Genomic DNA, 144,179 nt, shown 5'->3' with positions numbered 1-144,179 from the left:
AAGCAGGATGTTGCCAGACATGGCCAAGTTACCAGACAATGCCAAGAAAGCAAAAAGTATTCAGGCTACACTTTGAATATTTCCAAAATGAAAATTTGATACAACATAATAAACGGCTCAGCAATTACACAGACCAAATAGAATGGTTGGAAACAAAATCTCAATCTAAGAACAAGTTATGTGTTGATTCTTGCTAAACAAGGATGGTAGTCCTCTACTCATGATCAGGCATGTTTCTATACTGAAACTAGTGTGTCCTAGTGTTTTTTATTTTAATTAAAACATACAATGGGAGAAATGATGGGGCCGTGAACTGACATAGTAATGTTACCCATTGTTCATATTTCCATCACCACAGGACAAAGTCACAAGAAAGAGAAACAGCATTCCCAACATCATACGGCTGCTGTGTGATAAATTAGGATAAGAGTGAGTATGTATAAATGATCTCCTGTCTCCTTTACTGTAAAAATAATTCAGATCAATCAAGCACAGAGTTAAGTATAAAAATAATGGTTTCAAACAGAGTATTAAATCAGCATAAGAATGTCAGAAACAGTAATACTTGGAAGAGATAATGCATAATGTAAATATAATTACATAATAGTAATCTATATTCTCATATTAAATAATAAAACTCAGGAAGCTAGGAGAAGCAGTTAGGAAAGAAATTGTGTGTTAAATTCTTCTTTTTGCATGGGTGAATTCAGTAGATACTCATTGATTCTTTATACAATTATTAGAGAATTGTAGGTTCAATTCCATTTTATAAACATTAAAGGTAGTGAGGTGCTAAAGGCAGCTTGCACTGACTTTTGAGGGCCAGTTGTGTGTATCTCTTTACACTCTTAGTTCAGTGGTACTATGCTGGTGGCTTAAAATTGGCCATGATGTTAGTATTTACACCATCAAATTGGCAAATGCTACAAATCAGAGAGCCTGTTTTAATTTCTGAGAGCCTGTTGGTAATGCACTGCTGCTGAAAGGTTGCTATTAGGAGATGCGTACCTTCTTAATCACTGGAAAAAGTAATTAAAGTAGCACAAGCCTGTGGAAAAAGGCACAAACCAAAGACAAAGTGAGGACACATAAGAGCAGAGAATAACAGGATAATAATAGCAAAATAAATCATATTAATGTACTGTGAGTGGAAAAGGAGGGGCAAGTGTTCTAGGCAGAGGAGACGGCATCCAGAAAGATCTGGAGGCAGAGACTCAGGAGTGTTTGAGGTCCTGAAAGCAGCCTGGTGTTGAAAGGGATGAGAGTTTAGAGAGAGTGGGTTAGCAGGCAGATTAAAGATGGTCTTTTATGTCACATCGAGGAATTCAGATTTCTTTTTAAGGGCGGATGGAGGTCCCTGAATACTTTAGGTAGGAAAAAGAGATGATCAGATTTGGGTCAAATGAAGCTTTTCTTGCCTAGTGGATGGAAAATAGAGTGAGGGCAGAGAGGTGAGGAAGGGTGGAGTGAAGGAGCCCCCAGGTAGGAGGCTGATGTCTACTCCTGGAAGAGTCATGGTGGTCAACTGAGTAAGAGGGTACATTTTGCACCCCACTTGGTGATTGTGTTTGGGGGAATTGTGGCACTGGGTATTTGGGAATGATGGCAAAGTTTATAGTTGGCAACTGGGTAATGATGATGGTGTTAAGGAAAGGAAAGTAGATTGCAGCGGGCCTTGGAAATGCTGAATATGACCTTTTTGCGATAGCCCAGTGCATACATTCAGAAAAGAGCAGAATTGTCATACGCCGACTTACTGAGCTTCAAAGCCTGAAGTGCAGCCTATAGGAGGAAACAGAGAAGAGACTGACAGAGACACAGTGGTGGTGGAACAGTTCACCTCTGAGACAGGGAACAGAGAAGAGACTGACAGAGACACAGTGATGCTGGGACAGTTCACCTCTGAGATGAGGACTTACGAGATACACGTGCAGAGGTCAGAAATCTACAGAGGATCTGAATAATGTAATCAGTAAGGTTGATCCCTTAGAGATAGACTTACCTATATCCAGTAAGCATCCTAACTGGGAATTGTTCTAAGTTTTCTCTTTGACCACAAGTCAGTGCAACTTCAAATTAGTTTAAAAAGAAAAATAAATGAAACTATTACTACAAAAAATTTTAAATCCCTTCAAAGAATGTTCACTTCAAAGGTAATAAAAGTGGATATTTTAGTACATTTAACCATAATAATAAAAAATAACAATAGTTGTAATAGTCCAGATGCTATGCATTAAAAAAGCCACATAAAACAGCTAAGTGCCTACATTAGGAAACAAAAATAAATGCACAAGCACCTATATCAAGAAGTTAGCAAAAAGAAGATCAAGTAACTTTGAGAAAAGCAGGAGTAAGGAAATAATTAAATTAAGACAGAAATGGGTTTCTTAGAAAATGGGAAAACAACAGAATTAGTAAGTGAAACCAAGAGCTTATTTGGAAAACCAAGTGGAACAAAGCGGGTAACCCCAAACTTGACTAATGAAATAAATTAAAAAGGGGGGGCAGAAGAAGGAGCAAGTGTACGTACACAGACTTAGAAACGAGAAATTCCCATTGGTACAGAAGAGATCATGAGAACACCACAGAAATAGTCTGCAAAACTCTCTTCAAATAAATCTGAGTAGCTAGATGAAATGGATCATTTTCTAGGAGAATACAAATTACAAAACTTCAACCTGGATGATACAGAAGACTTCTGCGTGGGCAAACACGCAAGGATATTGAGGAAGTTTTAAAGATTTCTTCCTGAAAACAGTGCCAGGCACAGATGGTTTCCTGGGTGAAGTCTTTAAACCTTCAAGGAACAGAAACTTCAATACTATTTGACTTGTTCCCAAGCAGAGAGAGAAAAGGAAAGCTTCCAAATTATTTTTCAAAAGCCAACGTAACATTGATTCCAAAACCTTAGCATGGGAGCACAGAAAACTTGAGACAAATTTCCGTGATGAACAGAAGGATTGAAGTTCCACAGATATGGAAGAGTCCTGAGTCCTTTTAGTTCAATTTTTTAAAAAAATCAGAAGAATTGGGCAGAAACAGTCGCCATTTGTGTGAAAGATCATACATAGTGTTCTTATATCTAAGAATAGATATAAATATTTATTTTAATTATTTTATGACTAAATGTAATTTAGTTTTTTAAGACTTTTCATTATAACAACAGCAAAATAACAAAGTTTATTGAGTATTCTATTTATTGTCGGATTCTTAGCTCTTTTTTTTTATCATCAGGGAAACTCCAGATAAGACCTATTATTTATATATATTACTTATATATATAATAATGTAAATATGAGGAGTCTGAGCCACAGCAAGTGTATTTCACTGCTAGCATGTGGTAGAGCAAGACCAAGGCAGACCATCTCCAGAGACTCTTCTCATTTTTGAAATGAATTTCAGTCTGTAAATTTACCATCGTCAGACCCTGAAGGAAGTCTTGTGCTGTGCAAACCCCAAGTGCTGGAGAAAGCGCATTTCCATATGATCTGGGTGTGACTTTTATGCTCCCATGTAATACATGGATTTGTGGTAACTGAGTAGGGGAAAATACAGGCTGGTTAAGGACAGAGCTGTGCACCGAAGCCAACAAAGTCGAAACCTCAAGAAGATGAGCTGAGATCAGTAGGTATCAAGGGAATGAGGCAATGACACCCATGCCATTTGTAGAAAGATGGCTGTGTTGATCTTGGGCCAGAGGATGCTTTTTTGTGCCAGTGATTCATAGGACAACAGAAGTAGTAGACAAACTTGTGGCTGCATGTACATATGGGGATGTCTTCAGATCATGTCTTTGACTTTTGAAAGATTCTCAAAAAAGGTTATACATTCACAAAAGGTCGCACATCCCTGCTGCAGATAGGAATGAGGTGAGGGAAGAGTACAGAGGGTCGAGGAAGCAAAGGAAGTAGCCTGAATGGCTGTATGTTTCCAGGATGTAGTCACCTGGGAAAAGAGTGCCTCCTGCCCTGTGCTCTTTTCTTTTCTTCCCTCCTGGGCATCTTTGCCTTCCTGATCTCTCCCGTCCATTCTATGGACGTAGCAGTGGGAGTACCGTTTCTTGTATTTCAGCCTTTATGCCTATGCTGGTGTGTGTGTGTGTGTGTGTGTGTGTGTGTGTCTCTGTTATGTCTGCCAGTGACCTGGTGGATTGCATAAATGTTCTGCTACTTCTCATTCTGGCCCTGAGACCCAATCCATTAGATGGAGAACCAGTAACAGAAGCAGGAGACAGATGCAGGGATGGAGCTGAGATGAAAGATTGGTATGCATTTCTTATTTCCACAGATTTAAAATCACAGGGCTTTTCATAATGATCCATGTTTTGCCAGGACTAAGTATTCACTTGGTGTTTCAGTTCTTTGACCCAGTGCCTTCATATGGAGCCACATCATTTGGGATTTTAAAAAGTAAATTGGAAAACTCATATTTCCCAGGCTAGTTCCAGAAAAAAAAAAAAAAACCAACAAAAAACAAAGAGTATGGCTGGATGCTCACAAGAGTCCCCGTGTAGGGTGGGTTATCAGGTAGAAAATTATCTCTTACTAAGGAAGTTTTCTTTTCAAACTTTCTCAGTGTGAACCTTCATAGACACAGCCAGAAAAGGAGTGCTGTATTGCTATACAGCTAGAATGTACTGTTGGAGGTGGGGCGTGTGATGTCTTTATTTTAAACAACACCATATCCTACTTGGAAATAATGGAGCTGAGAGCAGGAGAGAAGGTGGTGAAAAAGCAGCAGGAGGAAAGAATCCAAGGGGAAAAAAACCCACAGAATTGTCTCCAGCAAGAGAATAAATTAAAAAAACTGCAGGAATTACTTATCAGTGGAATCTCAAAGGCCTCATAAAAAGTAACTCTTTGATTTACCTTCTCTGTTTCCTGTAGTGGCTGCCAGACAAAATTTTAAAAATGGGCCTGTGAAACTAGTGAGACTGAGACAGACATAAAGCATGCTTCAGAGGCTCAGCTTTTAAGTGCCTTTCCACTTAATTGTCTTTGGTTGCCAACGACAGAGGGGTGGAGAGGGAGAAGAGGCAGGGCTGTTTTCAAATACTTGCAGACGATCTCAAGACTCAGCATCCTGCCTGGTGCATGCTGATGGCTGCCTTCCTGTGTGTTCACTCTGCCCCAACTTTGCAGCCTCCTCCTAGCTGGGCTTAGGCCAGCTCTCAGGTTATTATGGATTGCCAGAGAGGGAAACATTTAGGAGAAGTCTATCAGCATAACTCTGTCTAGAAATATCACTCAGTATTTCCCAGCCTTTTTGATGAGGCCTTGGTTGGACATAATCCAGGAGTGGGAAGGGGAAATAAAAAAAAATCTCTCCTCTCTACCTCAGTTCCACTCTTTGGTGATGGTGTAGCTCTCTGTCCCTTTGATGATCATAACATACTAACAACACTGCTCATATGCAATGAATGTTTATCGCACACCTCCTGGAACAGTTCTCTCTTAATATAGTGATGTTGTCAAACAACCACAAATCACAGTAGTACACAAGAATAAGAGACTGCTGTGTCTGGAATCAGTTGGAGAACAGTTAAGTGACTGCTAATGCTGGCGGGCTCACTGACGAGTCTGCAGATTAGTTGGCTGGCTGTTGGCTAATCTAGAATGGCCCCAGTTGGGGCAGCTGGGATGACTTGGCTCTCCTCCACTTTCATCCTCCACTGGACCAGCCTGAGTATGTCCGCGGATCGTGATGGCAGAGCTCAAGAGAGCAGGCAGAAACACACAAAACCTCTTGAGATGTAGGTCCAGACCTAGGACGCTGTTCCTTCTGCCACATTTTCTTGGCCAATGCAAGATACAGACTAGTTCAAATTCAAAGGATAGGATAGGAAAGTAGACTTTCTTTCTTTAGTGAGAAGAGCTGCAGAATCACATGCACAAGGACACAGGAAAGGGGTAAAAAATTAGGGTCATCATTGTAGAAACCCAGAGCTTCTTTGACCTCAAGCCTCTTTCCCTTCCTACCATGTGACACACAGGAAGCTCACCCTTGCTAGGAAGAAAGGACCATCAGTCCTGACTATTTCATCGTGTATTCCACTCTCAAGTGTTTCCTGGCCCCATAGCTCCTTGTGGAAAGCAGTGGTGGTGTTTAAATGTACAGAGGAAGTTGAAGTTCTTTCATTAAACCTTCTAACCTGGCTACAAGCAGAATGGCACTAAAACCCAGACAGTGAGGATGCTGTTGGTGCCCCACTCAGATCCCAGTCCCCAGCCTCTATGAAAACTGGCCGCCAGTGGCCCATAGCAGTCCTCTTCTCCAGGAGAGTTTATTCAAGCCAAGGCTGCCTTGCTTCAGGAGTTAGGCATATACCCCCACCCCCCACCCCAGCTGACTTTAGCCAATGATTGGATGAAATAAGAGTATAAAAGACTGCCCCTTTGTCTGAAGGGGAAACCAACTCTGGTTTAACCTGAGCTCCGGAACGCCCCACGGGATCAGCCTGAAGTTAGCCTTTAGCTGAGAGGACATCCTTGGTCTCATCTTCTCCTGCTTACTTCACTCCCGTTCTCCTGAGAGTACCCCATCGATAAATTATGTGCAATTAAACCCTTGTTTCAGGTTCTGCTTCTTGGAGCCCAAACTAAGACAGTCATGTAACATACAAAGTGGGGAAGGCGTTCTCCTCCTCATCATCAAAGACCTACTTGCAGTTCTGGCTCTAGGGTAGCTCCAGTGTAATAGAGGTAGTTTCTAGCTAAGGGGCAGCAGTGCCCAGCAGGCCATGGAAGGGTGGCTGGCCGAGCTGTGGTGGTGCCAGAAATGTTTAGAATCATCAGTCTTCCCTGTGAGGCACCCTAGAGGCTCTCAGACATAACTGGCTGAGACTTGGAGAAAGGAGAAGGGAAAGAGGACCTGTGTAAGTAAGAGAAGAAAACTACCCAGTAACATTGGGATTATTAATGTCAATGTAAGTCCATCTTTACTAACTAATCCAATCCGGTGAAACCCAGTAGAGCTTGGCTTAGATTTGCATCCTAAGTAAGCCCAGGGGGGGTTTTGTTTTTGTTTTTGTTTTGGTTTTTTTTGGTGCAGCTATTGAACCAAAGTATGTTTCTCTGTGTGAGATGTAAGGATGAAGACATATTGTAGTATCTGTTTTTCAAAAGAGCTACTACTGTCTATCTCCGTGTCTCCACTGGAGCCCCAGCAGCCTGGTGAAATTAAGAGTATTAGGTCTGCTGTTAATGAGCACTTAAGCTTTCATATTCCCCATCAACCTAGTAACTAGTATCCTGCCTCAGTCTTTATCCTCTAATCCATTCTCCAAATGATGGTCAGATTGATTTTGTAAAAGTTAGTTCTTATCTTATTACTGCTCAGAATAAATTCTTCCCTTCCCTTTGATGACAAGTTAAAGTTCAAACTACCTAGCACAGCATAAAAGGCATCTTTTGGGGTGGTCCCCAATGCCTTTCCAGCCTTGCTGTTCCCTTTTTGCTGGGTCTAGACTGTGCTACAGGCTGTTTGCTGAGCAGGCCAATAGTCTTGCCCTGATGATCCTGCATGCATGATTTTCCTTGACTTGGTGTGTCCTACTTTATATTCTATGACTGGAAAACAACTAATCATCTTTCATGATTCACCTTCATCCGCACCTCTTTGTGGAGTGTATCTTGACCATATTAATATCATTTCTACCTCAGGATATATTATATACTCATTATATTCATTCAGAGCACCTAGGACACTTTGAACCTACATCTATCATAAAAATTATTTGATGGATGAATAAATTAGAATGCATAACTCTTCTAGAAAACCTGCCTAAACTCTGAAACTCAGTATGGCAAACAAGTGAAAAATACACAGAATGTTTCAAGTGCAGTGAGCAAAACAATTTATATGAACTTCAGGCCACACTCACTTTTTTATTTAAGTTCAGCTAGTTTGATTCCTTGATGTTACTTATAAAGTCTGAATTGCAGAATTTTGGAACTTTTTTGTTTTTTGGTAGTATGAACACCAAATAGGTAGACAATGAATCACATCAAATCCAGCTCAAAGGAATAAACGAAGCCCCTTCTCTTTATTAACGTATATATTTTATTCTGTCCTCTTCCAAATTTAGGTCAAACACGTCAGTATAACTCACACTAATTAAAAAGTTAAAAATTTTAGCATGAGATGTGGGAAGCTTTAGTGGTTTTTCTTTAGGGTTTTAGAGTGGTTTGCGGTGGAGAAAGGGGGTGGGAGGGGGGGAAGCTCTTGTAGGTACAGCCCATGTCCATCAGTGCTGTATTATAACCCTGAAGTGGATCTGGCGGTTGAGTTTCTTAACACAAAGGATATTGCCCATATATATTCTCCTTGATATCCAGCATCAAATCACCAAAGGTGGGTCATCACTGAAGAAACACAAAACCTCACTAGGTAGAGGAAGGTAAAGGATCACACTTGCGTCCCTCTCTGTGGCTCTCTAGTTTTAGTATGTGTAAGAATCTTAAGGGGAACTTGATACAGATGCCTCAGCTTAACCACTCAGAAAATTCTGATTCAGTGAGATTGATTGTGGTCAGGAAATCTAGAAATCATTTTTACCTAAATGCCTGAGACAATTCTCCAACAGGAGAAATGTTCACCACACTTTGAACGCTTGTGGCTCTAACTCTTCTCTAATCACAAAAGCTCTAAAAACCCTGGGTAAAAAAAGGAAGACAAAATATCATTTTTACGTAAGAGCAGGTCAATTGCATGGCTGGTCATTTCAGTCACTCTCTTGCATAGATCTTCATCTCACTTGCCCCTCTGACTGTTATACTCAACTCACTTGGTAAAACCACATTCTTGGTGAAACTCAACTCTCTGGTCACTTCACAACTGCATTCATGCAACAGAGTGTGGCAGAGAAAAACTTAAAACTCATAGCCTTGCTGACTGACCTCCCTTCTGGCTCTGACGATGACTGGCTTTCATCAAGCTTAGACTCCCATTGAAAACAATTCTGGAAGATGGACAACATGAATGAAAGGTATATAGTATGGTTTGAAGGCATTTGATGGTAACCAATCCAGGCAGGACTTGAGGGGCTACAACCATTGAGAGAAAGAAACTCAGTAGCTCTAGTTTTTTACTGGACATTTTCCAATTTGTTAAGTGGAGAAATGAGCCCAGAGAGAAAGAGGCAGCCGTGCTGGGCTGATGAAACATATGTTGGAGCTCAGAGCTTTCCAGACTGTGGGAACTTGAGGGGTGAAGTCCCAGAGGGAATTTTGTCACTTCTTCTTCTCAAAAACATCCCCTTGACTCTACTCACTGCAAGTGGCAGCCATGAAGGTGTACTTCCTGGATATTCCTTCAAGAAGGAACTTGGTGAGGAGTTCATTTAGTATACAGCCTTCAGGTGCAGCACCTTCAAGATCTTCCTGAACTTTTGAGCCAAAGCTCTGCTCTTCCCATGCACACCTCAGGTGGTGACTTAGCACAGTGGGCTACGAAAGCTTGGCTCTTTGTGCACCATGCAAGATTCTTGCATAGCAGTCATTTCACCAGAGCTCCCTGATGTGCTGGCTGGGACTTGCTGAGAGCTGCACTGTAGTGTGAGGCTCTTACTGCCCAATTCTTCTTTCTTCCTCAGTCTCCTTTCACAGATCTCAGGCTTGCATCATGGCCTGAAAATTCTCTCTTTCTGCTACCTTCCTCCTTAATATTTCATAGTTTCACTTTTCATTCTATTTTGTATCTGTTTCCTGGGAGCCTAGGTGGCGTACTCCACTAGGTACTACCTTGATCCTTTGCTCCTTTTTTAGCAAAAATTTCACCAAAAAGTTGTTAAACTCACTGCCTATAATTCCTCTCTTCCTGTTGGTTTTTAAGTCATTCCAGCCACGTCTTAACAACTCCCCCACCCCCCAATCACCATCACTTGCCGCATATACACATATTCACATCCTCCTTGGAAGGAGCTCTTATCAAAGTTACTAATGACCATTTCCACATCCCTAAACCCCAGGCTCAATTCTCAGCCATCAGCTGATTTGCTAAAGTGAATCACTCCCTCTATCTGGATGATACACATTTTCATATGATTTCAATGACATCATTCTCTTTCTCTCTCAGTCTCTGTCTGTCTGTCTGCTTGCCTGTGTCTGTTTCTCCTGCTCTTTTTATTCACATATTCCAGTGGCAACTCTTTCTAAATCTTCACTGTGATTCTTCCTTCTAAGTTTAGAGTGCCCTAGAGCTCCAGGCTTGGACATTTTTTCTTCTCCATTTACTGCCATGTCCTAGGTAATCTCACCAAGTCCAATACGTTTAAATGCTGACAATCCCCAACCAATGTATAAGCCAGCCAGCCTCCTCTCTTCTCACATTTCGCATTCCACCTGCCTTCTTCTTGGAGGTTTGAACTTCAACTCGAGATGTCTGATCTTCATTCTGTTCCTCAGCTTCCTCCTCTCAGTTTATGATGAGTCCATCCTTCAATCTGCTCAGGTCCCAAATCCTTGAAGCCACTTTCTCTCACACTCTGCATCCAATGCTGTCAGCACTAGCTTCAAAACATCCCGAGTATGTCTAGAATTGGACCAATCTTACCTTCTCCACTAATACTTTGCTGGCACTTCTCCCCTGGATGATTACAGGAACAGAGGTCTTAGGTCCTCCTCTTGTCCCCATCTATAGTTTATTCTCAGCGCAGCAGCCCAGGAGAACTCTTTAAGTATAAAACATGTTACTTCTCTACTCCACATTTCTAGTGGTTCCCAATTTCACTCCTAGTTAAAGTCAGAGTCTGTACAAAGGCCTCCTTCTTTCTCTCACCTCCTGACACTTCTCTGACCTCCCCTTCTGTTAGTCTCTCTCTCAGCCACGCTGGCTTCCTTGCCATTTTCCTAAAGCACCAGGCACATTCCTGCCTCAGGGCTTCTCTGTATCTGTTCCCTCTGACACGATTGCTTGTCCCTGAGGACAATCCTGAACACCCTCATCAGTGGTGCTTCCAGAGCACTATTCCCTAATGCTGCTTATCCCTATGCTAGTCACCAGCTTTTGTACTGAGACTTATCACTGTCTAGCCTGCCATACAGTTGTCTTACTCATTGTGTTTACTGTTTATTATCTATTTATTGTTTATTGATGGATTCATGAATCAGATTGAAAGATTTTTCTGGATATTCTGCCTCAACTCAGAAAGCACCTAAAATAATGCACAAAATGGTATAAGTTGAGGGAAGAGTAAGCTGCATGAGAGCAAGGACATTTGGCCCTTTTGTTCCCATATGATCTGTATTCAGTGTGTGGTACATAGCAGGTGCTCAGTGATTATTAAGGTGGCCAAAGAGCAGATGAGCATTCAAGGGAGTCTGACCAAAGATTCTGCCTTGATGCAAAGGTCCTGTTTGTGTTATTTCATTTAGCCTCCAAATACCCTGTTGAACCTCCTCAGCAGGCAACATCTGTTTTTTTTCCCAAAGCTTTTTCAAATATGGTTTCTGGGCATATCCCCATCTGGCACTAAACCTACCTGAAGCTTCTCAATTAAGTAATGTGAGAGTTTAGTTATGCTCGTAAGTATTCCAGAAATAATAATAATTTGTCAGGAGTAAACGTATCAGAAATTCATAAATGACTGTTGTAGGTGCCTTTGTTCCATGTTGAAATTGCATGTCTTTCAAAAGTCACAGGGCTGTAGCACAGTTTTAAAACAGTGATGTTGGCGATGATGATGATGATGATGATGATGATGATGATGATGATACTGTTTTTTTTTAAGCTGAATTGAGAATTGGTTGAGTCCACACGTGGAAGCCCTGGCTACTTTTCGGAGCATGGCAGGGCTTTCATACATGCTGATGTCATTTCCTTTCTGCTGCTGTAAAGGAGAACCTTTACTGCCCCCAGCGCCTCCTCCCTCCTTGTCTCATGCTCTTCTTTTCAGTGAAACTTTCTGGGTGATAATTTATTTCACTGGACGTGTCTTTGCCTTTGGCAGAGTTTCAAAGGATGAGTGAATGCTTTTTCACTCATCTGGTAATTAGATTTCCTCCATATTTCATCCTTGGAGTGTACTGCAAGCTTCCATGGGTTTTGCTGTTTTATCCCTTCTTTGAACTTGGCATTATAGTGGTGCCCCATTCATTTGTTCATTCATTCATTAATTCATTCATTCAGTCTTACTATATGTTTTAGTTGTGACCCTCTCTCTGTCTGGCTCCGTGCTAAACTTTGGTATAAAAGGTGCAAAAACATGGTTCATGTCTTACAGGACTTCTTACTCGGGGTGGGGGGGAAGACCTGCAGACAGACATATGAAACATTAAAAACATCATAGCAGAATTTTAAAATGCAGTAAGATTGCAGAAGATTTAAAATAAACTCCAAATACCCAATTCTGTTTAGGGCAACATGGAGTGATCATAGAGAAAGCCTGATTTGAATCACAACTTGGAAGGCAAGTAGTAATCTGGCACAGTGCTTAAGGATGGGAGTGTGGGAGACCTAAGAGGAAAATGAGGGCGAAAGTATGTGATGTGAACAACCTGGTTGATTAGGAAAACTGCTAGTAAGTCAGCATGGCAATCAGTTGGGGGATATGCAGAGTGGCCGGGAAGGTGACAAAGTCTCTGTAGAGCCGTCAAGCATTTGGCTTTTACCTCTTGGGCATTCATTCCTGACTATATCCATATGAAGATCTATATATCTTTCAAAACGTGATAAAAATTTAAGTACCTCCTTGTGGTCTATAGTAACAACAGTGACAAAAGGCTCATAAAGCTGGGAGAGAAAGGCTGAGTGTGAGTAAACCTGTTGAAAGCAAATGAGCACAAGGCTGCACTCTGGGTTTCCTAGAGACACAGAGAAAGGGGACAACTTGAAACTTGATGGGTTACTTCTTTCTAGCAAAGAACAATTGTGTCTTCTTCATGGGGAGATGTGTGCTTCCTCAGATGTGGACGTAGACAACTCTCTTGCAGGCCTCTGTCTGAAAAATCATTGAATGATGGTGAGAGGCATTGTCTTTGAACGTGTGTCACAGGTAATGTGCACATTTGTCCTTAGAACTGCTTATTTTACTTTCAGTCTTGTGGTGAAAGAGGAAGACTGTTAGGTGGGCACTTTACAAGAAGGCCAGAGCTGGGAGACATGTTCAGAAGACAGGGGTGTGTGTTGTCTTCCTGCTGTGTTTCTGATGGTGCCTGGCAAAGAGTTAGGGACCCTATAGACCCTTTAGGACAGGCTTTCTCATATGATTTAACTGTGACAAACCCAACCTTGAATTTGGCTTAGGTTTCCAGACTTACTTTCATGGTAAGACAGTTCATTTTTTCTGCTCTCAACATGCTCTGAGCTGAGAATTATGAACTGAAGGAGAAAGTAATGATGACCAAATAATTGCCCAGGCTCCTACTGAGACTTCTTACTAGATGTGGATTTGGCAACTTGGTGAGTTGTCTGTTGTTGGCAAATTCAGGATTCACGTGTCAGAGATTGAATAATGCTAGATGTGTACCTCCCTCATGTTGTAGACAGTCACAAAGTTAGAGTGGGACCCAGGACAGAAAGTCTATTGGAGGTAATAACTATTTTTGAATGATTGAAAGAATCAGTTCTTTGATTTGTGGATTTATACTGCAACAGTGAAGTGCAATGGGAGAAAAAGACAAGCCATCATCTTTAACTAGCATTAGCAGAGCACAGTTCACAAAGTGTGAATCATCTCCTTTGTGTTTATGGCCCCATAATGCAAAGGCATGATTATTTCTCCTTCACAAATGAAGAAACTGGGGTGCAGAGGGGTGAAGTGAGTTCACCCCATTTCACAGAACCCAAGATCCTGAATCCCAGTTCTTTATGCATTTTATTAGGCCATAGCTGTTCCTTCTAAGATACTTCCCTGGGCATGAAGATTTCTGATAGGTATCTTAGAAATAGGGATCCTGGCTGTCTGAAATGAGATTACATATGGGCCAGAAGCCAGGAGATCAACTGTGTGATCTTTTAATGCGTTTTTCTTCCTGTAAGTCACTTGGCTCTTTACTACGACATCGGTGGCATGGGACGTAGTGGATGGGTGGGTGGGGCACGCCACTTTGTTGCACATGGTGACTGTCTCCAGTAGCTGCCTGGCTGCCTACCTTTTTCTTGTGTTTCCCAGGAGGAGGTGAATATTTCATTTTAGAGAAACTGGACTCTAACCCAAAGTGACCCTGAAGTCTGAGCTGCATATTAATCTCTATCAATGGGAGAAAAGCACTTTGTTCTTAAAAATTCACTTGCTCCTTCTTCTTGCCCTTGAAGACGTCATATTTGAAGCAGCAGGGAACAGAGGAAAGCTAACAGTTTGTTCTTTGGATTTCTACCAGTCCAATTTTCTAACTTACTTTCCTAAAATAAGTGTTACCATGAAGGACCAGGAAAGACCTCTGATTTTGTCACTCCGTCAGCAGTCTTAAAATGCAGAAGTACGTGTCTGTAAGGGCCAAACTATTTAAGATGTACTGACCACAAGACTCTCAGTTTACTGTCATTTGAATGTCACTGCAATCAGCAGCCACAAATCTTTAATAAATGACACTGGTAGGAATTTTTCCTAACAGGTCAGGGCACTGAATCCTCTTTTTTCCTTTCTGGTTTCCCTCTTGGGGCCTGTTTCTTCCTGTGTTTGATCTCTCCTTTTTCTGACACACAGCTCATATCTTTTTTCCATCTCTGCATCTTAATCTTCTGTTAGTCTACCACAAGTGTATTTGCTTTGACTGAAAGGACAAACAGATGTTGACTTCCATAATGTGAAGCACATACACAAAAAGAACAATTAATTTATATCTATTACAAGTCTGCTCCAACAGTGACAGCCCTTGAAAATATATTTTCCATTTGAGACACAAGCCATATTTTGTTTTCATGTAGATGCTCAACAGAATTTAACTTCAAGTTACATTCACATTCCCCAGGAGAGAGTCTTTAATTGTTCTCGGAAATAAAGCCAGTGAATATTTCCATTTTAAATATTTGAAAGGCCTTTTTTTCCTCAAATGAGTTCATATTTTTTGCTTGCATTTTAAAAATTAGCCCTTGTCAATCATCATTTGCTTCATCAGAAGCAAAATGTAGTTACAAATAGTTTCCGGTTATAGTTAACAAAGGATTATTCCTAATTTAGGAATTAGGCAGACATATATAGGAGACAAACATGTTTTAGGGTGTTCCTGGTTAAAAAGAAACAGATTTCATGATTTGGTTGCCCTTGGAACTGTCTGAAGATGGACATATATATAACACCACACACACACACACACACACACACACACACACACACACACACGCTTTTCACATGTCTGCTTCTCCTCTGTGACTTTCTAGCTTAGCCTGTCCATGTGTTGAGCTTATCCTGACCTAGCAGAGGGGGTTAGCAGTCTTCTAGTAGTGAGGTCTGGATTAATTGTGCAGCTATAGTTCTGGTGCCTGCTAGATATAAGGTTAGGATCTGGCGTTCAGCGAGTAACAACATAATTCAAACTTAACTGGTCTATAAAAAAGCTTAGTTTCAACCCCATTTTCCTCTATGGCACTCCAGTTTCCCCACTAGGTCTAGAGCCCTGTTCTGAGCAATAAGTCATTTGTTTTCTGCTGGCATTTTGACTAGTTCATTCTAGAAACTTCTATTTTGGAGCCAGAATCTGTTTTATGTCCATCACTGCAGTTTTGACCTTTTAATCAAAGATCTGCCTAGTCTTGCCTTCCCATAGCCAGTGTTGTCCGACTCAGTCACGCCACCCTTGCCCTATCCCCATTTCTTATCTCCAACCCATACCCATCTTCATCTCGATCTTCACTTCCATTTACACTGCTATCCTCAACCCCCTCTACTAATACTAGTTGTAGGCTGCTCTACCCTACCACTCCCAGTCACAGGACTGCTCAGTGTGCTGACCTGTCCAGAAACTGCAAACCAAATTGCTTAGCACTCATTGTTGTGTATGACCTGTGGAATCAGTCATCTGGTCACTCCAGAGTAATAGTTAAGATAGTTGAGGAGTAGATAATCAGAAAGCTGATGAGGTGCTGCTCCAGCTTCCTCAGGAGCTCTACTCTATTTCCTGTCCCTTGTGACTCTTTCTTAACTCTAACTCTTTCTCTAACTCTGTTCACATGTTCTGAATATAGCTTTCTATACTTTTCCTTCACCTAGACCTAAACTTCTTTCCCTGGCTTGTGTTTCATTATTCTTTGCCTGAGCATGAGGCTGCACAAGAAACATACCTCTTTTCAATGTCCCCTACTCCAGGAATTGGACTCGTTGGGCTTTAAAAAAAAAAGCTTGGAGATAATACTGAGATCTCTTTCTGAAACGATGGACCTGGGGATACCTGCAGGGTCAAGAACATTTTAACACATATTCATTCACAAGTGGGTCCTTTCCACATATCTGCTAACCATGTTGGACTGCGCTGGTTAGGGTTACTATTAATCAGAAGGTGTCTGAAAGCTGTGTAGAAGATTGAAAAAAGTAATAATAAATTTTTGTGTAATAGAATCTGCTCAAGATAGAGCATTGAGATTAGCTGGCAGACACAGAGACAGAGATCTGCTAAGAAAATCATTTAGTAGATAATAAATCTAACCCGAACAAGGCCTCTGGGTCCCACCTCAATGCGTCAGATACCCTAATTTCAGAAATGCAAATGTTATAGGATTAAAGCAAAATGAAATATTGAGAGAAGATTAAGCATAACCTGATGCACTATTAATCTCAGCCTTCCTCTGAGAGTCATATTTCAGAAAGAGATATAAAAGAACTCCCCAAAGGAAGCATTTATATCTGGGAGCCTATTCAACAGGAGCAAACAAGCCTCCTGTAATGTGTAGACGTTATGGAACAGAGACTTCTCTCTCCCTTCTCCCTGGCTTTCTAGAAGAACCATTGACCTGTGTCATAGTCACAATATATCAGTGTTGTTTGTAATCACAGCTCTTACCACCCTACTGACACTGCACACGCAGTAAATTCAACTTGGAAACAAGACAAATTATACAATTTGTGAGTGCCCAGGAAACAGCTCCTGTGGAAGTTTACATTAATAGCAGCCTCATTACAAGTTTAGCTTATTCTAAGCTACAGAGAATCTTGACTTTCTTACCAATTCATTATATCTTATATTCTGAAGATTATTTTGAATTATGAGAAAAATGAGCTTTTTCAGTAGCAGAAAGCATCAAATAAAAAAGCAAAAAGAATGGTGCTTTATAGAATCCCGTGATTTGTACAAATGCTTCATGTCAATAAAGAATCATCAATGCTCGTCAAATCTGCACTGAAATTTCTGAAGACTGAAAATACAAATTCCAGCTGTCCAATTTCAAGTCAATACAGCTTGTCTAAATTCAACCCTTTGACATAAAAACAACTTGAAATTTGTTGAATGCCTTTAAGCTGGCAGTTTAGACTTGTCAGATACCCACAGAGCACAATTGGGCTGAGAAAATCCAACTTCCGTCATAGACAAGGATTACAATCAACTAAATTTTCTTTTTCAGTCCTTCCCATCAGGTTCTTATTCAGTGCACTGTTTGGTTCCTGACATTACTAAGATTCATAGGGCTCTATTTTCTTACCACAGTGGGATCATTTTTTTTTTTCTAGCACAACCTGGAATGGACTTTATTTTTGTTTTGATCATTATTTGCCTCTTTGAGTATGAAAATATTCTAGACAGGTTAAAATTTTTCAGGCAATGAGTTATTAAAAGAAATCTGAAGTTTCATTTGTTGATCCGAAGTTCAAGGCTTGCTAGGTGTCACAATTCCATCCTTGCTGTCTAATTGTTTTCATCTTACTGGTTCCTGAACTCCTCCTGATCTCTGTGTCATGCTCTGGAATAGAAATCATTGGAAATAGTGACTTTGTATTTAGATCACTTTGACCAACATATTCTTAGCACCTACTCTGGATCAGACCTCGAGTTAGCTCTTGACAGTACAGAAATGGAGCGATCCCTGCCATCATGAACCTCAAAGTTTGGCAAAACAGCTGGAATAATAGGGTCTAGGGACAGGAGGTTCCCAGGAGAGAGAAGAGAAGCTGCTAGAGAGGAAATATGCTGCCTCCTGGCATATCATTGCTTCAACCCCTTTAAATATTGAGGGCATGAAAACACTGGTCTTCCCTGAGGGGTTGAGGTGGGTGGGAGGGAGAAGGGCTCCATCTTCTACAGATGAGTAAATATTCCCACATCTCATCCTGCTTAGTCAGGGCCTCCTTTCTTTCCATCTGCTTTGGTCAAGCCCCTGACATATACAAATATGGCATGCACTGCCTGTCACATGTCTTCAGTGATCTTCAGTGCCCATGATTATTCACTGAATGTGAACCACGTGCTGTACAGTGCGTATCAGGTGCCAAGTACAGGCACGGTGCTTGATCTCATAAAGCCAGCCACGTGATGATGAGGACAGAAAATGAACAAGTACCAGAAGAACAAAATAAATAGTGAAGAATTTTCAGTAGCACTATGAAGAAAAGCAGCAAGGGACAGCAATAGAAAATAAGTGTACGGGTACTATTACTAAGGGTGGTAACATGGGTGGCCTCTCTGAGATGGTGACATTTCACGTGAGACTTGAACTCACAAGGAATGAGCCACATGAAGCCACTGAGCGGTGGGTGTTTCTAACAGTGGGAAGGAAGCCAGAGTAGGTAGAGGACAGCAAATTTGGAAGACAGGAGTAAGAAATGAGATTTGCTTTTTAATTAGGATATTGACAGGTTTTGTATTTGACATAGCAAGGAGTTAGGATTTTATTCAAGTCCAGTGTGAAGATGTTACATGTTTTTAAGCTGCTCATATGTTCTACTATATGATTTATATTTTGAAAAGGCTCTTACGGCCTCTCTATGGAGAACGTATCTGTGTCTGTGCGGTGGCAAGAGCAGAAGTGAACGCACCATCCTATGCTGTTGCTGCCGTCCAGGCAAAGATGTGGGTGACTTGGTCTAGGACAGTGGTCATAAAAATGCCAACCCTAGGAAACTGGGGTTTGAAAGCTCGCTATCGACTGTTTGTTTTTCACATGTCGTACTATATCCCAACTTTTCCAACAAAACTGATCTCCACGAACCCATTTATTCATTCAGCCAAATGGCAATGTATGCTTGACACGTCACTAGGTATGGTAGTATAGAGACCAAAAAGTCTCAGTCCTTGTCCTGTGGAAACTCAGGCTCAAGTAGGGGAAGATACAGACGTGCAAGTGACAGAGCACTGACAAGGCAGCCATGGAAGCTCATGTGGAGTCAACCAGGTGTAAGACTTACCCAAGAGCGTACAACAGGGCAGGGGCCAGGAATTAAAATGCGGTCTGCCTAATTTCACTGCTCTGTCCAGGGTTTCTGATTATGACAGCAGTTTTTTGTCTTGAATCCACCCTGTCTCAGTCTCTCTTTTTCTCTGCACACACATACATGTGCACACCCACACAGTTGTGAATTTCTCAGGCTTCTGAATTGTACACCTTCAATTTGCAAACTCTTAAATGAAAAATAACTTGACAAAATTGCTGTTATATTATACTTGTTCTGCTGTACTTATAATTAACCCTTTCTGGATACACATAAATTATAGAACTATACTGTGATACGTTCAGGTTCTAGTGAGACAAATAGAATAGTTTGCCTGGATGAGCCAGGTCCAAGTCACCAAGCTTTGTTATTGTCTTTGTGATAAACTACACACAATACAGAATTTACCATTTTAATCACTTTTAAGTTTATAGTTGAGTGGCATTAAGTATATTCACATTGTTTTGTGTGGTTTTTTTTCATTTGTTTTTAACTTAGGATGAGCCTATTTTATTTTTCAGTTTTACTGAGGTATAAGTGACAAATAAAATGCTGAGATATTTTGAAGTACATTCACAATGTTGTACAACCATCTCCACTACCCATCTCCAGAACTTTTTCATCATCCCAATCTGAGATTCTGTACCTATTAAATAACTCCCCAATCCCCTCAGCTCCTGGTAAGCACTATTCTACTTTCTGTCCCTATGGGTGTGACTCTTCTGGGCACCAGAGCTCGGAGCTTCCACTCACCATTTTGCTCACGTCACTTTTCAAGTCACTGAGCTTTTCAGGCCAATGCACTTCTTGTCCACAAGTGGTGGGGGTGGGAGATTAGTGTAGGGTGGTGTGTGGGAGGGAACAGGCATCGGAAATACAAGGTTTAGAACAGGGTGAAATTAAAGATCCTTCATGCATTTAGTTCCCATTTTTCCAAGAACAAAGTGGGAATAGTTGCCAGTTATATATTCAAACCTCACCTCACCTTTTCCTTCCCTCCCTCACAGAAAGATAGATGTAGTCCTAAATTCTGATAGTCTCCAGGAGTTCTACCCAGGTAATTCAGGAGCTGGATGATTTTTATTAATGGGGGAAATCAAGATTTGATTATCACACTCATCAAATTCTTTCCTACCTTAGTGCCAGTGGGAGCTAGATTTTGGAGACATCTGAGCATACTCAAAACCAACTAGGAGAACCAACTGGTTTCTATTTCAACCAGAGACTCACCAGTTCATTTCAACATTGTCTGAACTCCATGTCCTCCCCTTCTCCCAAAAGATAGAGAAGGTTAAAAACAGGGTCTCCTCCCTGAAGTCAGACCCTGAATTCACATATTATTGATTTGGTACATTATTGACTCTTTTAGGATCTGCTGTACTTTCAGTGAGAACAAGGCTTTCTTAAAGTAATTTGGTGATAGATGAAATTCTCATGATCACAAGAGAAATGTTGATCCCTTTGAATTATTGCAGGGAAGAATAAATATCTAATTATTTTAGCCTAATCATTGTCATTCCTTTTCATCTCCCAACATCCTAGTCATTTCTTATTGTTTTTTTTCTCCCTACCCCATCAGCTCTTTTGAAAAGTGATCCTTCTGAGTTCAGCTGAGATAAAAGAGGCTTAAAGATAAGAAATAACAGAAGTCCTTGCACTTCGTGGGGATTACAAGTGGAATTAACATGGCTATACAAAATGAAGCCACAGCTTGGGGCTTGGAAATGACAAGGTTATTTATTCTTTGAAATCCTAGGCACTAGTTAGGTTGTTGTTAATCAGAGCAACCACAAGGCTGAAGTGGGGAAGCTACACTTGCAGATGGAAAACTTGTAGGTTTTAAGTCTCTATCAGTACTCTTTTTAAAAACAATGGGGAAAAAAATCTTAAGTTTTGAAAACTGTGTAAAATTAAGTATAAAGGTAGCAATCTCCCTTTCCTCTTTTGCCACCCACAGGGCCACACTCTAATGGTAAATATCTTTTATCCACTTTCCTTTTTAGCTCGTTTGATGGTTCCCATTAGTATTTTAAGTGTTTTTTTCTGCTTCTGTTTCTTGTGATAGCAACTTTCAGCAGCACCAGTTTCTGTGCAATGAAATTTAGAGTTCTGGAACATTTTTACTATTTTGTACCTCATCTTCTTGATTCATACTTAAATTTTGTCATTCACATTATTATTTTAGTTCTTCTAGTAATTCCCTTTATAACTGTAAATGATAAAAATTCACATTCACATTTCTTGATTTATCAAATTTAGAGAATACTCTTGAAGGGAGAATAAATTAGTATATTTATAGTTGTTTCTATTTCTTCTCTTCCCTTCACTGACTAACTTTTGTTGTTGTTTATTTAACTTTTATATTGTCACAGTTCATAGTACTTATATTGTTCTCCCATACCTGTAATATACTTTCTGCTTTTTGTCTATAGGTTAATTTTCAAAATTAAAATTTCCCCCAAATAGGGATTAAATAGGTTAAAGGCTTGAATGTTAGATCTGAAACCATAAACCTTCTAGAAGAAAATACAGACAGTACACATTTTGACCATGGTCTTAGCAATGTTTTTTGGATATGTCTCCTCTGGCAAGGGAAACCAAAGCAAAACTATACAAATGGGACTACATCAAAGGGAAAGGCTTTTGCACTGTGAAGGAAACTATGAACAAAATGAAAAGGCTGCCTACAGAATAGGGGAAAATACTTGCAAATTAATATATCTGATAAGGGTTTAATATCCAATATATACAAAGAATTCATACAATTCGACATCAGAAAAACAAACTACCTGATTAAAAAATGGACAAAGGATCTGAATAGGCATTTTTCCAAGGAAGACGTACAGATGACCAACAGGTACATGAAAAATGCTCAGCATCACTACTTATCAGGGAAAAAGAAATCAAAACCACAATGAAATATTACCTCATGCCTGTTAGAATAACCTTCAAAAAACGGGCAACAAATAACAAGTGTTGATGAGGATGTAGAGTAAAGGGAACCCTTGTGCACTGTTGGTGGGAAAGTAAATTGGTGCAGCCATTATGGAAAACAGAATGGAAATTCCTCAAAAAAATTAAAAATAGAACAACCATATAATCCAGCAATTCCACTCCTGGGTATTTATCCCAAGAAAATGAAAGCAGAAATTGGAAAAGATATATGCACCTCTGTGTTCACTGCATCATCATTTACAAGATATGGAAGCAACCTAAGTGCCCATCAACAGATAAATGGATGAAGAAGATATATACCATACACACACACGCACACACACACACAATGGAGTACACACACACACACACACAGTGGAGTATTACTCAGCCATAAAAAGAATGAAATCTTGCCATTTGTGACAACATAGATGGACCTAGAGAGTATTATGCTAAGTAAACTAAGTCAGACAAGAGAAAGACAACTGCTGTATGATTTCACTTATATGTGGAACCTAAAAACAAAACAAATGAGCAAACATAACTAAACAGAAACAGTCATATATACAGAGAGTAAACAGCTGGTTGCCAGAGGGGAGTGGCTGAGAGGAGAGAAATAAGTGAGGGAGATTAAGAGGTACAAACTTTCAGTTACAAAAGAAATGAGTCAAGGGTATGAAGTATACAGTGGGGGAATGTAGTCAGTAATTGTGTAATCTCTTAATATGGTGACAGATGGTAACTAGACTTTTCCTGGTATCATTTTAAAATGTATAGAAATATCGGATCACTATGTAGTGTACCAAAAACTAACCTCACGTTGTAGGTCAATTTTACTCTGAAAATAAACAATCTCATAGAAAAAGAGAACCCCTTTTGGTTCTCAAGGGTGCACAAGGTTTCCCTTTACTCTACAGGTGAGGTGAGGGAGAAATGGAGAGGAGGAGAAACTGGATGAAGGCAGTCAAAATATACAAACTTCCAGTTAGAAAATAAGTACTAGGGATGTAATGTACAACATGGTGAGTATAGTTTACACTGCTCTACATCATATGTGAATGCTGTTGAGAGTAAATCCTGAGTTCTCATTGCGAGGAAGAAAATATTTTTTTCTATTTAATTTTATATCTGTATGAGATGATGGATGTTCATTAAACTTACTGTGATCATTTCATGATGCATGTAAGTCAGATCATTATAACTGTACACCTTAAACTTATATATCAGAGTCTAGACTTGAACTCACGTCTTATTTTGGACCTTGTCCCCTTCTGTTTCATTATTTTACTCTGAGCTCTGAGTGCAGTTGGGGCAAACCTCACATAGAGAAGTAGCCATATATTGAAAGAAACCACATGAAATCAAAGGAAACTCAAAGAAGGGAAATCTTAGGGATAACAAAATAGGATCTCTAATACCAGTGGTCTCATGGTAACGGATAGATTGCCCCCTATTCTTGCCAATTCTTTTAAATGTAACCTTTATTTGCAGGAGACATAATCAATGTAACTGGCCTCGTTGGCAGTTTAAATTTAAGCACGTTGGGTTATGAGTGTTGATTAAGATAACATTATGGTATTGCAAGAAAATTATGAAATCAGAAATACTTCACCCTCGAACCCTCCTACACTGCTGGTGGGAATGCAGTTTGGTGCAGCCACTATGGAAAACAGTGTGGAGATTCCTCAAAAGACTAGGAATAGACTTACCATATGACCCAGGAATCCCACTCCTGGGCTTGTATCCAGAAGGAAATCTACTTCAGGATGACACCTGCACCCCAATGTTCATAGCAGCACTATTTACAATAGTCAAAACATGGAAACAGCCTAAATGTCCATCAACAGGTGGCTGGATAAAGAAGAAGTGGTATATTTATACAATGGAATACTACTCAGCCATAAAAACTGACAACATAATGCCATTTGCAGCAACATGGATGCTCCTGGAGAATGTCATTCTAAGTGAAGTAAGCCAGAAAGAGAAAGAAAAATACCATATGAGATCGCTCATATGTGGAATCTAAAAAACAAAAACAAAAACAAACAAACAAAAACAAAGCATAAATACAGGACAGAAATAGACTCACAGACAGAGAATACAGACTTGTGGTTACCAGGGGGGTGGAGGGTGGGAAGGGATAGACTGGGATTTCAAAACTGTAGACTAGATAAACAAGATTACACTGTATAGCACAGGGAAATATACACAAAATGTTATGATAACTCACAGAGAAAAAAATGTGACAATGAGTGTGTATATGTCCATGAATGACTGAAAAATTGTGCTGAACACTGGAATTTGACACAACATTGTAAAATGATTATAAATCAATAAAAAATGTTAAAAAAAAAAAAAGAAATACTTCACCCTCTTCCAGTCTAATTGATGACAGAGATTTAGGCAAATCCTGTCTCTGAGCCAGCTTTAATTGCCCTATATATAAAATGAAGGTAGACCCAGTGGCTTTTAACATTTTCTGGTTCAAAATCTAAGCAAGCAGAGGTAGGCAAATGCAGCTTAATCAATTGACAAAGTTACTGATAAAGAGCTATCCAGGGATGATCCTTATAGGTTATGACATTCAGATGTGCATCTTGGTCCAGTAATTATTACTGGTTATGCTTAGTGCCAGGCTAGAGTCCAGTAAAGGTTTGGTCTTCAACAGTGTGAACTTGAGAAGGGCACACACACACAGACAGTTATTCCAGGGCAGACATTTCCAGTAAGGTCATCAGATATTTTTCCTGAGTAGAGATCTGTCCATTCTAGCTAGTTCATTTGTCTTAATGCTTATTTTCTTTGCTTCGACATGGTTGTGCCTTCTGAGAGAAGCTGCTGCTGTAATATACAACCTGAATAACCTGATTCCCAAGAGTTCATCTGTTATTACTTGCTGAAGACTCTGATCTAAGATTCTCAGGGAAGAGCCTGGTGTTTAGAGGAAAACTTCAAGTTATTAAATCCCATCCTGATGGTTGGCTTAGATCTGGCTTCTGTCTCAATTTTCCTGCACAGAGCTCCTGGCTCCTGCTTCCTATTCATCTGATGACTCCCCAGAATTTCTGTCGAGAAGGGTCTTATGCTAGCTGTGTTTAAAAGGGGGAGCTGTGGGTCTTACTTTGAACCTGCTCATGAATACTAAGTACCCTGTTTCATTTTGTTAAAACAGTTCAGCTGCTTTGTCTTGCCCTTGTTGGCTTCATCTCAGGAGACCGGACATGCACCATCTCTGTTTTGGGTTCTTCGGAGATGGAGATGGAGAGGTTTCCAGGACCTTCAGATCATAGCATCATGTATACACTGACCTGGAGCCTCTAATCCCAGCCTTTGTTCCACTCATTTATGGCTTCTGCCCAGTCGCTCGACTCCACTGCAGGGCCTTGACCTACCTATGGTCACCTGAGGGATCCTCACCTTTGCAGACTATTTTAGGATGTGCCTCTTTGCACCCGGATAATGGAAATCTCCTGAGTACCGGCCATGGCTCCCTCAAAGCCATTCTCTAAAGAGCCTCATCAGGATCTAACTCAGTCCCTTTTGGTTCTCAAGCAGGGACTTCCATCAGAGAAAGAAGCTGTCACTGCCTTTCTTGAACCATTAAGAGAAGGAAAGCTGGAGAGTTAAAAGGTTGGCATCACAATGACAGCAGGCTATTACAAGCAGGTTAAGAGCCTTCTTTTTTTTAAGTTTCTTAACCCCCAACTGCTATTCAAATAATCAAAAAGGGATCCTCCTTGAAACTGACTTAATTCTCAGGAGGAATGAAAAGACATTTAAAGGGCAAGCCAGCTTCATAAAATAACATGAAAAGGTTCTAAAATAGTGTTTTATTCTAAAGGATGTTTGCAAATGGTCAGAGGTAACATATTGATTACATTCCTAGCAGTTCTTGCTCAGGGATGCTTAGCTGCCTTTGGCTTAACTAATGCTGTTGAACCGTGCTCCTGGAATGAGTTATCTTGACCACCTTGCTTTGTTTACCTAAACTTTCCTGCCCCACTGGACTTTATCCACAAATGAACAAAAGGTGTTATTGAATCTGTAATGTTTATGAATCTTCTGCTACTTAACTTTTCTTGCAAATTACATAAAGTCTTGAAATTGGCTTTAGAAGTTAGTTGGCCTCCAAGCTCCTCAGCTGTTGTCCTACAGGCTGCTGGAAAATGTTGAAAGTTGGTTCCTTCATCTAAGGATATGACTATGAATGCCTAAACAAACAAAAGAGCCACCTTGAAAGGGGACATATGATCCCTTTTAGAGCAAGATGGATGGAAGGCAAACCTCTCAGATATTTCCAAGGCTCAGGCCTCCATGATGAAAATATCTCTGATACTCTTATTTGCTGATACTTGCCAGCTCTCAGTGGGAGCTGTGAGCATTGTGAAGAAAGTTGGTCTCATCATAACAGACACAGTGCTGGACAAGTCCCTCAATCTCTCTGAACTCAGGTTCCCAATTTCCACACAGTGGAGACCATAATAACTGCTCCGACTGCAGGGTCATACTAAGGCTCCAAGGAAATGAATAAGTGGTTCATATACATGCTCTGATTTATAGTTTACAAAGGCCTTTCAATAATTGGTGAGGCTGAAACTGATAACTTCCCGTCTCATTTTTAGGATCACCCAGAATCCAGACATGAGATTTATCCGTGGCATTTAACTTAGCCAAGCAGTAGGTATGAGTGCTGAATCAAGTATGGCCACTTATATCAGTACATGCCAACTGTAGGTGTAACTGTGGCCTGAACTCACACACTTTGGTCAAAGACCAAAGATTGCCTAATTCATCAATAAAACAAAACTATTAGTAAATAATAGATATAGTTTTGGCCTCTCATTTTAAAGATTTTATATAGTGTAATAAGATCTTGTCCTTTTTTAGGGGAGGGGAGTAGCTACTTACTTTGTTATAAAAGTGATAACATGCTCATGGTAAATAAATTATAATAGTGATGAAGTAAGTAATGTGAAAATTAAAATCCTTTCCCTGACCCCTACCTCATTCTCCAGGGGAAATTACTGTTAATGGGTTCTTGTATATCCTTCCAGATATTGTCTGTTGTAATAGGAATGAATAGCTATTCACACTTTTCTGCACCTTTCCTTTCCCCCCCTAAATACACATAAATATATAGATGAATATTTATTATATGTGTATGTGTCCATATACATGATTTATGTACATATACATACAGATCTACAACATATTTGAATGGCAACATATCTTATCACATCGATATGACATAATGTATTTAACTACATCCCTGTTGAGGTACACTAGGTTTTTTAAAAATTTTATTTTTATTTGTTACTAAAAACAGTGCTATAAATACCCTTGGACAGATAATTTGCATTATTTTGTAAGTTGAGTATTTCCTTATGCTGCTGATTTTTTATTTAGAGATTTTTAAACCTACGGTAAAGTTGAAACAAAAGCATGAAGAATCCCCAGATTTCCTTTACCTAGAGTCACTAATGGTAAACACTTTACCACTTCTGCTTTCTCAGCAATGTATGAATATGCCTTTCCCAATGGTTCCATCAACAAATTAAGTTGTGCTTGTCAGTCTTCTGAATTTTTGCCAATTTGATAAGCAAAAATTGATACCCCAGTTTAGCTTTGATTTGCATTTCTTTTAATTATGAGTTGCACAGATTTTTCTCATGTTAAAGGACATTTTGTCTCTTTTTCATGTAATAACTTATTTCTGTGGTTTATTCACTTTTTAAAATCAGATTTTAGGTAAAAGACCTGTGTTCTTAATTAATGGCATCTATGAGAGGAATCTTAATTGAATCTGGCTCCATGCACTAAAGTAAATACAGGTTTTATTTTATCTTGGGTACTGTGGTTCAGATGAAGAACAAATATTTTTCCTACAATAAACAAACAATTTATATATCAGGCAGAGCTCTGACCTTGAGTCACTCTTCTAAGATTCTTAAGCAAATAAGTCAAGGATAATGCTGTTGACAGTAGTCATGAATTAGGTGCATGGCTGCTGATGGGAGGCTTTATGACAATTTAGAATGACAAAATGAGAATGATCTTATGAAATGTGTAAAGTAGGAGAACAGAAATTAGCTTTAAGGAACATCAAAGACTCAACCCAGGGCCCTTGCAGACTAAGGCCAAAGCCACTAAGTCCCTTGATGTTTGGCAACTGCACATGCCTATCAGAGATGCCTCAAGTTACCAGAGGCAAATGGCTGTAATTGATTCTACAGAGGCCCTTACTTCATTTCCCACTGCAGTGGAGGAAATATACTTATCAGGCCAAGGACTCAAATTCAGGTAATAAGAATATCTACAAGCCATGATGAAAAAGGCAAAAAAAAATTCAATAGAAAAATGGGAAAACCTTAAACTGACACTTCCAAGGGATGACTCCCAGATCCTTGAGAGAGACATTTTGAGATTGTAAAATGGGAAGAGGCTGGGAGAAGATTTGCATCTCAAAGGAGCAGAAATGCTCTAAGCAATTGCAAGTAAAGGGTCTACAGTCAGGAAGAAACTTACATAAAGATTAGTCAAGTTGAGCAGACGTTAAAGCCATCTTGGTCAGTCATCAAGGAAGTGAAAAATTAAACCTACAGTGAGATTCCTCTACTGCTCCTCCAGAAAGGTTAACATTTACATTTTTCTATTTTTAAATAAGTAAAAGGATAGGAAATGTCAAGTACTGTTTGGAACATGAAGCAACTGGAATGTCCCTAAAATCTTGGTCAGAGTGTAGGAGGACAAAAGCACTTTGGGAAAATATTTGGGTGTACCTACCAAAGCTGGGAATGCACGTGTACATGAGCCAGCAATTCCTCTCCTAGGTGCATGTTCAGGAAGCACATGTCCGTGTGTACTGGAAGCATCATAGATATATTCATGGTGGGGTATTCATAGTGGTGGAATACTTGAAAAAACCCACACATAACAATATTTAACAACAGTAGAATTGATAAACAAATGGTGTTATATTCCACTTACATAGTAATGTATGTGAATGAATTACACAAACATAACATTGAATGAAACAGAGCAAGTCATGAGTGAGTATATTCTGTAGGATTGCATTTTATGAGGTTCTTAAACAGTCAGAACTAATCTATGGAGATAGAAGTCAGGATAGTGGTTTCCTTTAATGAGGCTGGTGGGTGGTGATGGGAGTGAGCCTGAGGGAGGGCTCTGGGTGGCTTCTAATATTCTAGTCTTGATCTGACTAGTATTTATAACTGGTAGGCATGTTTACCACTTGTGAAAATGTGCCCTTATGATTTGTGCACTTTTCTGCATGTATGTGATAGCACAGAAATGAAACTAGGAAAGTGTAAGATTGGTAGAAGTTGCTGAGTCTTAAGGAATTCTTATTCCTACATTAGAAAAAAAAAAATGTATATGGGCTAAAAGTAGGGAGGCTTGTTGTTAACTAGGGACATTCTAGTCCCAAATTTTATGTGAAAATAGCCGAAGGCTGTCAGCTCATTTTTATCACAGGCAGGCAGGCCATGTGTGTGTAAAAAGTACAGTTGTTGAATAATCATCACATTTCCTTGTTTTACAAATGTGGAGCCGTCACTCCACCAGGGAAGGTGATGACAGCAGTCACTTCTGTTGTTATTGTTGTTGTTTTATTGTAGGCATTCTAAAATTAGAGGCAAATGACTTCTGGAGCTTGGGGTTTACTGAATTTTCTCACTTTGCTTATTTGAAGCTATAACATTACAGTGGATATTGAGTACTTCCTCATTTTCTTTGCAAATTCCCCCAACAAAACAGCTCTAAAAATACATATATATATGCATTTATCAGCAGAGAGAAAACATTGGCTCAAATTAGAAAATATGGGTCAAATTACACATCTTCAGCTTTGTCACATGATTTTTAGTAAGTAATTATAACCCTTTGGCTAATGGTTTCCTTACTAATGTGTGGATCAACCTTTTTTTTCCGAGATTAATGTGAGTTTTAAAATAATGTTACATTTTAATATTCCTGACCATGACCTCATCTATACCTTAGAAGTGATGGCGTGGTTTGGGAGGCTGAGAAGGGGACATTGTCTTTTAAAGGCAAGCTGTCAATTCCTGGTTGTCATTTTTGTGTGTGCTTTTCCACCATCCCAATTAGTATTTATAACCTAAATGAAGATGCAGTCTTGTGGCCTGAGGTGGCAGCCCCAACTGGATCACTACTTTCCTTTTTTTTTTAACTCTTTGATTAAATTTTATGTGGAAGAGGGCATTGTTTCACATTTGGTAAACATTTAGGAAGTTAACCAACACACTTATTTATGATACTTTTTTTACCCAAGTTCAAATTCTGCTCATAACTTGTGTGCACAAATTTACCAGTAATCCAGTTGTTATTCAATCATTTGTTCATTTCATTCAACCCATAAGCCTACTATACCAAGCACTGTGTTGGGCACTTTGACATGTGTTGTTTCACTTAGATTTCTATCTCCAACTCCAGAACTTCATCAGTAGTTTTAAAGTAAAAACAAACAAATAAGCAAACAAAACCCAAAACAGCAATAGACCAAAGATTAGTGATCAATTTGAGAAAGCTCAAGGTGGTCTTCAAGTTCCCCTCAGCTTGGGTAAACTTTACAGAGGTTTCTTCCTGGCTATAGACCCTTTACCTCTCTCTTTAGAGCATTTCTGATCCTTTAGGTGTAAATCTTCTCCCAGACATCTTCCAGTTTTACAAGCAAGATTGTATTTCTAAAAGACCTGGGAGCCATCCTTTTGAAATATAATCATCAAGAAGATAGGGCCCCTCTCTCCTGAGCTCCATGGGAGGGTAGGGACCTGACTAATAATCACCAATTAACAAACACAGATGGCCCCCAGTACTTTCTTACTGCTCACTCCAATGCTTAAAATCCCTCCTTCCTTTTGTTTCATCACAGTTGAGTGCAGTCTCTCTCCCCTATTGCAATTATCTTGACTTCTATTACAATAGTCTTGGATCAAACCTTCCATGCCTCTTTAACTCCCTTTGGTGCTTTTTTTTTTTTTTTTTTTTTGATGTGGCTAAAGAGATTGAGCATTTTTACATGCACTTATTGAAAACTTAGATACCCAGTTATTTGTGAAATGTCTAAGAATTTTCTCCAATTTTTTCTTGTAGTTTTTGACTTTTTTGTTATGATCTGTAGGTGTTACTATTACCTGGATTTGTGTCCTTCATTTGGTGCTTGTATTTCCTTCACTTCACCTTTCACATAAATCAGGTGACAGATGTGTATATGGTCTGGGCTTGCATCTGTTTTGTTCTTTTCAGCTTATTGCTTAACCATATGCCAAAGCCATTTGATCTTAATAATTGGAACTGTTGGGAAGGAAGAAATTTTCCTCTACTCTTCTGGCTGGTCTAAGAATAAAATTGACATGATGCAGATTAATAGGAGAAAATCAAACAAAGTTAGTAACATATTCACAGGAGAACTGAGTAACTCACCAAAATGGCTAAAGCTCTCTCATTAAATACTGTCTTCATCTAAAGACAAAAGAGGATGTTGAGGGTGGGGAGAATCAGTAATGGGAGGTGACCAGGAAAGTAAAGTAAACAAGGATAAGGTTGTTATGCAGATTTAACACAATTCCTTCTCCATTCCTGAGAGTTTCTAGAGATTTGGTTCTCCTCTTCCTGGTACATGGAGGGAGTAACCCTTACAAATGGAGATTTTCCTAATAAATGTAAATGTTCCTTACAAAAGAGTAGTTCCTACTTGGTTTTCAGAGTTTTCCCCCCATCTGCCATTTCTTAGGAAATAACCACTGAAATAATTAATATGCCAAAGAGACATATTTTGAGTTGGTAAATTTTGATTCCCATGGAACTTTTACAATAAGATGTGATGTCTGATAGTGTGAGCATTTTTGTTCCTCCACTCCAAGATTGTCTTGACTGTTTCTGGCTCTTTGCATTTCCACATAAATTTTAGAATCAGCTTGTTAATGTTATGCAAACACACACATGCACTAGAATATTGTTTGGGATTGCATAGAATCTATAGATCAATTTGATGAATTTTTACATCTTGAAATATTTAAACTTCTTATCCACGAACATGGTATAGCTCTCCATTTTTAAAAAGATTTTAAATTTATCATAAAAGTGTTTTTAATTTTTTATATAGAGACAGTGTATGCATTTTTGTAGATTGAGTCCTAGGTATTTGATGTTTTTGATGTCATTGAACATAGCATCTTAAGATTTTTATTTTCTAATTATCTATTACTACTAGATAAAAATCAACATTTTATGTTGATTTTGAAAACAGTGACCTTGCTAAATGCACATCCATATTTCCAAATTTATCTTATGTATTTAAACATGTTCTGTATATATAACCATGTTGTGTGAAAGTGAGAGTTTTATTTCTTCCTTTTCAATCTATTTACAAACTTATGTACATTTGTATATATACATATGTACATATATATACATACATATATATACATATATATGTATGTATATATATATTTGTTTTGCCTTTAATTTTGGGTAGGACCTTCAGTACAATATTGAATAGGAGTAGTTAGGGCATTTTGGTCTAATTCTGGATTAGAAGGAAATCTTTAGATAGTTTACCATTAAGCATGTTTGCTATATGGAGGTTTTTGGTTTTTTGTTTTTTTTTGTTTTTGTAGATACCTTTTACCTTTTATCATATTAATGAAGTCCCTTCCCTTGCATTGCTAGACTGCTAAGAGGTTTTAATAAGAGCTAATCTAAGAGTTCATTCTTGGTAAGTGCTTTCAGTTTACTTTACTCTTGTAGCATAGAACGTTGAATACTCTGACTAAAAGTCTGAGAGTCTGGGGTATACGGAGAGACTGCTCCTCCTTATCAGGCCTTGAACTCTATTTTTTATATTCCCAATGTTTTGAGACTGCTGAAAACTGTACATACTTGTCTCTGTCATTTAGCTGCATCTCTTTCTGGACTTCTTAGAATCATATTCTGTCACCAAATAGAAATCACTGAAGGGAATTTCTAGGGGACGTGCTGAAAAGAATTTTAGGTTCCTATCACTGTGGTTCCTCCTCTGCTATCTTGACCCCCTCAATTCTTAGATGCCTTGGTAATGCTCAAATCCCTTCCACAGTCTTTAAAATCCAGCTTCCCTATTGTCTGGAGGTTTAGAGTTAGAAGTAAACTTCAGTTTTATTTAACAGGTAATTACATATGCTTCTACTATAAATACACCATCATGTTATGTACTGTGAATAGTCAAAGAAAAGGGAATTCTCCCATTCATGGGTTAGCAATACAAATACCCTGAATTCTAATCTAAATTCTCACAAAAATAGATCTTGTGTTAGTAAACAGACTGGCCTAGCAGAATCAAGAGTTGAGAATTGGAAGAGACCTAAGAGATCACACTGTTCAGTTTCCTCCTTGAAGTCCATCCAGAGAGGCTGACTGTGGTGCCCAAGTTCACAGAACTAGCAGGATGGGAGCAGGGTCTGGGATCCAAGGCTCAGCTTTCCTATGTTGTATTCTTGAAATATTTTAGGTATGTGGGGATAATGCTTCTGTAAGCATCAAAGGGGGAAAGCACCTTTATATGTGGGCTGTAGTTTCATTTCTTGGGGAATATTGAGTGATGTAGAATAGAATTGCAAATTCTAGCACTTTACAGCTGGTGTTGGACTGCAAAAGGCATCAAAGTAAAATGTTTCCTCTAATTTAATTTTTTTTAAAGATATAACCACTTTTTCAGATTGCGATATAGTAAGCACTCTTTCCAATCCATTCTCTTTTCCAGTCACTATGATTGATCTGTGTTAAGAAATACATTTTACATCTTAATTGATCACTAACGTGTACACACACATGATTTTAACTTACAGGCTGAAACAAGTATCATTTACAGAATGATACTTAATCTTACAATGTATCAAATTTGATGTAGTCTATTCCATTCCATTTATCCTGTTTCATTAAAAAATATATGTCCATATGGATCTACTACATTGATCTGGGTTCAGATCTACCATTTAAAAACATTGCTCCCTATACAGCCAGTTATCCCTCCAAATCACACTACATATTGTACCATCAGAATCTTCTAGTTCACAAAGCTTTCTATGATCTGGTCCCATCTCCCAGCAGTCCTCGGGCACAACATTCCTTCAGCCTGTGTGAACTGTTTCATACAATTTTCCGCACAGTCCCTTCCTCTCATCAGTTTCCACATAGCTTTTAGTATTTGGTTTATGCTACCTTCTCTGGGACATGTTCCAAACTGTCCAATCTGATTTTAATTTCCCTCCATGGTTAGCTTATCATACTGTAGTGGAATATTTAAAGATAATCATTCATTGAGCACATAGTATATTCCAGGAACTGTGTTACTATATAACTCTACGGTGTAAATGCTAATGTAACCGCTCCTGATTAGGTGAGGAAACTGGGGTTTGGAAAAGTGCTGTAACTTACTTGGGTAAGGCTGCTGGTGAGCTGTAGATCCGTAGCTTGGACTCAAGCACTCGAATCCTAGAATTCTTGCTTTTAAACATTAACCTACTTGAGGAGGCAAAAGGACAAAAATGACATTTCATTTGCTCAGTAATCTCACTCCATTCCCACAATTTAAATTGATCTCTGTAGGTATCTTAGACCCTGGTTAGATGTCTCAGGATTTTTTTTTTTTTTTTTGCATGTATTTGGGATGTATGGCCCAAGTGACTTTAGACCCACCTGATGTCATCTTTTCCTCCTGATTTTTGTCTTGAAGAGCCTAGTTTAGGCTACTCACTGGACTCGTGGCTTTTAAAGCAGGGCTGGTCCCATCCCTGAGTTTTCTAATGGCATTTGTTGCTCATGCCATTTTGTCTGCTGTAACTCAGCTCTGTCAGGGATTGGTAACGTTCTCTAATATAAACTCTCAGGTGTTGTATAGCCCTGTGATCTCAGCTGTATCCTCCACTTGGCTCTGGGCTCACCTCTGTCATTTGGTAATCTCACCTTCGCCCTAGAGGGAACCGCTGGCTTGCTGCCATGCTCCTGTCTGCTCTGTCGGACTTCTGGGGCTTCCAAACCACATGGAAGCCAAGGGAGGCTCGGAGACCTAACAAGTCCCCTTTTTTCACAACTACTTCATCAATTTACCATTTTTTTCTGTTTCAGCTAGTGCTATTTGAATTCTGTCTCAGAAATCTTTGCCAACCCCAGCATTGAGAATATATTCTCCTGTTTCTTTGTAGAAAGTCTGTGTCTAAGTCTGTGATTTTATGCATAAGTCTATGATCCATTCCCTTCCTGCCCCCACCCCCTCCCCAAAATAACTCTTCAAGCTAGAAAGGCTAGCTTTCCTCCATTACTCAACCCCCTTCTCCCTACCCCAGGCATAGAGTATAACTGTGATCTTATTCATCAGGGTGCTCTCTAGGTATGTTTACAAGAGGGATGAAGGAACTTAGAAACTCCTTCTTTCTTGCAGTAAGACCTAGCTCTCATCTCCCCTTTTGCAATCAACTCATGTCTGTTTTAGATAACAAAAGTTATTTTTTAACTCTATCTTTTTATTTCTACCTCTTGCACCATCTGCCTCTTGCTCAGGGAGAAGACAATGTACACAAACATTAAAAAAAAAAAAACACCAAACCTCATTCATATATTTGAGAAAGCACAATCTCCATTCCACAGAGGTTCTCAGCAATTATATAATGAATGACTTCTTCAGAAATGAAGGTATCTAAAGGAATGTATGAAAACCTGAAGGCACAGACCAGAGGATGTGGTGGAAAGTAAAAATAGCACAGTGAATAGAAAATCCATGGTGGAAATGGAGGCTACAGCAGGGAGAACTACTGCTGCATTGGAAGAAAGGGGAAACGAAAGTCAGTGCTGGGGGACTGGAGCAGAGAAAGCAAAATAATGGTTCAATACTGGAATGGAGAGATTAGTGTGATTATAAGACAGAAGAGTCTTGGGACAGGTTAGAAGTGGCAGAAAACCTTATTTCTTCTCTGCAATCAATCAAAATGAAATTTTCATATTCTCTTCTGGTATCTGAAATGTTGATGATATTAAAGCTGTATTTGTTTATTCCACTAGAAGACATCATAGTGCTGTAATATAAGATAGTGCTATTTATATAGAAACAGGCTAAAATGAGTGACTTCGTGGACATTATGTTTTATTATTCTTATCAAGTGAAAATTCAGCTTCCTTAATTCATATATTCCAGAAATAATGTCCACTTATAGGTGCTATACTCGTAAGATACAAAGCTCAATAAGAAACTCATAACTTACTTTAGGAAGCTTACAGTGTAGTGAGTAGCCCTGTAACATAACGGTGCTGAGCTGTGATGCAAGCTTCCACAGGCTGTGACAGCAGATTTCTAGAGGCGAGTGTGGCTAAGTTGAGCACTAAACAGCAAAGAACAGGTGTGAGTTAATGGAGATTCTTCCCAAGTGCTTTTGGGATGTGAGTCCCTCCTATTTCTATCGTCATTCATCACTCTCAGTTCAGAAGTAGTTACTTTCATGTGGCTTCATCATGGGTCAAAGGCAGGTCTTAGAGCAGGGGAGCAAGGGAAGAGGGTGATGAGTGGGAAACCTGTTTTGTTGGGGGAAGCAAAGAGATACCACATTTGGAAGTGGATACTAGGTAGTAAATTTTTTCAACAAAATAGGTCAAGATGGATGCTGGGAATTATATCATGTGATAACTTTAGGGGGCAGGAAATGTTATGCAATCCAGCCATCTATCTATCTCTCCATACGTAATGAGTGTCCCAAGCCTTTGGAAGATTTTGAGTAGTGCAAGAGCAATGAATACAATACAAGATGTTTTCCTCTGTGTGTAGATTAAAATCAGATTGAGAATGAAATTTATTTCTGCTTCTCTGGAATCATGAAAACAGAATTTCCCTGTGGTTCAGAAATATTTTAAAAGAACAATAGGAAAGAATTTCATTCCCAAGCGCTTGCTTAGCAAGCACCATGCCAGTTAAGCACTGTTCTTGTGTCACTGTGCAGCTCCCCAGTGGGACAGAAGAGAAACTTCTTAATTAGATTTCAATGGTCCTTGTTTGCCGAGGTGCATTGGTAGGAGATGTCTGGTGACTGATTGGCTAAGCATTTGTTCCAGTTTTTGCCTCTTCTCTGTAGTATTCTGCTGAGATGTGCCTCTTTCCTGTAACTTTGCAGTTTTCTCTGACAACAGGTTAAGTTAGTCTGCCCCTGTCATATGCCGAACCTGACGGATGTCAAGGGATGAGACCAAATTAATTCAACAGGTGGCAGAGAACCCGGGGGGAGGAGCAGGCTGCTCCACGTGGATATGCTAATATAGATTTCAGTGCATGATTATCATTCTGCAGTTCAGGACTAATTGAATTTGCATATCCCCAATGTCTAAGAATTGATTTCCTAAATGAGGAAATCTAGGGCATAATGACCATGTGCCTCTGCATCACTGTGCATCATTTCAGGATCCAAAGGAATCTGCAGAGAGTAAATTACTTAGTCCCCTTGGATGGATGGAATTTTCATGTTATGTTAAGAAGGCTGTGGGTATTTTTTTTTTTCTCCTAATCGAATGGGATCAGTCTGTGTTCTAAACATAGGATCAGAAGTGCCTTGGAGGCTGCTGGGAGGGTAAATAATTAGCTAGCCTGCTGCTTAGAGAAAAAGCTTAGAGGCTTTTAGAGATAGCACAAATGGACTGGGATATTATGCAAAATTCGTTTTGGTCAGACTCTAATTTATCTAATTTAATATAATTATTGAGAAAAGCAAAACTGTGGACATTAGGAGCAAGGAATCAAGAGCCTGTGCAAAGGAGATTGGACATGAAATTTCTTCTAAGAGATAATGACAATTCGATAGGACCAGATTTATTTCTTCCTCTTAACACTGAGCTTACAGAGTATGCCCCCAAATCTACCCCTTTGGGACTTCAGTTTTAGCCCTATTATTCATAAAACTTTATCACAATCAAAGCCCTGTGAGTAAAATAATCATGTAATGTCATCATACTTATCCAGCTTTTCCCAATATGGAAAAATCAGATTTTGAATATTTTTTTAATCCCTGGCCACAGGTAAAAAATCAAAACAAAGCAAAACAAAAAACAGAACTCTGAAGCAAGAAGACTTTGTGCTATAGGAGACATCCTAAAAGGGGACAGAAGTCTTAGAGGCATATTCATCACCAGCCCAGGTGATCCTCAAGTCGGGATCAGCTGCCTCAAACAGCAAGGTAAGGAGACACAATACAGTTTATTATGGGCTGCTGTTTGGGCCTTACATCTGTCTGATGTCTATCATGACTTTCAAACTCATTGGGGTAGGTGAGTCATAGGCCTCTGTTGTCAGAGCCATGAGAAGTAGGTTTTGAATGGGAATGGAAGTGATGAGGACTGAAGGAGAGGGAACATTTGATTAAGTCGCAAGTTAACAGAAAATGGCCCCTGAGACGAACTCACTGGAAAGTAGCTCAGGTTGGGTGGAGACCTAATGGAGTTTGGTAATTAATATTTCCAGGGGCTTCAGTCACATTAGCACCAGCATCTGTCTTCTCTCTTATGAACCAAAAAAGGATGTGTCAAAAGGACCTCATCACAAGAGCTATGCCATTTGGCTGAGAGGTTGATATTCAGTAGATCTTTGTGACATATTTTTTTATCAAGGAGTTCAAACTGCCAGTTGAAAGCAAGTTGTCAGAAACAGGACCTCCTGAAGAAGCTAGGATACTGTATTAGGAAAGGTGGGGAGGGGTCTAGAGCCTGAACCAAACCCAGGGTCCTAGAACTCATTTTTCAAATGAGGAAAATGGGGAAATGAAAGATCTGGGAGTCTTTAGCATCTTGCAGAAGTCGCATAAAGCTAGGTAAGATTTAGAGTTTGAATCCAGCTCCATCAGACTCTAAAGTGGGCTTCTCCCAGTTTAATTTACTGCCTTTACTAAAACGGTGAGGGTCCATCCAGACTAAACTCTACCGTTGTCACTGAAAGCTTTCAGAGCTTGTGAGCCTCTTAAATGGATTGCAACCAGTCCTCCTGGATTAGGCTATCTTCCCATGAACAGTCTTCCTCACACCCGGATTTATCTAAAGGAGCATGTTTTCATGACTCAACGTTTGTAACTACCACGTATTAATTAGGTCCCACTCTGCAGGTAGCGAAGTTGAAACTTTCCTATTTAACACATGGGATAGCAAAGTCCAAGTGACCTGCCTTAAGTCTGCACAATGTCATTGGTTTACAAGAGAGAGATGTCAAATATTATACCAGGTCTTAGCATTCTTTGTCCTCAAATTCTAGCAGAGTGCCTTACTGACAATCCTAACAGTAAAAATTATACTACCTATCACTTACAGATGAGGAAAATAAGACCTTGCCCAATAGTAAGAAGCTAATCAGTGGTAGGCACTGGATTCTAACCTAGGCGATCTGCTTCCAGGGTCTGTGTTCTTCTAAATCCCACTGCTTATGCTAATATTTGACGTGATGTTAAATAGATTTCAAATACTTTCTCATAACTTAATTCACTTTATCTTCTTAGTAATCATGTGAGTTAAATATTTTCATTATCCCCATTTAACTATGAGGATATAGAAGCTCTGAGAGGTTAAGTAACTTGTCCAAGGTCAAACATCTGGTCTCATCAGAATCTTCTTACTCTAATCTAAGCCCCTGATTCTACCCATTAGTTCACTCAGATGAGATTTCTTCTGTTGCTAGTAACCAATGGACGTTCATGCTCTGTAAATTTCTCTCTGAATTCTGGGGCAGTAGATTGCAAAAATGAACACAGACCCCCACCCCTGCCTGCAGCCATGTAGTTTACTTCATGACTATGCAGATCCTCCCATCAGTGTGAAGTGTACTTTCCCTCCTCTTCAGCCTGAACTGACTATGTGACTTGTTTTGACCAACAGAATGCAGCAAAATTGTGTTGTGACCTACGTCTCCAGAGGCTTTACATACTTCTGAAAGCTCTCTTGGAACTCTTTCCAGTTGCCATGTGAACAAGTCTGAGAAATTCTGCTGAAGGATTCCCTAAGCATCCTAGGGCAGCTAGGAACCAGTTAATCTAGCAGGGGATTGCAGATGCATGACTGAGCCCAACTGAGACCAGAGGACCATCCAGATAGACCCAGCCTAAACTGCTGACCTGCAGAAGTGTGAGTTAAATAAAAGCTTATATTTTTAAGCCACTAAGTTTGGGGATGGTTTACTGTGACTCACTAGGGTGCTGAATATTGTCTGTTGACTTTCTTGGTACCCATATGTTTGATTCCTTCCTTCACTGTGATTACTGAAGAACTTGGGTTCAAAATTTTGGAGGTATCCACTGAAATTTGATCCTACTTCAAATGTGTTCACAGTGTCTTGTTGGAAATAATCTTGGAGCTGAGGAATAGCCAAATTTAGAGTCTCTCTCTCTTTTTTTTTTTAATTTGAAATTCTGGTCATCCAAAGTTTAAGTAGAGTCCACTGACCCTATTTTGATTTGCCAATTATGTCAAGTTGCAGGGACAAAGGAATTCTTTGAAGGCAGAGAAGCCGTGGAGGAAGGAAAGAATGCCTCAAGTGTCACAGAAGCATGTGTTTGGAAGTGCTGTGTGTTTATTTCCTGCTCACCCTGTGCTGGTTGCTACCTAAAACAGATAGAAAAGGTGATAGGTAGTTAGACAGACAGACAGACAGATAGATAAATAGTGTAACTGCTGGTGTGGTATGTTACATTCTAATTGCACTAGATCATGGTTGTACAATCATTGGCATTCTGAATGTACTAAAATAATTTAGATTTGTATTCAAGAGTGACAAGGCCGCGTGATAAAAGCCTTCACAGTGCATTTCTATTTTTAATTTGTTTCTCTAAAAGTGGACAGTAACATCCATGAATGCAAGTGACTATATAATGCTTATTGACTTAATGCTAGAAGCATTAAGTCATGCCTGGCTTGGGTAAGAACATTCACAAATGAAGGTAAATTTCCTATGAGGTCATTTTAAAAAGTGGGAATATCTGATTTGGCTTTATTTATTATTTACTGGCTTAGCTGTTTTTTTATTCATGCATTTATTAAATAAACATTTACTGAGTGCCTCCACTCTTCACTAAGTACTGAGAAAACAAAAAGAAGTAAGATATAATGCCTTTGGAAAGTTACTTATAGAATGGTATAGGTATATACATAATTACATGTGGCAAGTACAATATTATAAATGGTATATACATTATTATATATGGTAAGTACAATAAGAAAGAACCAAATATAAAATTATTTGACTAAGAGATTAATTTGGTTTGTGGAAAACAGAAATGCAAAGTTAAAATTATATAGTATTAGCTGTAACATCTTGAATTGACATTTCTTCTTGAAATCTCTGACTCATGGACCTGTTTATTCTGGCTTTATGAAAAAAAATCACCATATGTTTATCTGTAGTTCAGAATATATACCATTTCCTCTAGAGTACTGCCCTGAAATTGTAAGGTGTTATTTCCCAGCTGGTGTTGCAACTGACTTTTCAGTAGGTCGTATTCTATGAGGCAAGCTGTTTCTGGAAGATGGGGTGCATGCAATTAAATTAAATCCCCACAGGCATCAGTTGTATTTTCTATTTATTTCATTATGTTTTGGATTGGAAGCATCAACGTGCATAATACTGAGTTAGTGTTATAAGACTTTTGAATGATGCTGGCAGAAGCCTGTTTAGCGGGTAAAGAAAGCTTGAGTCCAATGTAAGTGTTATTTAAGCGTGAGGGCAAATTACTAGCTCTTCTGTGATTGAAGGGATCCAATGTAATCACCTTGCCACCAGGAGACTGGCTGATCTTCTCAAGGTATGGTACCATGTTTGGAATTCCTAGTGGTCACTGCTGTGAATGAATTAATAGTGAATCTCTCAACCAAAAATCATATCCAGATAAGCACTGGGAAAAGATGACTTTTTTTTTTTTTCAAAGCTTATGTGTAATCACCTTCTCTGCCACTATGGCCACAGTTTTAGAACCTCAGTGGAGACTTTGGGCCAATTGACAGACTTGGTCAATTAAAAAACTCATAGTAGGCCTTCTTGTTAATTAAGTGCCTATTCTGCAGTGAGATCTTGAGGCCAATTTACAAGTGGTACATTAACATATATTTTCCCCAAATCTCCTTACTGGCAGTCTTCCGACCTTTATCCTTCCAAGGAAGGGACCCTGTGTTCACAGATCCATGTGGACCATTTTACTTCAGCATATCTCCTCACATTGTCATCCTTATATTTCTGCCTCCTAGGAATATTTCTCTTTCCTAAATTCTTTTCCATCCAGTCCACGTCTGAGTGTGGTTATAATGCCATAGTTATCCACTTTTACCTGGTATTAGCCTATCCTATAGAACTTTCCACAAATTAATCTTTCCCTCTTAAATACTTATGGAAGGGTTTCTCAATCTCAGCATTATCGGCATTTTAGGTTGGATAATTCTTTGCTGTGGATGAAGTGTTGCTGTGCATTGTGGGATGTTTAGCAGCATCCCTGAGTTCTACTCACTAGATGCCCACAGAACACTTTCCCCCAAGTTGTGACAGCCAAAGATGTCACCAGACATGGCCAAATGTTCTTGGGGGACACAATTACCCACAGTTGAAAACCACTGAGGTAAGGCAATGTAAAGTTATTTGACTGGAACTGTCCCATTTTAGGCCTGTTGTCCTGGCCTACATTTTAGCTCAAATATGTTCCTGTTTACATGATAAATTATAGTTGCTCTAGTCATAAGAGACTCCCCATGAGATCAAAAGTGTGGGTTGACAGAGGGGTGGCTGTGTGCCAAGAGAAGACAGGCTGCGTGTGTGAGCCATCTGCTCATGCAACTTCCTAGTGCTTCAGGAACTCCTTGAGTCTGGTCCCATATATACCTTTTCTGTCTGATGAAGGTGTGCTGTCAGGCTTATCTGACTTCATGGCTTGGACTTTTTAGATCATATACAGTCCATGATGTCTACCTCCCTTTGAACAGACACCTGGATAAGCATTAACCAGGGTATAACGTGAGGCAAGAGCATTTTCCAAAATAATAATTACTTTGGAAAGAATGTACAGGGGTTTTAATCCATAAAATCCTAAGAAATGTGGCTTTCCCATTAGGGTTGTCACAGACTCCAGACTGCATCCCCTTCTACTACAGATTTCAAGCGTCATGGATTCCGCTGAGTTGTGAGCCAAGTTGCTTTGCACTGCAACTTGGACCAGCTGGAAGCTTCTTCCTCTTGAACTCACTCAAAGCTGAAAATGTTTTTAATAACCAGTAAATAGATTAGAAAAGCACAACCCAATATGGTATATATTGCCTGTAAAATCCCCAAAGACTATTTTTCCTCCTTCTTAGTAAAAAACAGGAAATGTAAGATTCAGGGTTCTTTCACCTAAGAAAGCATATGCTGGCATTCTCCAGATCACTGGATCCCCAGAAATTGAAAGTATTCCATGTCTGTAAGGGGTTTATCCTCTCAGCACTATTGTTCAAGTGTTTCCAAGGCATTGGCTGTAGTTGCTACTTTTATCTTCCTAGTCTCACTAACAGGATGAACCAGCATGATATATTCTGGAATTGTTATAAAGATCATGGTCCCTGAAAATTAAACTGTAAAACAGATACAGAATATTGAAATAATTTTAAGTCTGAAGGGTAAAATTGTATAGCTCTCTCTGCTAGATAACAGCAGTGGAGCCTGGTGTCTCTTCTTTTGCGAATAAGAATACATAATTGATTAGATTAATAGCAGCGTACTGTCTGCTGCAGAATATTTCTTCCAGTAAGCAGACTTTATCTACCAAACCAGCTGTAAAAGGAGTTTTACCTAATTAAACATATGACCATTAGTTGTCACCCTCAAGGACTCATCCATCTTCTGTACTAACCAAATTGGTAAGTCAAATGGCAAGATGAGAAGAATCAACGTTCTAAATCTCTCAAATCTTAAATGGTGGTACATACTTCTGAGATTTCCCCAGGGAGGCCATTATATTTTTGGTTCAGTGTTTTGGTACAGAAATGGAGTTCTAGAACCTTTCATTCACCTTCCTACCAAAACAGACCTTACTCCATGAGTCAGATTACAATTGTGATTATGCCAATTGCTAAGGATATCTAGTCTAAAATGTTCTTCAGAACCAAGGAAATATACATGATATAGTTGAAGAACCAGCTGGGACTACTATAAGGTAGACTCAGGTCACAATCTGTTTCATACTTGACTTCTGTGAAGCTCTCATTATTTCCTGTGAATCATTCTGACATTCTAGGTCCCTAGGGGTAAGCTTTGATTTAAATTGAACTTCCCAAAACCCCCACATCTGGGTAAAACTCTTTAGTTAATGCTTACTTAGCCTGGCTAATGGCTGTAAGGCCCTTTGGGGAACTCGAAGAGGAAGATCATGATCAGTACTTATTGTGTTACTGCAGAGTCCTCCCTCCCTCAAGGATGCCAAAGAGGTCAGAATCTGGGGAGTCACTCAAGTATAAAGGAGTCCTATCATGACGGCTTAGGTTTTGCTTTTGTTAGACACAGAATTTTGGAGGTTATAAGTCTCAAGCAGAACCTCAGGAGGCTGCCAATCCCTTCCTGGCATACAGAACACCATTATCAATGAGCAATAGCCATGCATTCCTGGGGTTCAGACCAGTGTCATCATCACCTCACCCTACTGCTATTTATTATAGCCATGTACAGTTTTCTCCTCAGGCAGTTATGCCTTGCTAAATGGTTAGAGCATCCTCCAGCCCTGTTGAAAGGCTAATTTCAAACTCAGCATCTCTTACCAACAACTCCAGGAATTATCAGTAGCAGTGCTGGTTTCCTCTCTTCCAGTTTCTTGACTGCTTGATGAAGGGAGTTTCTTCTGATCCCTTTTGTAGGATTTTTGTAGGATGCATTTAGGAGTAAGTAGACAGTTTGTGTAAAATCCAAACTCCAACATTTGTCTCCCAAAGTCTTTTTGATAACTAAATGTCAATTTTAATTAAAGTTGTATGTATAAATTTTTAATATCCAAGTAGTATGAAAATGCTTATGACAAAAACTAGCTGTTCTTTTGTTCTTTGTCTCACCCTCCCTGCCCTTTAGTCCTTCGCTTATTAGGATCAGGTAATCTTTTCAGGTTGGTGAAGCAGGGCTGGGAGGGAAGTAATGGAGGCAAAGCACAGGAATACACTGCTTAGCGAGCCATGCTGGGGCAGTTGCTCCTAGAGTCGCATCACCGCTGCTGAAAGCACCACGGGAGATACAGCCACAGACTGTGCTCGCTGCTGAGCTCTGCTGGAAAGGGAAATTGCTGCTTCACTATTTGACTTTCAACTATATATGGCAGTCTAGGTGACTAGTCTCTGACTGACCCTGTGATTTGACATCCTACCCCAGAAATTCAGGTCCACAGATCAGAGCTTATGATAGACCAGGTTTAGGATATATGTTTACCCTTCCTGTGCTAGGTGGTGGTGAAATGTATGGCTGTATTTTCTGGAACTTATAACACAGATGGAAGGACCCTACCTTAAACTTATCTTGGGATACTAGGTGGGGAGCAAAAATGATATATATTCACAGTAAAAGTATTACCACCTTCCTTTTCTTTTTCCCCAGTTTTCCCTCTGGCTAAGTGGAAATATGAAAAATAAGTAATAAGATTTGATGGCTGTTAAGCCCTCTTCCTTGTGCTGATGAATTAGTGTAAGCTCTGAGAAGGTGTAGAGTCTTTACTCCTCCAGCCCAGGTCAGGCTGCAATCTTAGATTGGGTAGGATGGATTTGGGCTGGTGTTTGGAAACAATTATATACTTCCTGCTTGGAAAAACTTGACAGTACTGACTGTAAACTTACACCTGGAGAGGAAATGGTTTCCTTTTAGTTATGCACATCATCTAAATAAAGGTGACCGGCCAGGGTTGGTCTGGAGCCATGGCCATGAACCTCCCACGTAGGATTTGAACACGTTATTGGCCATAAATCACCTTGCTCTCACCAAATAATCTAGATATCCTTCTTGCTCTAAACCCAGGAAAGTAATGGCATGTGTGTTAGCTTTGTCTCCTGGCTCTTTTTATACTCAACACTGAAGCATATAAAGAAACAGAAACAGACTTAGAGCGTCTAAGGGCTGTTTGGCTTTGAACATTTTTTATTTTCTAATTGAATTAGACTAAAAACAGTAGTTAAAATATACCCTTGGCTGTTGTCATGAAAATCACAATAACAAATTAGCCTAAAATAGCCGATTTTCTGTGGTTTCCAAGGATACCACCACCATTAGAATTGTTGTTTGCCAATCAAAATTTTTTCTTTTTTTAATTTTCAAGAGACTTTAAAACAAAACTACGGAAGGGGAAGGTCTAGAGAAAAAGTTTTTCTTGCTAAATAAATGTTAGAAGAAAAGGGGGGGGGGTATTTCTGAAGCAGATTGTGTTGATGCTTTTCAGATCAATTTAGGAAAATGGTTGAACTGACTCTTCCTCAAAAGTGGCTTAATGCAATACAAAAGCTCTTGAGTTACATAACTGTTTTAAAGAGTTAGAGTGGCCAAGTCCTCTAACTCACGGGACCATAAAACCCTTGTGCTCCCCTGCCTGATTTTAGGTTTCATTTATTGAGTGCTCTGCCAACAATTTCTTACTAACTCCTCATAACCACCTTATGAGGCTATATGCTAGACACTTGTTATCTGGCCCACTAAACACCCATTCCACATTTTTTGGGCAATTGTTCCTGACTTCCTTTTAGGAAATTACCTTTCTCCACTCTTCTACTATCCAGTTAGACAGAAGCTTAAGATGCCCTAGCCGTGGTGAGAATCTGTACCAAATCAGGCCATTCGCAGTTAATCTTGGGTAGATAAATCTTAAGCTGAGCTTTAAAAATTACTGAAAATCGTTAGAACTTACTTGTTCTGTGGAAGTTCTCTATGAGGCTATAGTGTCCCTGCTAACCTGTCCACAATGTTATCTTGTTTCCTGTGCTTCTTTGTTCATTTGGTAAATTATTAATATCCTTCTAACAAGTGTCTGTTTTTGCTTACATTAGCCAGAACCAAAAATAATGCCCAGTGCTATTATTCTCTTTTTAATTTGAGAAAACTGAAGCTCAATTAAATTAAATCCTTTGTCCAAGGCTAGTCAATTAAGATGGAGTCTGTATTCAAACTCACATTTGCTTTCCACCCCCAACTATTTCCTTTTATGTGAATTAATAAATTGTATCACTGGCTAAATCCCAAGTCAAGGACTTTCCTTCCAACAGTAGAATCAAGGGTGACTCCTTGGGAGAAAAATTTCATTGTTCACACTTACTTTTCGATGTGTTGAGTTTTTGCACATATTTAATGATTTTTCTCTGCCTATTCTTTTCACCTGAGTGAGGGGGATGACAATAACTGCCTCCAATCCGAAATGCCAGGATCCAGTACAGTTTCTTTCAGACTGTGAAAGTATCTCTGTTTCCCTTCTCTTCCCTTCTTTCTCCTTTATTTCTCCTAGAGTCTTTGGCTGTGAGCATCAGAACAGAAGAAAGAAATAGGGATGTTTAAAATGAAGAATACTGGAGAGAACATTGGTTTAAGAACCAGGCAGAAGTAGGTCTAAATTCTAGCTCCACTAATTTCTAGCTTGTTATTGGGGGCAACCACTTTATAGTTATAAGAAGTTTAAATTCATTATAAGTTTTTGTGGCTGACTTAGAGATCCAAGACCATACCTGCATTTCGAGGGAGGTGGCTCAACTGTCTAACGGCTACATCTGGTCTCCCTTGACATCACAGAGCTCCCTGGAGCTGTCACTGCCTTTTCAAATGCCCTCTGTTACTTGGAAGAAGCCAAATTCAAAGCATGGCCACTTCCCTGCACATATAGATCCTCCTCAGGCAGTCGGGGAGCAGACTGTGAATACTCTTGAGCTTTCGTTTCAGGTGCATCTTGGTGCCCAGATTAGAGGCTTCAAAGAACTCTGAACTTGGCCCCTCAACCACTTGCCCTGTGGTTCTGGGATGGCAGAGCCAGAGTGTTATGAGGCCTCCTTGGGGTCCCTTCATGCCCTCTCTGTGTGCTGTTCTCCATGGTGGGTGAATGGCAGCTGATAGGAAATTTCCCTTCTGCTTTTCTTGCTGAAATTCATTTAAGCTTCAGGTGAGTAGTTAACACCTTTCACTAGCTCTGTAGTAATACAGCGTAGATTGAGTTTGTTTCAGTGGGGTTTTGGGAGCTGTGAGTTAAAGATTTGGGTTTAGGTCACTTGCATGGATGATATCCCTCTTAATCCAGAGTTACAGAATTGTGGTTTGTTCTATTACTCCATCTAAAAATTTATTTTCTTTAACAGCCCGTTAAGTCAACCTCAACATCATCTATTTTCTTTCTTTTTTCTGAAATTTTAAAGTGTTTATTTGCATTTTATTTTGTAGTCCTTTGGTTTATTCTTAATTCTCTATACAGATAAATGCATTCAGTGTTCACCATCAGTCATCTTGCTGAAGATTTTCTAATAATCTAGCACATTCCTCAAAATAGCACATGAGTACAATATTTCCTGAGACTTTGCAAGGCCACATTGCCTGTAGCTATTACTACTTGGCAGAAGATAGAATTCCTGGCTCACTCTTTCCTCTAGCTAATGGTGTTCCTCTAGTATCCCTTTAATGTCTGATGGTTAACCCAAGTTTATTTCTCGAAGAATGATATGATCTTTGTACCTCTGTGATCAAAGGATTCTTTCTTCATCTTTCAAGTTCAATACATTTGAATTATTTTTGTGTTGACTTTTGGGGCATCAGTTTTCTTTAGAATATAATACATTCTTGCAATATGTAGATTACAGTTTCTCTTTACTTTAGGAAAGTTTTGTAATTTAAATTTTGTGAAACTTTGCAATTTGCAACAACATAGCAACATTGATGAACTTGGAGACTATTATGCTAAGTAGAATAAGTCAGACAGAGAAGAAATACTGTAAGATATCACTTATATGTGGAATCTAAAAAAGACACCAAACTAGTGAATATAACAAAAAAGAAGCAGACTCAAAGATACAGGGAACAAACTAGTGGTTACCAGTGGGGAGAGGGCAGAGTTAGGGGGAGAGGATTAAGAGGTACAAACTGTTAGGTATAAAATAATCTACAAGGATATATTGTACAACACAGGGAATATAGCAAATATTTTATAATAACTATAAGTGGAATATAATCTTTAAAAATTGTGAATTGCTATATTATATACCTGTAACATGTAATTTTGTAAGTCAACTATACCTCAATTAAAAAATAAAATAACAAATAAAAACAAACCCCAAAATTAAAAAGAATTTAAATGTTTGCTCTGTACTTTTGTTTTGATTTTTTTTCTTCAGGAATCTCAAGTATGTGTGTTGCCTACTTTACATATCACTCTTCTGTCTCTTAACCATTCTCTTTCTTTTAGTCCTATTCTGTTCCTGCCTCTTGTCTCTGTGTCTTTTAATATGTTTTTTCTTGGGGGGGGGCAACTTTATTTTGTTCCATGTTTCCTTTTTCATGTAGTTGTCATTCTTAAATTCTGTTTCTTTTGTTTCCATTTCTTTCCTAAATTATTATCAGCTTCCATTTCATCTCCTATTTTTGACCAGTCATCACCTCTTTTTATCTGGTCATTACTTTCAGAAATTTTTATAATTCTGCTCTGCAGTCTCCCTTCATTGCTGAAATTGTTCATAAAGTTGATTGTTGTTATTGTTGTTTTTCATGTTAAAATGTTGGGTTACAATTTTTCTCTGCTTTATAGTGAGAGCTTTCTGCAGAGAATTTTTCCTGCTTCTTTTCAGATTGTTTCTCTTATGATATCTTTAGGTGCATGTTATCCCTTAAAAAAGACTGTCATTGAATTATTAAATGCATTGAACTTCCCTTGCCTAGCTGTTATTTTACAGTATCTTGCCTAAGTGGGATGGATTAATCTACCTTTCTTGGTTTCTTAACCAAAATTGTCCCCCCCTTTTTTTTTCTTTTTTCTTTTATGTATGACACCTTCTGGTTTAGATGCTAACCTGGTTTCAAAGAGCTTCTACCACCCATCCTGATTTTCTTGCTCTTTTTTTAAATTGAGGTATAGTTGATTTACAGTGTTGGGTTAGTTTCTGGTGTACAGCATAGTGATTCAGTTATATACATATATATGTATATATGTATTCTTTTTCATATTTTTTTCTTATGGGTTATTATGAGATATTGAGTATACTTCCCTGTGCTATACAATAGGACCTTGTTGTCTATCTGTTTTATGTATAGTAGTTTGTATCTGCTAATCTGAAACTCCTAATTTATCCCTTCCCTCACTTACCCTTTAGTAACCATAAATTTGTTTTTTATGTCTGCAAGTTTGTTTCTGTTTTATAAGTAAGTTCATTTGTCTCAGTTTTTTACTTTCCACATATAAGTTATATATCATGTGATATTTGTCTTTCTGTCTGACTTCACTTAGTATGATAATCTCTAGGTCCTTCCATGTTGTTGCAAATGGCATTATTTTATTCTTTTAATGGCTGAGTAATGTTCCATTGTGTGTGTTTGTGTGTGTGTGTGTGTGTGTGTGTGTGTGTCTTTTTTATCCAGTCATCTGTCAATTGACATTTAGGTTGCTTCCATGTCTTGGCTATTGTAAATAGTGCTCCTGTGAACATTGGGGTGCATGCTTCTTTTCAAATTGGAATTTTCTCCAGATACATGCTCAGGGCTGGGATTGCTAGATCATACGGTAACTCTATTTTTAGTTTTCTGAGGAATCTCTAGACTGTTTTCCATAATGGCTGCACCAAATTACATTCCCACCAGCAGTGTAGGAAGGTTCCCTTTTCTCCACACCCTCTCCAGCATTTATCATTTGTGGACTTTTTGATGATGGCCATTCTGATCAGTGTGAGGTGATACCTCACTATAGTTTTGACTTGCATTTCTCTGATAATTAGCGATATTGAACATCTTTTCATGTGCCTATTTGCCATCTGTATGTCTTTGGAGAAATATCTGCTTATGTCGTGATTTTCTAAATTCCTTTTACCAGCTGCTGCTGCCAAAGGATACTCCCCCTGCCTTCCAGAGTTTTCTTCTCTCATTTAGAAGGTGGTCATTGCTGAGAACTATCACGTCTGAGCCTCCTGGAAACTTTCTGTGTCTTCCTTCTCCCCAAATGCTGATGCTTTGTACAGCCTCAATTCAGTTCACAGCAGTTCTCAGGCAGGGTTTGGTCCTCTCTTTCAGGAGATGAATATTACTGAGTGATGCATGGAACCTCCCATGACTAGGGCCTGGCTGGCCTTCCTTTTGTTCCTTTCCGCACTTAGTCTAACTTAATGGCCTCTCGTACTGGTTCTCTTGCACTCAAGAGCTTTTGACACATAACTTGGGGTTTGCAGAATTTCTCTATTAACTTCTCTATCAATTCAGTTTGGAGAAAAACTAAGAAATTGAAAATTAGGCTGCCATCGTACTAAATTTTAAAATATCTATTCTCCAAATAGCACCTTGAACTTTCATTACAGCCAATCCATTGCTAAATATTAAAGCTGTTTTATGAAAGTTTATAATATTTCAGGGAAACATTAGTGCTCTCAGAGACAAACCTTGAGATCCAGATGGCTTAACACAGTAGAAATTTACTTCTTGTTCATGTAAAGTTCGTTGCCATGGGGGAGAGCCATGGCAGGGGACTTAGAATCACAGTCATTCAGGGGTCTGAACTGAGAGAGCCTTTGCCATATTTAACACCTGGATTTCAAGATCACCCCAGGCCTTCATGTCCAGTTGGCAGGTAGAGTATGGAGAACGGCTGGAGGTTCTTGTAGGCGATTTTCATGGGCTAGGTCTGAAAGTGCATATCTGACTTTTACTCATTCCCAGTGGCTGCTTTAAGGCATACAGCCACATCTAACTGAAAATGAGATTGAGAAATGGAATCCTGTTCTATGTCCAGGAAGAAAAGGAAATAAATTGAATGAAAGCTAACATAACCTGGCATAAACTATCCATCTCTTCTGCCAGTTCACTAGCTCTGTCAGGGCAGGGCAGGGCTTTTACTCATGTTCAACCCCCACTTAGCCTAGCCTCAAACCTGGGAAATAACTACAGGCTCAATGAGTGTTTTTTGAAATTTAATAGAATTGAACTTTTATTCTGCTACTTCATTTGAATTATTTAAATGTTCTCTAATTTTGGTCATGGACAATACCTTAAAATTTACCAGGGACTTGCGATGAAAAGGGTTAAAACAACTCCGAGAAGAGATGACATGTTGACAAAGTGAACTGGATATGGAACAAATCCTTCCTTAATCTCTATAAACTGTTTCAAAATCCTGCCTCATTTTAACTTGTCATGTAGAAGGACATACATGTTGAGCTAGGTTAGATCAGATTGTCGTCTGTCATCTGACATGATTCTGGGCAGCATGACAGAGAGTAAATCCAAGGTGACACTAGTATTGCAACTAGATTTATGCTTGAAAGGACTTTAGACAGATAAAGCAGCCTGTGTGTTTGTATGTGTGTGTGTGTATGTATTAAAGAAACTGCCTATTAACATCTCTGATCATTACTTTTTTGTTGTGGTGGTGGTAGTATCCTCTAAAATGGTGTGGCATGCCACACAATGTGTCATTATTTTTAATGATATACATAATCTCACCATTTAAAATAGGCCCAGTTTTGGGCAACTTCAGTGTGATGATCTCTTCCTGGGTTATAAATTACCAGGTGACAGAGAATTCTTGAATTTTTAAGGAGCCAAAAAGTCATCTAGTTGAACTTCCTTAATGAAGAAATCAGGAAACAACTTAATATATTTAAAAACTTGTAAAAGAGTGCGTCGCACAATGGGGCCTAGAACCAAGTTCTCTTCTTACAAGATGGGATATATCTGTGTGTCTCACTGGTATGTGAAGGACCACCACGCTGCTGATGGGAGAGCCTTCCAAGGCCCTCACCCACATGGCTGTCTTGGTCTCCTGTCCCTGATTTCTCTTGAGCATGAGAGGCCCTGGGATCCAATCAGGAGAGGCTGGTCAAAAGGCAGTGATATCAATGAATCCAGCTCTGATGGCATTTCTCCCCAAATCACTTTCCCCTCAAAACCTGGTTTTCTGATTCAATCAAAGTCAAAACATGATAAACAAGAGAAAATATATCTTTCCAGCCCTGATGGAGTCCATTAGCTATGTTTCTGGAGGTTGGTGTTTTTTTCTTGTTGTTTGTTTTTTTATGAAGCTATCAGCATGTTCTGCCCAAAAACTAATATGTGCATTATTGCTTTGCTGGATCTCAAGTCAGTCCTCATTAGTTGTATTGATATTGATTAAAAGTTGTTCACTAAATATCAGGTCCTGTTGCCGTGGAGTAATTTTTGGCTCCCCCGATGGTAACCAGAGACTCCAAGATGATCATTCGTATTAGTTAGAATAATTTGGAATGGAAAAGTTGATGGAGAAGCCAGGTTGCTTGAGGTGTCAAAGTAGACTATTACTGCCATCCTCTTTCTTCTCACTCCTTTCCTCAAAAAGGCAGTGACTACAAACAGAGATGACAAACCCTCTCTTGGGTTGGCTGGTGCAGGGCTTATTTCCATGGAGTCAGGACCTGTGCTCTCCCCTTCTGTGAGCAGTCCCAGCAGAAGAGGAGACCAGAGAAGCTCAGGGTGGTGCTACAGACGATGTCTTCAGTCTGCTGGCTGGGCTCCAGCCTGGACGTTTGGCAGGATTTCTGCTGCCATGAAGTTGGACTAGACTCGAGATACACTCTCCCTAATAGAGGGTTTTAGACAGTTGTCCTTCTCTTTCAATGGCTGCTAGCTATCATCTGTCTTGTGATGGGGGTTCTGCCCCCACCACATACCATTCTGTCTCCTTTTACTGCCTAGATATCACCAATCTTAGGCAATCTGATCTCAGTATTATTGTATGCTTTTATCTGGCAAGACTTTTCCTACCTGGTCTCACATACTGTTTGAATTCTTTAGGAATAATGCTTTATCTGGGCTCCGGTACGAGGGAACTGAGTAGGGGGTTCTGCTGTAGAGAGCACACTGTTAGGGGCAACTTAAAGATTTCCTGAAAAATCCTTCTGAGGGTGGGTAGAGGGATGGGGGAAGAACTCTGAGTCCAAGTACTGAGAACACAGTTCCATACGTTATTTTAGTTACCTTAGGGTTGTAATGAAGAAGGCACAGTCAGGGACTTTCAAGGCCTTCAGTGGAGGTTAATTTCAAGTTCTGATGTGGACTACATCGGGAAAGCACCAGATCCCTGAAGGGGGCTGTTGCTCCCATCCTCCAGCCCTGTGAATGTCAGCCACTAGTGACTCACAGCTACCTCGCTTCTGTGGTTACTTGACCTTGACTGATGAAAAGCTGGCTTATTGCCAGAGGGAGTATGTTTCCCCCCAAACATAGGGGCAGCCAGTGGGCATGTCTTGGTAATATGGACGAACACAATCCAGGCCCACTTGCCTCAAGTGGAGATGATTCTGTCTTGTGATTTACACTCCCTAGTCCCTTATGACTTTATCTGAGATGATAAGCTTATTTGGCTCTTTTTTGATGCAATTCTTTTTGCCCTAACTCTCCCCTAATAACCCTTTAGGGTTGTCCTGAAGGACAGTCCCTCAGTAAACCCTGTGAACTCAAATTCTTAATCAGGCTATGTTTTCTAAGGAGCCCTCCTGAACACCAACTCCTTGGAGCTATTGACAACATCTACCATCTCCAGCCTTTACATTCATGTCTTTTCTTCTGCCATAGTATTGAACCCCCATTACTTCTGGATGTGGTCTGGTCATTGTGGTCTGTTTGACTGGATCAGATCTAGTCCCCTCAGGAGGCAGCTGACTCAGACCAACCCGAATTCATGTACAAGGTAATCTTCAGAGACCACATGGAAAAGTCTGGGGAAGAGGTAAAAAAAGACATTCTTTATTACCAAGAGCAAGGAAAAGATAAGAAATGAGATGTCTGTGTTGATAAACCCAGAGTACGGTCAGCACGACTAGGAGCCATTCTGGAAGGTGTCAATTCTGAGAATAAAAGCCCAAAGTGACATTCTGTATGGCTCCTTACAGGCAGGGAAGATGCACAGCCCCTTACAGATAAAAATAAATCAGAATCCCTTTTATATAAGGCATGACATGGTGATACTGTCTTAGGTTATTATTTATTGCGGATCTTTTCAAATCTCCACAAATCACTACTGATCCTTTAAGCTAAGCAGTCCTTCCTATTAGATTTTTATTGGTCTCTTTCCTTCTTCTTTCTCTGCTTCCAAGCAAAATGCTCTTTCTCATCCTTTGCATCTTGGTCATTGCATTTTAAGCCCTTCCTAAAATATTGTTTGAATTTTATAGTCATTACCCTTGCACTCATCTGGACTTACGTAAATATGTTATACTAACAAGCGTTCAAAAGCCTTTGTGCTAACTATAACTTGATAGGTCATCAGGGAACCTAATTAATGAATTGTACTTATGTTTAAGAGACACCAGTTAAATCAGAATTCACATACCAGTTTTCATACTACCCATCCCCAGCAGAAAACAGGATGATGAGAGAAAACTCAGAGTAAAAAAATATAAGGAAAAGATGCCAAAAGGCCTTCTGTAGCAGGAAGCAAGACCACTCTGTAGGAAAGAAGTTATGTGAGGACTGGAAAAGGATGAAGAGGTTCACAGCCTGACAGATTAGCAAGCAAGAAGCAGGGAACCTCATCCAGTCATTACCCTGGTGACCAGTACTCAAGAATTAAAAGCAAATACAATGTTTCAGATTCCATTTTTCTAACTGCTAACATGCTGTCTAGACCACTTTAGCATCCATCCTTCAAAGGTAAGAAGATTATGGGCTTACAGGTATGTTTTTATGGCTGTCAACTCTTCATCATAGTTGTGATAGAAATACTTTCTTTTCCACTTATAAGAGGAATTAGTCCAATCCCCTAAATTTGCAGAAGATCAACAGAATTTGGAAAGATATTCCAGCAAAACAGTTACATTATAGTATTATTAATATATGTCCTTATTATAGATGCATAAAGTTGCTTAGTGAAAGAATTACTCTGAGGTGGAGGTGGGTCAGGACCATGGATACAATCCTTAGCACAACTTGTGACTGATGAATGCAGGAGAAAAAAAATATATATATACATATACATATATATATATATATATATATATGTATATATATACATATATATATATATACATATATATGTGTGTGTATATATATATATATATATATATATATATATATATATATATATATATATTCCTTAGACGGTTCTGGAGAGAATCTCGTCCCAGTTACAGTCAGTGGTGATATCAGTAGAGTATCTTTATGTGGAAGTTTTCTCTTTCCCTCTGTCTCTTGGGTGTTTCAATCCTATATCCTGGAATAACTCCAAAATAAAATATCTGCCCACAAATCTTTGTCTCTGACCATGCTTTTGGGAAAAACCCGTTAAGATAGTATTAGGTATGGACCTAGAAATGAAATTGACCCCAGCAACCCATAGCAGTAAACTAAATAACACACCTTTCTATTGTCTTTTCCCCCTTCCTTCCCCCTTCCCTGTCCACACTCCTCTTCCCTGGGTCACCTCCTGAGTAAACTCTGGACACAAGTTCTTGCTCAGGCTTTGCCATTGAAGGGAACCTAAACTTGAACAGGAATTGAACAGAAATTATAAGAAAAGTGAAAAAAGAAACAGGAGGTGGTTTCACAGAAGACAAAGAATGGACAAATTTTAAGAGACATTGATTAATAGCATCAAAAACTATAGGGAGGTCAAGTAAGATGGAAATTGAAAAGAATCAAATTTAGCAATTGGAAGGTTACAGGCAACCTTGGAATAGAACTGTCAATGCAATAAAGAAGGTAGATTTTTCTTTTATTGTTGAAATTTGTTCAAATCCTCTGTTTTTCTGATTTTGAGCTACAAATTTCCTTATTTTCCTGAATCTACAGGCTATAAACTTTAACATTTCTGATCTATTCAGAGAAATAATCTGTTAAATATTTCAGTAATTGTGAAGCACAATTTAATCCTATCCCTTTTGTCTCCCACATTTTATTTTGCATTTTTTTATGACAAAAGGTAAACCACTTCCTCAGGATTGCCTCACCTTGCTTGTCTGACCTTACCCTATACTCCTTCCTGTTCTTTTCATTTACCTGTGATCCCCTAATTGTTTGATTCCTCTCACTTTACAGAACAAACAATGACTTCCTTCCTTCCTCATTGGTTTTCTTGCCTTCTTTGAGCTTGTAAATAAATGCTTCTCTTAAAGGCATTATCAGTAAGCCTCTCTAAATTCTGGAATTTGCTGTGCATGTTAGGACATTAAATGAAAAAAAAAAATCGTTACTGGTTTTGGTTCATTTTTAGCATCAGTGAAGATAGTGAAAAATCTTGCCCTTCGTGAAGGGAAGGGGTCCAGAATGACACACTTAATGACAATAAAAGTTATTTTGTAGGGGTGGAAATGGCAGTCTCTTCAGGATTTTATTTTAATCTTTAATTTTATATAGTTTCTGTCATCACAGTGTCCCAGGCATTTTATATCCATGTCTGATTCATGTGTAAATGCCTGCAATACCCTCTCCTTTGCGTGTACAAAGTCAGTCTTATTGGCAATATGAATAATTAATCTGAGTATTGTAAGTGGCTCTCATCAAAAATCAATTCTTCAGGATTGAATGATATTCTAGACACTCTGAGTGTTAGAAACTAGGAACTCATGAGTGTTAACTTGTTGTCTTCAAAGTCAAAGTCAAGATGGCGTTCAACCTTAGGGAGTGGGCGCTTGTGTCTGAAAGAAGTCTCAGGGGCTTTTGGTATCCTTTAATGTTCTGATTCTTGATCTGGGTGCTGATCACAAAGGTGTATTCCACTTGTAAATTCCGGCCAGTTTTATACTTACAGTTTATATACATTGATGTATATTTTATTCTTCAATAAGAAGTTCAACAATTTAAACACAAAAATGAAAACATAAAGTTACTGGATATGAACATAGATAAATTCTTTTCAGGATGAAGGAATCTTTTTAAACGATGACTCATAAATCCAAAGTCAATACAGAAATGACTGATTACACTGACTGCAGAAAGAAAATATATTAAACAATGTCAAAAGATAAATGTTAAATTAGAAAATATATTTGCAACTCATGTCACAACAAAGGGCCAGTCTCCTAGTATGAAAGAGCTTCTAGAAGTCAGCCAGTAAAAGAACTATCCAGCTGAAAACGAGAATAGCATTGGAGCAAATATGCCATGTTACAAAAATGAGGTAGAAATGGCTTTTAAATATATGAAAAGTACTTGGTTTCTGTCATAATATGAGAAATGCAAATAAAACTATAAGGAGATATGACTTTTTACCCATTAGATTGGAAAATACTGTTTTAAGTTCAATAATACATTGTGTAGGTAAGGATTTAAGGAGAGGGGCATTCCCATGTATTGTTTGTGGAATATAAAGTAGTGTAATTTCTACAGAAATGTTATGGGTGTTAACCTACTGAAATGAAAAATGAACATACCATATAACCCAGCAATTCGATTCTAAGGAATTAGCTTACTTGTACATGCGTCAAATGACTTAGGTACAAGGATATTAAGTGAAACGATAATTATAATAACAAAATACTGTAAATAGAGATAAACTTGTTTGTGCTAAAATGTGTATTAATATCTCTGAAGTATACACACAAACTCGGGGTAGTTAAGGTGAAAAGTAGATGATTAAGCAGTGGGGTGAAAGAGCTTTCATTGTCTACATTAAAATTTTGTTGAAAACTACCCATTGGGGAAATCAATTAAATAAAAACTAAAGCTAAAACAAACAAAAAAGAAAACAAAACAGAAGTTTCAACATAAATTATATTAAATGGCAGAAAGTAATCTGGTAAATATATTCACAGTATGTGATAAATCTTATTAATTCTAAGAAAAAATGATATTTGATATACTATTAGGAGAAAAATAGCATATCACTGTGCAATATCTATCCTTGGCACGAGGTTAGAAGCATGTTTACTCTCATACACCATTCTTGTTGGTCTGTGAACTGACGAAAAGATGCTGACAGACAGTTTGGCTATAATATCAACATATGAGTAATCCCACTTGTAGCAATTTGTCACTAGAATGTGATGGAAGATCCACACCATATTATGAACAACACCATTATCCATACTGTTATTTTTATTAATAGAACAATGAGTAACCAACAAAAACAGAAAATAAATTAGCATGTATTCATAGGGTGAAATACTGCAAAGGCATTGATGAAAATTCTACTCTTTGAGATTATTATAAAGTTATGAGAATATGCTGCAATATATATTATGTCATTAAGCAAGACAAGAAATTTTATTTTGCATAATTACAATTTGGTGAAATTTTGTAGGAAATTTCTGAAAGAAAATAGCTCTAATTGGCTATAGGATAATCAGCTTTCTTTTTCTTACTTTCAGTATTTTCAAGTGTTGTATATTGAACATATATTACTTTATAATCAAGAAAATGAACAAACAATAAACAGCATGCAGTAAGCCAGTGTCTGATACGATTAGAGTCTTCTGATGTTGTTCTGTGGTGCTGGTTTCCTGCAGGTAATACATGGACCATTTTAGATGGACAGCTTTGTTCAGCTCTGAAGGGTCCCTGGTGGTGGTGATTCTCACAGAAAGAAAAGTTTAAAGATTTATTTCAGAAAAGCCTTTCTGTCATCTGTCCAGTGGGGCACTTAGATTGATTCTTGGCTCAGTGTCCAGGAGGACACAAGCAGTCCGCCTCCTCTGAGATTTCCCAAGTTTATACTCCAAAGAAGTTGGCAAAAACAGCTGGTCCTAGGTCTGGAAACAAGTAATTTGCTGCTGTAGGATATGATTGACTGTGCAGACGCCACCCCTGCACTCAATGTCCCTCCTCTAAGCTGAGCATGAGAGGGGCAGCTAATGATTCCTCCCTTGGGTCCAAACAGCCATCATCTGAATATTTATCATCATCTGCCAGAAAATGCCCTCATCTGAACCTGCAGAAAGTTGCAGAGAATTCAGACAAGGTGCATATCACACTGTTGTATGAAAACAGGAATAGAAGTTCTACCCTTCAATAAAAAGAGCAAAGATACTGGAGTTAGGAAGGTGTGTTTTCTGGTTCTGTGGGGGCTCTCTTCTTCAGTCCTCTGTCCAGAAATCTGGGGCTAGTTAGTCTGCTGTGTTGTGAATTTCTCAGGACTACAGCTGCTTCCATGAGCAGGTGGTGAGAGCCCAGAAAGAGAACAAGAACAACGGTGGTTTACCTCGTTCTCTTGGAACGACAGACCCCCATACTGCTGAGGTGGTTTCCCTGCCACAGAGCTTTAGGTGTCTGCAGTCAGCTCTCCCACCACTGCTGCCCTAGCCCAGTTATCTGGACTCTGGGGCATGAGAGGATGGGGAAAATACATATTTTTTTAAGAAAGAATAGTGGGTATTTCCTCCACTTAGAGCGTTAGAATTACCCTTCCTGCTCCTTTAGCAAGAACTGGAAGGCTTCTCATGGCACTCTGTTCATATTGATGACCATTCCTGTGTTTGGAGCGGCTTTGAATCCAGGCCAAGGAAGACCAGAGTCGGGGGAGGGATAGTAAATTCATTCCAGGTTTGGTGGTGCTTTGAAACATGGCCTTCTTCACTTTGGCTCCTATTATTTGCTTTTTGGAATCCCATGCCTTCATTTCCAGGTATGTGTGATTGCTCCATCTTCCCTGGAATTAAAACTGACCAAAATCACCTGATGTCAAACTCTAAACTGGTGTCCTGTCTCTTTCCCACTGTACCATGTTGCTTTTTTTAAAGCTTACCATGAACGAAGATCTCCTTCCTTCTTTGTTAATTGAAATCCACCCATAATCCTTTGTGTATTCTTGATATTGAATGCTGAATTTCCTAGAATTTTGTCAAAGGTATTCAGTAACACCAGCTCTTAGCTGTTCTTATACATTCTTTTGGAATCCCTGGAACCAAAACTCTAGGGACCTCACCACTTCTTTATCTAATACAGTGAGGTAGATAGAGGCAGAGAATCAATTCTCCATGCCTTGTCTTACATAACTGTCCTAACCTGCTTCCTTCAGCTGTTTTACGTCTGATGGAATACAAAACAATTAAGTGCTGCAAGATAGAGAGGCCCTTTATTCACACTTAATAAAGTTATCCGTCATGATTTGGCACACTAAAAATCTTATCTTATCAAACAGCTTCCCAAACCAGTGAACAAGAATAATTTGGAGACATGGATGGAAAATCAACCTGCCCTGCTTCACACTCCAACATGACCCTGACCCACCTTCTTACAGTAGCAGCTGAGGAACACACAATTTGGTTTATCTTGAGATTTTGGTCATAAAGCTATTAATCACTTATGACTTGTGTAGACTGCAAAAAAATGGTGCAAATTCCCCATCTTTCTTTAGCTATGCCCTTTTTCAGTGACATTGTAACTCTTCAAGAGATGAAGTCTGTTTTCCCATTGTTTAAGTCTGGTTTAGCTCTGGGACTTGCACTGGCCCATAGAATGTGGTGGATGGGATGTTTTGCCAGTTCCAAGTAGAGGCCAAGAAGTCTTGCAGGCTTCTGTTCACTCTCAGGGTGCCCTGCTGAGCCACCATGCTTATAAGCTCATGCCAACCTGTAGGAGGATGAAATACCATATGGACGAGAGATGAGCCATCCAAGCTGAGCCTGGTCTCCACTTGACCCAGTAGCTGATGGCAAACTCATGAGTGGGCCTGGCTTTGATTAGCTGAGCCATGCTCAGATCAGCCAAATTACCCAGTCACCTCATAGACATCAGAGCATTAGTCAAGTGTTGTGCAGAGCCAGTATGTTTGGGGTGACCTGTTATGCTGCAAAATCTAACTGACATGCGAGATAAGAATCACTTTTATCTATTGTCAGGCCCTCCCTTCCTTCACACACAAACGCACACACACACACCCACAAAATGAGAGAGAGAGAGAGAAAGCAGGATGTTTCTACCTGAGCTGCATTCAGAAATGCCACTCTGTGGTTTCTAATCAAATGAATGGCAGTTCCAGCACGTTTAGGAGCCTGCCAGGAACCATAAGCATGGCTCTAAGAAACTGACAACCTTTTTCATGCGATTTACATCCCACATTCTGCCACTGCAGCCATCACTGCCGCCAGAATACCCAGTCTTCATCCTCAGCACACATTTTCCTTTCGAGAAAAAAAGGAGATTGACTTGAACAGAATGACTCTCTGTTGATGCAAAGGAGAAAAAGAAGTCTGCAATTGAGATGATGCAGACAGTGCCATTCAGACACACATTTTATATTCTCCACCCTAATTTGCTCTTTCGGAGCAGATTGTTTGCAATGAGCTCCAGAAAATTGAGTCTGATTTACTTGAAGCAAACAGGGTGCAGTTGTTAACCTTTCCATCTTTAACGAGGCAACTCATCTTAAGGATGAGCAACAGTAAACAAGGAAGCGTGTCAATAACAATCAAGACTGTGCCAGGATCCAGTTTTACACCAAAAACAAATCTCTGGAGAAAAATAACTTTTCTGGCATGAAGTGACAGTGTGGGAAGGGCTATCAAAGAGTATCATCCCAGCTCAAAGCTGATAGTTCACTTTTGGGGTGTCTAATATGGAGAGACAAATGTCAACCCAACAATATTCCTGTTGTGCAGTAGAAGGTAATGGATAAATGGTAAATAGAACAATGAGACAACAGGGTTTCTGACTTCATAGAAGCATGAAGGTGTTCTGCTAGGATTGTGAGTTTTAAATATAGTCTCAGACATGAACTATTAATAAAACAGGTGATCAGAATGAGGTGTGGGAGCCTACACAGGCACTTTTGCATTCAGTGGGAGGATCCCTGTGCTCAGCCCTTGATGAAAATCTATAGAAATCCTCACTGTTCCTGGTACTCTTCCAGCTGAGCCATCCACACTGAATCACTGACACTTTGCTGAGTACACTGAACTTCCTTATCTTCTACCATGTTGTCCTCTATTTGGACTACCTTTCCTGACTTTCATAACCTGGCAAATTCCTGCTAATCTTTAAAGTCCTACTCAAATCATCTCCTTACTGAAGGAGAGTGAACCCCTGCTTCATTTCTGTTTCCCATGCACCTTTTACATCTAAGTTTCCCAATAGACTTGGAACCACTATAAGGCAAGAACTGGGCCATTCATTCTGTAACTTGAGTTCCAAAATCATAGCTGATTGGAATAAATTAAAAGGAACATATGCGTCTTCTATAAATCTCAGGATATCATTTTTTTTCTCTCCATCAGTACATAGAGAAAAATTTGCACAGGGAACATGTACTCACCAAAGAGGAACAAAAAATCATTTTTTAAAAGTCATAATTCCTGGGACAGTCTTATATACAGGCTATAAATTCAGATTCTGCTTCTTCACTGACTGATGGAAGGAAGTGGTATAGTGATGACAAAGATGACTACAGTTATTCCCATCCTGTATAAGCATCCTTTTGCAATGTGATTTTGCAGTTCTCTCAATAAAAGATGAGGTCTGTTTCCCCACTCTTTGAATCTGGGCTAAAGTTGGAACCTGCTGCATCTATAGCAATGACAGTGAAAGTCATGCAGGGCCTATCTTGAAAAGGATCGAGGTCTCAGAGGACTTGAATTCTTGTGCTGGCTGTCTTGGGAAGTTGCCCTACTGTTCTGTGAGCTATCTTGAGCTAGCCTACTGGAAGATGAGAGACCGCGTAGACCAGAAACAAGCCATCTCAGCTGAAGCCATCTGAGTCCAGTCAGCTGGTCAGCCGGTTAGCCCTGGAGATGCCCTAGTAGCTGAACACAGATACACCGTTAATGCAGATGAGCCCAGAGAAACCATCCAGCTGAGCCCAATCCTAAATTGCTAATCCACTGAGGTATAAACTGAAAAAGTGATGGTAGTTTTAAGTTACTGTGTTTTGAGATGGTTTGTACTCAGGAAAAAAATTAACTGATGTAAGTAAGTAGTCAAATGTCCAAATGTTGGTCTGTTCCTACAGTAGATGGGCCCTGAAGGTTTTCTTGACTTTTGGGCTGATCATGTATCTTCTCCAATGCTGAGCTTTGTGAATTGCTCCTTCTCTCTTTTCTTTCCCAGAAAATATTTGGCCTCTTAAATCCTCTGCTTCTTTAATCTTCAACCCCACTTTAGCTTTTAGCTTGTATTCTCTACTGTGTTTCAAATCATGTTTTTCTTTTTTCCTTGTACAGTGTTGTGAAGGTTTCCAATGTATTAGAATACAGGAGAGAGGGATAAATGAAAATTGACTGTACTGGGCCAAATAAATACAGGACTACTTTTCCATTGCCAAGTTTTCATGCTAAAAAACAGAAGAGAAAACCAAAGTAAAATAACAACAGTAACAGACTTTCCAATTTTTGGCTTTCAGTTGCATTGCAACTGTTATTCTGGCTGGATTTGTATATTTTGCCCCAGGAGGAGTTTGTAGAATACAACTGATTCCAGAAAGGCAATGAATTAAGAGATAGATGCAGTTCCTACTTGCCACATTCTACCCTTAGTATAAAATTTTGAGTCCTTAGAAGATAGTGGTTTTCATTTAATGATTCCCCTTTCCTTGCCACCCCCATTCCCAACCAGTAGGCAGCAACAGGTTGTGGGGAATCATTGAACTTTACACTCAAGGCTGTGCTTTTTCAGTGTGGAAGTAACTTCATATGTTCCAGGTCCTACAAATCCATTTAAAAAGGAAAAAAATACGTTGTGTCCATCCACAAATATTTTAAATTTTGATAGAGACAAATTGTCCTCCAAGAAGCATCAAGAAGTACCTTCCTATGCATGAGTATTAATTTCCTTACCTTATCATAGCACTGGTTTCTTCCTCAATTTTTTTTATTGTGTTAAATATAAATATACTATAAAATTTCTCATTTTAACCACTTTAAATGTACAATTTAGTGGCATTGATTACATTAATTACATTTAAAATGCTGTAGAATGTTTCCAAAACTTTTCAACACTCCAAACAGAAACTCTATAATTATTAAGCAATACTCCTTATTTTTATCTCACCCAGCCCCTGACAACCTCTAGCCTACTTTCTTTCTGTATGAATTTACCCATTCTAGATATTTAATATAAGTGAATCCTGCAATAGTTGTCCAGTATCTGGCTAATTTAACTTAACATAAATTTTCGGAATTCCTTAATGTTGTAGAATGTATCACAACTCCATTCCTTTTTATGGCTGAGTAATATTCCATTATATGTATATACCACATTTTGTTTATCTGTTCATCTGTTGATGGACACCTGGGTTGTTTAACTTTTTGGCTGTCATGAATAGTGCTGCAATTAATATTCATGTACTTTTTGAATGCCTGATTTCAATTCTTTGGTGTGTACTTAGGAAGATAATTGCTGGGTCGTATGGTCATTCTATGTTTAGCTTTTTGAGGAACTGCAAAACTGTTTTCGACAGTAGCTACATCATTTTACATTCCCGCTAGCAAAGGACAGTGTTCCAATTTCTCCACATCCTCACCAACATTTAGTTTTCATTTTTAAAATTGTAATCACTCTAGTAGGTTTGAAGTGATAACTTGTGTTTCCTTTGCATTTGTCAAATTGTTGATTTTTTTCACAAGTATTGGTGTTTGGTTTTGTTAGTTATCTCTATTATTTTCTATTCATTTATCTCTACTCTAATCTTTACTATTTCCTTCCTTCTGCTAACTCTGAGTTTAGGTTGCTCTTCTTTTTCTATAACGTACAATCTGTCCTGGATAATGTTCTATGTGCACTTGATAGTGTGTGTTCTGCTGTTGTTGAGAGGGGTAGTCTATATATGTCTGTTAGGTCTTTTTATAATACAGTGTCATGTTCTCTATATCCTTGTTGATTTTCTGTCTAAAACATCAACCTGTTACTCAAAGTTAATGTAGTCTCCAAATATTATTTTTGAAATGTTTATTTCTAAATTCTGTTTTAATTCTGTCAGTGTTTGCTTCATATATTTTGGGGCTTAGTTTGGTACATATATATTTTTATAATTGTCACATCATCTTGAAGAATGGATTGTAGTGATCCATTTATTAACTGACTTTATCAAACTATTTTTGCAGAGACTGTATCCTTGTCATTTGAAGTCACTGACATCTCTACTTTTACTTGTGTTTAGATAATGTTTTGACAGAGATTTCCTTGAATATCAGGAGCTAAACAAACAAACAAAGAGACAAAATTTCTGGTAGTTCTTACTGCCAATCTAGAGGGTGAAAAATATTATCTCATTGTTTTCACTTTATTTCCCTGGTAATTTGTGATGTTGTGTCTTTCTTCTTAAGTTTCTTAGGCACTTTGCCAGGGATTTAGGGTTTTTATTTCTTATTCATTTATAGAATTTATTTAGATAGTCTTCATGTGAATTTTTTGTTACATATGTTGCAATTATTTTCTTATACGACAATTTTGTTTTAATATTGTTTATGATGTCTGTATTGAAAAGACTTTATGACATTTATGAAATTAAACTTCAGAATATTTTCTCCTAAGGTCTTGCTTAATAAGGCTTTTTCTATAAATATTTTCTATATAAATCTAATTTCTTTATGCAGCAGCTTATTAAATAGATATTTATTATTAAATAGTATTTGAATATGTTTATTAAAATATTTAATTAAATATATATAATTTATTTACATTTTTTATTCCCTTAGGTCATACTCTTGATTTTCCTCAAATGTATGGTGATTTTTAATTTTTTTCATCTTTTTTTTTCCCCCTGGGGTTCCATTTTTTTCTGTACTACAACCTGCTTTTAGTGATCATGGGGATGTTATGGGTTAAGCTTATCTGTGTGATTCACCAGTAGCTGGCATTTGGAGAGAGCATGTTGTATGTTCTTTCAGTGATGTTACCACCCATCTTGGCATGTTTTGGCCTCCCACACAAGTATCCACATCATGCCCAAAAGTTTCTGGCACAAAAGTAGGAAAGATCAACTGGTATAAATTTAGTTCCACAAAAAATCACCCTGATAGTTGTCCTCAGCATACCTTCCTCCTTCTTTTGTCTTTTACCTCTGACTTGGAGAATCCCTAGAAATGCTCTTGCCTTTTACAACTGTCCTTTCCTTTCCTTTGTGTTCTTTGATCTGTGGTGCTCTCTGTCAACCTGATTCTTTTTGTGTTTTACTTTCATGGAATCTTCCACAAGTTTGATTCACTAAAGAGACTCTTTATTGTTTACTGCTAATGTTATAATTTTGTTTTGTCTAATACAATTTTTTATGTCTCCTCTAGGCAAATAATTGATATGGGCATGTGGTCTCAAACTAATATCCTAATCTAATTTCCTATGATTTGAGACAATTTGAAAGGTTGCATTTACTGAAAGATAATAAAAAAATACACAAAAGAATGGAAGTAGGGGGATGAGTAAGAAAGAGAAAAAACAAGAAATCAGTTTGCTATCTGTAGGAATTCAGACCTTTGGCAGGCTTGGGGCTCTGTCCTGAAAAAGGATGGAAAGGTCAAGTCTTGGGAAACTGACTTTTGACTTAACCAGAAACAAGTTTTCCTGGGTTGGGTTTTCATAGTCACTATAACATGATGAGTATAAAGATGCTTAGCCAGAGTTGCCAGAAGATTATAAACCTCCCTTGAGAATGGAAAAGTGGTGGTTCTCACTGTGGTCAGAATATAATTCTCCAGGGATGGATGGAATCATTGGCAACTGGGCATCTAAGAGAGGACTTTGGGAAACCTTTACTTTTACCTGGGAATGTGCAGTAAGATCCCCCCATTGGTATGTTTCCATATCTGTTGCTGGTCAGTATAGTGCACAACCTTTACTGTGTCTGTGGGCATCTTTTGGTGTTTCCATAACTGTCCCATGATAAGACTCTCTAAACCGTTTGACATAAAACACTCTCTTTTGTAATAGAGGAGATAAAAATATGCATTGTATGTCTCTGTTATTCAGAAAACTAAATCTCACGATAAAAATGAGCTATAAATTAACTGATAATTCTGAGCTTGACTCTTACTTGAAAAAAAAATGAATTAAAAACACTTGATGTTATAGAGGCAAGTCCCAATCTTGTAGACATTCTTTGTAACTGCTATGGTAGACAGCTTGATGTCTTCCCCTATTTTAGCTCTGATTTACACTCTGACCTATATGACATGTTCATTTATTCTTATTAGTCTACGTTGATCTTTCTCTAACTATATTTTCTGGATAACATTTGTATCCACCCTAGATTATAAGTTCTACAAGAGAAAGACGCATACCAAACTTTCCTTCAAGTACTCTGGACAAGATTGTACCTGTGCTAAGACTGGTGAAGTGATCAGTAAATAACCAATGAAGTTTCTTGCCAGTAAACGAACACTTGATTATGTCACCTTTTGTGAATTTTAGGGTGAGGTTCTCCAGCTGCCTACCTTTTCACTAGAGCTTTCAACTTAACCTCTTGTGAAGGTAGCTTAAACTCAGACAAGTAGCAGCTCCAGAAACTGGATGATACAGAAAACAAGGAAAATGGCCATGGTTGACTTGAGATTCTCACTGTCCTCTTAATAAGGCACTAGAAAATACAACCCTCAACCAAAGACTTAAAAGACCCTTTGATCAGGAATTATCCATTCTAATTAAAGGCCTCTAGTTATCCCCTGAATGATTCCTGGAAACTCAATTATTCTTTTATTTATTCATCTACAAAAGTGAATGAAAGGACATGATGATGTTTCCTTTAATACGGTTAAAAAGAATTAAGAAAAAATAGAAGCTAAATAAAACTTCTGAAATGGGAAGTAATTCAGATATAACTCTTGACATATTCAGTTCATTTAACAAGAGCACACCTGTTCAATCTCAGTCTACTTTCAAGTAGGGCTCAGTGTTTTCAGGACTCAGTAGCTTTATGATTTATTATTTTTTTCCAGATTCTAATCCGCATCATATCCCTGAGTTACTTCTGAGCAAATGTCTTTTCTTTTCTGTGCTTCAATAAATCCCACCACAGAATTGGGTTTACAATAGAAAGTGCTTGAAAGAAGAAATGAGTTCAAAACTTGAATTAAGTTTCCTCAGGTGAAAACAAGTTTTTTTTTCCCTCCCTAAAGAACCTTGTTGAGCATGTGCCCAACTCTTAAAGCTAGTAAGCTTGGACTTGAAAATAATTGACCAAGATATAAAGCAAGAAGCTGCTGAGACCCCAGAGGGAAATCAGTCAAGGGCTATTGTGTGGTTGTGATGTGCTTACCTCTCCTGTGGGGTGCGGAGGGCATTTCCTGAATCTTGGAGGGAGATCAATTTTTTTGTTCATCCCTTTCAGTGCTGATCTTTAGGAGTAGAACTATCACTTCTTCACCTTCCCTAAAGCAGAATTGATCTCTCCTTTTCCACATTTACCCAGAACTTTGAACATCCTTTGTTTCAACCTTCTTGAGATGCAAAAATGTACAGCAAAAGACTGAGCCTTGGAGGCAGAGATATGGCTTCTGCTACTGATTAACCATATAACTTAATACACATTGTTTTCTAGTCTTCATCAGTAGGTTAGGAATAATAACTATCTTTTAGCCTTGTGATTGTTAAATGTGCCACTGAATGTAAATCCATTGGCGAAGTGTCTGACACCTGATAGGCACTCTGTCAATAACAGGATGGCATTTCTGCCAGAGGATGAGAGAGAGTGAAGTTGGGTCACATCCTCCGTCTATGTTGCCTAGAAGATCTAACAAGAATAGATAACCCCCTGCTGCATCGGTCACAGTCAAACCCATGGAATGGCATAGCTTCACACAACAATCTTTGAAAAGTGTAAGCCAGAGAATGAAAAATGCAAAAATACCTAAGGCTTGGAGATGTTCCTGATAATGTTTCCACCCCGTAAGCATTGCAAAGGGAAAAGCAGGTGGGTGGGACAAATCCTGAAAAATCTTGCCCATATCCTCTAAGTAAATTAAAGTCAAGAGGTTGTCAAGGAGGTCAGTATTACCACTGTCACAGCTCTGAAAATGTTAGCTGGCTCAGTTACATGGGAGGAAGAGAGCTATAAAAGTCAGAATGGAGGCCATTAAATCATTGATAGTTGCAGATGATATGATTGTATACTATTAGAACTCATGAGAATTGTCTGAAAAACTATTAGAAATAAAAAAGGGAATTCTGAAAATTCCCTAGTTGCAAACTTTATATCAAAATCATTAGTTTTCTTATACACCAACTATAAACAGAAAATTTAATGAAGGAAATATCCCATTTACAATATCAAGAAAAACAGATTTTAGAAAAAACATAGGAACAAGAAATATTCAAGGTTTATGTGAAGGAAACTTTAAAACTCTTGTGAGGATTATAAAAAAGACTTAGAAAAATAGTCATAACTTATTCTTACATAAGTAGTCTCAATATCATAAAGATGTTATCTTCTAAAAGTAATCTGTGGAGCCTGTGCCACCCAAATTAGAATACCAATAAGATGTTTTGGGGAAGACTTTGCAAAATGATGTTTTTTGAGAAATACATGTACAGAATTGCTATGATGATTCTGAAAAAGACAAAAAGATAGTTTCAGTGGAACAAAATCTAGAATCTAGAAAATAATTCATTCAGATATACATGAATAAGTTATATATAATAAAGATGATATTTTATTCAGTGGGAAAAGATGGATTAGCTAAAAAATGGTGTTGTGAAAACAGAATTGAAAAATAAACCTGGATGGCTACTTCAGTGTTAATACGAATATGAGATATATTAATTGTATAAATGTAAAAATTAAAACCTTAAAAATAAGTAAACATGAGTGGTAAAAAAAGACACTAAATTTATAAAGAAAATATTGATAACAATGGCTACTTAAAAGTAAAAGCTAGATCATGGCAAAAAACATGATTATATTGGAAAATCAAAATAAATTGCATAAATATTTTCAGGAGGTACAATAGTCTTGTAAAAATGATTTAAATAATTAATAAGCAAATATTCTACTTATAAATTAAGTAATTATTCTGCAGACAACAGGACAGACTACTAATAAACATAAAAATCCTCAGCCTCACTTATATTAAATAAATAAAAATAAAACTAGATAGCATTTACACCTATCTAATTGTAAAAAGTGAATATACTTGATAATAGTAATTCTAACAAAGGTCTTGGACTATGGGCTTTATCATTTGATTGCAGTCCAAACAGTATCATTTCAGGGAGTGATTTGACAATATCTGAAACAGTCTTAAATATACAATATACACACTCTTTCACACAGCACTTCGATTACCAGAGGTTTGCCCCATGGACATTCTTTTAAAACTACACCAGGATATGGAATATAGTTTTTAACAGTTAAAAAATTAACATACAGATAATCTATGGGGTATTGGTTAATAAAATATAATATATCTAAACAACAAAATTCTATACAGCCCTAAAAAGTGTGCTACATTGGTATCTAGTATTATCAATAGATTTTTCAACATATATTAATAAATGACTCAGGCAAGGTGCAGATCAATTGCATTGACTGATTCCATTTGTTTATGTGTATTTGTGTATTTTGTACTTGCATATTTAATTGAAGAAGATTCAGGAAAATTTTGTAACTTTTTTTTTAATGTTTCAAATGTTAGCAGCGATTGGAGGAATGAAAAACTTTTAAGAAATATTTAGACTTTATTTTTACAGCAGTTTTAGGTTCACAGCAAAACTGAATGCACAGTTTAGAGATGTCCCATCTGTCCCCTCACTCCAAAGACGCAAAATCTCCCCCTCCATCATCATCCCACATCAGAGTGATTCAGTTATTATAATTGATGCACCAGCACTGACACATTGTTATTAACCAAAGGCTGTAGTTTACACTGAGATTCATTCAATGTTGGATGTTCTATGGATTTTATACAAATATATGATGACATGTATCCACAAGTATAGTGTCATACAGAAAAGTTCCATTGCAGTAAAAATCCCCTGGCTCCACATGTTCATCCCTTCCTTGCCCCAAACCACTGGCAACCACAGATCTTTTTACCGTCCCCATAGATTTACCTTTTCCAGAATGTCTAATGGTTAGAATCATATAGTATGTACTCTCCTGAGGTTGTTTTCTTTCGGTTCAAATCTTTTGCTCATTTTAAAATCATGTAGTTCATTTTCTTATTTTTGAGTTTTAGGAGTTCTTTGAATCTTTCCGATGACAGTCCTTTATCAGTATATCTTTTGCAAATATTTTCTCCCGGTCTGTGGCTGGCCTTCTTACTCTTTTGACAGTATCTTTCACAGAGGAGAAATTTTAAATTTTAATGAAGTTCAACTTACCAATTCTTCATTCATGGCCCAAACCTTTGGTGCTGTATCTAAAAAAGTCATCACCAAACCCAAGGTCATCTAGATTTTCTCCTGTGTTATCTTTTAGGAGTTTCATAGTTTTGCACTTTACATTTAAGTCTCTGATCCATTCTGAGTTAATTTTTGTGAAGAGTGTAAGGTCTGTGACTAGATTTTTAAGTTTAATTTTATTTTGCATATCGATGTCCACTTGTTGGAGAGACTGTGTTTTCTCCATTTAACTGCCTTTGCTCTTTTGTTAAAGATCAGTTTACTATATCAGTGTTTATCATTTTGGTGCTCTCTATTTTGTTGCATTGATCTATTTGTCTATTCTTTCATTAATACCACCCTGTCTTTATTGCTGTAACTTTAGAGTGTGTCTTGAAGTCAGGCAGTTAGTCCTCTGACTTTGTTTTTTTCCTTCAATATTGTGTTGGCTCTTGTGTTTCTTTCCTAGGTCTGCCATATGAAATACCACAGACTACGTGGCTTAGAATACAGATATTTGTTATCTCATAGTTTTGGAGGCTGGAAGTCCAAGATCAAGGTGTCATCAGGGTTGGTTCGTTTGAGACCTCTTGCCTTGGCTTGCAAATGGCCACCATTTTGCTGCCTCTTCACATGTGTTTCGTCTGTGCTCACACATCCCTGATGTCTTTCCCTATGCCCTCATCTCCTCTTATGAGGACACCAGCAGATTGGATTAGGGCCACCTCCAAAGACTTCATTTTAACTTGATTACCTTTTTAATGGCCTTTGGAAGAAGAGATTTGGACACACTGGGAGACACAAAGGATATGTGTATGCACAGAGGGAAACCATGTGAGGGTGCAGCAAGGAGCTGGCCTGATGTAAGGTAAAGAGAAGAAACCAAATCTGCTGGCACCTTAATCTTTGACTTACGGACTTACTGCTGTTTAAACCTCCCAGTGTGTGGTGTTTTGTTATGGCAGCCCTAACACACAAATATACCTTATGTCCTGCAACCTTGGACATAATTGCTTACTAGTTTCAGGAGGATTTTTTTTTTAATTCTGGTCAATTCTTTTGGATTTTCTACTTTTGTTTTGAATGACTTCTATTTAAAAAAAATTTTTTAAACCCCAAAGTATACATTTTTAAATGAGTAGTAATAGACTTCACTCTTCTTCCCTCAATGGGCTACATATCTTCTCCATGAAATATGTACACATTGAGAGTAGCATATAGTTAGGTCGTAGCACAGGTCATGGAATGACAATATGCATCCAATATGTGTTTAATGAATAAAAGAGTTCAGATAGATTGTTTGCTTCCAGGTTTCTGAGAAGGTTTTGGGAAAATGACCTTTATGGAGATATGAAAGAATTGCAGAGATATGCAGAAAACAAGTGAAGAGAGAATGGAAGCTATGATTGATCCTGGAGAGGAAACCCTCCCATAAGCTCCATTCCACAGACAAAAGGACCATGTTTTATAGAGCATAAAAGATGGAGATTCCACTTCTTGACCTTTTCAAGTTGACTGTTCTAATCCTTTGCCTCTCCAGTCTTCCACTGTGTTCTTCACAAAGAGGTGTAAGCTTGTGAGAGGCTGTGTCTGAGGCTTCCTCTGCTGTTAAAGGTAAACAGAAAAATAGCTGGCACATACAGAGAGAAGGTAACGGTAGAGGTAGAGGTTTAACTTGCTGTGTGCATTTTCTTTTTCTTCTTATTTGGGTAAATTATTTCTCCTAGAGCTAGATTGTTTGTATCTTTACGCTCAAAGGTTAAATGGTTAATTGGAAACTAGTTCAGAGTTAGACACACAGTTGGTGCTTAGAATTATGAATCCATGTGTGAATGAATCACCCAATGCAGGAACCAAACCTATTAGGTTTGGACTTATTTTTTAAGCTGTATTCTTTTAAAGACATCTGTCTAGCTTTGTCGCCTCTAGGACTGAACAAAGAAGCCTGTTTTGGGGCTGATGAAGCAGACATCTCAGTTTGTCAGATGAATAAAATGAATGTCTGTCTTAATAAAATGAGAAATTATTTATATGACTAAAAATAATCTAGAAGCTATAAAATTATATCCTGGTGAAGAAAGATCTTATGAATTATTGTCATTGTGAAGTGTCTTTACTGTAGCAGCCCTTCTCTGCTTTTTGAGAGAGCAAGAGAGTAAAAAGAGTATGGCAGATTTAATGGCTTTCTTTATCTACTAGAATAACAAATGGTGTTTTCTGAATATAATTTTCTGGACTTGGAAGTTAAAGCACATTAGAAAGGAACTGTGGTTGAAACTTTTCTGGGTAAAGCAAATTGTACCCCTAGAAAGGGAACACACACTACAGCGTTCTGAAAATAAAAGCATTCACCCACCTGGCATCAGACATCTAAGTATCTGTCTACTGTCTAAAATCCAGCCCTAGCCAAACGCCTGAAGACGATAAGACCTTTTCTTCACAATTCATCGTCCTGTTCATCAGTGCAAAATAAGCCTGGACTTGACGTCTCTCCTCAGTGAAACTGACTGCCTAAAGGCACAAGCATGTGCTACATATTTCAAGGAGATGCAGAGAAAAATGAAGTTAAGATGAGGCCTCGTCACCCCAAGAAACTTACAATGTAGTTGGAGAGTCAATGCTTCTAACTTCTTTCTAATAGCAGGTACCAGGGGAAGAATCTACTCTCCAGGGGTTTGTGAGAGTCTCTAGTAGGATGCAGTGAGAAAACATTACATTTCTACTTGTATTTATTTTTATCTAACTTTTAACATTTTCTATTTTTGTGTTTATTTTAAAATGTACATATTATATTAATACAGTAGCAAATGTTGGTAATTTGTAGTAAGCATGAATTGGAGGCATGGGCTTATTTTGTGGGAAGCTGTACTGATTGAGACACATGTTACAGTCATTCTGGAGACCACTGGACATAACTGGTACCGAGCCTTATGAGCTATCTTTATAAAAACTCATCACATAGTAATTGCATAGCAATTGGTTTGAAACAGGGTAGCATTCTAGTAGGTATATAAATGGAGGCACGATATTTAGGGAAAGAGGTTGTTGAGGTTTGTTTCCAGGTATCAGATAAACCATCACAATCTGGGCTAATAGAGTACTTTCAATCAAAATTCCATCTGCTAACAGCAAAATTATAAGCAAAGCAAAACAGAGATATTATCTCTCATTATTTAACCTGGCAACTGGAAATGTCTTGCCTCCCCTTTTATTTAGTTTTTTTTTTTTTTTCAAAATTGTAGAAAGCTACTGGTGGGTAGATGGTATTTTGCTTGGGACTTTTGCTACCCTTATGCCAATTATATGATTCTAAATATAAAAGTTAATAAGATACATTTTTTTGCAAAAGGAGATTGGGAATTTTAGATACCAACGTCAGTTCTCCACTTCTCATCCATGAAATATTGTGAAATAAATGCCTTTAGCAGATTTTTTTTACTAGTAATACTGTACAACATTTGCAAAATTCTTATCAGCAATGCAAAGGGAGCAAGAAAATGCAAAAATCACCTTGGTCTAATTGAAAATAATTTATGAAAATGTATGTTTCTTCGTCTCTGGATAGCTTAATTCCTGTGCCTCTTCTGTATTCTCTCTGGGTATTAGTGTCCTCTTCTGTAAAACATAAAATTTGGTTGAGCTGAACTCTTAAGTTCCTTTGGTCTGAAGTATTACGGTTTTATGACATATTTAGATATTTGTTTCAGATATGTAGGGAATATTATTCTTGACAGTATTTCAACTTGTATCTACTAAATTTTTCACTGAAAACGTCTCTTTACCAAGTTCTTAGGCTCTCCAAATATTTGTATGGTTAGACCATCATCCACTAGCTCCTGGCGCTATTTGGCTAACAATATTTTTATTTCTTTTAGTATTTCTTCCTGAGTCAGTCATTCTTCAGTACATAATTTTTTCTTTTCTTTGAACCCTGATTAATTTAAAGGCATATGGAACTGGGATTCACATTGATTGTTACTATGTGGCCTCAGTGGAAATATGTATATTAGTTGATACCCTTAGATTTATAAAGTCTAAAAAAATTTTCAGAAAAATCATATCCTAAGCTATTAAAAAAAAAAGCGTATATCAGATTCTTGTTTCCTGGAACCTTTTGTTGTTGTGGTTGATTGACCTTAGTGCTGAGGGGCCCTGGTTTATCTGAATCAGTTGTGAAGCATGTCATAATTGAGTGATCATAAAATATTTTGCAGTTAAAACATATTCTAGATCTTCCCTGTGGTAGGGTCACTCTCACTCACATGCATCTTCATGTGTTTTCCTGAGTGGGAGAGAAAGGATGGAATTACAGCTATGGCTCAGGTTTGCAGATACGCTTTCGAACACCTCCGAAAAGACACTGGTCGGATCTTTGAGCACTATTTCTAAATGAGTGTCCCATGCATATAGGTGAAATTAATGCCCCTTATATTAGCATCAGAACTTATCAAGTTCATGTATTTGTCAGGGGTTTTGCCATAGTTGCCTCCTAGCTGGTTTCCCAACCGTTGTTCTTCCCCTTATGTGTTATTTTTCATATAGGAACCAGGGGGATCTTTAGAAAATGTAAATCAATTTAGCCACTTTCCTGCTTAAGACCATCAGAACCCATATTCAATCTATCATGGTCTGTGGTTCATCACGATGTAGCTGAGGATTTTCAACTTCAACCTCACACGAGGTAAAGAGAGTCGAGAAGAAAAAGAAAAGTGATGATAGGTAAGAAAGTGGTAGAAAGAAGCCAGAACTATGAAAAGTCATAAAGTTATAAAGAAGAGAGAACTTGCACAGCATCCAGTTCACCCCACAGTACATGCATATTAAAGATGACCAGTCCTCTCAGCTCCCTTCTCCCAGCCCCAAGCTCAAGGTCCATCACTGTGTATTTCCATCTGCAGACTTCAGATCTCAAATCTCCATCCAGAAACAGCCAGGGGGACTGGCAAAAGGCAGTTTTGAATTTGGAATGAATGAGGTTTCCTCTCAGAGGGTGGCCTGGATGACTAGCCGAAGAGGTGGTGGAGCACTGATAACAGATTTGCAACTGGCTAAGGCAGGCTGTGGATTGCTGCCGGCTGCGTCTTCTATTCTAGGAGCCGTCAAAAAGCACAGCACCCATTCTGGCAGCAGACATTTCCCCCTAGGATTGATTCCCTCTAACCTAGAGACCAGGTGGTGATGGGTCCTGGCATTATTCCTTTCCAGAAGCAAAGTCAAGCCTAGCTTCCTTCTTCCAAGATCCCCCTTTAAGGTCCCGGCACCTGTACTTTTAAGTCCTTGACTGGGTAATGGACAATACCCGTCTTCTTTCTCAGAAAAGAAAGAAAAATACAAACAAAACTACCTTTTAAAGGACCCAATATTCATGACACAAAAAGTCTGGAGGAGGAAGACTGGTTGGAAGCTCACTTGGCATCTTCTTCTTTTCCTCAACTTAACATAAAAGGCATATTACTCCCTATTCCTTCTCCCATGGAGCTCAGTTGTTTAAAGGGGTTTTTGACTCATGAAACACCAAAGACTTTTTTAAAAAAATATTTAAGGTAGAATACCTCTAGAGAAAAAAAATGTGTAACATGTAAACAAACAGATTAATGAATTATTATGTCTCAAACACCCATGTGTCAGGTCAAGACACACGGCATTTTTTGTAGCCCTGAAGCCCTCTGAGGTGCCCTTTATAATCACAAATTTGTCATCTAAATTGCCTCTTTCAAAATTAGCAAATGCTCCAGGAAGAAAAGCAGACCCCACAATTGAAGCTGTGTAATTCTTTACTGTCATATGAAAGTGTTTAAAGCAGATGTTTTTGGTCCGAGTCTTAAGTTGTCTGCAATGAGAAAGTCATTCCAAACGATCTCTCGCTCCATTATTTAAATGGAACCCACATGGGTCTCTCTTTCTTGGTATTTATTCTTTTTGTGTCTCACAATGTTTCTTCCTCTCAAAGATGATCAAAGTGTCTCTCTGACATCTCTTCTTCTCAGGCAGTATCAATAACACACGTTTTTATCTATGACAGGGCTTTCTATTACCTGGAGGAAAGAAAATTAATGTCCAAAAAGATGTGGTAAAGTGTCTGTTTTTAGAGGAACTCATATTTCTTGATTACTGTGGACCCCTTGACACTCTCAAATTCAGTCAGAACTTGAAAAATGAGATTAAAGTTACCGAAATAATTCAATGGTTATTTTCCTTCTAGCCCCAACTCCAGCTCCATGGCAAAGTCAGAATGCACAGTTAGTTAGGCATATCCAGAGTCTCTGTATTCCAATTCCTATTTGTAATAGAAATTCAGAGAGGGGTCAGGAGAGAATGAAAGATGAAAGGATTTAGGTTACCTGGGGGTTCTCCTGAATGAGGCTCTCAGGAGTGACTCCGTTTATTTCGTGGAAGAGATGAAAAAAAGGAGCGCTTCTTATTGGCACTGCCTCCGTAATTAAACTCGAGTGGCTTGAAAAACTGGACCTTTGTTCTGAGTAGACTCTGAAGCTCTGGGGAGTGTCCACAGGAAAAGCTTCCCTACAGCATTCCCCAAAAAGCTTAATATTGAACCTCAGATAATAGTTGGCACCCCTGTCACTTCTTCCTGAAATCTTCCTGAAAATGAGTTCTGATCCTACTAAGGAATTTTCCGTTGCAATTCTGAGGGGAAGACACATGGACAAGAGAAGGTATAAAAAGTGCTTTTACAATTTCAATATTTTCTCTTTATACATTTTGGCATCAGATAACCTTTAGTGTGTGAAGTGAGACAAGTTTTGCCTGACCTAGAGACAGGGTTGGGAGGGACTCAGGCATCACCTATTTGTAGATCCAAAGTCAAGCTTCTCCATTAGGGTCCCCCTACCTCTGCTTTTAAGTCTTTGATCCTGAAATGGAGAATGTCACCTTCTTTCTCAGAATAAAAACATGGGCAAAATTACCTTGTAATGGATTCAATATACAAAATATTTAAAGTCCAGAGAAAGAGGTGGTGAGGGACTACAAGCTGAAGACTCCGTGACTGGTTCACTCACAATGGCCCAAGACGCCATGGAACAGGGAACAACCAGAGATTGCCTTGAGGAAGGGCATGGAAAGGGGATGTGGAAGGACCTTATAGTCCAGAAAAGCATGTGCCCACATACCAGCTGAATCACATGCACAACTTACGGCTAAAAGACCCCACAAAGTGGGGCTGAGGCAAAGGTCAACAATGGTGGGAGGAGAAGATAGGACGAAAGCAAGGAAATCTTGAAGAAAAGACTTTAGAAATTTCAGACTTCACTTTCACAGGTGGTTCAAGTGATTTGCCTCAGAGATAAAGACAAAACACAAAATTACCAAATCTTTAATTTTGCTTTGGCCAACAGGAAGCTTAGTGACAAAGTCTTAGGACTTTGGATAAAAAATATCTGCTTTATTTTCTCTTTCAATTTACCTGACTTGGAATTTTTAAATGTCCCATTTTTAATGTATGTTTTCTGTGATCTGTGTGTCACCTCAAGAATTCAAAATTAATTATAGTATACTTAAATAAACAATCATAAGATCCGGCTAAAGTGGATAATAGGGAGAGGTTAGAAAGTTACGCATTCCTGAAAAGAATCTGAAGTCTAAAAAGAGCCAGTAGGGGCAGGGGACCATGGGTAGAACTGAGAGTGATCTTGGGGTTTAGGTGGTTGTTAGTACTGAGACCTCTTTCAAGTTGAAGTCAGTCAAAAAGATGTTCACTTAATCATTCCTTCAGGAAATATCTGCTGAGCACCTACCGTGCCAGATACTCTTTTAGATCTATGGGGAGAATATAATCGACAAAAAAAAAATTATTTTTCTGTGAAGCTTACATTACAGTAAGGAAAAACAGACAATGAATAAGAAAAAAATTAAAATGCAATATATTAGATGGTGTGAAGTACTAAAGAGGAAAAAGGATAAAGCGAGAAAGGGCAATTGGCTTTCGGTGATGGGTGATGCGGGTGCATCACTGAGTAGGTCACACTGGTCCTCTCATGTCCGGTGAACAGAGCCTGCACCTCAAAAATGTTGGTTCTCGGGCCCGGGCAGATGCCTCACCTTGATCACAGCGCCGACTTGAGAGTTGTTTAATTTGTTGTAGAGAACGCCACTAGGTGCTCGGTGAGTGGAAAGAAACTGTTTTAAAAGGTTGTCAAATATTCTCTGAATCTATAACCTACTGGAAGAGGGGACCCCTAAGTGCTGCTTTGGGGTTCTTTTAACAGAGCTGTAGACCATTAAAGATGGAAGGACCACTACCCATGACCTGATGCAACCTTCTCATTTCAGAGTGCGTTGTAGGGGTAAGAGGTTTGCTCAAGGGTACACAGAGAGTTGGTGGCAGGCCTGATGCTTGAGACTAGATTGGCTGCCTCCTGGTCCCTTCTGCTTCCATTAACCCAGCTTTTCACTTTGCCTCAGGTAGACGACAGGCCTCAGAAAGAGGGAGCATGACCTTGAAGGAGCAGGACTGGATGGAGAGTCAGGAGAGAGCATTTAACAATGGGCACCTTGTGTCAGGCACGGTTCCAGGATTTCCACTTTTATTGTCTTACTTTGCCTTCATAACACCCACTTGAGCAAGATTTTATGATTTAATACTATCTGATTATTTTAAGAATGAAAATGTGATATAAATTTGTTGACTCCTGGGTATCCAACCTCAATTCCATATCCTTTTTCTTTTTTACCCTAAAAAACCCCACCATCTTGTACCTAATATTTCTTTAACCCTTGCATGATTTTATATTATTACACTTTATAAGTATACTTTAAAATAATTAATAATGTTATCTTTCAATTTTCAAAATTTTATAATAATCTTATTCTAAATGTAGGATTATGCAGTGTATTGTCCATTCATAAAACATTTTGATATTTATCCAAATCCATACATGAATTTTATTTCATTCATTTTCCCCTTTTAAATAGACCTTAATTTTTTTTTTAAGTCCTCTTAGGTTCACAGAAAAATTGAACAAAAAGTACAGAACGTCCCTATACACTCCCTGCCTGCCCCCCTCCCACCTCACAGTCTCCCTTACTGCCAACATCCAGTACCAGAGAGGCACATTTGTTACAACTGATAACCAATTATCAGTATATTCTTATTAACCGAAGTCCATAGTTCACACTAGATTCACTCTTCATGTTGTTGGTTTCTTGGGTTTTGACAAATGCATAATGTCCTGTATCCACCATTACAGCATCATACAGTTTCACTGCCATAAAAATCCTGTCCATTCCTCCTTCTCTCCCCAAACTCATGGCAACCACTGATCTTTTTACTGTCTCCATAGTTTTGCCTTTTCCAGAATACTGGAATCATACAGTGTGTAGCCTTTTCAGATTGGCTTCTTACACTTAGTAACGTGAATTTAAAGTTCCTCCATGTCTTGTCATGGCTTGACAGCTCATTTCATTTTAGCACTGAATAATATTCCATTGTCTGGATGTACTACATTTATTTATCCATTCCCTTACTGAAGGACATCTTGGTTGTTTCCAAGTTTTGGCAATTATGAATAAAGCTGCGATAAACATCCATGTGCAGATTTTTGTGTAGACATAAATTTTCAACATCTCTGGGTAAATACCAAGGAGCATGATTGCTGAATTGTATGGTAAGAGTATGCTTGGTTTTGTGAGAAGCTGCCAAATTGTCTTCCAAAGTGGCTGTGCTATATTTCACTTATTTTAATCATGATTTGGAATTCTATTATTTGAATATTTCAACATTTATTTACCTATTCTCCTACTGATGGGCAATTAGGTGATCTCAATTAGGTGATCTCTAGTCTAATTTTACATTCTTATGTATATCTTCTTCAGCACATCATGTGGTTTTCTAAGCTATGGACCTAGATGTGGAATTGCTGGGTTACCCATAATGTGTATCTCCAACTGCTTATCCATTTTCAAAGACATTGTGTCAATTTATACATCCTCTATCAATATATAGCTCTGTCAGTGTATACTGGGCCAGAACTTGGTATTGTCACACCTAAGTTTTTCATTCAGTCTAAGAGCTGTGAGCTAGAAGTTCAATATTCTTTCAATTCGTATTTATCTGATTATGGAGGCTTGAGGATATTCGGTGTTGATACAGGACACTGTGTCCCTACACATTGCTGTACTGACTGACCCTGCTATGTTATTACCAATCATGTTTAAACTCCAGCAGCCTGACCCTGTGGAGGTTTTGATTCCATACTTATGGATATGAGCAAGGTTTATAGTTGATTAGTTTCAACAATGACCCCAGTTGTGTACTTCTTATATCAATGCCATTTGCAATATGAATTGATGCTTCTAACATCGAGAGGTAAAATTTCTTTCCTCATGTCAGGAATCTGGTCTTGCACTGTAACATGCATTGACCATAAGAATGGAGTAGAAGCACTGACCACAAGAATGGAGTAGAAGTAGTGATGTGCCAACCATCCCCAGGCTTCACTCTCTTGGGGCCCTTGCCATCACCGTATGAGCAGTCCTAGTCTGGCCTGATGGAAGAGGTGACCCTTCACCCAACCAGCAGCCAACCAATGAGCAGACATGCGAGTGAGGCTACTCTAGACCAGCTACTCACCTGATGAACACATGAGTGAGTCCAACTAAGAGTACCTCAGTTTGGCCAGACCAAAAAACCGCTCAGCCTATGATTTATGAGCTAAAAATGTCCCTGTTGTTTTAAATCACTAAGTTTGGAGTGGCTTATTACACAGAAACAGCTAAATGATACAGCATTTAAACTATTGTGTTATCAACAAGGATAGTTAAGACAGTTGCTCACAGTGGCCTCTATAAGTCACATTTTCAACAAAAAATACAGATTTGTTGTTTTACAATTTAAGGTAAATGTGCTGGAATTTTTCTTCCTTTTCTGCTCATGGGAAACTATAGTCTGCTTTTCAAGGTGATTCTGGTTAAATTTCCCAAGCCAAGAATGTCTTATTAATACTTGCAAGTACTAATATAGTTTTATTTCATTATATGAATTCATACCAGGAACAACTAAACACTTGAAATTTTATCATTTGTAATTTTTTTGCACTTTAAAATAAGTAACTTTCTGGTTTTAAAAATGTTGCTTTTATTAAAGAAGAAAAAAAAAGTGTAAAGAAGAAACTTTCTAAAAAGAACCTATAATCCCATCAATCCAGAAAGAATTGTTTGACATTTAAGCTGACTTAGAGTTTCCCTAAATGGTTTTCCAAATTCAGACAGGGTCCAACTGGCCTCCTGCAGGTAGAAATATACTCTATATGTAAATGAGAAAACTTCTGGATATGGTCTGAAAATATAGATATGTGTTACACACATACAATTACCTTATCACAGGGGTTTCCTGCAGACTTATTTTTTCTTTTTTGGGTGGGAGGGGTGTTTGTATAGGATATCAGAATGGAAAGCAGCGGCAGTAAAAACAGGAGTTACAACATCTGATTGTCTGATTTGAGTGCCGAATATAATTTTCTAAATTCTTCTCAGAGTAATTAGAATGTTTGGGATTTTTGTCAAAAGCTGGTCCACAAGTTCTAGAATAAAATAACACCAAAAACAATGCTATTTTTGAGTGCTTAGTGTATCTTAGGCCCTGATTGGAAGTCTCTACGTTTGTTAATTCCTTTTTCCTCCTGAATAACACTCTTGAGATGGCTAATATTACTTTTATCTTTAGAATAAAGGAAATAGGAGGTTGAAATACCTGTCAAAGTCCTGTATTGGTTAATAGCAGAGTTTGGGATTCCCTCCATCATTGGCCTCGTTCTGGCAGTGCCTCTGCTACAGAGCCGCTCAGGCCCCGAGATTCTGGAGGGGTGTTGTTGAACTTGGCGTGATCCTGTTACTACAAAGAATATGGGACCAAGGCAGAAAACTTTCCTTATCAGTCTTTAGGACTTAAGTCCTTAGAGAAGGATGTCTGCTTATATGCATAATACAATTAAATATATTTAATCAAAACCATAGACCTAAAAATTTGGTATGCCTATAAAATACGTTTTGATGTCTCCTTGTAATAAGAGTAGGAGAATCATATTTCTATAGCCTAAGAGACAGCATGTGGTAATGACAATAACTGGATATGGAGTTGCCTGGACCTGGGTTTAATTATTAATTCCTTGCAGTGCAATGAGATATGGTCATGCATGTTTGTTAGCTTTCACAGAGACGAGCTCAAACACATAGGTGCACCTCTTAGAAGTCCAGACATCGATTCTCAGGCACAGTGTTGTCTAAACCAGAAGTCACAAACTAGCTGGTGGAAACTTGCAAAATTGCTTGGTTTTAGTATTTAACATGGAACCATTTGACATTAAACCACCAAGAAAAAAAAAAAAGAGAAAGTATGAAAGAATTAAAAGAATAGAAATTGAGTTACTTGAATACACTTGAAAACTCGGGAGAGTTCATTTAAATATCTGTCTGTCCAGGTTTTCTTAAAATGCAGAATATCAAGCAATAGATGCCCACAATCCACTTGGTAAAAATAGCATTGAGAAGAGAGAGGCCAGCCCCCTGGGCTGGGCATAGGGTCTCTATTTTGCCACGTCTCCATCACTTCCTTTTATTTCCCAGGCCCTAAGTCTAAGGGTGCAATGGTGGGTATTACCATGTGTGTGCTGTTGTGTGTGTATGTGTGTGTGTGTGTGTGTGTGTGTGTGTGTGTGTGTGTGTGCATGTTTAGCACCTCTCCTTCCATTATTGTTCTCAGGATTGGAGGCCTAAATCCTTAATTAAATTCATAATGAAGAAGGAAGGAGTTGTTTAACTGTCTTAGTTAGTACTGCACTCTGTCCTTTCTTAGGAATTATTAATTCACACTATTATTCAGAGAGGTGATTAGTCTTTTTTTCTGCCCACCACCCACTCAGACCTGCTGGAATTGGAATAAGAATTACACATTTTGCTTTCAGGACTGGTTCTTGGCTTCACAAGGGAGGCACTGTCCGTTGTAATAAAAATCCTCATTCCAAATACAATTTTGTTATCTTTTTTTCCCCTAATTGGTCTAATCTGTATTACAAACCCACATCCCACTGGGGCATAGGGAGTACTCTATTTTACGTTGATCCAGTGAGCTTAGTCTGATGCAGTGGTTTAAACATGTGCATGTTCCTACTTTCAGAATTAAAATCTTTCCTGCTGCTCTACTTGAAGATGTGGCATTTGGATGTGTAGGTGAGGGGTGTGGCGGAAAGGATCAGCACTTTTCCTTCTAACAGTTCTGATCTCATGGTGTGTTCAAGCTTATGGGAACCAATTGTGGACATCTCTTCCCATCTCCATATTTTGTCACCTTGGCTTGTCACTTTGGTAGCTTTAATGGACCAGAGTAAGAGTATTAATACCCTGAAAACTGGAAAATGTTACAGATCAGAACTGTTTCTCTCAGGAAGCTACTTGTTCGATATTTACCAACATACCACTGTTTCCAGATGAGTCCCCTTGCACCTTGTTTGGCCTGGCTGTGTAACTTGGTTCAGGCAATTTGACATTAGCAAGTGTGATGCCAGCAAATTCTTAACAAGCCCTGCACAATGGGGCTAGTCCTCTTGGAACACTTCTTTTTAGAACCTTGTGACCACTACGCTGTGAGAAAGTCCAGCTTGTGTGGAGAAGCTGCGTGGAAGAAAATTGAGGCACAAGCTGGGCTAGAATGGGGGCTCAGACATATATGACCCCATTGAGTAATCCCAGCCAGCCCCCATCTACCTAAGCCAGCTCCACAGAGGTCCTAGACACCATGCAGTCGAGGTGAGATGTCCCCAGCTTACCCTTCCTGAATCCCTAGCCCACAGAATTGTGAGCAAATCAGTCACTAAGTTTTGGTGTAGTTTCTTATACAGCAATAAAGCACTTGAAATAATTAATTTCTTCTAGTTTCTCAGCTTGTTCAGGCTTATGTCTCTTCCTGGCTGACTGATCCTCACCACCTATCTCACTGACACTACATCTGTCTCAGAGAATTTTTCATAACTTTCACTTGGTAGCCTTTGCACTGAGTTTGCACCTTTTCTTTTTTTCTGGCTTTACTGGCGCTGAATTCTTTGGTCAGCTCACGTTCAATAGAACCAGGAGCATCTCAGGGAAGCTCACTTTTGGTATTTTGAGATGTGACCACTCTTACATCAAGGTTTCTTTGGTTGCCCACATTCAGGTTGATGTGGGGACAGACTGTCAGGTAATCTCCCTCTAGCATCCCCAAAGTAATTGGAGTCAAAATTTCCTGTCCATATTTCCTTTAACTTTCTTAAGGCACCATTTAATTTCTGGACTTGAGGTTTGAAGAATACCATTTAATGACACAATGTATGAGAAAAGATTAAGAAAGCTATTCTTTTCCCAATTGAAATGGTATCAAAGTACATTCACACATTTTAAAGACACTAACTGAGGCTGATCATCTAAATTGTCATGCTAGTTATACTAAGAGGTGTGTTCTACAGTGCCTTGCATTTGACATGTAGCTGATCTTCTGCTGACTTGATGGAAAACTTAGTAACCAGACAGTTGGATCCATTAACACACTTGGATGCTAAGAATAAGACTTTAACTAATTCTATGGATAAAATCAGTTTAGACATGGATTTTATGGTGCTGTTTTAAATGTAATATAATGCATTAAAAATACTGGCCATGATTCTTGTATTGTGAAGATTCAAATATAATGAAAGTTTTCCCATTCTTTGGGTTCTTGTAAGTATACTTATAAGTATACTAAAAAGAGAAAACTTTGAAAAGAAATATAAAGGAAGTCAAAAATTTTCAAGAAAACATGAGAGTCAGAAATCTTTGAAATACAGTCTTTTTTGTTTTTATTTTAGCCTTTTGGGTGGAGTTTTAATGATGTCTCACTGTGGTTTTTATAATAAAGTTGTGCACATTTTCATGTTTACTGGCAATTTAAATATCCTTCTTTGTGAAGTTTCTATTTAAATCTTTGGCTCATTTTTTCCCATTTAACTGCTTTTTTGAACTGACATAAAATTCTTTATACATTTTAGATGAGTCTTTTATGAGATAGATGCACTCAAATATTTTCTCTCCATCTGAGGCTTACCCTTTTCCTCTCTTAATGGTACCTGTTGATGAAACTGAACTATATTAATCTTAATAAAATCTGATGTATCGATTTTTATAGCATGCAGATCTGTTTAAAATGTTCCGTTTAAAAAATCTGCCTTTTCCAAAGACATAAAGATATCCTCCTACATTTTCTCCTAAAAGTTTTGTTTCTTTACCTTTCACATTTAGATCTGCAATCCATTTGGAAGAGCTTTTGTTTGTGGAATGAGGTAGGGATAAAAACACATTTTTTTTAACAAGAATATCCAGATCATCCAGTACCATTTATTGGAAAAGATCATACTTACCCCACTGCACTGCAGTGTCTCCTTTGCCATAAATCAACTGACTATAGAAGTCTGATTCTCTGGATTTTATTCTTTACCAGAGTCCATTTATAGGTCCTAAAGCCAATATCACTTTGTAATAATTATTACAACTATGTAATGGGTCTTAATGGTATGTTTCCTTATTTTTGATATTTATATATTTTTTAACTAACGCTGCTGAACAGTTTTTCAGCTATGGGCAATTGACTTTATCTTTAATGAATTGCTTATTTATTTCTTTTTAAAAATTCCTATTATGGTATTTGTATTTCTTACTGGTTTGTTAAAGCTTTTGATTTAATAACCGTATTATTCTTTTGGTTACTGTATATGTTAAAAATACTATGCACAGTTTGTGGTTTTTTCCTTTACTTCTGCTTTTTGTATTTTGACATGCAGTAGTCTCCAATTTTAATGTTGTAAGATCAATATGTTTTCCTTTTGTCTCATATTTAGAAATATATTTTATATTTGGAAAAGTGTTTTACTTTGAAACAAGGCAACACATCTTGTCTAGGTTTTTATGGCTTTTTTTCACATTTAACTTTTAATCTATCTGGAAATTGTTTTAGATGCCATGTGAGGTGAAAAGATAAATTCATTTTTTCCAAATAAGGATGTAGCTATTAATAAATAATAATTTCCTTAATTTATCATTTGACCAAAGCTAGATGCCAAAATCACAAATACATGTCTGTTTTAAGTTTTCAAGAAGTAATTTAATACAGTTACTAAGAGAAGGAAAATGTATCATTAAAGACTAAAGGTGATAGAAAAGTTGTTTTGGAAGAGTAGACAAAAGACTGCATGTCCAAGGTCATAACTACTGTAACGGCAGAGCACTGAGACAGCTTCTCAGTAAACCTGGGCAGGAACTGAACAACTAAAGCAGTGCTTCTCAAACCTAAAATTGCATATGCATCATCTGGGGACTTTGTGAAATGTAGATTCTGATTCAGTAGTTGTTGAGGGAGTCCTCTGATTCTGCATCTCTAACATGTCCCAGGGGAGAATGAATTTGCAGATTGAATTTTGAGTTGAGAGGCTACATACCTGGGTCTTCATACTTTCTTCCCCTCCCTTCCATTCTCTGGTGAGATCTGTTTCTGGCATCTGGCTCACACCCATGAATTCACTTCTTTACATCTTCCTGTTAGACTCTCCCTGTGTACTTGCATTTGCCCTTATCTTATTTCTTGACTCATAATTGATAGACGCTTTCGTCTTTCCTGACCCAGGTGAAACTATTTTGTCATCCTGAGCAGGTTCAGTATCATAACCTGGCCCTTTCACCTGCCCCATTCCATGTTGCCAGTCCTCTGCAATGAAACCAGAGATCACTTTCTGATTATTTTCAATAATGTTGAGATGCACTTAGTGGAAAGCCTGACATCTAATTCTGCATTTTGAAAAGACTTTTTCTCTTTAGGTGAGAACCTGTATTATGTTGAATTCAGTGAATGCCACGTTTGTTGGAAAATAAAAAATGTTGGCTACTCTGATAGAAGTAAACAACATCACTATTTCTTTAAAAATTAACCTCCTAGCTTGCATATTATAGTTAAGGTTATTATTGTACACGATTTTCCTAACAGTTTAGTTATCAGTCATTAAAATTTGGTTTTAAAAAATCCACTTTGTTAGCATGCTGTTTAACAAAGAAATATGGATTTCATTGCATTTAAATAAGAATATGTTTTGAAATTAATAGAGGTATTGATATGCATCATCAACTTTTTTGACATTTGCATTTTGTTCTTTATCGAAGAACAAAATGAAAATAACTGATGTTTTAACTCACTAGTAATTATTGTTTTTATTTTATTTTTTGCATGAAACAGAATTAGTGTTGGCACCAAATTGCTTTCTCAGAGAGAATATTTATTTAACTGTTAAAGAATTTAGGCTAGACACCCAGACATTTAGCCAGAAATAAACAATCTGGTTCAATCTGTTAACCTTTGTTTCAACATGGGCAAGGACAGATCGCATGTAGGAGACCCAGTGAGGGAGTGGCTGAATAGATTAAACCAGGTATTTTTTTCCATTGGAGTCTAGACCTGAAGAGTAAAGTACCATCAGCCTACTAATATCTGAGTTGGAAGATGTAGAGCAATCACTGTTAGGACCCATTCATAAGTGACTAATGAAAGGACATGGCAACTTTCCCAGTGAGTCTCTCCTGAATCATTTCATAAACATGATGGATTATGTAGATGTTGAATATGTAAGCAAGGTTGAGTGGATGGGCATTCTTTTTCTGACTATGAAGTTCTCCCTGGTCTAGGGCTAAAAGTACAATGGAACACATCTTTTGGGTGGCATTAGAGTTGCTGATAATGGTTTCATTGCACATGCAAGTCCACCCCTCCTGTCATCCAGCCCACTCCCTCAGCAGGAGAAGTTCTGCTGGGCAGTCAGTTCCTCCTTAGGGGTGAGCCAGCTATATAATTTTGTGGAAACCAGTACAAAATGCAAACATGGAACTCCTTGTTTAAAAATTACTAGGAATTACAAGACAGTGATAGCAGGTCATTAAACTACATGTGGGGCCCTTCTGACACAGGACACAGGTTACATGTCCATGAAGCCATCAGTCCTATTTATGATCCTGCTTTTAGTACAAACTATATGAAACTGATTTATATTTTCTAATAATCAGCAAAGAAGCCTCAAGACAGCTGACTTAGCTTGTACAGCTTTTCTGTGTTGTTGTTGAGACTGGATAATTTCTGGTTTCTCTGAGAGGAATAAAGGTGACTTTTCTCAAGACCATACTTGAATCTCTAATCAGGTTCTTCTCTTGAAGCAACACTTTCCAAAAATGTTTTTTAAATTTCAAGACTTTTTGCTCTGTCTAGGAGGACATTTTGGCTTTTTCATAACACTTTTTACACAGCTTTTTGCATTTTTTTTGTGGGCCCTGAGATGCTTAGAGGACTCTGAGATAGCCTGACCTTGGGAATCTCATAAGTATACACAGATGAGAAAAGATTTCCAGATTTAATTCTCTCTCTACTTTCAAAAGGAATTCCTCCTCTTTCACAAAGAGACCAAAGTTGCTTTCTCCAGTCTTTTTTGAAATACACATATTGAGCTCAGTGCAGTATTTGCTTCTGAGTAGCACCATTCAACACAATTTGTCAGTGCCCTTCCAATCATTACTGTGTATTAATTTGGATTAGACAGGAGGTGGCTCTGTGAGCCTTGACTTCCTGCCAGTACAATCAAATATAAGCTGTGGGAATGGAAAACAAATGTTACTTTCAAAACCCTAGTGAGGAACGTGTTACTTATAACTTATTTAAAAAGTGAGTTGTGTTTCAGTTAAGTGATTACAAATGTCTTTAGTGGATACAGGTTCTGAAATGGGCATCCAATTAAGATTTTGCTCCTTTCTGATCCACGCACAATGCAATTTCAAAACTTCATCTTTCAACGGCCCCATCATTATGGACTGAATTATATACCCCTCATAATTCGTATGTTGAACCCTAACCACAAATGTGACTGTATTAGGAGATAGGCCTTTAAGAAGGTAATTAAGGTAAATGAAGTCATGAGGCTGAGGCCAAATTCAATAGCCCACAGGACCACTGTCCTTTTAAGAAGAAGAAAGACCAGAGATCTATCTCTCTCTCTCCAAGCACAGGCAGAGGGAAGGCCAAGTGAAGACACAGTGAAAAGGCAACTAACTGTCTACAAGCCAGGAAGAGAGCCTTCGCCAAAATCCAACCTTCAGGGCCCTTTGCCCTTGGTTTTCTCTGCTCTAGAACAGTGAAAAAAATAAATTTATATTGGTTAAGCCACCTAGTCTGTGGCTTTTTGTTATGGCAGCCCTAGTGTTACCAAATTGGTCAGATCCTAGCCTGGACCAAGGTCCCCTGTCCCAGCCAAGGAGGTTCTTTCTCTGATCAGATTCACACAGCCAATAATAAAACTGATGCCAAGACTGGAACAGCACAGGCTTTGTTCAATGGCCAAAGATTGGAGAAGCAGGACCTAGTTCATGAATCAACTTTCCAACCCAATTTGAGTCAAGGTACCAAATACATAGGAGAGTCAAGGTAAAAGGGAGAGGATTGGAACGAGTGGGAGGAGTGTTCATGAGTTATCCCAGAACAGGGATGTGGTTTGGACCCAGAACTGATGCAGCCCTCCTTTTCAGTCCTTGTGTGGGCTTTTCTAGTTGTTGTCATGGCAATTGTCAACTGTCATGGCGCTGGTGGATGTGTCATTTAACAGCTAATGCATTGCAGTGAGCGTTTAATGAGGCTCAAGGTCCACTGGAAGTCAAATCCTCCATCGCCTTGGGACTAGTTGGTTCTAACAGGTTCCTGTTTTTTTCTCTTTGCAGGTTCCTCCTGAAACTTGGATCAGAGTAATTGGTTTCTATTTGAGGGAGGGGCAGGGGTATGATTCTGGTGACATTAGCAGATGAGTACTCAATTTCTGCATTTTATTAATTTTATAGTGATTCTTCTTTTTAGAATTAACTATTGTGGAAACTTGGGTGCAAGAGAAAATGGTTAAAAAAAAAAAAAAAAAAAGACTGAGTGGGAAAATTTGTTCTTAAGCCTTGGCTTGCATTGATGTGCACCATGCTAGATTGAGATCTACAGAATCCACTGTGGGTGCACAGCCTGTGAGATTACAAGATTTTCTCTTGGTCTGAAAAACCTCTCATCCTCCTCTCCCACCATGAATAGGGAGTTAGCTGTGATTTATAGTCAGGATGTATAGAGTAGGGTCAGGCTAAATTCCCTTAGTGTTTACTAATACCATTCTTTAACTGGCTTTCATATTGGAATAATAGTTTTTTGACTTATTTGTTCATGTATCCACCTCTCCTCTCAAAAGAAAACATACCTGAATACACTTAAAACCCTTTTAGAGCCAGAAGTATATTCTATTTGTTTTAGTATACACAATACTTATTCTAGTACCTGGCATACAGGAGCTTTCTAATATATATTTGAATGATGAAGTGAGTAAATGAATGAATTATTCTCCACTTAAATCTTCCAGAGACATTTCAATACTACCTCTTTGAAACAGACTACAACAATGTGGTGAAGTATGTTGAGTTTCAGTAATTTGGTGAAACCACTATGACATATATTATAGCTCTTGCTGTGAATCCTACTATACTCAATGCTTATGTTTGTGTTACAGCCACCACTATAAAATCCCTGAAAATTAGCTTTCCAATGCCCTAGTGATTTATATATTTCATCCATGTTCAAATAATACATTTTTGTTGTTTGGTTGATACTAACCTCCTGTCCAACAATTCAGTCTACCAAGCAAAGTCCCTCTCAGTCAAAATCCCATGTTACCACCAAAAAATTTATAGGATGCTGGTGGTTCCTGAAATAAATGTCGGTTCTAGGATCTTCTCTCTCCGTCTCTCTCTGTCTCTGTCTTTCTGTCTCTCTCTTCATTTTAAACAGAAAACTCACAAGATGTTGTCAAAGGGAACAGTTAAGTTTCATGCAGAAAGAGCAGTATTGCTATCTACTTGCAAATTATTTTAGGACTAGGACATCAAGATGAATTAACCTCCCTCTTCTTCTTTACTGTGTTACTGTAATGTCCAGCTAAATTTTGCATTTTTTGCTCCAATTGAATAAATGCTTCGACTTGTATAGGACTTCCTTCTATATTATTAAGATGTATTCTTTTTTTTTTTTTAGTTGAAGTATAGTCAGTTTACAGTGTGTAATTTCTGGTGTACAGCATAATGTTTCAGTCATACATATAGATACATACATTTGTTTTCATATTCTTTTCCATTTTAGGCTACTACAAGATACTGAATATAGTCCCCTGTGCTATTTTTTTGAAATTCTCTTTATTTATTTCTAATAGTTTTTCAGACAATTCTCATGAGCTCTAGTAGTACACATCAACATTTTTTCCATGTTGTATAAATAACCAACTGTCTCTGTAGAGGCACTCATCAAGAACAAACTCTGCTTTGTCACTAAACCCTTATTGCCCATGTGGAAACATTCTTGGGTGATTTCCCACCACTTCCCCCAATTCTGTCTTCCCTCAAGCATAATTAATGTGCTTATTTTATTTGGGGCCCAGTTGTTCACCGTAGTTCCTTTTCTCTAAACTAAGCTTTAAAGTAGAGCTTACCTATAGAATACTGCTATCCACATGTAGCTATTTAAATTTAAATTTACATAAAACTTAAAATTGAGTTTCTTAGTTAACTGGACACAGTTAACGTGACTAGTGCCTACCATATTGAACATTGCAGCTATAGAATATTTCCATCATCACTGAAAGTTTTATTGGGCAGGTCTGCTTTAGAACTTTGATTTCCTAGAGAAGATATTCCTTAAGGAATGTTGTAGTAGAGTATATTAATTTTCAGGGTATTCCTTGCCCCTCCATTATATGTCTCATCACGGGATACCCTGCATATAGTGCTAGTCCTTATGAGACAATTATGTATACCTTTGCTCCATTGCCATGAAGCTTGTCCATAAGACTTGCTTGCCCAGTGAACTATGAACATAAGCAATGTGTGTAATGTCTAAGAGGAAACTTGCATAGCTAGTGTGTATTTCACCATGAGATCTTTTCCATCAGTCATGTGACAAGCAGTGTTTGAAAATGGGGCTGTTTTTGTGTCCTTAAGTGAAGGTGACATGGTGTAGAGCCGAACACATGCATAATCAATATTTAATGCGGGGGAAAAATAACCTTTTAATGTCTCAACTCACTGTTTTTAGTATTATTTATTATCACATACGTACTTGACTTAAGCTGAATGATACAAATTTGGACTCTCTTTCAATGTTTTCAAGATGAAACCAGGGATACTAAGTGATTTTCATCAGTGATATTCTGTACAGTACTGGGCTGGAAGCCAATGTATCAGGAACAGACAACCAAGATACAGTTGACAAGAGGATCACATATTACACTAAGAACAGAAGATTTGCCCCCTGGGTGAATTGGTTAAGCCATGTGACAGGACAAGAGCTGATATTTTTGGAGTTCGTTCTATTATCAAGTGCCCACTACCTGAGTGATTTTTATCCCTAGGGTGTGAATAGCCCTCAGATGAAGAGCCCTCTCTGTGAAAAGATGTGCTTTCTGTAGTCAAGTGACTCTTTTCATTTATTCTAATAACCTCTGTGGTGTCTGCATGGGGGAGGTTTTCCTCTTTATTTATGGAGGTTTTTTCTTTTTTCATTTCAATACTACCTTTGCATTTTACAGTTATATCAGTGGAGTAATAATAAACATGAATCACAGTAAGGAGTTGAAGAGTTGGAGATAAAATAGGCAATAAGTTAATGACTTGCCCAGCCTGAGGAAGAGATGCAGGAAGAAGAGGAAGCTCGGGTTCTCCACTTGATATTTTATTTTATTTTTATTATTTTGTTTTACTTTTATACTTGTATTCCTGTATTGACTGAAAGAAGATTAAAAATCATTTTCCTTGTAGATTGGATCCATGGTGACTAAGGTAATGTTCAAAGGAAGAGAGTTGGCTAAGGAGAGTTAGAGACTCACCCTTGAATCTCTTGCATATCTCAGTCAGTAGAATTTTGAGATCACCAATGATACCAATGATTTGTAAAAATGCATTTTTACACAAAAGAAATTTCCTTTATCTCATGTAATTGGAAGAGCACTGGTCCAAGGATAGGATCTCCTGGTGCTGATTCAACAGCACCTAATGATTGGGGGAACAGCTCCATCTGCATAACCTCTCTCTGGTATCTATAAAATAAATCCTCTGTGTAGATGAGATCCCTGACTCTAACTTGTGAATAAATTTTACCAAAGTTATTGGCACCTCTTTAAAAATACATATATCATGCCTAGGTATATTTTTAAAGAAAAAATATGTGTAAGACTTTACACAGAAAGTGTAAAAGTTTATTGTATGTTGGAGCAACATTTCTATAAACCAGTATAATTAAGATAGTTTTCATCTGAACTACATTATTTTAAGTTAAGGTGCTAATTGTTATTACCAAGGAAATCACTAAGAAAATAGTTCAAAAAAATACAGTTTAAAAAAGGTAAGGAAATAAAAATAAGACCCTAGAAAATATCTACTTCATATAAAAAGGACAGTTGTGTAGGAATAGAGAAACAAAGGCATAAGATGTATAGAAAACAGATAGTAAAATGGCAGATGTAAATGCAGCCTTGTAAGCAATTACATTAAATCTATATGGATCAGTCATTCCATCCGAATGTAGAGATTGGCAGGATGGCTACAAAAACATGATCCAAATATATTCCACCTACAGATTCACACTTTATATTCTAAGAAATAAACAGGCTAAAAGTGAAAGGATGGAAAAGGTATACCCCGCAAACATCAACCTAGTGAAAGCTGAAGTCATGATATTAACCTTAGACAGAGTCAACTTTCAGACAAAAGTTTTTTATTAGAAAAAAAGGAGGATATTTATGATGATAAAAGAGTCAGCAAAAAAGAAGATATATCAATTATAAACATATATGCACCTAAAATAGAGCCTTAAATACAAGAAAGGAAACCTGACAGAATTGAAGAAATAAAGTGAACTCATCAATAGTAGTTGGAGATTTCAATACCCCACTTTTAATAATTGATAGAACATTTAGACAGAAGACCAACAGGGAAATAGAAGACTTGAACAACACGGTAAACAAACTAGACCTACCAGACATCTATAGAAAACCCTATGAACAACAGCAGAATGCCCGTGCTTCTGTGTAAGAGGGGATGAGATCTATGACCCACTCATTCTTTCAAGTGCACGTGAAGCTTTATGCAGGATAGTCCATATCCTAGGACATAAAAGAAAAAGAAGCCTCAAGAAATTTTAAATAAAAAAATTATATGAAATGTTTTCTCTGACCACAATGAAATTAAATTAGAAATCAGTAACAGACACATTGGAGATTTGGACCCAGATGACCTAATGAGGAACACATTGCATATGTGATTTTCATGGTCAGTAGGCTCTGAATTCATGTCTAGAATTGTGCTCCAGGGCTAAACAAAATTGATCGAAGAGAAATATACACTGTCACTTGAATACATCTTTAAATACATAAACACATATAGTACAGGTTTTAACTGACTTGACTAATTATAATTAGCTCAGATCACCATAAGATGTGCATTTAAGACATGGAGAAGAATTTCCCGAGTTTGGGTTTTCACTGAATTTTAAATGGCTTCTGGCTAGTGTTCTAATCAATATAGATCATTAGCTGTAAGAACTGGATGCCAAATACTCTTCTAACAGTCAGAGGCAGAAGGTACAAAACTTTGTTCAGGACAGCTAGTTAGAATTAGCAAAGTTGTACGCTAAGGGAAAAAGATAAAAAAAAATCTTATCATAATTAAAAGAGTATGATAGTAATCATGGCTAAAGTGAATTATTTTGGATTATATTATATATAATTATATATTATTATGGTCATAAGGATAATGGAGCTAAACACCTTTGGGGGTGGGAGGGAAGGTGTTTAGAATTACATTTTTTCCCTAAAGAAAAGTAACTAGACTCAGTGACATTGTACAACAGACTTATTTTATCTACACAAGTGATAACTGAACTGAATTAAACAGTTTACATCACTTTTCAGTCCACTTTTGTCATTATCATTAATGAAAGAGCACACAGTGTTTGAGGGAAGATTTGTTCCTGAGCCTGCATTTTGGGTCTTATCGTCTTGATCCTCAATATTGCCCTGTACAGTTAAAAGAATTCAAATTAGAAGTAAAGGGAATTGAATTTCTTCAGTGATCTCTTCAATAATGAAGTGTCCCTAAGTTTTGTGCCTCAGTCTTTTTTAGTCTAAGAAAAACCTCATATCCTCTCTTAGTGTTCATTCATCTGCCATATTTCTCCAGAATATCATTAGAGAAGATTTTCACTGGTTTCTCCAAACTAAAGAGCACAATTCCTTCTTGAAATATTTCTAGCCACACTGAAGCCATGTGACTGAATAATGTCTTTCACGTTTGTGAAGTAAATATTTCTCCCTCCCTTTCTAAATCCTTGAGGCTGTTAAAAATTATATAATATAAAATTTCACTTTAAGATATAAATGGAAAAGGTAACTAGTAAAGAATATTAGATCTTGAAGCAGTTTATTCATATATTCTCATTGTTTTATTTATAGCACATAGAATCTGATTCAACTAACCTTGTCTTTTTATCATTGCCTAGATTTACTAGTGCCCTTACAGCTTTTTTCTTTTCATTTCTACTCCTTAAATAATTGTGATAGTTAATACTAACCGAATGGCAATTATGTGGCAGACATTTTTCACATATTATTTCTAATCATCCCCAGAGTCTTGCTATTTTTATGTTATGGTGTCCACTCAACAGATGAGCGAGCCATATTTCAGAAACGTTAGCCACTTGACTGAAGTGCTGTGGTGAAGGGGAAAGTCAAAACTGGGATTCCAACACAGGCTAAACCAAAGTTCTTAGCTTTGCCAGCACTCCTTATTGAATGGTGTGCTCCCTTCCAGCTTCTCTGAATGCCAATTGCCAGTCTGATAATCATGCTATTGAAATCCCCTTTCTCTGTGAATTTTTTTCTTCATTTCTTTATTTGTTCCTTGAACTCCTTTTTCTGTATAGTTTTTTCTTTAAATATTCTTCCTCAGATTGAAAGTGTCTTAAAGAAGATGTCTTAGATGGGTTTCTTAGAAAAGATTCTAAGATGAAATTTTGTGTGCACATGTTCTGTTAGTGTTTTTAGGAGACACATTTGCATGGAAGTAAGGAAGGCAGGGATGGCAGAGGGAGTAGCTAAACTGGGGCCTCAGCCGATGCTGAAGCAGCTACAGCTACAGCTACAGGTGGACACTCAGAGTTGAATGTGATTGTTGCAAGTGACACTGCTGTGATCAGCAGATGATAGTCACAGAAGATAGAGGGTGGATGTGTCACCCCACAGAGATGATGTGAGTGCAACAGCACAGTACTCCAGACAGAGAAGTCAAATATATTGATTGAGTAAATGTTATGAAGGGCTGTTATGTACCAGACACTTCTTTATGTTTCTGACCTCAGCCATTGTCTCATGAAGCCTGCATTCTCATAGGGGAAGAGACAGGGTGCATAGGTACAGTTGAGTGACCAGTTCCATAAGAGCACTGTACTCCAAGAGCAAAGGCAATTCCAGTCTGCGTAGTGAAGACAGTGCGACTGAGATGTTGATGCCTGAACTGAGCTTTGGTAGGTGAGTAAGAATTTGCTGAGCGAAAGTCCCTAGATGATACCTGGATCAAGGTGGCATGCAATGCCAGTTTATTGTGTGTGAATTTTTATGTTTCCATCCCTTGTTCATTACCACATACCCTGATTTCTCATGAAATAATTTTTGTGTGATATATACTTGGCATAGAGTAGATGTTCAATTCATACTTGTGGAATAAATATGCAAACTTTAAATTGACATGAGAATATCATGTCAACAAACAAACCCAAATAACTTTTTTCAGTTTGAAGTTAGTAAGAAATAGAAGTTGGGGGTTAGTAGGAATCGGAAGAAAAGTTTGATCCCATCTAACTCCTGGTGTCCCACAGAAAGCTAATTACAGCATGTGCATTGTAACTCAGTTGTCTTTTTATTTTTAATTTAGCAACTCTTATGTGAATTGTTCTTGTGGAATTAATTAAAGCTATCACATATTCAGTGCCATCTAAGTCTCTGTGACTCGGTAAAATAATCAGCGCTAGACTTTAAGAATTAAAAAAGCATTTTGTTTAGATTTTTATTGGTTGTTTTTGTTTTGTGACAACATATATGTACAGTGTACATGCCCAGTACTTTGGACATAAGAAAAGAATTAGCATTTTCTACTCTAGGTAACTTATCCTTCTTGAATGCAGTAGATTTTAATGAAGTAAATGGGAAGGTAATGTGTGGTAAAAATCATGTATTATACAAGCAATGAAGTTGAGTAGAGGGGCAAATAAAAGTTATATGTTGGTTCAGAAAGCAAGAACGTTCTTCACTTGCTCAAGAGTCACCCCCATGCTGGGGAATATTGGTATATATGGACAGAGGAGATTGACAGGGTCAAATTTTGGTTGCCTTCAAATGCCTAGTCTAGGGGAGAGGAGTTTTGTCCTTTAGGTAAAGAATAATGATACCTGGTTGGGGTGAGGTGATAGTAATATAATTCAAATGATGCCTTGGAGAGTTTTAGCTGGCAACATTTATCCATGCACATTGGACTCATTTAGGACAACAAGGAAGGCGGGAAGAGCAGTTAATAGAAGAAAGCCAGGAAATAGGTGATAAGACCTTGTACAAGCATGATGGCAAAGAAAACTTAAAGGAATATGTAGAAAGGATATGTAGAGAGGATCTGTTCATAGAGGAATTAGACGGAACCTTGAATCAAAAGATACTAAGCTAAAACTAAAGAGACTACTTTATCACTCAGTGATTTCATTTAATTATTTAAAAATACATTGGTTCTTTGTGTTCTCTTCTTATAGATCCTAGATCCTGCATTTGGTAATTTATTTGCTTTCTGCTGTTGGGTTTCAGTGGGGACACAGAAGAGTTGAATCATAATCGATCGAAATAAAATTGTCCAAAGTTCATTTGGCCCTCTTCCTTAATGACTAATTTATTCATCCAATCTTATATAATGTTTCTTTACACTCAGTATTCTAGATCAGGAACAAGTAAATAAACACTATAAACAACTATAACTTGCAGCCAAATGAACCGCATGAAAAATTCTTGCCAGTGGATTATAAACAGAAGTGATTTGTGGGTAGGCGCTAAAGAGGGCATTCTTTCTCCATGTTCTCTTTGATTTCCCAGTTAGGGATGATTGGATGATGTCAGGATGACCCAGAAGCCACATTCAGAAGATGGTAGATCTGATAGATGAAAGTAGCTTGCATCCCCAAATGAACGCATGGAGAAGAGACCCCACTGCTGTGTATTGACTCTAATGTAAATGAGAAATGGCTAGAGGGTGTGTGTGGGTGTGTGGGTGTGTGTGTGTGTTTGTTTGTTTTGAATCTCAGAGTTTTAGGTTCTATTACTTTTATAGCAGGTGTAATATACTTACCCTGATTAACACAGCTGTCATTCAGATTTATGACTTGTGAATATAGGTGTTGAATAATATCTTTCACCAAACTCTGGAACACGGAGGGTGAGTTTTTCAGATGTTAGATGACTTCAGATTTAATCAACTAATTTTGATATGGCCGTGGTTCATCAAAAAGTGGATGTCAATTTTGGATTTGGATGTGATTCTGACACTCAGAGAAAAAGGTAAAGCTGGAAACATAGTTGTAGGAGTTATTAGCATACATTAAAATCGAAGCTAGGAGACTGAATGATAATACCCAAGAGTTTGTGTGCGAAGAGAAGAGAAATTGCTTAGGATTAATAGGTTAGGAACATGAACAGAGAAGAAATGAAAAGAAGAAAAAAAATTTTTCATCAGCACTGGAGGGAGGCAACAAAATTGTTGGGAGGGAATCCAGGAAAATGGATTGTCTCATGAGGTAGACAGGCTGCAGCGGGGAGGGGTAGAGCTGCAGACAGGAAGTGACAGCCCACAGCATCAGTATTTGCAGAAAAGTCAAGGACGAATCAGTCCATCTGATTTTACTGCTAGGATGTCATGTGTGTCCTGACCGTGTGCCCAATTTGTTCAGGGAAGTCCACATTGATGAATAATTATTAATAGTTTCCTTTTTAACTCACAACCTGGGTTGGATGATAATATCTAGTCACATTAGTCATAGGCATAGTTGATAAGAATAGTTTCAGTGGTGATAAAAATGAGTTTGCTGTAGGTGGAGAAGTTCATGGGTGAGAGAGTGAGGAGGAAATACTTCTTTTCATAAGGTGAACTGGAGAGGTAAAGATGAGCTGAGGTATCTGAGTCAGGAATCAGTGGACGGATTTTTGTCATTTGTTGTTTTGTTTTCAAGTTAGTAGAAAGCTGAGCATCTTTTGTGTAGAGGGGAGAGAAAAAAGAAAACTAAAACTCTTGGTAATACAGGAAATAAACTCCTTTACTACCAAGAAATCTAACACTTCTCCTATTTTTTAATAGGAAGAGATGCTAGATTTCTTGGTAATGAAAGAGAGTTCCTAGGTTAGGTTCTAAATGAGGCAAAATGGGTTAAATGTCCGTTCTTCCGCTGCTTTATTAGCCCTTCTCTCTTTTACGACTCAGCACCACCGATATTGCCTGTTGTAGGCCTGCATTGTGAGCGCTGTCTCCTGAAACATGAAGCCTGTGTTTTAGCAAAGGCAACTGCATCTGTGGTCCTGCAAGTGACCCACGTCTTCTTTATCTTAAGCATGTGTTCAGATGCTTTATCATTATTTCTGAGTAGTCCCTGTAATCATATCATGGGCTATAAAGTTAAAACACGTTATTTAATACCTGAGGATAAATGGGAGCCAATATATCTTTTTCTTTCTCTCTTAGGAATCATAATCACTATTCAGCCTTTCACTATATATTAATGCCCTTAGAAGTCCACAATCAGGGGGAGGGTATAGCTCAGTGATAGAGTGTGTGCTTAGCATACACAAGGTCCTGGGCTCAACCCCTAGTACCTCTATTAAAATAAGTAAATATATACACTTAATTACACCCCCCCCAAATAAAAACAAACAAAAAGAAGTCCACAGTCCACAGTATAGAAGTAAATATTCATTTACTCACATTATACTACTAAATAATCAGTGTTAACTATACTACATAAGAAGAAGATGTAAGAATTAAAACTGATGAGATAAAGTCGGACTCACCATAACTAGGATTTTCATCTACTTAGGAGAATGAGGAAATGCAACCTTCAATATCGTTGAATCATTCATCTCTAATAGGATATTTTGTTTAGCAGAAAACTTCGTTATAACAAGAACCATGTTTTTAAACGAAAGAAATCCTTCTATTATGGAAAAAAATGACACTACTTTAAAACAAATTAGATTTTTTTAAGTTTGAAAAAGTAACACTGCTTGCACTGGTGACGGGCTTATAGGCCAGCGGGCATTAGCTCAATGGTTCATGTATAATAGCAAGTCAAGAGACTTAGCTGCAAAGTGAAAGTGGAGCTCTCATTATAAGAAGGAACTTACTGTTGTTGAAGATCTGTTCCACTAGAGTTACTATTTGGCCCAAGAGAAGCCATTTTTCAGAGGGATGCCAGTAGTAATTGTGATTTTCCCGAAGTAGTAACATTGTATATAAATGACCGTATCTCATTCCCACTATGAAACTGCCGTATTAAAAATATTTCAGTTTAAGAACTGTGGGACTCATCTACTTCAGCGGTCAAAGGAGACTTGTATTAGACTTTGCTGACATTTTCCCCCCAGGTCTCTGGAAATTTAGATCTGTTGGAGAAGATTTGCATATTTCCTCATGGAGATGACTGAAACCTGACAAAGGAGAGGCAGACTTAGCAAAACGAACATTGCAGAGTTCTGGGTGGGAAGGAAAAGACTTTAGTGAACAGGAATGTGCAAGTTAACATCTGGGGGTGGGGCATTCCTGGCTGTGCTGAGATGGTGAGTCGAGCATGAGGGAAGTCTAGAGAAAGAAGACAAGGAGCAGCCAGGTCAGCCGACACAAGGGAAGCTGCAGGTGGGTCCACAGGATGTCAGTGTGGAGCGTCATATTCAAGGACTGGAGGGTGGGGCACTGGGTTTAATATCGGGCTTTATTGTGGGTGGTTGGTGGGTAGCAACCTTATAAATCCTTTATTTCTATAATTTGTAACCTGCTCTTATACTAGATTTGATGTGTTTCTGTTCCTAAGAGCCAGATTGTTATTCCCAATAAATTTGTCTTCTTCCAGTCTTGTCCATCTCATTGGATAAATCCACCCAATTCCAAAAAAGAAACCTGGAAATCATTCCTAATTTCTCTCTTCGGTTCCCTTTTATAGCCCATCAATACCCAAATCAAGTAAATCTCATTTCTTAAAGGTGTTTTAAATCCATGAATTTCTTACCTTCTTCTTTGCTACCACCCTAATCTATATCCTGTTATCTCTTAACAGGACTTCTGTAACTACCTCTTCACATTTATTGTTTTCTATGAAACACTCTGTAGATAGCATTTCCTCTGCACACAGCAGCCAGAGAAGTGTTTGAAGAATGCAAATCTAATCCCGTCAGCTCCCTCCCTTTAATTGTTTCCCATTTTCTTTACAGTGTTTTCTAACACTCTTAGCTACATGACCTTTTCCTTTCTGTCTGGTGCCTCTTCTGGAACATTCCCTTTTCTATGCAATCCTTTCAGCGACCCTAATTTATACACACCCTTCTGGCCTCAAATTAAATGTCTCACCCATAGGGGAAGTTTGCCCTGATGTCACTCAAACTAGGTGAGAACTGGCTCTTTTATATTCTTATAACACCCTGCCCATAGCATGCATCACAGTGTAATTAATTGTGCTTATTACTTGTGTAATAATTGGGTTAGTACTTGTCTTGCTCTTAGACTGTGAAATCCACAACGGCAGGGTCTGTGCAATGTTGAATTCCCCAGTACCTACAACTGTGCTGCACCCTTGGCAGACTTTTGTAATTAAATGAGTAAATCAACGAATGTTTGGCTAAAGAAGTTCATACCAACAAATCTTTTTGTGATCTTGAAATTATTTTATTCAACAAGAGTTGCTTTGACAAGGATTCAAGATTAATCTGATTTATATTTTTAAATTTTCCTTCATTCTCTTCTGCTGGATTTCTTAACTTCTTAGGATGAAATCATGTATAGTTTCATGTCCTAAATAGCCTCTTGACTCTTAGTAAAACTGAAGGTTCATGTGTTAGTCAGTATGTGTGTGTGAATGCCAAGGGTGGTTTTGCTGGATTTTCCCAGGGTTTTGTCTCTGGATATGAAGACATTTCAGAAGGGAAAGGCTGGGGGAATATATCTTCAAAGGCAGCAACTTTCTGGATGTTAAAGGACTTGCTCAAAGCCATAAAAGACAGCTGGTTATATGCAAGGTTTCCTACTCAAAGCCCAGTGATTTTTCCTCTGTGGCAGCCTCCTGACTATTGGCACCGTCATATAAAATGTGGCCACGCACATACATTGTAGATGAATGGGCTACTAATTCCTTAAGCCAAACTGGTGCCAGTTTTAGCAACCATGGTGCAGTGTAAACTGTTTTGGCAAATTGGTCTGTTAAAATGGAAAAGATCATGGGCTTAAAGTCTAGAACAAATTGGGCTCACATCCTGTATGGCCATATTCCTTTGTGTTGTATTTCTCTGTTTGGGGAACTCAGGTACAAGGGGTGTTTCTCATTTCCCCTAGTTCATAGCACATTATTATTATTTGGCTAGTCAAGTTTCCTCTCTTATTTTACTTTATTTACTATTTCCCTTTATTCCTGGTCCCCATTCTCATTAGGGCATCAACTCTGAAGTGTTTGCCATGTGTCTATAAACATGCATGCATGCCTTGAGTAAGAAGAGTATTGTTTTTTGTTTGTTTCAAAAGTATGTATTGATATTGTGCTATACTTTTCTTTATAAAAACTTCAGCTATACTTAAGATCTATTCATCCTACCTTTTGTCTATTCTTAATTTGTAACTACCTTTTTTCTGTAACATAACTCTACCCCATTTTATTTTTCCATTCCTTAACTGATGGCAACTAGGTGTTCTGCTATGAAAAATTAACACTGTTATATTAAACATTCATCTAAACACATCCTAATGGATCTCAGACTATTTAGAATGTATATCCAGGTGAGTGATATCTGGATGAGAACATATACATAGTTAAAGTCATGTGATTCTTCCAGAATTATTTTCAGAATAGCTGTGTTAGTCCACATTCCTGCCAACAGTACAGGGAAGTTCTTGTTCATACCTTTGCCAGGTCTGAATGTATCTATCTTTTCAATCTTCCATAAACTCACAGGTTTAATATTGTATCTATTTTTTCTCATTTTTATTGAGGTATAATTTGCCTACAATATAAAGTGCAGATTTCAGATGTGCAGTTCAAAGTGTTGGACAAATGAATAAACCTGTATAACCATCAGCCCAATCAAGACACCTAGCATTTCCATCACTGCAAAACTTTTTCTTGATTTCCTGTCTTATTTGTGTTCCTATGTGACTTTTCATGGTTTTTAATGAGTTTCTGTATATTTTCACATGTCATAATATTCTTTGATGGTTACATTTTCTATATTAAGTAATATCATATTTCCTATCTTGTTTTCTGGATGAGTTTTGTTGGAGTAGAGAATATTTATTCTAAGTTGATTACATCTGGCAATAATAATGAACTCTTCTATTAATTTTGATGCTGTGTTTATTCCATTGAATTTTTTATGTGGGAGATCAAATCAGCAGCTAATGATGAGAGTTTTGTTCCTTTTCAAATTTGATGCTTCTGCCAAGTTTTTAGATTTGTAGCACTGATTCAGACATCTAATGCTATGTTAAACAGCAGCAGTGTGTAAGGTCACTCTTGTCTTGTTACCTTAAATGAGAATGTATCCAAAATTTCCCTACTAGGTATTTTGCTAGATGTATGATAGGGTTTTTAATCCCTATTAAGTTAAAGATGTTCATTTATACTACTAGCTCTCTGATAGTTTGTTTATATGTCATAAATGGATGTTAGACTTTATCAATTGACTTTCAGTCATGGTACCATCTTTATAAACCTGAGCTAAGTCTGCTTGACTGAGATGTATTTTGTGTTTAATCCACCATTAGATTTAGTTAACTAATATCTATTTAGGATTTTATACTTATGATCACAGGTAAATAAAATAGATATATATGACATATATAAATATATATGAAATGTATTATAAGTACTCTTCTTATAGGATTATTTTGGTTTGGGTGAATTTCTCTACAGCTATGTTCGATCTGTATTCTACCAATCTCTCTCTCTTAGTTTTCTTATCCTTCCAATTCTCTTTTTAATTTGGTTTCATCAATTTTCCAACTTCTTGAGTTGAATGCTTAGCTTACTGGCTTTCAGAGTTCCTTGGCTTTTGATAAACCTACTCACAGCTACATGTTTCTCTTTGAGTATCATTTTAGCAGTGTCCCATAGCATTTAAATGGAAAATTAAGGTTGTGTTCTGTCGTACATTGTGTCCCAAGCACCCACTGGCTGTACAATTTTGGTCAAATTAAATTCTGATGAATAGTTTCTTCACTTAGAACAGTATTTCCCAACTGCAGGTGATTTTGTCTCCCCAGGAGACACTTGACAATGTCTGGAGACATTTTTGTGTGTCATGATCTGGGGTGTGTCACTGCTGTCTACAGGGATGCTGTTAAATATCTTACAATGCTTTAGACAAGCCTCATAACAAAATCTGTCAGTAGTTCCGTGGTTGAGAAACCCTTACCTAAAATATGAATACAGTCTTATGTAACATGCAATGTTGTTTGGAATATACTCTATCACTTACTTGCACTGTGATCTTGCAAAACTTATTTTTCCTTTCTAAATCTAACTTTCCTCAGAGTGGTACTCTGAAGGATGACAAATGATGTAAAAAAAGTGGTGCAGAATGAGTGTTCAGTAAAAGGTGCCTATTAGTGCTTTGCTCTTGAGTTTTGTAAGTAGAGTTTAGGAAAAAGGTGAACAAAAAATGTGTCTGCATCTTCCACAGTCATGCTGCAAAACACACTGCCTGCCCATTGTGTAACTCTGTGCCTCTAGTTATGTAAGATTTCACACAATGCATCTTTTTACTGAAAACTGAAGAATTTCAAGTTTTATATATATATGTTTTATATATATATTTATATTCAAGTTTTATATATACACACACATTTAATGTAGTTGTTTTTTCATTATGCTATAGAGATTCATAGCTCTTGGATTTTTACGTTGGTTTCAGCATATTGCCTACTTTATTGTGATTTATCTGATTAAGTTTTAAGCATTTTTTATTGAGTTATAGTCATTTTACAATGTTGTGTCAAATTCCAGTGTAGAGTACAATTTATCAGTTATACATGTACATACATACATTCATTGTCACTTTTTTTTTCACTGTGAGGTATATCTGATTAATTTAATGTCTTCTCTCCTTTACTAAAATATGTGGATACAAGTGGCTTATTCATCTTTACCTCCCATGTAAGGAAACAGTTAATGTTGCAGGGAAGAGGTCAGGATGATATTCATGGACTGAGGAATGGACAGATTTGGAAGAAGCAGAGTTCTTGTGCAGGGAAGTAATGGAATATAACATTGGCAAGGTCAGATGTGGACACATTACATAGGGACATGAATGTCAAGCAGACTAAGGAATTTGAAATGTACTTGATTGGTTAATAAAATAATAATGAGTCTGAGCAAGAGATTGACATAGTAAAAGTAGACATTTGGAAAAATCAAAGAGATTACAGTGTGCAGGATAGAGAGATAGGGGAATAAACCGAAAAGAGGAGGACAAATCAGAGGGTTAATTTTGTAAGTCCCACATGAAGTCAACAGTGTCAATCACAGAGAAGGTTGTCAATTCAGGGGAGACTCATAGCAAAGGAAGAAGTAATAGAACTTGGTGACTGATTACTTATGGCAAAGGGAGAAAAGCCTCATACACGACTCTGAGGTTTTACTCCTGGTAACAGTGGTGCTGATGACAGAAATATGGAATCGAAGGGACAAAGCCAATTTTGGTGTAGTAGATAAAAAATGAGCACCCATGAATTGAACTAATGTGGTTCTAGTGCCGCTGTTTCAGGCGCTGGGATAGCTAGTTTACATAACGTACTTCTCTTAAAGAGATATTTGAATTTTAGAATTTCTGAATTCCAAGTATTGGAAGGTCATTTACATGGAAATTTATAGAAGGTAAATAGAAATGCGATATGAACCCTGGGTATGGGACAGAGTCACACAGTATAAAAGAGATAATTAAAGACTTGGGCATAGATAAGATTTTCCAGGTGGAAAGTAGAGAGAAAGCACCACCAAAATTATATGGAACATTGGGAAAATCCACGATTGAAAGAGGACATGGAAGGAGCACAATACCTACAATTTGCTGAGCTGTCACCTTAGATATTACCACACTTACTGTGCCTGGCACAGAACAAGCAGAAAATAACTATCTCTTTTAATGAAGAAATGAATTTCTGTGATAACAGTATTATGAATTAGGTATTATTTTTTGCCATTTTAGAGATTTAGGAACAAATCTAAGGATGTTTAAGTAACGTCTTCATCATCACATAACTAGTAACTAGTTTTTTTAGCATTTGAAGGTAGGTCTGTGTGATTTCAAAATATATGGTTTTTCTGTTATGCCACATTGTCATTTTGCATAATGCTATTCCAAGAAAAAATAAAGTTTTAACAAGGAGAGGATGATTAAATATGTAAAGTATTAGAGGTGGGGGAAAAAAAAGAGAAATAAAAGCCTAGAGACTTGGTGACTAATTGCTGGTTCCTTTAACTGTAGTATCATCAGTCTGGAGGTAACCAAACAATGGCAGAATCAAGATCAGTAGGAGAACTCAGAATCCAGGACTTGGATGAAGGCCATTTATGTCACCATCATCTCAAAGTTTCCCGTACCTCTTTCTGAGTTTCATCTTCTTGCTGAAATATATCCTTCAACAGTTTTTTTTCACTGTAAGTCTGTGGATGGAAGAATTTTTCTACCTTTGTTTTACAATGTCTTTATTTTGCACTTGAACGATAGTTTAGCTGAACGTAAAATTCTTGGTTAAGAGTTACCTTCCCTGACAGGCACTATTGCTGGGGCGTGGTCTGCCTTCACTTCAGTTACTGCTTATTTTCTTTTAACCTGTCCCTTCTCTCTTTCAATGTTAAGATTTTCTCTGTAATGTGATATCATACAATTTCACTAAGATGTTTTTGTATGTGGATTTGTTTTTATTTATTCTAATCTATATTCATATAGCACTTCTTATTTAAGAATACAGATGTATATCCTCAACTTTTTTGCCTTCTTTTCCTTTTTCTGTTCCTTTAGAATTGCAGTTGTATATAGCCTGGAGATTCCTAGTTTATCTTGTCACATCTCTTAACTCCACTTTCATTTTTTTTTGTTGTTGCAGTACAGTCAATTACAATGTGTCAGTTTCTGGTGTACAGCACAATGTCCCAGTCATGCGTACACATACATATATTCACGCTTTCATGTTTTTTAATCTCTTAGTTTTCTTGTGATACTTTTGTTTGTATTTCTCAGTTCTGTCTCTCATTATGATAAATAATTTTTAATTGATTCCTGGCAAGACATTTTCTATATTGGGGATTTTAAAGTTTTCTAGAATGATATGTGTCACATTTGACCTTTTAATTAATTCCTTTTCATTCATATGTACTTTTAAATTTTATCTTCCAGTGGAAGCTATTTATTCACTTTTCTTTAAGTGCTCGGGATACACTTACATTAAAGAGATTTCAATGAATATAAATTCATCCAGAGTGAATTTATGTTTAGATTGTTAGTATTTTACTTTTTTTAGCATTATTTATGTTTATGTGTTTTGGAAATTTTAGTTTGCAGGCACTTCTTTAGAGTCATATATAAAACCTGAGGAGAATTTTTTTTGGCTCTTGACAAAATTATAGTAAAAATAATGTGAAAGAACAAAGAGCAAATCAGTCATTTTTATATTCTGAACTAAAAAACGTGCAAAGATACAACTTATTTCTATTAGATATTAAGAAATGCTCTAATTGTATATTAACTAGCAGTGTGATATTTGCATAAATGGGCAAACAGAACAGAGCACCTGGAAACAGATCTATTCTTATATTAAAGTTTAATGTATGACAGAGGATACTTTACACGGATGGACCATCCCATAAATGGTGGGAGAACACTGACTATCTCTATAGTCCGTACATACATTCTCATCTTACGCCAGACACCAAAATAAATCCAGCTAAATAAAGATTTAATTGTTTGACAAAACTGCAGGAAAGTACTGTTATAATGCTGAGATAGGAAAGGTTTTCTTAGCAGGACACACACATATTACCGCCATGAAGGAAAAGATTGATGTATCTTATTACCTTAAATTTGTCTCAAAGTGACACCAGAAAATAAAGTTAAGCAGAAATTCACAGACTGTCCAGAAGCTTTGCAGCCCACATAAACAATAGCAGCAACAAAAAAATAGTATCCTTGATTTTAAAAGAACTTCTAAATTTTAATATGAAAAAGCAAACAGTCTACTCAAAACATGAACATTGGTTATGAATAAAACACAAAAGAACACCTATAAATGTTATGTATTTGCAGCAGGAGAGATTCATAAAAGTAGATATTCCTGTGCTATATGTGGAAGTTTCCAACATAGAATCAACAGAGAAATAAGTGGTAGAAATGGCTCCTCTCAGTGGAGTTGCATGACTCCCTAAGACCCAAAGGAGATAAAAGCTGAGGAGAGCAACGTTGGAAAAGGCACATGGCAAATGACATTTTCTTTCTTGTCCTTGGGTCTCTGAGGGGATTGCCTTGGAAACATGAAAAAAAAAAAATTCAACCAAAGGCTAAAAGTACTTTCAGGTTATGCTGAAGCTGGAGAAAAACAGGAGCGAGGACATGGGGTTGTGAGGGTGCTCATCTGTGGTGGTTGCTCTGGAGCCTCTGACGACCATCAGACAGCAGGTCCAGGCTTGTTGCTGGACCGTGTTGCTGTGAATGGGAGATGAGGAAGCGTAGCTGATGACAATGTAGAAGGGTCGATAAGGATGGACATTAGGGATTTGTAAGTGTGGACATTAGAGGTAGATCAGTTTCCAGGGGGCATAGATAGGCCACTATTGTAAATCTCTATATTTAGTAAAAAGGCAGGAATTGTTCAGATGCCCCACTTCAAAACATAAGACAATCTGCATGAAAAAAGAGCATCACAGAACTGTGTCAGGGCATTTCTCCCAGATGGGCTTTAAGTTCGCAGGCAATAGACTTTGCACAATGGGAAGCATTGAACTTTGTAAAAAAAAAAAAAATGAAATACTATGTGAATCTGCCTTTTTTTCCCCCTTCTTCTTTGACATGCTTTTCTTCTGGGACCTATTGAGGATCTGCTGTGGCGATGACACTAATGTGTGTCCCAGTCAGCATTTGTAAAGTAGGTTTTGAGGAGTGTAATCAGGTATCTTGTCATGTAGGTGGGGGAGGAGGTGGCTGATGGGAAAGCTGGTTTTTAAAAAATGCTTGAGAAAATGTAATAGACAAGAATCTTTTCTTTGACAATGGACATGGGCATTTAGACAGTTTTAAAATATCTTCAGTAAAGAGGCTTCTGTATTTCAGGATGACTCTGCATTTAAGTTATTTTTTTCCCATGGAAGAATTTAAGGAATGTGAGCACTCTGTTGGACATTTTGGGGAAACACTGGTCTAGATGATAATGAATGTTCTGGAAACACCATTCAGGCTCACGAACTGCCACTTACATTTGTAAAAATCTGTGTTTAGCGTGTTAGGTCCTGGAATAATCTCATTTTCTCTGGGTCTTGATTTATAATATGGATGGATGAACAAGAAACGGTGTAATGATAACTCACTGGATCATTGGGAACATGTGGAATATGGGAAAGGTGGGAATGGGGTAGCCCATATAGGGTAAAGTTAAAGGAGCAGCATCAGTTTCAGATGAAAAACTCTCCTGTGGTACATTCTGAAGAAGAGGCATGTGACTCTGATCAGGAACAAAAGCGGGTTCAGGACTGGCTTAGAGGCGGTGGGTAGAGACAGGTAGAACAGACACAGAGTGCAACGTTATTCTCTCTATTGTAATAACGGGTTGAGTTGATAACAGGTGGCCCTTACTGTGTTAAATGTTGTAATGGACAATCCATTACATTTTATTTTAAGGGTGTTATGTATAGCTATTAGGTATGTGAATAATAACACAAAGAATGTGACTGCATGACATAAATCAAATTTGAAACAGAAAATGAGGTGATTTTTAATTTACTATAGAGTATGACCATGCACCAAATTTAATGAAAAACATGTGCTGATTGACTTTTCAAGTTTTTGGAGTCAGCATCAGAGCGATATTCATGAAGTTACTGAGGACTTGAGCAGTATATGTCATTGGTCCCAGGTAGATACACAGGAGCAGGGATAAGGGTGTAAGGATCAATTTGATGAAGATATACTCACTTTTTAGGATAACCTACTGATGTTTTCCCCTCCTTCAGACAGCCTCAATCCTGGCTGATCACTGGGAAAAAGAACCCATAAAAATGGGTTGTTAGTGACTTGCTCTAAATACCACGAGTGCAAAATTCTTCCATCCCCTTAGCCTATACCTAGTAGAGGAGACTTGTTGATAAAGATCAAGGCCACAGTTGTTGTTGGGCCATGCTTCATGGGTGTGGCATCTCTGGACACTTGGATTAATGCTCTGCTGTCACCATCTTGAGATTCTTAATCATTTTTGAACAAGGTGCTTTGCATTTTCATTTTGCAGTGGGCCCTGAAAATTATGTCACTGGTCCTGGCCATGGCATGACAAATTCACACCCCTTTGTACCTAGCGGTGTTAAAAGTTCCTGGGACTTCTTTGAGCCTTCCTTTTTTGCATACTTTTTATTGAAGGCTTTTGAGTTCTTCCTATTCTCATGAATTTGGGATGATAATAATAGAAGCCAGGGACCTTCCCTCATGATAGAGAAACCCAATGGGAAGGGAGGAGAAGCTCAGGAAGAGGGGCAGGGCAGACCAGGATCACAGTCTGTCAGCAAATGAAAACCTATTGCAAGTAATAAGGTGAGACTATATGGCCTAGCCAAGTCTTTGAGCATTCATAAGAAAACAGGGATATTAGTCTAAATGTTTAATATCACCAAGTTTTTAGACCCAAATTCCCCAACAGCTCTCCAGCAGTCTGGACTAGCACAAGTGGGAGCTCTGTTTAACCATTCTCCTCCCCAAAGACAGACAATTTGCAGAACTTTCATATTTTTCAGCAACAAGAGAAATGTTACAACATACTTTTATTTATAACTCACTTAAGACGTACCCCAATCAGTGTTTTGTATCCTGACCAATGAGAGTAACACTCCTGGCGGTAAATTATTAGGCAATCTTGAGGGAAGAAGGAAAAGAATGTTCTTGAATCTTTCCCCAGAAGTAGAACTATCCTATTCTAATACACATAATTTTAAAAAGCTCCAGTTGCTATCAATAATAACATTTTATAGGTGAGCACATTTCTCTTCTCTCCCCAGTCTAATAGCTATAGTCCAGAAGTTGGAGCAAGTTTCCCCAAGGGCTAAAACTGTTAGGATCACCAAACAAGAATGTTCGCTGTGAAATGCAGTGAGCTCGAGCAATTTACAGCTTTCATACTCCCTTTCCATAAATGGCACTTCATTGCTTCTCTATAGGCTATGGGGAAATGGGCTTATTGCATTCACTTTAAGAAATATTCCTGCACCTCTTTTGTGGGCCTCCCTACAATTTCAGTTATATTTCATCTTCTAAGAAGTTTGCTAAATGTAGCTTCAAGCAGCTCACTCTGGTAGGTGTGCTTGAGCCATTATCATCCATTTTTCAATAAAGCTGTGGGTGAAAGTGTCATTGATTCTTTTTCACCAGGAGAGAATATTAGCTTTTTATCCTCATCATATTATCTCTCTGCTTGACTGATAAAACTGTCATGCTAAAGGAAAGGTCAGGAATTATCGAGTGGGTGTTCATTTAATTCTCTCACCCGCCTCTTCCAACAAATGCGTTGGGAAGGTAACAGAAAATTTGTGTTTATGAAATGAGAATAGAAGAGAGAGATAAATGGATGAAGTCCTCATGGATTAATGACTCCATTTTGTTGCCTAGAAAAATGTGTGAGCTTTAAAGGGTCTTCATTTATAACTTACACTTGCCCCTTATTTCATTTTCTTATTTTGATAGAAAGAATTCTCAAATGACATTTAGTTGAGCAATACGGCTTCTTTGATGGGTTAAACGTTCCTGGACATGGGAAGGGGAGGGAGAACAGGAGAGGACAGATGGTTCATGTGGCAGGAAAAGAATGCTACCACTCTCATTATTCAGTGCACCTGAAGAAGTTAAAATTAGCGTGAGTTACTTCTAATTATATTTTGTTTTGCAGTCAACATGGATTGATGTTGTGATGAGTGACAGAGGATACAAGAGGATCAAAATAGAACAGATTAGTTAGACCACTGTTGGGTTATTCAGAGGAAACCAAACTGTAAACGTAGGTAGTCAAACTAAGAGGCCCGCTCCGGTGCCTCTTCCCTCCCCATTGCACATTTTGTGGTTTTTATCCCCCCTAGATCCCTCAGATGGTCTGATGAGGTTGGTAAGTCATCTTTGACCCCATCTTGTCTTCTGTCATTCACATCCAATTAGTCAGTAGGACTTTTCCAAACGTCTCCACCAAGTATCTTCGGAGTCTGTGATCTTCTCATTTAGTCATGCCATGACTTTAGCACACACCCTCCCCATATTTTACCTGGACTTTGAAAAGGCCTTTTAGTTGGTTTCTGCTCCTCTAATCTCACATGTCTTTCCTACTTGTTTCTCACCTGTTCTTGTGTGTTTTCTTCTCAGTTGCATATTTGATTCAATTCCTAGCCCCTCAATGTAATTATAAAATTTACAGTATAGTCTAGATGGCTTTTTATGATATGCAAACATTTTTATAATCTAACTATTGCCTGCAACTCTAATTTTGTCTCTATTTCTCTCCATTTAATTAATCTCATTCAGCTTTTTAATTTATTTGTACATGCACATCCCTAGGCCGAAATCTCCACATGGCATTTCCTGACTCCTCTTGGTTACTTACTATTTATCTTTGAAACCCAGCTTAAATATCTTAACTCTCCCTCATTCCTTTGAAGGATCCTTATACTTTAAACATATCCCTATTGTTATATTTACTCTACTAAGTTAAATTGGTTTTATGTGTGCTAGGTTTTTAGGACGTGAATGAATGTGTCAATGAAGTCATTAAGTATTTATAATTATTTAAACTTTCAGGATCACAGTTCACATTAGGTGCCCAATAAATGCTAACCTCTCTTTTTTTATTGAAGTATAATCAATTTCCAGTTTCTGGTATACAGCATAGTGATATATATATACACTCCTTTTCATATTCTTTTTCACTATAGGCCATTTTCACCTTTTTTTCTTTCTCTTTACTTACTTAATGTTGGTGTTTCAGTTATACACACACACACACACACACACACACACACACACACACAATGTTGTGGAAAAACCTCAAAGATGTCCTTGAGAAATGCTTGCTTTAGGGACACCAAGTAAATGGTAATTTCCATAGGAAAAAGCAGCAGACTAGGTGCAAGGAAGCCACCAAAGGTGAAGTGAATGCTATGCAGGCAATTCATTTAGATTACCTTCTTATTGGTATGAATCTTGGTAGAAAAACAATCCATCTTCCATTTTCCAGCCCTGCATTTTACCAGGCTCCTGGAAGTTCACTGAAGGGGCCTTTCTGTGAGCTGCTTTCTCTTGCTGGGATAGTTTCTTCCTTTCTTCAGCCAGCTGTCTCCACATCAATTATGGCTCCATTCCTCTGGGAAGCAACCCTAACATGCCAGGGTTTGTGTCATTACTTCTTCTCTCTGCTGTCATATCCCCCGAGCTTTCTACCTCCCACCCTATCTTGTAATCATCTGATTATACACTATTCTTCCCCATGTGGTTGTGAGCTTCCTGAAGACAGGGTTGGTGATTCATTGATTCCTATGTTCCAGTGACCTGTATGCTGCAGACATTCAATAAATATTTGAATGAATTACTGAGCAAACAAATGAATGAATCACAGAAGGCGGTCTTTGCCTGTCATTGTTTTATATGTTCCCCTTCTCAGAGTATATCCTTCTAGATGGCAGAGACTGTTCTTTGTATTCTGGGTATGCATCAGTGCTTTTTTGCCTTTTATGCAGACTGATTGGAGACAAAAGCTCTAAAAGCCAGGAATACCTACCTACCCCACCTCTTCCCATCCAAGAAAAGTGGAAGATGTAAAGGAACCAATCTGGAAGGACTCAGGGATACAAGCCCACACTTGATCTTGACAAATTTGCTGTGCCTTTTTTGGCTTGTCATTAAACCTATAGAAATTATGGGAAAGTTAAACAGCTCTTGGCTGGCACTTAACTTTTTCCTCTTTGAAATCTGCAAGTTCAAATTATTTGTTGCCCTCACATGGGTCAGAGTTCACATCTCTGCTGGAAACAGCCTGTACACTGACGGCCCAGTACCCTCCTCCCCGACTCCGGCCTTTCTGCTTGCATTTTTCAAATGCTATAACACTTAGGCAAAGTTCTCCTGATTAAAAAGGTTTCAAATGAGTCAAGATGGCAGGTTAAAAATAACTGAAATGCCTCTGCTGTCCCAGTTATTAAACGATGGCCTGGCAGTTAAAACCTCCAGGCAGTGCCTCTGGCAAACTGAGCCCAGCACCTCATCATTATCCTCCAGAAATCCTTGGGTCAATTGAATCTGCAACCATTAGCTAGAAAGGAAAGGGTTTGACCTGTCATTTAAACAAGAAAAGTCCAGCAAGCCAGGTTTTTCATTACAGGGAAGATTTTTAGTTTTATAAGAAATCATGGCCTCTCTAATTTGTAAAGGAATAATAAGGGAGCATCTTAGCACTTCCCTGACCTTCTGCCCTTCACTTGCATCACTGACAATCCAGATGAGGTGTCCCTCCCATGCATTCTGAAAACACCTCCATGATCTCTGTATCATAGCTCTCACTGATGGGAGATGCAGCTGAGAGTGGCGGCTAGGAAGGCAGCCTCTGGAGTTGAATTGCCCAAGAGTGGGTGTCAGCCCTGCCACTTACTAGCTGTGCTTTCTTGGACAAGTTACTTTGCCACTCTGTGCTTCACTTTATTTATTAGTAAAGTGGAAGTAAATATAGTCCCTACCTGATGGGGCTGTTGTGCAGAAACTAAGATAATACATGTATAGTTCCTTTACTAGTGCCAGGGCACAGTGAGTACTCAAACACGTTAGCTGTTATTATTCCTATTAGGTCAGTTTATAATTATTATCACCTTGTCCTTCATTGGCATGCTTGCCTTTCCTACTGGACTATGAAAGCCCGGAAGAAAGGGACTTCATTTTTTGACTCTGAATTTCCAGAGGATAATGCAGGGCTTTGTTTTTAGTAGAAACACCGTAAGTGAATGTTTGCATATGTGGAAAGACCTAATTCAACATTGTTATTTTAGAGAGAAGAAAAACCAGGCCACAGATCAAAAAGAGATGGGTATCCAGAATTATAACGCAGTGTTTTGGCTCCTTGCATCAGGTGTGCTTTCCTAGGTACCACAGAGATGTTTGTGCAACGGAAATAGAAGGGTGAGGTCAGCTTCATGCTCCGGGGATTTGGTGTATGATGGAATTTGGGGAAAGAAATGAAGAGCTTGAAAGCCATATCTTTGAGGTGTACTATCTAACTCTTTTATGGAGCCAAATTTTTCATACATTCCTGAGCCATCAAATTTAAATATCCCTCATTCAATAGTGCCTTTTGAAGATTTGTAGATATGTTTGTACACATACAGAACATGCAAAACCAAAACATAGAGAAATTGGTTGACTGACTCTAAATGATAAGTGAATAAGTGACTGGGCCAACACAAGTCTCATTATTTGTCTCAATTCAGGACTCTTTTCAGTAGTACAAGTTACCCATTCTTGTATATTTACTTTGTATGAGATACTGTATTAGATGATTTATAGTCATAATCTTAATGATTCCATATAAACATCCCTATTTTACAGATGAGAAACCTGTAGCTCACAAAAGTCAGGCAACTTCCAAGGTCATATAAATAGAGCGTAGCAGAGATGAACACTAGGGTTCCTTCCTAGAACACCTCCAGGTCACTCACTGTCACATTCCACAGTCTCTGCAGCCCTGTTTATATGCTCTCGACGTACATGAACAAGAAGAAAAGCAACAGCAGTAGCAGTCATAACCAAATCCAATGGTATAAGATTCAATTTTGATTCCAAAGATTATTGGACTTCTGCTTTTGGCAAAAATGAAGTGATGGGAAGTCAATTTATTCTCCTATCTGAAACAACCAGTAAAAGGACAAAATACATATTTTAAAGACACTAGATACTAGACAATGAAAGATCTGACCCTGAAAAACAGGATAAAAACTCAGAAACGAGGAACAGAAACTAGGGAATAAAGAGGACTTCCTCAACTTGAGAAAAAGCCTAGTACAATCACACACAGCCATACCCACACACAACTACCATCACATTTAACAGAGAAAGACTAAAAAATCTTTTGCTGAGATTGGGACCAACACAAGTCTATTTGCTTCCTACATTTTTTGGGAGGAGGGTAATTAGGTTTGTTTGTTTGTTTGTTTATTAGTGGAGGTGCTGGGGATTGAACCCAGACCCTCATGCATGCCAAGCATACACTCTGCCACTGAGCTATACCCTCCCCACCCTTGCTTTCTACGTTTTTATTCATCATTATACTGGGTGTTCTAGCCAGCATGATAGGAGTGGGAGAAAGGGGATAAAAGGCATTCAGATGGGAAAGGAAAAAGTAAAATTGTTTTTATTTAAAGGTGACAATCTCTATGTAGAAAATCCAGTGAAATATACAGAAAAGCTATTAGAACTAATAAGGAGCTTAGCAATATTGCAAAATATAAGATCAACACAAAAATCAATTGTGTTTATATGTACTAATAATGAATAATCAAAAATTGAAATAAAAATAATGCCACTTACAATAGCATCAAAAATATAAAATGCTTAGGCTAAAATTTGCAAAGATATGAAAGACTGTTGACCTGTAGATAACAAAACATTACTGACAGAAATTATAGATGATCAAAATAAATGAAGAGATATACTATGTTCATTGTCTGGAAGACTCCGTATTTTTAAGGTACCAGTTCTCTGAAAATAGATCTATGGACTTGATACAATGCAAGGAAAAATCCAAATAGGATTTTATTTGTTTTCTTGTTTGTTTATTGGAAATTGACTAGTTGATTCTAAAGTTCATATGGAAATGCTAACAACAGTGTAGCTGAAACAACTTTGAAAAAGAAGTATAAAATTGGGAGACTAACACTACCAGATTTCAAGATTCATTGTGAAGCTACACTAATCAAGACAGAGTGTTATGGACATTAATGAAGACAAATAGGTCAATAGGAAAGAATAGAAAGTCCAGAATTAGATCCACACATATGTAGAAGACTGATTTTAAATGCAATAGCATTTAAATGCAGTAGCAATTAACAAAAATGCAATAGCAATTCAGTGGAGAAAGTATAATCTTTTAAGAAAAGTTTCTGATATAATTGAATATCTGTGTGCAAAAAAAGAACTTCAATTCATACGTTACACCACATACAAACATAAACTAAAATAAATCATAGACCTAAATATTAGACCTAAAATTATAATATTCTGAGAAGAAAACAGAAGTGAAAAATTTAGTGACTCTAGATTAGGCAAAGATTTCTTAAATATGATATAAAAAGCACTAACCATGAAGTAAAATCTTTAGCAGTTTATCAGTTGGACCTCATCAACATTAAAAACTTCTACCATTTGTAAAACATTGCTAAGAGAGTAAAAAGACAGATTATAGACATAGAGAAAATATTTCATGAAAGACTTGTATCCAGATTTATGTAAAGAAGTCTCAAAACTCAATAATAAGAAAAGAATTGTTTAGAAAATGAGCAACAGATTTGAACAGACAGTTCCCCAAAGAAATCATTCACATAGTAGAGAATATAAACATATGCTTGGCATAGTTAGTAATGAGGAAAATGCAAATTAAAACCACAATGAGTTCCCACTATACAACGATCAATAAGGCTGAAATTTAAAAAAAAAAAAAGAAAAGAAAAAAAAGAAAACAAAAACAGAAAAACTGACCATACCAAATGTTGGTGAGGATGGAGAACTGGGACTCTCACATTCTATGAGTGGGCATGTAAAATGGTCCCACCACTTGAAGATAATTTTTTCATTTTCCTAAAATGTTAAAAATACACAAACTATATGATCCAGCAATCCCACTCCTAGATATTTACACAAGAGGGGAAAAAAAAGTTTATAAAAATACTTATTTAGCAATATTCATAGCAACTTTATTTGTAATTGCCAAAACTCAAAGGTCATCAGAAAAGTAACAGATGAACAAACTGTGTTATATTCATACATTGGAATACCATCAAAAAAATGAGCTACTCATTAGTACAAACACTGCTAGGATGAATCTCAAAATAGTTATGCCGAGTGAAAGCAACCAGGTGGTAAAGAGCACATATTGTGTGACTCCATTTATATTAAACTCTAGAAAATGTCAATAATCCTTTAGTGTCAGAAAGCAAGTCAGTGGTTGACTGGAAGGTGGAGCAGGAATGGGCATGGGGCAGGCAGAAACTTCTAGGGCCGATGGATATTTTCCATATCTTGATTGTGGGGAGATTTTCACTGGTGCATACCTATACCTAACCATATACTTCAAATACTTTCAGTTTATTATATATCAATTACACAGTGATATACCTATTTTTAAAAGACTTGATTCTTAACCATGTTCTTGAGAAGACAGTCCTGATTTAGGGCTCTAGGTCAAACATGCTGTGTCATGGTCTGATCAGGCGTGGGGTGTCTGGAAGAAGTTTCACTATGGCGATGAAGATCTGAAGTCCCCTTGCTCTAATTGCATGACTTAGGACTATTGACTTCTCCTGACTTATTTGTAATTTATTACCTGGTCACCTAATATATGAAGACCAGAGCGTTGCTGGTTATTGGCTCAAGGACACTTATCTGCAGTCATGACTTTAGCCTGAGCCTTTTGGAGGCTTGCAGGCAAACTAAGAAGCAGTGGTGTTGGTGACTTCCAGCCAAATATGGACTGTTTTTAGCTTTGAAGTTCCCTGGTTCCCTTAAGGACTGAGACACAGATTTGTCTGTTCACAGGGGATTCATTCCTGAGTCCTATATCCGTTCTACAACACAGATGGCCCAGTTGGATTGTGACCTGGCTTCTAAAGTCTAGGAACTTTCATCTTAAGCCACCAAAGTTAGAGAAACACAGCCTTGTTTCCACACGTAATTCCCAGAGCCAGAGATGCAGACTCTCACTTGATCTCTTAACTTTTTTTTTTTTTTTTTGGTCTCTGAGGCATGGGACCCCTTGAACTTTTCAGTTGCTTTGAAGTTTGAGGGGGTCCAATACCAGGATTCCAGGACTGAGGAAAGAGCCAATTGAGAAAGACATAGGAATCAGGCAGTGTTAGATCAAAATACACATTTATTGAGTCTAGGTAAGATGGTGTAGAATCTAGTAGGTTGGATTTATTTAAGATAAAGTCAGGAACTGTGCCTCAGGGCGACCTAAAAACACTGAGGCCTTTTTGCTTTCACGTTAGTACTCTCTCTGTAAATGATACAACCATAAACAACAAATTCAACTTTTAACAGCTTTTACTCAAGTGTTCTTAGGGACACAGAAGAGAAGGTTGACAGCATATCACACTGGAAAACTTCTGCTCACTGTTTCCTATACTTTTCTCCCACCAGAGTTCTGCACTTTAAAGCAGCAACTCAACACTGCTCATCAACTCTCTGTCCTTCTCTCTCTTTCTCTCCCTCTTCCCCCTGCCTATCTCTTGTCACCATAATGTCATCCCATTTCCTCAGCGATCTCTGTGCCCCATCTGTGTTTATTGATTGGGTAGTTCTACTATCTACCCTGCTCCTTTGCTCCTAAGAGACTAAAAAGGGTGGAAAATCTGTGAATACTTAACCTCTGATATTTTCTTTCTTTCCCATCTCTTCTCAGTGGTCAATAACCTTGTCTCAGTGAGCATCTCCTGGCCACCTTCACAGTCTGCAACCCCTGACATGGACTCCTCCCAATCCCTGATTTGTTTTTCTCCTTAGTATTTACACTAACTTACCTGCCTAGTTTACTTAATTTTTTTTGTCATGTGTCTTCCTCTCCCCAGTTATAAATATAAGCCTCAAGAGGGCAGGGACCTCGATCTATCTAGTCTATTGCTAGATGTCTAAAGCCTCAGACTGAACCTAGCACATAGACTGGTACTCAACCAATCCTCGTGGAATGTATAAATGTAATGCTTACAAGAAGGTATCTTTTTTGGTCATTAAGCCTTTCAAGGCAAGTCACTGTGGATGTCAGTGACCCCATGATTCTTTAGTTGAGACCACTCCTTCCGCTTTCTTCAACCATCTGTTGGATTCTCCTGATTTGTGAGTGTGGCTAGCAGCAGCAGGCAGATTCCAAATTATTTTGATACCTGACATCACCATTCCAAAACAGTGATCAGTCTGCTCTGGGAGGTTATAACCTCCCTACAGTGGACAATGAACACAGACTCTCTGGGAGCCCTGGCTTTTGGGATACATAGAGCTTTAGCATCAGGAATCAGAATTCGATCCAGATGTAAGGGTAAAAATGGTCTTTGAGACACAGATCTGGATTTGAAATTGGATTCTGACACTGATATACTGTATGTCCTTTGACCAAATCCCTCACCTCTGTGAGCTCAGTTTTGTTTCATTTTGTTTTGTTTTCACCTACAACACAGATGTACCAATCAGACTTCACAGGGAATATATTAAATGAGACAATGTACGTAAAGTTCCACTCCAGGTCAGAGAATATGGTAGGGAGTCAGTTGGTGGTCCACATAGACAAACATATGTGAAAGAGGGAAGAAAATTCTATGTTGAATAAATGGAAGTTACAGAGAGGAAGAGATTTGGACTTTAAAACGGAGAGTAATGTTGGGACACTTACATATGTGCAACAATAGAATAACTCTCCTTCACTGTAGTGGAGTTTCCACAATGATGTCTTAAAACAGGATGGATTACAATGTATCTAGGAAGATAAAGAGGCAAGATATGCACTAGGCATCAGGAATGCTCTACATCCTAGTTTAGGTCTAGCAAGAAATAGATCACAAGATGGGATTAAACATAAGTGAAATTTCTTAGAGAAATGCCCGTGAAAGACAATTCAGTGAGAACCAAAGAGGCTTGGAGACCTCAGACCATGATGCATTCTGATCGAGAGTGAAAGAGAGAGGTAAGGAAAGAAGAAAGATTGAGTGGGTGTGTCTTAGACGTTTGTGCAGTTCCAAGGATAATTGGGCGAGATGGTCAAAGGGTCTTTGAGCTAAAGCCACTGTCGGAGGAGACCCACATCTCCAGGGAGGGACCTATCTTCGTATCCCTGTGCTCAGTTACTGGTTGAGAGCAGCCTGTCGGAAGGGTGGCTTGTTGCAAACACAGTGATGGATTTCAGAGCACAGAGGCTGGCTTGCCTGGTTCAATGACATTCCTTGGAGTTGGGGGTCTGAGGGCCTTCTCAGTGCTGTCACACGCAGCACAGTCCTCCTTCTTGATGTCTTCAATCTGTGGGGATTGGAGAAGGGCTAAACACTTTCCATTCCTGAGAAGGGTCAAGCTTTTTCAGTGTCTGATCAATACCCTCAATCAGTGAGGAAGAAGGCTATAGTTCTTGAAATGTTTCTCACCACACTGATTAATCCTGGATCGCAGCTTGTGGAATTACAAGAGAAAAGAAGCCCAAATGGAATTTTATAGGAACCAAATGACCCCTAGACCCTCTTGGAAAGACTTGCTGACACAGGATAAATCCCATCCCATCGCTGGCAGAGAGCCTACCTCAGAGGCCATCTGGAGAGGAGGGAAAAGCAGAGCCAAGGTTCTGGCTTCGAGACTCTCTCCTGCTGTGGCCTGGGGCACCTAGAAGCCCATCTCAGGGACTGTCTCTTGCATGTGAGAAGCAGGACTCAATAATCAGTATTCCAGAGGGTCCAGCAAATCTGAACAATCCATGCTACCATGGCTGTTGATCTTTAACTGGAGTTGAACTTTGGCCTTAGTCAATTCCAGAGGGAGGAGCAGGAAATTTTAAATTTTGTCATTGGCTGAACTTTGCAAAAATTGGATTGAGAATGAAAAGCCGTTTCCTGGTACTGCAACCAAGCTGGGCCCTCAGTTAAAGTAGATTAACATGTACACTAAGCACCTCGTCTGTGTCAGAAACTGTATTCAGTGCTGATGAAATAGGGATGAACAGACATAGGTCAGGTACTCAGGGCACTGGCAATGCCATCACATAGTGTGTCCTCTTTTGCTGTCATCTGTGCACCTGCTCTTGTTTGCTAGAAGATGACTTTCCCCAGGCCGGTCAGGGCCCTCACACTTGTAGCACAGAATCTGCACCACTTGTGGATTTGGGCAAGTTACTTAACTTCTACAGCCTTCAGTATCCTATTCTTAAAACTGGGAAGAGCTCTATTTTGCTGGGATGTCCAGAAAACTAAAGATAATCTATGCAAAACCCTTGTCACAGCACTTGGCACATTTCAGAGGCTCTAATTATTATTATAAATACTTTTGTTCTTATAAAATGTTGAAGTAATCTGCCTGAACCTACTCCTATTATAAGAAGTTAAAAGGTTACTTGTCACAAATAACCTCTTAGTCTCTTAACTGCTTGCTTTTAAGTAATTGCCTTAGAAACACAGTGTCTGTGCCAATAGAATTAAGTAGTGTGGATGCCATGCCCCTTGTAAGACTTAAAGTGTAAAATGTGGTGCATCTAATAAATCATGACTACTTCAGTCAGCCCTATTCACAGATCTGACTGTTTCTTCAGACATTTAATTGTTTCTCTCCAAAGTGTTATGACAATCCAAGTAAAACCTTTAAATGGTTCAGTTTGGTCATAATCATTTTCTCCATGTTGCTGAACTGATCTACTAATTAGCTTATTGACTGAATGTATTTCAGTTCTTATTTCTCTGTCATTTGACGTTTTATGAAGGACTCCTTCTTTTTTAGAACATTCTCTTGTCTTGCATATCTGACATTGAGCATTTTTTAGAATTCTGTTTGATCACCTCTGTATACTCATCCTTGAAATATCTGGGACTTTATAGGATCCTGTCAGGCCCCTTCTCTCTCAACACTTTCTAAGGGACATCTCATTAGATTCCTTGGTGTCAAAGATCACCTATATATTGATAGTTTCAAAATTCATATCTTTCCCAAGCATGCTCTGGTGGGCTCCTTACCCATGTATTCTGCAACTTCTCAAGTCATTGGTAATGACTGCTGTGTCTGCTACAGGAACTGGGGCAGGCTTTCCTGACAACCAAACTTTTAAAATGTAATTAGATTAACCTTTCTTATCACTTTCTATGTAAATTATTTGCAGTAATTTACACTGAAAAATTAAAGAGGAGGAAGGTGTTTTGTACTAAGCTATGAAATTCAACCAGAGGGTATTTTCTATGGGATGGTTGGCTTACAAAAATCATCCCAAAATGGTTCAAACAATGTTGCTCTGTAGGTCAAAAACAGGCTTTGAAAAGAGTGGTATTTTTTCTTACCTTTTCAAAAATCTTCTGGTCCACTAGGAAAAAAAAAAGTGAAAGCAGTGAAAGAGATTGGGTCACACCTGCTAAACATGTGTTAATCCCTTGACTATTTTGACATTCTATCAGATTCTATGAATCAGGTTCAAAACACCCTTCTGAGAAAGAGAAACATGATACCATCCAGATTTCCAAACCTTTGATGTGTTACTGGGTAGAAAAATAATTGAACCCTCTAAAAATGTGTTTCTGATAGTTTTGCATTCACACTAGAAATAACAAGTGTGATAGAACTAAATGTGTAGGATTTGATGCTGTTTCAGTTACAGTTACCATCAATAATCCAATTAACATTGTGAACTAGAAAAGCTGCTAATGGTTAAAATTCACGCAGTAAATACCATATTTTCTCACTGAAAATTATACTTGGGAAGATACTTTTATCTTTCTTATCAAATTTTAGTGCAATAAATAAAATCGGTGAATATATGTTGCCATACCCTCCATAGTTGGTTGTGGTAAAGTTCCATTCCATTCATTTCATCACATATTGTCTGAACATTTTTTTATGCAGGATGTAAAGTCAGATTCTAAGTAGGGGAGGGGTACAGATCTCTTCTGAAGAATTTATTAACTATAGAGAGAGATGAAAATTTATAACTAGTCATGGTTGAGTAAACAACAGGGCACAAGGGAAACACACGATACCGTGGGCTTCTGAAGAAGTAGACTCTGTTCCTTTGGTTTCAGAGGTCAGGAGAGTCTGTGTGCAGGTGATGGCATTGAGCTAAAACCTGAATGACAGAGACTAGGGTGTAAGATACTTAAAGTGAAGGGTAGAGGGTGGGCAAAACCACCACCTTGCAATCATTTCCCGGCATCTCCTCCTTTGATTACTTCACTCACCTTGACTGCTTGCAGGGAATCTGAAAACTGAACTTCTTGAAGGAAAGCTCACAAATTAAGACAAAACTAATACCACCCAACTCACAGCATGGCTGGTAAATTGAAATGAATCAATTCATAGGAAATGTCTAGTGTGTAAATAGACAGTTGTGGCTCAGAAAAGGAAAAGGTTCTTTTCTTCTCAGTAATGAGAACTATATCTCATCATTTTCAGTTCCCAAGTTTTTAGAATTGCCACAATACATTGTAGGCACTCACTAATACTTGCTGAATGTGTGAAGTAGTGTTACTCATATACTTGGAATTCTCTTGGACCAATTTGGCATCTTTTATGTCCAACCAGCCGTTTCCAATTCATACTGTCTCCATATTCTACCAGTCCTTCTTCTACAATGCACATTGTATCTAAATTTTCCTTTATCTCCCCACCACCACATTATCCTGGGCCATAGTTGCTTTATATAACAATTGTGGTACATAGTCCCATTGGAAACCACCAAGCCCCTATCTTCTCCCTTTCTTTCTTACTTTGTATCCTGCACATCTGCTGGGAAAATCCTCTTCAGAAATTTCTCTGCATCTCACTCTAGGTCAGTGGTTCTCGAAGTGTCAAGCATCAACACCACCTGGGAACTTGTTAAAAAATACAAATACTGAGTCAGAAACTCTGGGAGGTCAGGCCCTTTAGGTTATTCTGATACACAGTAAAATTTGAGAACCATTGATTTGCATCTTGTTCCCTTATTCTAGGTCCCATCGTGACTTTCTCTGCTTATTGACTTATACCTTAATATCAGAGTCTCTATTGAAGGGCCTGTCCAATGTATTTCAACCTTACTTCGTTCTGTTCTATTATCATCATATAGAATGTCCACACACACTCCTGTTTCAGAGAAGATAATGGTAATCAGTTTACAGTACTTTTATGAGACACTTCTAGGTTTGATGTAGAGAGAGCATTTGGAGAAAAATGGTAAAAGATGAGGCCATTAAGGCATTCAAAGTCCGTATCAGGAAGAATATCATAAACCATGCTAATGGGCTTAAATTTTATCATAAAAACCATGGGAACCATTGAAGAGTTTTAAGCAGGAAAATAATCATGAGTGGATAGAAATTTTTGAAAGACCATCTTAGATGTTATGTGAACCATTAAGCAGGAGGATAGAGGGACACAAACTTAAATGGAATATCCTTGAAAGAGCTCCTCTGAAGAATCTGATGACAAGTCACCATGATATTTCAACTGCTGTCAATGCCCAGGCACCAGCCTAGATGTTGATTTGCAGAGATTAAAAAAGCATGATACATGCTCTTGAATTGGTCACAGGCTTCTTGGCAAATCAGCCATGTAAGCCAATCATTACAACGCAGAAGGAGAGTTGTGTTGATAGGGGCCCAGGAGGGAAGGTATCAGCAAACCACAGTGGGGCTTTTTGGAGGAGATTGATTACATTTTACAGTGAAAGTTAATTTTCTTGACTTTTAAGGTGTACTGAGTTATAATAAGACTCTGAACAATTTTTATGTCAATTATAATGGCATAAATGCCGTGTTGACCTTTCTGATATTCTACAGTGTTATGATGTTCATGCATCTCCTTTCCTGAGAAGGGCTTAAGTTAGGATAGACATTGCATTTGTGTGTCCCTCTTGCGTTGCCACATGGTACGGGATACGCAGCAGGAATTAAACTGCATATTGAGTGTGAATGAAGTAACACATGAATGGCAAACTTACCTTCTGACTTCTAAATGCCTCATGCTGTCTTTTAATAAATATAGATCAAATGGGTTTTCACAAGCAGCTTAGTCCTCAAGGTGCTCAAGTTGGAGAGCGTGGTTAGTGGTTCCCATGCAGCATTTAATGGACCGTAACTCCAAAGCAGGAGCTATTAGCCTAGGCAGGATGTGGGGTTAATTTTTGTTTGTAAAGAATTGAGGGCTCTAAAGTTAGGGTATTACTGTTCTACGGCACATAGTACATGCCTGAAGTTTTCCTAACCTATGTTCCTCGTAGACATGTAGCTTAAGATGGGGGCTCCTGGGTAGATGATTTAATCTGTAAAGTGATAATAGAACAAGAATAAGCAACTGGGAGTGTGGAACAGCCAGTTCAGGGGTAAGTTCTCAGGTTGGAAACTCGATGATCTTCTGAGGAACCATAAAGACTAGACCTCCAGATTTTCCACCTCAAGCGGCATGAGAGGAGAGCATGGGTCCACTAACCCCTACGCCCTACTGGTTAAGAGATTCCCTCAGGCCCTCTGGGCTGTGCATACCGGCGGGCCTGGAAGGTCCTGAAAGGGGCCCCGTGACTGTATGTCAGGAGGAAAGTCAGAGATATGTGTAGATCTGAGGCTATCACTGTACACTAAGTAATGTGAGTTATTACAGCACTAGAGTGAATATAAGAAAGAAGGATGTAAGGTAGGGAAAGAGACGTCTTATACAGTGCATCACATGGTGTTTCATTTGACTTTTAAACAAAACCACTCCTCTGTTTTATACTGCTGCCCTGGAGGTTTTCTTCTATTTTATCCCATCATATTTCTCTCACTTCCTCTGTCTTCCTCTCTCTCATCTCATTTTTATGTTTTTTTCCCTTCTAAACAGAGTTATTATATACCATATAAAATATTGTTTAGAATATTCATCCCATGGTATTTAAAAAATTGGTATACACTGAACTTGTCTTCAGAATATTTAGTTGTATGGAGGTATCATAACTTTTCACATCATTTTCCTAGGAGTAAAATAATTACATTTGTGGGTTTTTTTTTTATATGTAGTACAACATTTCTCACTGACTTTTACTCTTCCTAACCATGTGGGATTCTGCCTGTTTCCTCACAATCTTGGCAACACATAAAAAAAATTATTTTTCAACATAATAGGTTTGTCAGTGACAACAGATTCAGTGGCAGAACCAAGTAATGTTGGTTAAAACTGATTTTATTTATCTCTCAAGTATAAGAAATTTGGAGACAGTCTACATGTTAAGGGTTCCCAGCTCCTAATGGTCCTCTTCATAATTCTAACACGTGGTTTCTCTGCTTGAAGGGAAATTATGGCACAAAAAAGTCTGCTAGAGTGCTCCAGCCATCATTTTGGCATTGCAGATTGGAAGAAGGAGGAAAAACAGGATTCAGTAAAGAACCTCTTCTTGACTTGACTATTTTAGAAACAATCCCAGAAATTCCATATTAAACTTCCAGTTATATCTCATTGGCCAGAACACCAAATGAGTATACTCTGTTGCAAGTGAGATTAGCAACTGCAAATATTTCTGTTTTCTCAATGGCAGTGTGCTCAACTGAAAAGCAAAATCTTATTGGTAGATGGGAAGAGGAGAATAGATTTTGGGGTAGGCAACTAGCAGACCCTGTCACAATAGCAAACAAAGAAACAAGCAAAAAAATTATTACAGTGTGTTACTTGATAGTTTTTTTTTATTATTATTAGTGATGGGAAGCATTTTTTTCATGTTTGGTGGACATTTGATGCTCTTTTGTGTATTTCTCAGGCATGTCTTTTGGCCATTTATCTTATTGGAGAGGAATATGCCATATTCTTGTGAAAAGAACCGGACAACAAAACCAGATTTGAAAGGCAAAAGACTGATGGTGAGCATTTAATTCATTTAAATACAGAGCAAAGACTAAATGTCCTTTGGGAATAGGGTAACTGAGAGAAAATATTAGGAACTCTGATAACATAAAAGTAAGTATGACAAAAACAAAACCTGGAGGTGGATGATAGAGGAAGTTGCAAGAAAGAATGTGCAAATTTCCTTATATATTTTTTAAGTAGTCAGCTAATATCATCTGCCTAATTTAGATACACTTAGCAAGGGAAAAACAAAGTTACAGAGTACATCAGTAGAAGAAATATGAAGAATATGTTAACAATAACAGCAATAATAAATACAAAAGGCTAGAAGGAATACAGGAGGTGATAGGAGATGTCAAGTTCTTTTTTTTTCACTTACCACAAAAGACACTCCATATATGTGTACAAAGATGACTTAGAGAGTTTAATTTACAATAAAAATAAATTTAACCACTTGAGAATTTATAAAGAAACTATAGATCTTCTAAATTATAAGAAGGAAATCACACATAAACACACATACCCCAAGTATCCTAAAAAATATATATCCACATAGCAAAAAGACAGAAAACATTAAAAAAGTTAAACACTGTAGAGACCAATTCTTTTAGCTCAATAGAAAAATGACACACATTTTAATCTACTAAAAGCGTTAAAGGTTCAAATTGCATTAAAAAGTAATGTCCAATATGTATCACATGTAAGAATCATATATAAAACAATGTGACTCAAAAAGGTTACATATAAAAAGATGGACAAGTGCCTACAATAACATAGCAGCAAAGATAATTGAAGGAGGAAGAGAAACTGACATCAGCCTAAGAGTAAAGGAAGTCTTTAAAGCATTTCTTTTAGGTGATACTTTCACATTTTAACTATGGTATTCTAAACTTTTAAAAAGAGAACAACAATAATGGAAAAGTATAGACAAACTTTACTTGGCATATTAAGGTAAGACTTTAAAGATTACATATAAATATATTATCAAGTGTATTTTAAAACTAAAATACACCATGCTCCAAAGGGTGAGTGTGCAAGTGTGATTCATTGTTGTGGTAACACAGAAAGGATGTGGTGGATTGTTTCATCAGGATGCTGGTTTCCTTAGCATGAGCATGTCTATATTGACAGAGGATGAACAGCTAAACTTCTACATATGACACATTCCCTTCAGGAGAGAGACAGACATGACTAACAGTTCTGACATTAGCTAACAAGACCTACGGTTATGAAGACAGCAGTCTTTTACCCAGGTCTCAGCCTAAATGGTGATTTTCTTATGTCATCAGATGTGGAAGCAGCTCTCTGATGCCATGATCCCTGGCAAGGAGGTGCGATACTAGAGCCAGGGGCAGGTCCAGAGGCTTCCTGATTCTCCTGCTTCCTCATGTGCTAAGGCAGCAGCTGCTTTGAACGGTCAGCTCTGTGCCACTCTCCTGGGAAGATCTGGAGGGCCAACCCAAACCTAGACTCCTGGTTTTGAATAGCTTCTGCTTAAAATCATGACGTTGGTTTCTATTATCTACAACTGTACTCTGATTAGTGAAGACAGTAATAAATATAATTCACCATATTAATGTGCCATAAAAGAAAAGAACATAGTATTGTCTACATTAATGCTATAAAAGCATTTTCTTAAAAATGTCTATGTGTGAGCAATAATCAGGTAGAGAAAATAAAAATACAAATTATGCACTTAGCAGTCAAGTATATAAATAATGCTTTTGTATACGCTTAACAAAAATGATTTGTATGAAGAAAATTTTAAAATTCTGCTGAAGTAAACACATACACTTACACACATACACATTTATACCCACAAGAATTAATTAAAATTGTACTTGCGGAAGACATCATTATTTATTAATTTTATTACTTAAAAATTCTCCTGAACTTTCTAATTGTCTGTAGTAGTATATTTTAAAGTTGAATTTCTACCATGCTTCTTATACAAAATAACTTCTGGTTTAACATATTTTAACCTAAAAAATAAACCACAAAAAGGCTAAAATTAAGCATGACTTAATCAACATGTTATCTTTAAGTAGACAAAGTATTCTATGCAGGATTCAGAATACATAAGGTGTATGTACATTAAAATAAGAGTAAAAGTAACCATAAAATCTTCTAACTTTGTATGTTAAAAAATTACAAAAAATCAAAACATAAATCAGAATCTGGGGAATAAATATTTGCAACATTTATTTTACTAAGACTCTCTAAAAATACTACAGAAGTCTACCACAATTAATAAATGAGAAAGTATCTTAAATGCTTTTCAACTAAATAAATTTAAAAAAAATAAACTATGCTAAACAGACTCCTGATTAAAGACACTTAAATGAAAGTAAAAATGAGATAAACTTTTTCATCTGTTCAACTGGCAAGATTTTTGACTTTGATAATATTGATACTGGAAAGATGTGGAATTATTACTTCTCCAGAGGAAATTAAAAAGCTTAGTGCTTGGATTCAGCAATTCCAATTTCTCGATTTGTACCTGGAAAAATTGTCCAAGTTACTGGGACTAGAATGTTTACCTCATCTTTGTTTATGGTATTGCTACAAAACAAAAGAAAAGAAGGACTGGTCAGGTAAAATATATTTTAAAATCTAAATAAATATTACAATAGACTATTCTACAATCATTAAAATACATGAATAGGATATATAAATATATGCTGTATGGAAAGAACTCTAGCTTCTATTACTAAGTGCAATAAACAAAGATGTACTTTATTATCTGTTGCATAAATATAAACAAGTATACATAGGTGCATCAGAAAAATTAGTCTGGGAGGAATTACATAGGCCTGTTATCTTGGTGACTTTGGACCAGTGGTCTTGGAATGGGGAGAACGGCCCTTAGCTTCAATACTTTTATTTTTCTATATTAATTTTCCAAACATGAGCATGACATGTTTTCAGTAGAAAATGTATTATTTTAAATGTGAGATGATAGGCATTTTTGCCTTTTTAAACACTTTATACATAGTTTCAAGTGTCTAATTAGTGGGTACAGAGAGTCAGAAGTATCTAACCTTTCTTGAGAATTTACTCTGTGACTATGAAACAGTTTTCCATGAATTCTCTCCTTAACCTCCACCAGTGTTATGAATCATGTGAGACTGATGCTGCCACCCCATGTGTGAAGCTTCAGAGACTCAGGAATGTCAACAGGACTTGGCTGATGTCACACACAAGGTAGGAAATGGATTTCAACACACAGATTCTCTTGCCATGTTGTGCATCATCCACGTTTTATGTTTCACTTCCTATTAACCATAATGAAAGTATGTTTCCTTCAAACAATGTGTTTCTAATGTTAAAAGGTATTTTAATTTCAAGTATGAATTAATGTTTAATTTTTGCCTGTGAATAGAAATGGAAGATAATATGCCAAGGTGACACTGCCTTAGTGAAAAATGACAATCTATTATTATAGCATGTGTACATGTGATACCTTCTCGTTAACAACTGGCTATGCATAAGTACCAGATGAACTTGACATCTGATACTGATACGACTGGAGAGAAAGGACCTTGTATTGGTCTTAAAGAACACTATTAATAGCTTCCTTAAAGTTTGAAGAGCCTTAATTTCCAAAAATGGGAATACAAACTTGGTCCCAGTCAGAATGCAACAGTCAACAGCCCTCTGATTTTATATTCTGTTCCTCTTCCCTCTGCAAGACCCTTCCCTACCTCTTTATTTGTTACACTGTGTCTCTTTTTCCATTGATGCTTTCCACTTGTACAGCCTCGGAGTCTTTCGAAGGGGCAGTGGCCCAACACAGGGTGATTTGCAACTCCTGTCTGTGGGATTAAAGTCATGCTTTAATTTGAACATGTATCTGAATTCTGTCATAGGGATCATTTGTATTTTGAAACATTCATTCATCCCTATCAGAAGAACTTCAGGGAAAGGGTGACGGGCTCTTATTGGGAACTGGAGCAAAGACATCTGAGGGGACTGAGCGCTTGAGACCCTAAATGCTGCCTTTGTCTCATGAGCAAGTGTTTCCGTTCCAGTCATCTTGTAGCCCCAGCACGATGCTGGAGGATTCAACTGGGCTTGATTAAAAGACTATGAAGGGGGTGGGGACTGAAAATTTCTTGCCCTAACTGTCTCAGTTCTCCTTAGTCCCATGTTTATCTTCTCATTACCACAGTGTCACCTCAAATACCACCTTTTCCAAGAGACTTTTGCCTCACTTGGCAAAAGCACAAAGAGGAACAAGGAACCAGTCTCCCTAAATGCCATTTCAGTGACCTTTCTAACACAAGGCTACTCCTATACTCTCTCTTTTTTTAAATTGAAGTATAGTTGATTTATAATGGTGTGTTAATATCTGGTATACAGCATAGTGATTCAGTTATACATATATATATAATTTACATTTATATACCTTTTCACATTCTTTTTCATTATACGCTATTACCAGGTATTGAATATAGTTCCCTGTTGGGAACTTACTGTTTATATATAGTAGTTAGTATCTGCAAATCCCGATTTATCCCTCCACCCCACTGCCTTTTCCTCCTAGTAACTATAAATTTGTATTCTATATCTGGGAGTCTGTTTCTGTTTTGTGAAGTTCATTTGTGTCATTTTAAGGATTGCATATAAAAGTGGTATCATACGGTATTTTTCTTTCTCTTTCTGGCTTACTTCACTGAGATTCCCATCAAATTCTCCCTTTATGGTTGTTAGTATTTGTTTTATGTATTTAGGTGCTCCTATGTTGGGTGCGTATATGTTAACAAGGGTAATATCCTCTTCTTACATTGCTCTCTCTCTATATATATAATGTAGTGTCCTTCTTTATGGCCTTTGTTTTAAAGTCTATTTTGTCTGATACGAGTATTGCTACTCTCGCTTTCTTGTCATTTCCATTTGCATGAAGTATCTTTTCCCGTCCTCTCATTTTTAATCTATGTGTGTCCTTTCACCCACCCTAAAGTAGGTCTCTTTTAGGTGGCATATTATAGGCTCTTGTTTTATTATCTAATCTGCTGCTCTAGGTCTTTTGATTGGAGCATTTAGTCCACTGACATTTATGGTAATTATTAATAAATGTGTGTTTATTGCCATTTTAAACCTTGTTTTCCAGTTGATTTTGTATTTCTTCTTTGCTCCTTTCTTCTTTTTATTTTTCCTTTTGTGGTTTACTCTCTTGCTCAAAAGTCCCCAGTGCCTCCTGCAGCACCTCGTGTATCTGGGCTTGAATCCTCAACGTGACAGTCAAAATGCTCTCAAGTTGGGCACCTTTCTGTCCTTTCAGTGCCCTGTCCCTCTGGTATCCTGCCGCCACCCTCGGCCCTCAGACACGGTGCTGGAGCCCCTAACACCTAAGTGCATGAAAACGCCTGCTCCACTCGTACCTCACACATCCCTCAGGGCACCTTCCTTTTTCAGTCCTTAAATTAAATTACATTAAAGTGATTTTAAGAATTTATATTATGAGTCATCAGCCACCACTTAATGGTGATACATAATCTCTCCCCCTGGGATGCTCTGGTCCAGTTTCCCTGTGGTGGCTCACAACACAGGTATCACTAGACCATGTCCTGTGGTAACCTGCATAAACATCCTTTCTCCTCTAATATACTGCAAGTTCCTACTTAATTTATGTTCGAATCCCCCTTACTGAGGGCCTTGCACGTGGCTAAAGAAAATACTTGTTCACCTGAAGTGACTGAAGAAATATTGGAGCTCTTTATGTGTACGGAGGACCATACTGAGGACTTCTGCATACAGAAGGCATTCATGTAGGACCCAGACTTTCTGAGATTTTTCTTAGTTTCAAAAATTATGTCTCACTGGCATATCACATATCTTGACTTCTGAATTAAAAATATAGTGACTTCAATATTTTACATTTCTCATCATGTAAAACATAATGCTCGATGTGAGAATATCATTTCTCCCCTGAACGCGTAACAGAATTTTATTGATTTTTTTTTCTGAAATTGTTCTTGATATGTAGTTGCTCCAACTCACATGCATGTCAACACACAAAGGCACAAAAACAGAATTTTGATGTCAGCGCTGTAGATCTGTGGCAAAGGCTGAAATCAATCTGACCTCTCCCTTGACTCTCTCATAGCTCCTTTGCTGCCATCACTTCTCCACAGCAGAGCTGTAGTCCTCTCTCTAACGCCTGCCTCCTGTGCCTGGGGACCCACCTTTCCAGCCCCTGGCATAGCATCCTCAGAACCAGGAAGAGGAAGAAAGTCAAGATGACTATGGTTAATAATAATGGCTTCACTTAAAGGTTTTCCATTCAAACATCTGAGCATCCCACAGAACCCAAGATGTGGTGGAGAGACTCTTTCTTCTCACAAATGTCAAAACTATGAACTTAATGAGGTTGAACACTTCCCACAAACCCATTCCTTAGCACCAGCTATCTTCTGCTAAATAGGGAAGGAGGTGTGTTTTAGTGTCCATCTTCTCCTCTCCCACATCTCCTTCTCTCCGTCCTCCCTGTCAGCGTTCCTGCTGTTCCTCTGATCCCCATCAGCAAGCTCTTTACTTACAGGACTGCAGCACTGAAGCAGCACGCTTTTTAAACCGGAATCTAGGACTCAATACAGAGGAAGGGATCCAGCTAACTCTGCAGAGAGAATCTAATTAGGTGGACGGGATTTGAGAAGCTGGAGTTTTTCTAGGCCACCTGGCTCACCCTTCTGTATAATGGAAGTTGTCACTGGCCCTTTGCTGGCAGCTGAGGCACCAGGATGTGGGTGTCACTTCTCATCTGAATTAAATGCTGCCTCCAGCATGACATTTCAGGCAAACAGGAACTGCTGGGGTACTTGGGCACTGGGGTCTTCACCGAAGGTCCCTTTCCACTCAGAGGCACTGTAATGTGACAGAGGGAGAGCGCTGTCAGCTCAGGATAAGGAAAAACTTCCTAAAACTCAGAACTAGCTGTTACTAGGCAGACTGTTCTGTTGAGTAGTGGGCAAATGGCAAGTAGGTGACACTCCTGGGAAAATTCAGCAGAGAGGTGGCTTGCTGGAGAGATGAAAGGAGGGGCTATTTCAGGGTCATAGGACTTGCTGAGTTACAGCTTTCAGCCTCAGTCTCTCACCCATAAAATGGTGGCTATTATATTAATTCATTGACGTATTCAGGAAGTATTTATTGGAAATCCACTGTATGCCAAGCATTCCGCTAGGGATGGAAGCAGAATGATGAACAAAAGAGGCGAAGTCCTTATCCTCCTGGAGCTTGCATAGTAATGAGGAGAGGTAGAAAGCAAGCCAAGTAGTAAGTGGCTGCCGTGTGGTACTAGTGGTATGAGGATAGAGAATGATAGTGGAAATGCTGCCAGACCTGCAGAATTAAATACAATTTAGTGATATTAACGAAAATTAAATGAGGTGATAGTGACTAATATTTATTTAAGCATTTCTGGGTTCCTGGCACTATGCAAAGCACTGTGCCTTCTGTAAACCACCTATTAATAAGCACCAGTGTTGTCACTTTATAGACACTGCAGCTGAGACTTTGGGTAGCTGTGTAAATTGTCAAGTAAACCTGGCTAGTCAGAGGCGAGGCTGGCAATGGAATTCAGGTGTGAGTTTCTGGCTCATAGGAAGTACTCAATCAATTACATGGCTGTTGATGACATTTGTTAATATTACTATGCTATTGAGCTGTTATGAAGGTTACGTGAAGTTAAAATTTCGTGTGTTTAACAAGTATCGCCTGTGGGGCAAAGCTAGAGGCTGTGACATGTGCAAGGAAGCACAGGACACTGTCTTTGCTTTGTTCTAGCTTCCCGTCTAGTTTATGGGGCTTTGTCTCAGGAAAAAATAGCTTAAAGCAGCATGTGACTCTGGTATATGATAGTTCTAGGCAGCAGAAGTCATTGTTACTATTGGCAGTAGGGGAGGAAAAGGAGGAAGGTAGCAGTGAGATTTAAAAGCATATAGTATTCTGTAAGGATTTTTAGAAAGATTTTGGAACCTAAGTAAATAAAAAATAGCAAGGCCTGGGGCAGCTATAAAAGAATGATAAAGAGGCAACTGTGTCCACAGCAGCTAAAAATTTACAAGGATAAAATAACCGAGTCATGAATAAGTCAGAAGTACACACGTATGTGTGAGACAGAAATGGAGAAGAAAGGAAGGCTGGGTTCTTTAAGTAGTCTTAGCTTATATCTTAGATACACAGCAACAGTTTTAAATATAAATATAAATATATGTATTAAGTAGATAAAAGACTGAAAAGAAATATGTTAATAGATCTGGTGTTAGGTTTATAGGCTATGTTTCTTTTCTTATATAAACCTTAACTTTCTCAGTTTTCTATGATCAGCATGTGATACTTTTAAAACTCAAAAAAAGTTATTATAATGCCTTTAAAAAACTTGTTTCTGAATAGTGGAAGAGAAAGAGCATGGTAGAATTCTCTAGAGAAAGGATTAGAGTTTGGCTTTCTGGTTCTCTTCTCTCTATATCCCAAGACAGCTCCTGGCAGTCCCAGAAAGAACCATCTGGATTTCACATCACTCAGTGATTGGCAGGCGGGAGCCCCCTGAGTGTTGCAGCCTCACAGGCAATTTGATCCATTCTCATTGGGAAGCCTGGGGCTAGGAGGCAATATTTAGAGCAACACAATGATGAAACCAATTTGAAATACCAAGAAAAATTGTTAGTGATGCAGAAAAGCCTCAGTCACTGCTCGCCCCACCTGCAGCCGCTGGGAGACCTGGGCAGATTGAGGTGCTCTGGCAAATTCCTGCAGGAGATCTGGGCCTGCTTCACCCCCAGGACCCCCCACCACAGGACCCAGCAACAAATGGCCCAGGGTAACACTAATGAAAGCCGATTATAAACACAGAATTTCAACAAGAAACAAAACATACACCATTGCTCCGCACTAAGAAGTAAAATAGGTCTGATTTTAAGATCCATTCTTTACATGAGACAGAGCATTTGTGGGAAAAGAAAAGATGCTTATTTTGCTCTGATTTCCCATTGATCCCTGTGTTTTTCTTTTCATCCATCCATCCCTTTGCATGTCAGTTAGTTTTAATTCTGTAACTCTGATCTGAGAAATGGAAACAGCGGGGTCCAAAGTTACAGGAAATGCCTTTGCTTAGTGATCCACGTCCTCTTCCCTCTTTCTCTTTGGAAAGATTCAAGCCATGAGCCTGACTTTTGGGAACTACAGGTCAATTGCTACCTACAGACATGTGCATACTAATGCTCTTCTTCCCTCTCTGTCTCCCTTCATCTCTCAGAGATGACCCCCAGAATATTTCTAAACCTTTACTCATCTGCACTGGATGATTCTTACTTAGGTGAACATGGACATCACCTTCAGCCTCTACTTAATGTCTTACTTCTCTGTATTGTAGATTTCATGGAGAATGTGCAGGGGCCCCCTCCCCTCACCCCTCCTTCAACACAATCTTAGCTGTGAAGTGGCTGTGATCACACAACAATGGGAAGTTGATGTGGGAAGTTTCTTGTCTGTTCCTCTAAAATATAACGTCTTTAGAAATCCCTTTGGGGCTCAGGCTCATCTTTTTTATCCTAACGGGTTCTCTGTCATCGGGTCGGCTTGAAGGCTGGGATGGGTGTTGTTACCAGAAGGAAGTCAGAGCTGTATCTGTAGCATTCGGTGATGGAGGAAAGCTGCTAGTACCAAACCACAGAGCAGCAGGAAGGGACCGGGGAATAAATATTATGTAACCTTTCCCTCCTCCTCTATCTAGTCTCTAAGCAGTGCTGCCCACTGGCCTAAACCAGACTCTGGAGGGACTGCTCCACATATTTGTACTCACACAAGTAAGTGTATGTGTAAGTCTGTCTATATAACTTTATTTTACGTGAATATGATTATTATATATTTTTTTCTTCAACTTGCTTTCTCTTCAATAGCATGTAAGTGAAATCTCCATGATCTCCACTGAAATGAAATGGAACCCGAGCAGTAAATACTGTTAATCAGTCTGTGAGCAAAGGTATATTTCTGTAATATTACAAGAGTCAACCATTAGGGTAAGGCTAGATCATTCCCTTTGTTAGGTCTGGGTTTTGTCCAGTGTTATAAAACCAGATAAATAAAAGAAGGTTTCAAAGCATCTTAAATTGGAAGAATTTTCCCATTTTCCCAGTTTAAGTAAAACCGTAATGGAAAAGAGTGTGTATGTATACACACACACACACACACACACACACACACACACACATACACACACACACACACACACATATTCAGTTATATATGTATAACTGAATCACTTTGCTGTACACCAGAAACAGAATGTTGTAAATCAATTATACTTCAATTAAAAAAAAGAAAAAGAGGGGGAACTTTTCTGGCTAGAAAGGTCATTAGTTACTCTCATAAAAATACCTTACTGCAAATGAGGAAAAATATGTTTTTGAGTTGACTTACATAGCTGAGTAATTTCTGAAGAGGTTGTTGGAGGAGGTCATTGAGAGAAAGTGACCACTGGTTGACCCGAGAGCTGGACTTGGGTCATCAGGGGCTCTTCACCCCTCCCTCCTTCCTTGGAAAGTGCTTTCTGCCCACCAGCTCCGGCTGTTTTCAAGGATGCAGTCTGGAGAGAGTAACTTGTTGTTAAGACCATCTGGACTGAATAGTGGCTGAACCCAGACAAAGCCTACTCCTCTTGCCGCTGCCCTAGACCAGCCTCCTAAGTAATTTCCTTCGCTTGTTAAAATGCCACCTACCCATCTGGAGTGGCTGCCTCTTTGTTAGGTCCCTCCCTGCCCTCCCGGTACCAGGCCAATTTCAGATTCCACCTGGGGAATTCCTGAGTTTGCGAACCAGTCAGGCCACTTGGGGTGGGAAAGGAAGTTACCTTTATTTATCTGAAGGGATTTACATTTGTTCCAGTTTTTCTCTATTCTAAACTATATCAAACATCCTTTTAAAAATTTTACTGTATCAGTGTAGAAATACACAGAAAAGTACATAAAAATATATATGGCATTCAATATATTATTATTAACTAGGTAAATAGTGAAAGGAATAGAATACCAAGAATCCTGAAAGCTTCCCTCATACTCCTGCCCAGACACTCCTCTGTCTCCTCTCTAAAGTTTACATGTATCATGGTTTCTAATGCTCTGTATTAGTTTTTCTATTTTTAAATTTATGTAAATGGAATGATCCAGTAGGTAATCTCCTACGTTTGTGTTATTTGGCTCCTATTGTTGGATTTCTTTACCTTTTAACATATTCTTGTGGTTTAACATTTTTCTTGTTGTGTAATGTTCCATTGCTTTATCATTTGGAATGAGTGGTTACTAGTTTGTGGCTATTAGGATTAATAATGATAAGATGGAAGGCTAGTACGCACATAAATTGTTTGGAAACCTGATTTTAGGATTGTTTCTCTTCCTTCCACTGTATATAGTGATTTTAAACATGCTTTTGAATCCATGTATCTGATTATTGGTCATAGAAATTTTCTTGGGTTTTATGCTGGTTTATTTGCTTTGCTCATGCTGTTTTGCATCTTTGTGTGGTTTGTAATTTTGCAAGGACATTGTCAAAGGAACCTTATCTGTGGTAATCATGTGTAGCCTGGCATGTAAGACACTGCTTAGGCTCCACTTCAGAGCCTCTCGGACTAAACTGCCCTTCTTCCCTTTGTCACTATGGTCCCCAGCTTTCCCTGGCCTCCTCCTGACATCACAGAGACACAACCCACGCCACTGAACCTCATGCTCACACCACTTGCCTCTTGCCTTTTGCCCAGGGCTTCCCTTGTGATGTCAGGGTTGGAACGTCAAAGACCTGGCTCAGCAAGCACTGGGACGTTAGGGTAGTTAATGCCTCTTGGGGCACACGTTTAACAAATGGAATATCAAAGCCAGGAGATGGAGCTGTCCCCATGCTTCTTCTGGAAAGACTGGTGTGAGATGTAGTTATATGGTTACTTAAAGGACAGTCCCTGAGGGACCAAAAAAGCCATGTAAGTCCTCTGCTACAGGCTCCACCTTCTAAGGAACTCAGGCTAAGATAACTACCTTGGTCTGATCCTCCTGAGGTGTTACCAACCTAGGACCACCTTTTGTCTAAATGTATGACCTTGAGGTTTCCTGGACCATGAAGACATGGCAGAATTCAAACTTAAACCTTTATCAGCAGAGCATTATATTTATTGATTCTTAGGAGTTTTTTTTCTTTTCCTTTATTCAGAATTCACAGCAAAATAGATTTTCCCCTTTCTTTATGTCTGAGATGCCATTAAAAAACAAACAAACAAAAACAAACAAGCAAAAAAACCCCTAGTCTATCATATTACTGAAGATGAAACATTTTTAGCATTCCAGGCTTATATGGGGATATTAGTATTTGCCCATCCTTTTCTCTGAACCATAATATATGGATGTTAAAATTCTAGCTCTCAGTTACTGAGATTTCAGTCACCCCCAAAGTATCTGAAACCTCAGTGCATGCTCATGTCTGATTTCAGATTCTTCTTCACTTTTGGTCCCTCTATATTTCCCTTAACATTCTTTAGTGCTCTGCTAGGCATTAAAATCATGTTTATTATTTTTTATCCTATTTTTTCCTAGGTGTTTTTATTGGTAGGACTTTTATGATATATTGTCTTCCCTATTCCCAGGAACAGGAACCCTGAATATCTGCAGCTCTGCCAAGCTTGGTGATCTGTTTTATAAATGCACATCAGCTTGGAAGCAGAAATTCAACAGGAGAGTTTGCTACCAGCAAACACATGCCTTCTCTGAGAAATAACATGGAAATAGAGAAGACAGGAAACATATAGACCAAAATAGTGTGCACTGCAGTTCAGTCAGTTAGTGTGGGACAGTCATCTGTACGTATTTCAATAAGCCTGAGGGCCATCCATGTCCTAGACCTAAATTATAACTCATATTAATAATGTTCACATCAAGGAAGTAAAAAAATATTCACCATACTGAAGATGCTAACCCCAAATAAAATATATTTTTAAGCATTTTATTCCTGAAATAATTTTAAATGTTATATTACTTAAAAGATCAAATAATAATATGATAAAAATTATAACCATCACCAATTATGAAGCTTCTAATAGGTATCTGGTACTGGGCTCTGCATTTTATCTAATTCTTAACACATTATCTTAATTCTCACAATAAACCTGCAAGACAACTATTATGAGCTTTGCTTTATAATAAGAGGTTAGAATTAC

At 38.1% G+C, this 144,179-nt stretch overlaps 2 long non-coding RNA genes across 2 annotated transcripts in view; both read left to right on the top strand.

The window, feature by feature from the left end:
• Window positions 1–40,168: 40,168 nt before the first annotated feature.
• Window positions 40,169–134,185, top strand: LOC116657279. The gene is made up of 3 exons (XR_004312396.1): window positions 40,169–40,381; window positions 130,896–130,995; window positions 134,091–134,185. It is a non-coding gene; the product is annotated as an uncharacterized LOC116657279 (long non-coding RNA).
• Window positions 134,186–140,715: 6,530 nt separating this feature from the next.
• The window catches only part of LOC116657280, a 21,715-nt gene continuing 18,251 nt past the window's right edge, over window positions 140,716–144,179 (top strand). Inside the window, exon 1 of the long non-coding RNA XR_004312397.1 lies at window positions 140,716–140,794. This is a non-coding gene — a long non-coding RNA (uncharacterized LOC116657280). The remainder of the gene's footprint in view (window positions 140,795–144,179) is intronic.

This window comes from Camelus ferus, chromosome 17 (genome assembly GCF_009834535.1).
Source record: "Camelus ferus isolate YT-003-E chromosome 17, BCGSAC_Cfer_1.0, whole genome shotgun sequence".
NCBI classification, from domain to species: domain Eukaryota; kingdom Metazoa; phylum Chordata; class Mammalia; order Artiodactyla; family Camelidae; genus Camelus; species Camelus ferus.
This window is presented reverse-complemented; position numbering and strand designations above follow the sequence as displayed.